The 121,896-nt window shown below is 46.3% G+C and overlaps 3 protein-coding genes across 7 annotated transcripts; 1 reads left to right on the top strand and 2 right to left on the bottom strand.

The window, feature by feature from the left end:
* Positions 1-332: 332 nt before the first annotated feature.
* Positions 333-46,559, bottom strand: STK10 (serine/threonine kinase 10). The gene is made up of 19 exons (XM_064671754.1): positions 46,273-46,559; positions 35,074-35,238; positions 18,574-18,622; positions 15,974-16,123; positions 14,576-14,648; positions 13,691-13,885; positions 12,584-12,665; positions 11,547-11,681; positions 10,321-10,863; positions 8,890-9,020; positions 6,953-7,076; positions 5,812-5,991; positions 5,546-5,638; positions 5,254-5,383; positions 4,729-4,853; positions 4,037-4,225; positions 3,600-3,725; positions 3,229-3,342; positions 333-3,113 (listed from the first exon to the last, which is right to left on the bottom strand). The coding sequence occupies exons 1-19, from the start codon at positions 46,426-46,428 to the stop codon at positions 2,973-2,975; spliced, it is 2,901 nt and encodes a 966-aa protein (XP_064527824.1). The 5' UTR covers positions 46,429-46,559; the 3' UTR covers positions 333-2,972.
* EFCAB9 (EF-hand calcium binding domain 9) lies at positions 46,557-53,159 on the top strand. Its single transcript, XM_064672335.1, is given in 5 exon segments — positions 46,557-46,723; positions 49,841-50,015; positions 51,404-51,487; positions 51,489-51,593; positions 53,103-53,159. Coding segments are annotated over 5 exon segments (588 nt in total).
* Positions 53,160-55,694: 2,535 nt separating this feature from the next.
* On the bottom strand, positions 55,695-107,242 carry UBTD2 (ubiquitin domain containing 2). 5 transcript variants are annotated; one of them, XM_064671748.1, is made up of 4 exons: positions 89,808-89,886; positions 82,306-82,521; positions 79,993-80,229; positions 55,695-61,765 (listed from the first exon to the last, which is right to left on the bottom strand). In XM_064671748.1, the coding sequence occupies exons 2-4, from the start codon at positions 82,493-82,495 to the stop codon at positions 61,368-61,370; spliced, it is 825 nt and encodes a 274-aa protein (XP_064527818.1). In that variant the 5' UTR covers positions 82,496-82,521; positions 89,808-89,886; the 3' UTR covers positions 55,695-61,367. The 5 variants fall into 5 exon arrangements, with proteins under 5 accessions (XP_064527818.1, XP_064527819.1, XP_064527822.1 ...); XM_064671749.1 differs by lacking the exons at positions 82,306-82,521; positions 89,808-89,886 and adding an exon at positions 107,120-107,242; XM_064671752.1 differs by lacking the exons at positions 82,306-82,521; positions 89,808-89,886 and adding an exon at positions 89,889-89,955.
* Between the last annotated feature and the right edge of the window lie 14,654 nt (positions 107,243-121,896).

Genomic DNA, 121,896 nt, shown 5'->3' with positions numbered 1-121,896 from the left:
AGTGGTTTGCACTCACACGACAGGATGCAATACCTGCTCTTCACCAAGCAGGGTCAGGCCAGCACCATCTATCTTAACACCAAACGAGGGAATCGCTGCTTCAATTCAGCTTCACCAGTTTCAGCCTCATCGCAAACATGTTCCTGCCCTGGAGCTGCAGCACCCAGCAGGAGAATCTCTAAATCGATTTCAAAGAACTGGAAGTTCAGCCTTGCAAGGTTCAAATGCCAGAAGAGGCTCTGGAGGTTTCTGTAAATCAGCAAACCCTAGACTAGAAGCAAAGCTGGTCTGAGGCCACAGCCAGTGATCACAAAATCAGACACATGCCCAGGTTTCTCAGTCTGTTACTTTATTAGAGGGGTCTTTACATCATAGTGGTGGCCCCACTGGAGTCACTTTACAAAATATTAAAAAAACCCTTTTTATTCAAAGCCATATTTTTTAAAATGGTATCCCATCCCCTCTCAAAGGTAAGCTGGGTTTAATTGTGGTTCCTTCTGAACAGGAAACAACAAAAATATCCTCTTTTGAAAGGAGTGAAAATATAACCACCCTGTAAACAAGACAATCAGATGATGTGCTCCCCTGCCCCCTTCTAGAAGATGGTATTAGAGCCCTGGCACACTCAGAGAGGAAAGAGAGAATAGGGAAAAGGCAGCAGACAGAACCATTCCTACCCTCTGTTAGCAAAATTGTGTTGTTTGCTCTAGGCTGCAAACAAGCTGGGCTGGAGAAAGGGACAACCGATTTACCATGGAGGGCATTGCATCAGCTCTTTAAGAGCCCCCAGAAATAGTCTTTCCTCACGGCTGCAAAATATCCAGGGAGAGTTGATGCTCCCTGGGCTGGTGGAGAAGGCAGTCAGAGGCAGCAATGCCCTTCAGTGTGACCAGTGTGCTGCAGGACATCCTTCTGCAAGTCGCATGTAAGATAATGTAAGATATGAAGGACAGGCACCACGTACTGCTTTCTGTGACACCAACCACTTCATAGAACAGCTCAGCCTGACCCCTGCAGGACCAGGAACAAAACCAATGGGGCTGCTGTAACACATTTCTAATGCAATTAAAAGGCTCAAACCAGCCCATTATCCTGGTTCAGGAACATCCCTCATTCATTAATTTTACGACAGCTCCCAACCTGGCACTGTCACATCTGAAAGGCACAGTCCATGCTTTTGGAGATGGGGTAGGCAGGTGTTTAACAGAGACATTGTTGGTGTGGATTCAGAAGTAACCTGGAATGGCCCAAATAGATGTAGTCTTGCTAGTTTGCAGGAAGCTTATAAATATGTATTAGGAACTCTAAATGGGTACGAAATGCACACCTCAGATAAAGAGTTAAAGACCTGGGGGCTGACTCCTTCAGCTCGGTACCTACAAGTGTAGCACATCACATATCACCTTTCCCTGAAATGCCAGTATGTCTCTACATCAATATTTGAGACTTTCAAATAACTACCTTTTTTTTTTTAACTTTTTAAAGCAGAAACACTTTTTTACTGCTAGGGAAGCAGGTTTAAAACAAACAATGCTGTCCAGAGATGAACAGAGAGAAAAACTTAAGTGCTACCTTATACCTTTGGATTGTGTAAAAAAGGTGCTGCCATTGAGGTCTCTGACCCCCTACCCAGGTCTGTGCTCTGAGTCCTATCCAGAAGCTCAGTCAAGCCCTCCCTGCCTGGTGCAGGTGGAGGAGACACATCACCACATAGCAGAAAGGACAGAGGGCTGTACCTGCCACTGCTCTGCCACTGCTCTGCCACTCTGCAGCCTGAGTCCATGCTCAAAGCCAGGAGAACCATCCAAGAAACTGTGGCACATCATAAGGAGATGAGACATCAGTGGACAAAGTGATGCTGAGAGTAACAAGCCACCATGACTTGCCTTCGCATCTCCTCTTCCCATGTTTCACGACTCCTTTATTCCTTCCAAATGATGCTCTGCAGCCCATAACCCTGATGCAGAGTGGCCAGACTGGCTGACCCCACATGGCCCACACATATAGAGCACTTAAAAAAAAGTCTGAAGCACATGTATGATCATGAGAGCTCTGGCAGTAACACTCTTCAGCCTCCCACTTGTCCTTACCAAAAGGCACATGACCATGACAGGCACTTCACTGTGTCATCACTGTTACAAACCTCCTCCTCTGCACATGTACATACACTTCTTTAAGGACAAAAGCCTGCAGCCAGCTGAACAGTTCAATTACACCTTAATCCAGTCCCTGAAAAGACAGTGCTAGCTGGGTGCCAGAGGGTCTGCGGTGCCAGTGATCGCGGCAAAGGAAGAAGCAGAAGATGTTTGGGAGGACATCCAGCCAGTCCCCTTTCTGCATAGTCTATACAGACTATACAGAGAAAGGGGAAGCAAAAAACCCAACCCTCCTTACTCAAAGGCAAAAACCCCCAAATCACTGTCTCTCCCTTGAGCAAAAAAGAGCACAGTGGATAGAAATCAGTGTAAGGCAAGTGTTGGGGGCCCTCAAGGCCAAAGTTATCTTCAGACAATGCCAAAGCTGCTCTGCCCCAGGTGAGTCCTTACAGAGGACCGGGAGAAGGAGCAGCCACAGTGGAGAGAGAGGGTGACACCCCCTGCACAGAGGGCAGGAGCCATGGCCTGTTTCTCCTGTTCAGAGTGGTTATTGCTTCAGTCTGAGCTGACCAGCCAGGTGAGCACCAGGCTCACGTGAGAGGTGACACATCCAGCTCACAGTGCAAGTACAATCCAGAAAGGGTCCTGCCCCACTTCCCAGCCTGGAGCCATGCTGAGCAGGCCAGCTCCTGGGGAAGCCACCACAACTTCCAGTCAGCATCCCACAGTTCAGGGGTCACATTTATCCCAGACAGAGCGAGGGGACAGGAAGGTGCTGTTGTAAGAAGAGGCTGCCGAGAGGATTGTCCAAGTTGCCCACCTGCAGCCCAGGAGGACACAGCCAATCCCAGCTGGTGGCCTGCCAGCTGTGAGATGTTATAAGCTCTCTGAGGAGCTGAAAGGGACGAACTTGGCGTGTTTGGTTGGGGATGCTGGCATCTGTCCATCTGCCTCCTCGCTCAGCTTGAAGAACATCTCCTGCTCACGCTTCTTTTGGTTCAGCTCGTCCTCCAGGGCCTTAAGCAAAAGAGAACACACACAAGAGCTGTATTTGAGATTGTTCTGGAGCTATGGATACTGTCCCCTCCAACCAGCCAAGCAGGACACACTTCTCTCACCAAGGAGGCATTACCTTCTTTCGTGGCCTCAGCTTGTCTCGCCACTCCTTCATGTGCTGGTTGTGGTTCTCATCCAGGGATTTCAGCTTCTGAGTTTCGTGCTCAATCAAGAGGTGACACTTTTCATTCTAAAAACAGACCACGAAACAGAGCACCCATCAAGCAGCCAGGACTGTAAATCCAGTGGTCAAACAGGATTCGCCTCAGCCAGAGACGATCAGAGCTCTGAGCTCCAGGGCACATTTAGACATGGCCACAAAAACCTCTCAAGGCAAGAGCAAGGGGACATCAGGTCCCATTCACTGACAGTCCTCTGCAGGCACTTCTTAAGAGACTAAGAACTGCATGGGGAGCTCTGGGAGACAGACCCACAAGGGACATGTACCTGCAGGTGCTGGAGCTCATTCGTGTTGCTCTCGCACTGGGCCTGCATGTCCTTCATCTGTGACTCATGTTTCTGCTGCTGGTGCAGCCGCTCTGCTTTTTGCCTCTTCTCTTCCTGCAGAGCAAACTAGAAGAGAGAAAAGCAGGTGCCCATTTGGAAGAGTTGCTCTGGTCTCTGAAGCTGCTTAAGAGACTGGCCAGCTCGCACTATTATATAGGAAGGAAGGAAAAGCCCCAAGGATGTTCCCAACACCAGTCACAGTGGAAGCAGCGCTGAAAACCACACCTGATGCCCCAAATGCAAAGACATCTGATGTCCTGAAGTGGGTTAGAAGTAGGAATAGTTGCATTTTTCCAACCTCCTTTCCACCAACAGGCCAGTGAAGTACTTCACCCCCAAGCCAAACCTCAACCCTGGTGCCCTTTGCAAGACCTGACCTGTTTTATCTTCTCCCGCTGCTCGGATGCACTCCCACTGGAGTGGATGTGAAGGCTCTTCTTGTACATGGCCATGCGTGTCTTCCCTTCGCTCCGCTGGATTTTGGGGAGCCGGGCTTTCTCCTGCTGCTGCCGAATTTTCAGCTGCTCTAACATGCGCTGGTTGTATCGCTGCATTTGCTCCCTTTCCTGCAGGGAGACAGGTATCAGAGGAGGAGGGACATCTCAGGGCATCTCAACAAGAATGTGCTGAGGAGAAGAGAGAGAGCCAAGAGAGTAGATTTGGGAGTACCATGGAAGTGGCTGGTGACTGACAGCTCCACAAGAGGTTAGGGCAGCTACTGAACATGCTGTGAAAGCAAAGGAGAAGAGTGCTGAAAGGAACGTGCCAGTCTTCACTCACTGCTCTGGGAATCAACCATGCCAAATACCAGACAGTGAGAGATTTCCAGAAAAGCCCCCAAAATTCAAAGCACGCAGCATTTTACGCACATTAAACGCACGCAGCACAGAATACATGTCCCAGGAAAGAAGGCTGACACAAGCATTGTTCTGGTCCCTTTTCACTAATAATGACCAAGTCCCTTAACTCCTAACTCACCCTTACCCACTTAGAGCCTCAAGGGAAACACCCAGGGACACCCAGATGCTTTGCTGACCCGCACCAGTGTAGGAAGGTGCTAAGCCTTCACCTTCTCATGCTTCCGGAGCAACTCATGCCTCTGGAGGAAATACTGGTCCTTTAGCTGCTGCTTGACAAGCTGGTGCTTTTCCTGTTGCTGACGCTCTTCAAGATCCCAGATGCAAGCCTCCCGATCTGTGGAAAGGAGGAGGGTTAGGAGACAACCCACCCTGGTTCCTCAGCTTGGTCACACAAAGCATCTCAAGCTCAAGAGATCCCTACACACATGAGCAGTGCAACAGATGTGGGGAGTGATCATTCACCTCCTGTTTTTCATGAGAAATTGGTTATGAACCATATTGGAGAGTAATTTCTTTCAATTATGAAGCCTAATTGGTTCATATTTTGAAGATTCAAGCACTAAGTATTATTATTGTTAAACATTTAGACAGGATCTGGCAAGGCTGTTTTTTTCTAAATCCCATCCTGCCAGCTTGCAACTCTGTCACAGCATCTGCTGCGTGGGAAGAGCCAGCGTTGGATAAACCCATGGTTACAGCATTCCCTTTCCTCCTTTACAGCCTTTGCCACCCACCTCTCATGAGCTGCTGCTTTTTGTTCAGGCACTCGCGTTCCTTGTCGCAGATCTCCCTTTTGTTCTGGGCAGTTATATTTTTCATGGCCTGCTCCAGGTCCTCCTTCTGCTTGGCCAAGAACTCCTGTTCCTGGAAGAAACCAGCGGTACCACCATGAGCACTCTGTCTGCTGCAACTTGAAAAGCATCTGGTGGTGTTTCAGAAGCTGCCAGTCCCCCAAGGAGGAAGGATGATTCTGTCTACCATGCACTTCCCAGTCTTGGAGTTGTGGCAATCTTCTCTCAGCCTTACCATGGTTTGTTTTTTCTGGGTGAAGTCATCCATCTTTGCCTTCATGTTCCCTTTGCGCTGTTGCCGTGGCAGCTTCTCAACCTCGTTCTTAACCTTTAGGGAGGGAAATGAGATTTATCTGCAGGTAATTCTAGGCTAAGAACAGCCCCACCTAAAACACCAACAACTGCCTCCCTCTCAAGCTGTGCCATGGAGAAATGCTGAAGCTTTCCTGGAAGAAAGAAATGCAGGAAACCAGCTTTCCTCTCTCCTATCCCTATTTTTACCTCCTTCTTCATCTGCTTCAGCTGCTCCAGAAATTTGACATGGTCCCGCTCCTGCTCCAGGCGAATGCGCTTGGCCTCCTCCCTCCGGCGCAGGGAGTGATCTTGTTCCATCTTCTCAATCTGCTGCTTCTGCTGCCGTTCCAGGTTTTCCAGTTCTGTGTCGTAGAACTTCTTCTTTGCCTGGAACAAAGGAAACAGAGGTCAACTTCAGCCTCCTCTCCACTTCGTTTCCTTCCAAAAGTTAAAAAAGAAGTGAAAAGAAAAAAATAAAGGAGTGGGGGATTGTCCTCGCTTGGATTGAGCCATTGAGCCTCTTTACTAAACAGAGAGGAGGGAAATTTCCAGCTAACACCCCACAAAGCACACAGGGCAGAGCCAGCTCTAGCATCAGCACTTTAACTGATTTTTGAACTTGTTCTGGCACTGATGCACTTCAAGTCTTTCTCCTGCTTATGCCTTGATTTACAATATCCCACTGGGACCCAAGGTCCTGGGCAAATATTGCCTCAAGCAGAACAGTTCTTTCTCTGCAGGCAAGGATTTCCAAGTTTGGATGGAGTTTGCAGCAACCTGGTGTAGTGGAAGGTGTCCCTGCCCATGGCAGGTGGGTTGGAACTAGATGATCTTTAAGGTCCCAACCCAAACTATTCTGTGTACTTCAACAGAAGCTGGCCATGGAGGGACTAAGTCTGTGAGCCCAGTTTATCTTTATTCAATTTACACTCATAGGCCTGCCAGATTTCCTGCTGTCACGTGTTGGCCATATTGCTTTCTCATTTAAAGGATTTTTTCCCATGGAATACAACAGGACTATAAACTATTTCTTACAGTAGCCATGAACAGACATACAAGTAAAGGTCCATAAAGAGGGGAAGTCCAGAACAATCCTTCCCCCTGCAACATCCTACCAGGCAAAGGCCATCAGTGCTTCCCAAGCTGCAGAATGCTTGTGCTCAATGCCCACAAAAGCCTCCATCCTCCACAGAGGCATCCCATGCCTCACATCCCAAAGAGGCTCCTTGACATTTCTGCTCCCTCTGGTCGTTGCAACCTGGGGAGCATCATCCTCTGTGGGGGTTTGCAGGGCACCTGCAGAGAAGTCAAACCAGCTTATTCCCAGGAGGTTCCCCTGCCCACGTACCATCATTTCTTGCTCGAAGCGCCGGAGCATCTGCTCCAGCTGCAGCTGGTGTTTGTTGTTGAGCTGGGCCTGGTTTCGGTGCTCCTCCTTCTGAAGGAGACGCAGCTCCCGCAGCTCCTGGCGCCTGCAGAGGGTTAAAATGGAGGGAGAGAGAAAAACACAGAGTCAGACAAGTGCAGAGGCATGTGGGTGAGCAGAGATGGCAGAATAAAAGGCCAGAGCACTTCAGCAGGGAATGGAAGCAGCACAGCCATCCTGTAGGATCCTGCCATTTGCTTTGAGCACAGGCAGGAGGTAAATGCCACCTGACTGATATGCTCTCAGGCTCTGTGACACTGTGAGGAAGCAGGATGCTAATTATGGGAACTGCTGGGAAAACCATCAGCTTTCACAGGTAAGGCCTATTAGCATTCACAGCTTCTCAAACAAGCCCTGTGAAAGCTCCTAAGGTGATTCTGCAGTCACTGCTGCCTCAACCACCACCCAAAATACCCATTCTGCCAGCTGGGTTAGGACTCTCTGATTTTCAAAACAAAGCTGAGGCCAAGCTGGTGATGCTCTAGTCTGGCCCCTATGCTCCGCATCAGTTCTGGCTCACACCTGGGTGGCAGAAAGACTGGTTTTCCCAATTTCTGACCTATCCATCATAACATTGCATCACTTCCCTCATCCAGCTTCACACTCAGTAAAAGGCAGCCTCTGCTCAGAGGGTTGTGTTTGAGTCCATTTGCCATGTCTGTGCCTGACCCAGCTGGAAATCACTGATGGCAAACGGAGCAGCAGCAGCAGTTCTCCCATGCAGGATCCCCATCATGACCTCCACTGCTGTGCATTAACCCTACACACTGAGTACAACCCTCTCCAGGGGCCCTGCTGGGAAGAACACTTTGGCACCAATTCTTTCAAAACAAGACCATGAAACAAGAAAAGGCCCTGGCACAGGTTGCCCAGAGAAGCTGTGGCTGCCCCATCCCTGGAAAAGTTCAAGGCCAGGACAGTGCTTGGAGCAGCCTGGTGTAGTGGAAGGTGTCCCTGCCCATGGCAGGGCGTGGAATGAGATGAGCTTTAAGGTCCCTTCCAACCCAAACCATTCCATGGTTCCACGATTCCATGAAAGTTGTACCTGGAAATTCTCTGTATGCTAGTACACATATTCCCCTTGCTTTATTGGGGTTACATGCACTTCTCACACAAAAATTAATAACTTATGAGCTTCTGCATAGATCTGATATTGGGGCCTAGAAATAAGGCTGCCACAGGGACACAAAGTGCTTGGGACAAATTATAGTCTTGGGGAGTCCCTGAGAGCAGCACAACAGAGCCTAGAATAGGGCATCAAACAAAACAATTTGTATTGTAATTATTTTAAGGACCTTTTAATTTCAGTGCTAGAAACAGCAGTTCCTCTTTTTTAGAATAGGTCATGGAGGTTTGAAAGCTGCAAGATCTGCGAAGGAGTCATAAAGGCTTAAGCAGGGAGGATACACCCATGAATATTAAATGATGCTCGAGGAGTTTACAACTCCCTTGGCCTTTCTGTTAATGAAGTCTGAGGAGGTACACGAACAAAAGGAAGAGGAGCATCTTGAGAAGATTTCTGTGCTTATTTCCATTAAGCCAGGCATCTCCAGCCCTAGGAACACATTCAGTCATCCCCAAAGGACAGAGCCAGCCACAGCACAAGCTTCCCTTGTCACAGTCTTGCTGCACTCTTCCCCTGCATGCAAAGAGAGCTCAGCTTAGTGGTACAGCAAGCCCTGTGCCAGCCAAGGAAAAGGTAAAGGAAGTGATGTCCACACTGGACAGCTGTGCTGTCCAAGTGGAATGAAGATTGGAAATGAGAGCACTTTAGGTCATTCCTGGATTAGCTTCTAGAGAAGAAAACCCTACCCTAGCTCAGTGCCCTGCCCTACCCTCCATCCCAGTGACCCACTTGCCTGAGAAATCTCATTTCTTCATCCTTCTTCTCATCCTCACTGATGATCTTCGAGGTGGTGACACTCACCTCCACTCCATCCACAACGAACTTGCGGGTGCGTTTCAGCGTCTTCTTGTGCATCCGGGAATCCTGAGTTTGGCAAGGAGGGGAAAGGAGGAGGCCATGAAGGAGCTCCCTGGCTTGTTGCATGAGGTGCAACAGCTGGAAGCCTCAGAGCAATTTTGATGCCATTTGTTCATGAAGAACACACACAAGGAAACCCCACGGAGCACAAATCATCGGCCCATTTGGAGATTCAAGCTGCACAGCCTTGCTACCACCTTGCAGAAACCCGACCTGGGAGAGACACAACCCAGCACCCAAAGACCCTTTCTCACTGTGACCAGCTAAACTATGATCTAACATGATTCCCTCTTCACGGCTTACTCCCTGTAAAACCCAAAAGACTCTTTTCCCCTTCTGTGGGACCAACTAGGGAGAACAATTCCATGTGTGGCATTGTATTCCTCTTTGGCTGGCCCCAAGGAGACCAGGTGTCCTGGGAAAGAGGTAAATTGCTATGCAAGAGAATCACATTTCTGTCTTCAGGGAACCACACTGTCTGCAGGCTCCTGAGGGGGATGTTGGCTCTCGTGGTCACAGCAGGAGGCAGGAGGGGAGGAATGTTTTGCTGAGAGTGGTTTCCCAGCACGTTTCTGTGCCGGGAAGCCATCACTCATGCAGGCAATTTGATAAAGATCTTGTGCAACACATCACTCTGCCCCCTCAAGTCACAGCATTTCTTCTCCTGAAGCTCAGCAAATACCATTCCAGTTATTTCTCCTCCTCCTCTAAGCCATGCTGACCTGGCGAGCTGTAGCTCACAAGCATTCCCAGCCTCCATAAAGCTTTAGCAAAAGCCAAGAAACCTGGGAGGTCTCTGTGCAAGTCACTGCTGACACAAACCAGGCCAGATGTATGGCAGGTTGGAAAAACTGAGAGCGGCACAAGCCCAAATGAACTTTCTCCTGGGGCCAGGTGTTCTAGGAAAGAGCAGCAGAGTGATGGCTATGGATAAAGTTCAGGAAATCACATTTGGGATTTCACACTTGCATAGTCATACACAATTAGGAGAGTGGCATGGCTATTTCACACTTCCCAGGGCCCAAAAATAGCTACAAAACATCAGACTTCCATTAGATTTCACTGACCTAGGGCAGAAGAGGACACATAAACCTGCAGCAGCTCCACCAAGAGCTTCTCCTTCACTTGAGGACATGCCATGTCCCCATGGCACAGCTTCACCCAGCAGTATCTGCTGGCCTGAGCCCAGCTGGGACAGTGAATTCATAGACAGGGAAAACACACTGCTGAAGGCTTTTCTAGAGAAGGCCTTCCTCCCTCCTTGTTAGCCCCGTGTTCTCCAACAACCTCTGCCCACCACTCTCACCTTCAGGGAGATGGAGCCACTTTCCCTGTTGAGGGACAGGTCAGCAGACAAGGAGATGGTCAGGTCCATGCTTTCAGAGGCTGAAGTGCTGCCAGAATCTGAGTCCCCTTTGGACCGGCTGCCAGGTAGCGGAGCCGGGGGATCCAAGCTCCCGTTGGCGAGTTTCTCCTCTGTAAAGTTCTCCAGGTGGCTGCTCTCCGGTCGCTCCCCAATGCTCTTCTGCTCCTTGCTGCCTGCCCTAGGCTGCTCGTTCCCCTCCGTTGAGTTATCCAAATGTCCAGGCTGCAAGATGATGTCTGGCTTGTCCTGAGTGGCCGAGGTGGCAGAGCTGGCAGGGGTTTTTGTGGAATGATTGCTCTCCAATTTGTCATTGTCACCGCTTATCCCTTTGTCTGAGACTTTATCGCTCTGTTCATCTCTGGTGTCCTTGCCAGTCCCCACAGACCCATTCACTGCTTTGGGCAAGGAAGAGTCTGGAGGTTTCTCCCCGTCAAAACTCAGCTGACTTGCCTCAGAGGGGTCCCGCTTGTGCTTACCGGGGGGCTGGAAAGACAGGGAAGGGAAGATGTTGGGTTTGGCACCACACTTAACACAACTGCAAGGGCTCTAAGTCCCTACACTTCAGACCAAAGCCACTCGCAGCTAAAGAGTTATTGGGAGGAAATCTTCCCTTTTAGGACATCTGCCCTGAGATACTACTTTCTCCAGGTTTGTGGCCCCAAGGACTGTGGACACTATCTGGAAGGAAAAAGCACGGTGAAAAAACTCCAGAATCTACATATTCTGAAGAAGCAGCCTAGGTGTTTATGTATCAAGCACTTTTTTCCCATGGCTAACTGCACCACGGATTAATCACTACCCTTTGCCACAGAGGAGGGAGGTCGAGGCATGTCCCCCAGCAAGGCTACCCAGGCAGCTTTGAGATGTCCTCTTCAAAGAGGCCAGCTCAGGCGCAGATCTGTCCAGCTTCTCCAGCCTCTATCAGGGCCTATTTTTCTTTTTTTTTTTTTTTAAGCCCCTCCTGTGAGCAGCCACTGGGCCACCCACCGGTATCATTGTTTCTCCATGTCCTTGGCAGCCACTGAAAAACAGCCCCTCCCTGGCCAAGCAACCATTTCGCCCCCACCTCATGGGGCTCAGAACAGCTGTAAACTCAGCCTACTGAGCTCTTTCTCCCACCACAGCCACACTGGCAAACTTGCCAGCACGATGCCAGGAGCGCTCACCGAGGCAGACTCCGATGAGTCATCCTCTTCTGCTTCATCCCGACTCTCCTCAATCTCTTCCATCACCTCAGCCTTGGCCTCGGCCACCAGCTCGCGCAGAGCCCGGTTGCTGGTCACCTTGCTGACGAAGGGATGCTGAAAACCAAGCACAGTGCACATGTGTGAGGTGGCCAAAACCAGACCTTGTGAGCTCGTGGCCAAGTGACAGTCCTGGCACGGACCACCTCTTGCTGTAAAACAACTGCGACCACCTGAGGATGTGGTTCTTTCCAGTGTCACCAGGCTTAACCCCCCAGACGAATTTACAGACAGGGATGAGGGAGAACAAGAGAGAACATGTTGCTGAGGTTAAACACACACTCTGCACACAGATGCTCAGAGCCTGGTGCTCCGCAAAGCTGCTTTATGTCAACATCCCCCCCACAAAAGCACCAGCTGAATTTAAACAAGGGGACATTCCCCCTCCCCACACTGAGCATCGGAGCCCGCAGAATGCCAGCAGGAGCAGGGCAAGAGCCAGTCTGCAGGATCCCTGGGTGCAAACAGAGCCTGGGGGAAGGTTTAATTGAATTCAGGCTAGAATCACTCAGTGCACACAGCGGGGTGTTTGTGTTGAGCTTCAGCAAAAGGCTGTGGAGTCCCTCAGGTCTCTCAGGGACTCCAGCATGGATGGGAGTGTGCAGACAGTGCTGCAGGGTGAGAGAGCTGCAGTCAGCACGGAACAGCACCTTCTAGGCTTTTGCTATTATTTTGAAAAGGGACAGGAGGAAAAGACAGGAGTTGAATTTAAATTTGGGATAATCAGGTATCATCCAAGCTGGCTGCCAGATGGATGTTTTTAGGCAACAGGAACCATTTCTATTCCAGCTGCTGTCCATAGGGGCTCTGCAGTTCACTCCAAGGGGAAAAACATTGCTGATCTTTTTTGGAGCATTTTAGTGGCTGAAAAGTACTATGAACTTTCTAAACAAGAAAAAAATCATCTGAAACCAGTCTGGGGCCACAGACCCAGCCCAGGGACTGGTGCCAGTTCCTACCTCCAGCAGCTGGGCAGCACTGGGCCGGGTCTCTGGGTTCTTGTCCAGTGCCTTCTTCAGGAAGTCTCTAAACTCCAGGGACCTGAAAACAAAGTTGTTGGTGAGAAGCTTAGGAGGGAGAAAGGCCTTGAATGCCACAGGGTTCTGCTTGATCCTTCTTCCAGATTATGTCCCAGCTTGCAGCTCTCTGTAATTCCCTCTGCACTCCCATGGGAAACCCAGTGCTCAGTTATCCTGATTATTTGTAAGCAAATCATCAAAGTGGCCAAGTGAGAGACTAGATTTTGCCTTACCTATGATGGCAACAGATGGTGAGGACTGAGCCCCAGCCACTGTTCCCCAGGGCCAAGGCAGAGGCAGGAGAGGACACCAGCAGGTAGTCTCCAAAGGGAGCCCATGGCTGGAGCTGCTTGTGGACAAGGATGTTCCAGGAGTCATCACCACAGCCACACTGGGAAACGATGGCTGTGAAGGACCAGGAACCCCATAGGAGGGCACCCTCAGCCTGCAAAGCACAGCTCTGAGATCCAGAGCATGTCCTTGATCTGCTTCTGGCTTCGGAGCAGCTCCAGAGGAAGCATTCCCACCCTGCCTGCTGGACTTTAGCGGTGGGGTCCTGCCTGCACTGCTGTAACAACGCTTGTGACTCCAGTGCTCTCTCAGTATTTTGCTACTGGCTATCACACAGCAGGTTTTATAATGATTTAAAAATAAATAAATAAATTAAAGCTAACTGATCGGTTTACTTTTAAATGCAGAAGTGGCTTTCCAAAAATTCTGGAGCTCTTAGCCATCTCCAAGTTTAGAGAAAAATTTGCCTTTCATACACATTGGAGGCTTTGAAAACAGCCAAGGGATCACCCCTCACGTCAGGGGGGCCTGTGGGTGAGCAGCAGCTCCCCCTGTGCTGCCTGCATGCTGTCAGCACAGTCTGAGAGTCTGCCCTCAGCCAGCAGTGCCTTCGGAGCCCCTAACACACAGCTGGACCTAAAATACAGCTGGAATTCTACATTGAGCTCTCAAATTAAACAAAACTGCTAGAAATGACTGGGTTTTTTTCTCTCTTCAAGTTGGGAAACCTGCACTCTGCTGGCTCAAACGCCTCACCATTTAGAAGGGCAGCTGAGCGTGGGGGGGTCGGACTTGGCGATCTTCAGCAGGACTCTCATGGGGTTGAGCTCGTGGTGGGGTGGCTCAATCTGGGCCATTTCGATCAGTGTGATCCCCAGGGACCAGATGTCTGCCTTGTAGTCATACGGAGTGTCCTTCATGGTCTCACACATCACCACCTCCGGGGCCATCCTGCAAGGGGCAGAGCAAGGAGCAGGGATGGGGAGGGATGACACCACTGCCACACAATGTGAGCCTTGCAGCAGCAATTAAAGACTTTAAATAATCCACAGCATCGCATAAAAACAGCCTTTCCTCCTAGCTCCGGGTTTCAGAAGCAGCAGCATCTTTTCTAAGGGGTCCAACCCCCTCCCTCTTCCACAGACACGGAGACAGCCCATGGAAACCCCCAGGCCATTGACATCTGGCGCGGATGTTGCTTCAGACAATAAATTAATCCTCACGATTCCATTCCCTCAGCAAGTCGGGTGATTTAGAGATCGTGTTTCTGGAGCGAGGAGTCGTTCCCATGTGCTTGGAGTTGCTCCAAAGCCCACCCCAGCCCCTGAGGTGGGGGAGCAGGGAGAGCACACACGCCAGCACACGTGTGTCCCTTTGCTCTGCCAAGCCTCGGTCGGCCCAGGGCACCGTGACACCACGCAGTGCTCCCACACCACCGAGGCTGCTCACAGCTCCATTCAGGCAAGGAAAACCCTTGCACATGCAGATATAGCAGCCATGACTCCTTGTAAAAACCCTCCCACCCGTGGTAAGGCACCAACACATCCCAAAGGCCACGAGATCCCCACTTCTGGCAAGCCTGATTTTCAGAGGAGTGAAGCCCCTCATGGACTCAAGGTTCATAACAAGCAGGTCACTCACCAGTAAGGGGTCCCAATGAAAGAGTCTCGCTTCTGCAAGGTTTTCATGTTTTTGGCAGACACTCCAAAGTCAGCTGCAAAGAGCAGTAACATTAGATGCTGTAGGAAAACTAAAAGACCCCTCTGAATTAGCACACTTGGCTGAAATGCAGATTGAAAAGCAAACATTTATTTGAGGCAGGAACACGATACAACATGCTGTGCCCCTCTCAACTGAGCATCAGAAATCAAATTTGGTTTTGGATACATGAACCCCAGGACCTTCCTCTCCTATGTACCATAAGACAGGGGCATGACAAGCCACCCCTGCCAAACCTTACGCATCCAGAAGGAAGTCAAGATCTTTTCGGCAAACAAAAGCAGATACTTTCAGAACTGCTATTTCATAGCAAAAAGTCTCATTTTACACCAGAAAACCCAAAGTACTGTTACACTCCTTCTTTCCCTTCAGCCCTGTGCACAGCAGCCACTGCATGATGCCTCTCCCTGATTTTGTCCCTTCTGTAGAGAGCTGCTGAAGCCAACCCAATCCAAATCAAATCAGGAAGACCTGTAAAAGGTACCAAGCCTACTCCAGGTGAGTTTGCTCTCTGAGACAGCCCTGATAACAGCTGGAGGAGCTGTTACCCATCTGCACCCTGAGCTCAGGGTGTCCCTGACTGTGGGTCACCCTTGGCCCAAGCCAGCAGTGTTTCTATAGTGTGAAGTACATGGTCACAGGAAGGTTTCTCTATTCCCAGGCTGGCAGGTCTCCATCAGCACCCATAGACACATCCCAAGAACACCCAACAGCTGCTGGCACCCCTCAGGAGAATCCAGTGGAGATCTGCACCTTTCTGACCAGTTCATACAGACAAATTTACCTTCTCATCCCCCAGCAGGTTGCTGGATGCCAATTTAACTCAAACCCATAGTGAGTTGGCAAAGCAAGCCTTTGGCAAAACTCACCCTGTCACCACCAAACCTGCTCTGCAGATAAGAGGAATTCTTCCAGCTCCCAGCCCTGCCAACTGGCACCCTGTGCAGGATGCTCAGCAGGCCAAAAAGCACAAAAATCAAGTTCAAAGAGGGATTAAAAAATTCATGCAATAAAAATCCATCAAGGAGGGCCTGAGCATGGCTGTGGCTTGGGGAGCCTCGGTACATTTTGCCTCCCGTGGAACAAAGTCTTCCCATCCTCCTGCCTGCACCTCTCAGCCAGCAGACAAGCAGCGATGTCCCACAGGCAGGACAGCATCCCTCAATCCCCTCCCACTCAGGCATAGCCAAACATTACAATCCAGCTCCAGCAGCATGTGGCTGTCCTGGGTGCAGCATGGAATGCCCCCAGGCAGCACCATCACCCACAGCTGCTCTCTCAGGGGAGCTTGGCCAAGCAAGCTCCTGTTGGGCAGCTCACCAAGCTTGATGTCCCCATCCTGGGTGAGGAGCACATTCCCAGCCTTCAGGTCCCGGTGGATGATCTTTTTGCTGTGGAGGTAGTGGAGGGCTTCCAACATCTGGCGGCAAATCACTTGGATCTGAGGCTCAGTCAGGCCCCGATCCAGCTCTGTGGGGAGGGAGAGGGATGTTAAACAGGACAGGGACAGAGTGATGCTCCACCTGAGCAGCAGCAAGGCACAGGTTACCCAGCAGACCATTGAAAAACCACTGTCCATGTGTCAGAGCAGCAGGGGACAATGCAAATCAGCTTGTTAAAGTAATTTATTCCCTAAGCCAGCACTTGCAGCAGAATGCCCGACTCTTGGAGCTGCTGGTTTACAGCTCCCTTCTGGGAATGTACAGCTGGGGCATTTGGCTCTGGAACAGAGGATAAGGGGGACAAAGAGGGGGAACCAGGCGTGCCTGTGATGGGGGTCTGAACTGCAAGTTCCCTGACAGTTTGGGAAACAAGTCCCTGCACACAAGTTGGATCTTGCCCAGCTGCTGTAGAGAGGAGGGAGATGAACTTGGCTGCAGGCAGCAGGGTCAAACACAGGCATGAACACCCAGGAGCTCCATACAAAACCATGCTCTCATTCCCCAGGGAGCTATCCCTGCCATGGAGATGCACTCTATTCCCCTATACCCCATGAGGGACACACCACTTCCCAAAGGAAAGGGTAGGGTTGTCCCTACCCACTGCTCTGAGCTGGTTTTTTGGTAGCCATGGGTACCAGTGCACCAGTTCATACCCTGCTGTCTGTCCTAGAGTTCAAGGAGAGTTTGGACAACCCTCTCAGGCACATGGTGGGATTCTTGGGGCTGTCCTATGCAGGGCCATAAGTTGGATTTTGATGATCCTAGTGGGTCCCTTCCGACTCAGGATATTCTGTGATTCTCTATTTTTGATGCTTGAAGGGACATGCAATCACTGGTGTGACCTCCCTGCTGAGCTCTGCTGGGCCACCTCCACCATCTGAGACCGTTTTCCAAGGCGACAGCTCTGCAAACCATCAAACTTCCAGATGGTTAGCATCTCCTGAGCTTCCCTCCCTCCCTCTGCAAGCCCTTTGCACTGCAGATCCCTCCTCCAGCAGCTCTGAGCCTGAGGCAGAGCAGACCCAGCCTTAGACAGCATCAACTGCCAAACTGCATGGCCAGGATGGGGGCTGAGGGAAGGACCCCAGCAACTGAAACAGATTCAGAGTGAGGATCCCAGCCACAGGCTGGGGGATGCTGGGTCCGCCACTTTGTTCCTCCTCTTCCTCACCAAGATCTCCCTTCCTCTGGGAGAAGCTGATTATTTTCATTTTCCCTGGAGCATCTGGCAAAAGCAAGGTGCAGTGGGCCACAGGTTTTGTACAAAAGATTTAAATGGGAAAACACCAGTTGCTGGTGGGGATGGGGAGATAGAACAGGCAGCATTCAGCAACTCTGAATTTACTAATGCTGGGAACATTCCTAAGCTCCAGCTCACAGCTCCTCCTGTCCCTCCCTTGGGGGTGACAGTGCTATAGCCAGCCCACTTGCTCATGGTTTCCTATGCTGCCCCTTCCCAGGTCCTCCACAGACTGACTGCCACAGCCACAGAACCACCAATGCTCAGGGGGATTTTCATGTCCCAAGAGATGGGTAAAAAAAACCCTGTTGAGGTTTTCCGTGGGGAAGGCATAATTTCTCCAGCACTCTGGAAAATGTACTTTTTCATGTAGTGATTTGGACCTGCTTTAAAGAAGTTCCCTAAAGGAGGGCCAAGGTTCAAGGGCTGAATCAAAGATGACGAATTTGCCTACTGGGGATAAATAGAAAGCAAGGCCTTTGGAAATATCAGGGCTGAAAGGGAGTAACCCCCAGGAAGACATGGGTCTGTCCCAGAGGCTCCAGGCAAGATGTCAGAGCATCCCATTCTCCATGCAAAAGGGATGTCAACCCCCCCGCCCTGGGGTCCATACAGCCCTGGCACAGGGGGGCTGTAGCACCAGCCAGGGCTGTTTTGGGGTACACCCACACACTGCTGTCCTAGCAGCTCCCTCTGTGTGGAAGGGAAGAGTTAAAAATGGGAAGATTCCTGGGATTACTGCAAACTGCAGTTTATTAGGTGCTCTGCTGCTTCGCAGATGACTGATACCATACGGAGAAGTCAGCAAAAAGATCTTGGGATATTCATCATGACAGACACCCAGATTAAACATCTCAGCCCTGCTGCCCTTCTGGGGAAGCTGTGGGAACAGGATCCCAAGCACCCAGTGCCCCCAGCAGATAAATATTTAAAATCATCTTTCCCCTCCAGCCAGACTCTTCCTTCTCCCCATGCCTTGTGATCTGCTGATCCCAGCAGCATTTAAATCACAAAAGGACATTAAGGTAGCTCAAAAAATACCCCAGGGCTGCCACACCTTCTGCTCCGGGTATGAAAATAGGCAAACTCATGGGAGAGAAAGGGCAGGTGGAGGAGCTGGGGCACCCATGCCTGCCATCTGTCTGAAGGCTGCCCCTGGGAACGAGCCAGAAGGCTGGAAATGCCTTCGGGCATCGCCCTGGGCACGGAGTAGAGCCCGGCACCGACGCTGCACTCACCCAGCATGGTGGCATCCACTGCCCCGCCCGGGCAGAACTCAATCATGATCTGGGGGAACAAAGAGAGAGGAGTTAAAAGTCAGGTCTGTGTCTCACTGAGAAAAGCCACCAGGCAGGGAAGAGGAGACAAAACCGTGTGATTTGCTTCCCTGCACGGCAAAGCTGCCCCTCAGCACCACCCGGGGGTGCAGAGGCTTTGGAGCTCCCCAGGACACATCCCTTGGGCACTCCCAGCACCAAGGATCACTCGAGCCCTGGGGTCAGAACACCCCCAGCAGCCCTGTACCTGGATGCCCACCACGAGCAGCCACCCCAAGCAGCCGACTTCAGTATTTCCACCTTCCTCTCTGTTTACATCTCTTTCCGCTGCTTTTTGGAGCCGGGGCTGCTCCACCGAGCAGCCCTGCCAAAAGGATGAGATAGCTGTCATAGCTGGGAGCTGACGTGGCTGGGAGAAATCAGGCAGGATTTTCTCTGGCAAATGAGGGATGGGGAGGGCTGTCATGTCTTTAGGGTGTTTTTTTTAACTATTTTTGTTTCCCCACATTGCTCAGTAGTTCATTGCTCCCTTGATTTTGAACCATTTGAGAGGAAACTGTCAATAAAGAGAGTGAGTACACTCACCAGACTGATGCTGTTTTTCTCCCAGGGACATGCACAGAGTCCTGCCAGTCTCATATACCTGCTTGCCTGTGCCCTGCCATCCCCTCCACATTGTCCCCTTCCCCCTCACCTCTGCACAGACTCAGCCACAGCTGCCCCAGTGCTGGCCCCTATTCCCTGCTCCCCTTCAGGGCAGCCAGGGCTGCTCAGATAAACAGATTACAATTTCAAGCAGCCAGGGATTACAAGGGACAAGAGATGCTTCACCTCTCTGACAAGCTCTTCTCCTTGTTGAGGTGACACAGGGCAACATACCGGAGAGGTGAAATGCCAGAGTTTACTCCAAGGACAGCGCCTGAGCCAACCAAAGGCAGTTTGTTTACCAGCACAGTTCTCTAAGCCCTTCAAGTAGAGGTCATGCTACTCAACACAGCTCTAAGCACTGGAGCAGGAGCTGAGGGTAGAAGGTTCAAGCTCCCTCTTTCCCATGGCCTAATCCTGCAGCTCCAGTAAAGCCACATCCCAACCCTTCAGTCCTGCAGCTCCTACACATGGGCAAGGGAAAGGCTGTTATTGACCTGGACAACACTGGAATACAACTGCTTTGTTTTGGAGGAGGAAGGGGAACAGAATCAGGTGCTGGGATGCCGGAAACCTGGAATTGCTCTGTAAGAATCAGTGCAGGTCCAAGAGTTGGGAGGAAGACAATGCTGAGATGACAGACTCGGGCAGGTACAACACAGGCACCATTGGAGGAAGTGGAGAAGAATATACCAGAGGCCAGGGCTGGTGAAGCATTTAAAACAGGCAGATGCAGAGAAGCAATTGGAAAGACATTTGAACCATTCACAAACTTGGAGAACCAATATACACCCGACACAGATTCAAGCAGGAGCCTGGCAGAAAGGATGCAGTGGCCCAGCAGAGTCCTTGCACCAGTGGCCCATATAAACCTCTTTTTTAATCTTGCTTGAGTTACTACGAGGCTCATTTCAATCAATATTTTTTATAGTGTTCCTCATCACATTTATCAGAGCCTTTCCTGGGCTCCTCAGAGCCCAAAGCACCAGAAAAAAACCCTCAAACAAGCCTCAAACTGGTGACAACCTGCCAGCTGGGAGGCCAAAGGGCTTTCCCTTCCTTTGAGGGTGAGGGGATGTATGGGCCTCTCCTGGCTCAGCCACCCTGCTGATGGAACCTCTGCACAATGATACCATGATCCCACCTGTGGGACATGTCCTCTGCCAAATCATCCAAGCTGCCACTAGCCCAGACCAGCCCAGAGTGAGTGATCTGTCCCTCCAGGCAGATGCTGGGCTGAGGTTTCCTACCAGGGTCACAGCTGGCACAGCCAAAATGTGCTAAGGTCAGACACACTGAGCTTTTAAATGGGGAAAGGCCAAGCGCAACACATGTGACTCTGGATCTGTGTGGGATGCATTTCACCTCACAAAACTTCATTCAGGTTCAGCCTAGCAATGAGAACATTAGGAGAATCAGCCCATCTGAACCAGCATGACCATGTATGTTTATGCAGGCACAGCAGGCTGCAGCTCATGCACTGGGAAGATGTGAAACATGGAAAACTTAAAAATATGCATTTTCAACAAGGGCAGAGATGCCAAAGAATAATCATGGGTGTGGCCAGATAGATAGAACAGCCAAAAAACTAATGAGCTTGTTCCAGCACAGAAAATACTACTTAAAAAAACTTAACTGGCAATCCCATAGATCACACACGCTTCCTTCCAGGAGCAGGGCCAACCTGGGAAACGTTTTACCATTGAAGCAGGTAGAAAGGCAGGCCTGGTGGCAGCAGGACACTGCCATCTCTGTGTGTGAGCTGGGAGATGGAGGAAGCTCACACAGGGCAGAGGCTGTGCAGGCATCATCCCCAGACCCACAGGAGTGAAAAGGATGGTGGGATAGTCTCTGACACCCTGGGGCGGGCACTCTGTCACTGAGAAACAAGTTGGGAAGATCATTTAACTCTTTTCTTAGGGCTGATTCCACGTGCTTTGCTATATGGGTTGACTGCTCCTTTAGTGAGGTGTCCCCTAGCCCCTCTGGAGCAGTAACTGCTCTAGTGACAGTGCCAACTGCCCTTCACCCCCAACACTGCCCCGGGCTGCTCCCTGTGCTGTGCCCGGACACCTCACCATCCCCTGGGACCTGGAAAGCTGGGACCCTGCACGGGGCTCACTGAAGAGCCACAGTAGTGCTGCAAAACAGTGGTTTCACACACCTTGTCCCAAAAAAGCTCCTCTGGTCTTGTGAACCAGAGATATGAGGCCCAAGGGGGGGCTCTGCCCCACTGCTGACATCCCAAAAGCTGCTTCTTCACAGTAATTAGTGCTAGAGGGAGCACCCACACCTCCTCTTCCTCCTTCTGCTTGGGGTCCAGCACCCCTTGAGAGGTCTACAGTGAGCAGTGTGGAATGGGGCTGGAGCAAACATCCTGTTTATAATGATGTCCTCCACACAAGAAATCCAGGGACTTCCTCGCCAAAGGCTGCCCAGCCCCTCTGCTGCGCCGGGCTGCTGGTGGGACATGCAGCAACAACAGGAGCTCTCCCTCCTACTGCCACATCAAAGCTCTTACAAATCCCAGGGATTACACACTATCAACATTTTAGTTTTCAGTCTGTAGGCAGTTACAACCACACCAAAATTCACTCCATCTCTGAGCTATCTGAGCAACATGACCAAATGACAGCCGCAGGCACATAGACAGAGCCCCCAGCTCTGACACCACGGCCAAGGAACTCCATGGGGATGCTCTAGCTGCACAGGAGCAGATTTGGGCAGCTGGTTTGTAGATAGAGAAAAGAACCTACTCTTACTACCTCTCAAAACCTTTGTGCCTTTTCTCCTATACTTTTAATGAAACAGCACAAATGAAGAGGTCTGCATGCAGAAGCCACAAAATCTTTCCCTTTCAAGAAACTTTTGCAATGGGCAAAATTAAATTTAAACTTAAATCTGAAATTCCACTCAAGTTAAAGGTTTTGCTGGTGACCTTGATTTTTCCCATGGCTCATCCTAATCCTGCCTTTAGGCACAGCAGGATCTGGGAACATTTTGGTAAGCCCAAGTGGGAGCAGGGCATGCGAGGGGGACTTTCCTGGGCTGCTTAAGTAATAAGTGACTGCCTGGGAGGAGAGGAAGTGAAGTCCAGTGAGCCTGGGGTTGCCCAGGAGAATAAATGTACATACATATGTATGAAACATCTATGGCTTAAATGAAGTGCTCTTAAAGACACAGGTCTTCAAGTTGTACCAGAGCAAGGGAGCACTACATGTTACAAAAAAGCATTATATGACTTAACACCCTAAGAGAGCAGATTGGGCACTGTGCCAGGAGAATTCCTCCAGCACTTTCACCTGAGGACCAGAGGGACACCAACCTAGACAATAAACCTAGGATGGGTCAGAGCCCAGTGCATTATCTGGGTCTGACAAACCAGGAGCAGTGTCTCCTGCCCAGGTACCAAGGTCCTCTCAGGTGGGACCCAGACCCTGCTTGCTCCTCCCACCCTGGGCAGGACTGGTCCTGCCTTTTGGGTGTGTTTGAACTCCTGGACCTCCTATAACACTAAAAAAAAAAAAAACAAAAGGCTTATCTTGAAAGATAATTTTACCAAACAATGCACAGTCGCCAAGGGTGGAACAGCTTATGTCCCTGAACAGGGTTTGCAATTGAAACCCAATTAAGAGGAGAGGACGCACCCTCAGCCCAGCTCTTACTCACCCCATTGGCATGTCAGAGGGCAGGGGCCCATGAACCCTTCCCTCAGCAGTGCTGGAGAAATGCCTCTTCCAGTCAGAAAGGGAGAGGGGGGTGGAAAACAAAAGCCATCAGCTGGGAAAGCTGGGGGCAGCTCATCTCGGGGGTGGCAGCCCTGGGCAGCCAGGCATTTCCCACGGAGTGCAGGGAGGCCACCAGGTCCCCTTAGGACAGAGGAGCTCTTGGCTGGCAGCCCAGTTGCTCCCAAGTCACTGGAGGTGACGGGTGCCTGCAGGCTTTTCCTGTGACTTTGCTGCTTGTGCAGTTGCGTGTTTAAGAACCCAATCACTTTGGGGTCACAGTGGTGCTCCAGAGCACCCAGCACTGTGTGTGCACACTGTGCCAAGCACTGTAACCACCCACCCTTCCCACCCAGCCCTGGGCATCAGGGCCCCCAGGATCCACCTGCCCCCAGATCCACCCTGCCTGGCCAAGAAACTGCTTTAAAACTGAAGTACTTCAGCAATTTCCTCTCCTAATCTGCAGCAGAGGGTTTCATTTTGTTTGTTGAAGCAGCTGCCCGCCGCTGGGGAGAAGGTAACCCGCAGCATCCTGCTGCTGTGGCTGCTGCTGTCACCCACGTGCAGCCTCGTGGCTCTGCCACGTTTTTGGGGCAACTTAGAGGTGTCCTTGTCACCCACAGCAGGAAGCACCCTCCAGCACAGCCACCAGCTCTCCTGCCTTGTGTTGGCGCAGAGGTGCTGGGGAGATAAGAAAAGTAAATTTGGTAAAGTAAATTGTGCTCCATTTACGGAGTGAGCCGGTGAAGGAAATGCTCACAGGTTCCCTCCTTGCCTGCCATCACACCTGTTCCATCTTCCCTTTCTCCAGGAGGTCAACTTGGCACAAAGATCCCAGGGTGGTTGCTGCTATTAGCAGCAATTTCCATCTTGATGTTCTCCAGGATGGAGCGGGGCATGGAGAAGGAGCGAGGTGTGTCACAGACGGCCCCAGCCACGCTCACCATCAGAATTAAATCCTGCTTCGTGTGGTGCTGTCATTGCATGGGATCACAGTGGGTCCCTGGGCTGTCCCCCATGAGCAGAGCTGGGAGGAAGAGGCAGGAGGAAGGAGCCAGGGCAGATGTGCCTGTGTTGGTCCCGCAGCAGGGAGAGCAGGGCTTTCCTGGCATCGCCCACCCACTTATGGGAAAAGCAGAAGAAATGCAACAAAAACAACAGCTCCCATGATCCAGAGGCAGGGGGGTGGGGGACAGGAATCCTCTGCATTCAGCAGAAATGCAACAAAGTGAAAGGGAAAAGAGAAAGAACCAGAGCCTGGCTGCCTCCAGCTGTCCTGGTGCTGCAGAGCGATATGAGCTGCCCCAGTGTGAGGGTGGGTGAGGAGGGCGGCGCAGAACAGTTACAGGGACTCCCACTACAGAGATTCCCACCTACAAAACCTCCATGCTCCAGGTGCTGTGCATTCCCCACACTGCCTGTCACTGCAGTCACCCTGCGTGCTGGTCGATGTGCTGAGTCAGCAATGCTGTGAGCCGAAGCCCACCCTTCCTCCCAGCTCATCCAGGCGATGGACGCTGCTTCCAAAGCCTCCTCACATAGGAGCCACCAGCTTACTCAGCCTACGACAGGAGGGGCTCAGATGCTGCCATGCTGACCTTGCTCATGCTAGGGCATGGGAGGGAAGGGGGAAAGAAACCCCCTTACAGTGAATTTTACAAAGCTGCTTTTTAGCAAGCAGAAGCAGCTTTTCCATAAGGGGATTGCCCAAAGGGAGAAGTCTGGATCCTCCTTCTGCTGCAGCAAAACTGGTGGCTGGGAGGCGAGAAAGCCACCAAGGCAGCACCACATAGGCAGCATCACCTCGGGTGAAAACCACAGAGCACGTACCCCCGCCTGGATTTCAACAGATGAACACACTGAGTAACAGCCGCTGCCTCTGCAGCTTCAGAGCCCTCCCCTGGCTCAGTCAGCCCCTGCTGCTGCCCCTGCAGCCAGGCAGGAACAGGTTGGTCCCTCTCAGAGAGCCCCCAGCCCCACAGAGGCAGCTCATTGAGGTCCCTGCACAACAGCTGCTGAGGGTGAAGGCTTGGGTCATGAAATCTGGTACTGCCCTTCCTCTGCCAGAAAGGAGCCCCAGCCTGGTGCCTGCCTCCTGCTCCTCTACCCCTGTGGAGCAAACACAGGCAGAAGACTTCACATTCCTCCCTGGTAGTGCAGGAGGAGCCTCACTTGAGAACAGACCTCCTGTGTGCACTGCCCAAACCCACCCAAAATATTTCCTGGCTTTGGCATGGGCACAGTCTTCCTTCAGTGTACTGAGGCCAGAGCAGGACTGGGTTTCCTGGAGGCCCCTCACACAGCCCACACCAGCACCATGGCACCCATAGCATAGGATGACTCCCCTGGCCTTGCAGGTGTTAGGGGCAAGGCAGGAGAAGCGGGAGGAAATGGTCTAGACCTCCCCATCTGCAACAAAGGAGTCACTGCAAGGCAGGTCTCTCCTCCCAGCGTCTGGATCACACACCACGGGCGAGACAAGCTCCTTCCCGAGCCCTGCAGGAGCGGTGGGAAGCTGAGAGCCCAGACGGTCTCTAGGGCTTTTGGTCTTGACTCAGGGGCAGAGGAGACTGAGCAAGTCCAGGAAAGCATCTTCCTACAGCCCCTCAGTCCTGGTTTTAGCACTGCAGAAAGTTTCCTGACCCAATACCCACAATGGTGGTTCATTGGCTACTGAATTCCTGCTTTCCCATCCAGTTCTTCAGGATGAATGTCACCCATCAGCTTGCTGGTGGCCTTTCCACACTACTGCTAAGCCCCATAATATAGATGCCATGGAAAATAAAGGACAGAGGCAACAGCTGGCTCTGTGCTCAAACTCTGAACGTTACCATAGCACTGAGAGGACTCTGACAAGGTCAGGAGCACCTGGAGCAGGGGCCAAGATCTGCACAAATCACATGGAGGGGACGACCCTGGTCCAGCAAATACAAAGCATAGCACAAAGAACACAGATGGTCATTTGCCCTAAACCTGCCCAGATAAATGATGGATACAGACCTCAAACCCCATCCTGAGATCACTTTGTGCCAGAGGCCAATCCTGCACACAGAGTGGCCACGTGGGACACAGACAACATCCATATGTGCCCTGAGATGCCAGCACCATCTCCACAGCCCAGCTATGGCCCAGACACATGAGCAGGCCAGGCACTCTCTCCATGAACAGCTCATATCCAGCCCTACTTATCTATTTGGGCTTTCACCAGCACCCAATGCTCCAAACACGTGAGCATGGAGTGAAGAGCCACTTGGCTCCATCTTCTGTCCCTCCAAGCCCATTATGTCCCTTGGGCTGACGGGCTGAGCATCCTCATGGTTCCAACAAAAGCTTTAGACACATTTCTGCCTCCCAGGACTGAGGAATAGGCTTCAGCTTCTGAGTGACACAAAGGCCAGAGGACAGAGCTGTTCATCCCTGGTGGAAAGAACACGGAGATATATTTAGGCACAGAAGCCATGTTTAGTCAGGGCTAAGGGGCATGTCCTTGACCCCATCTGGGTGACATCAAATCCAAGTTCTGGTGGTTAACAGCAAAACTACACTGTCCTGTCTGCTGCAAGAGGAGGCAGGACAAGCAACACCAGATCTTCCAGGAGCAGCTCCCCTCTCCCCCTCATAGCACAGGGGTGTGCAGGACCACAGGGGCTGGTTTTGTGGAGCACCACCTTGGCTTTTAAATGCCATTTGGTCAGATCCACTCCCTCCTTTAAAATCAAGGGCTGTGCTGACCAGTTCAGTTCTGTTTGCAAGTGTGTTGAGTCTCCCCGTTATCTCAGCCAGCCTGCCCTGCTCCGACTGAAGTCCAAGGATTAAGTTTACATTATGGAGCGGAGGGAGGAGGTGGATCACATTCCTACACCCACTTAACTTGGCACTTTCCCCACCAGCCTCCTGCCCAATGCTTTTCACCCAACACATGCCAAAGGGCTGTAAGAAAATGGGGAGCAGATTACACTAATGTAGCTCATAGGCCAGATGGGCTGATTCAAAGCAAGGTTGAGCTGCTCCAGCTGTTTGCTGGGAGCTGAAGACAGGGCAAGACATGAAAGCAGCCTGTTACACACCGAGGACACACAACATCCTTCCTGATCTCATTCCTAGAGACCCACGAGGCCACTGTGCCACCAACACAAAAGGGGACAAACACTCAAGTATCTGCAAGTACCACCAGCTCCACGCTCCCCTCCCAGCCAGCCCTCAGCACACACTAGAGAGCACATAAAACAATACAGAAGCCACCAGAAGCCTCTTTGCTGCCACAGAGCAGCACAAATGTCAAAAGCTTGCCTGACATGGCAAGTATGCTGTAGGTGGAAGCGAAATAATTAGCTTTCTGTAACAGAGTGCTCCAGGCTTGCCAACTTCCCCCTTACAAACAAGGACACTATTCAGAGACTGTAAATATAATAAACCTTTCTGCCCCCTTTTCTGAACAAAATAACCTACAGAGAAAAATATTTGAAATAAAAAAAGTCTGGCCCCCATAAGGAGTGAGGGAAAGAAAGAAAGAAGATGCAGGGCAGCAAGTAAGGAACCCAAGGCTTATAGAGTTTCAGAGCAGGAAAACTTCATGGAGAACAAAGTCAGATAGCACTGCATATTCCTTGTGAAATGCAGAGCTCCCTGCTGATCTTAGGGGACGAGTTCCTCACATCTAAATCATTCTGAGATGACAAAATATTTCCTTGAACTACCCCCAACAGTTGGCAGAAATATTCCCATTACTACTGAAATTTTGGCAGAACAAATTAAAACTCCTTTCAGTTTAACTAAATGGTTTTGATGTTGCAAAAAGCATCTTTCCCCTTGCTAAGACTACACAGGGCATTGAGTTCCTTTTGACAAGGGCTGCTATCCAACCTCCTTGAATTCAGCATCCTGACTTTCAGCATCCCAGAAATCCAGAATCCAAAACTACCCATGGCCAGCGAACACAAACAGCTCTGGGGTGCAGAGGACAGAGGGTTGGCATGGAGGTACCCAGGGTACTTGGGATGCTGAGTGCTGCAGGAAGGGTTAATTGCAATACACATGGACTTCTTCATGAGCCCCCCTTCAGGGATTAGACCACAACTGGCTCCAAGCACTCTGGGCTCCCAAAGTTGTGCTCTGCAGAGCAGGGACAGAGGGACGAAGGCCAGAGCTGCTCTTTGCCATAGAAACCAGAAAAAACACCCAGGCCATGGCTCTCTGCCCAGGCACGGGGCAAAGGCTTTGCTGCTTGGAGGGCTGTCACTGGGATGCCCTTCTCTCACCAACTTAATCAGCATTTAGAGGCCACTCAGTTCATGAAGAGCGTTTGTTACCTGGTGGGAAGCAGAACTCAGAAAATGATTTCAAATACAAATAGCTAAAAGGAACAAGTTACTTCTTCAGTGGAAAGATTCACCAACCTCAAGTGCCCTAAGTTTGTGTCAGCAACTTAAAATAGATGATGCATTTCAGAAGGGCAAAGCTCGCTGTGAGAGCTGGAGTTTGACCCAGGACAAGCTTCCTGACGTCTTTTTTTAACAGTCAGCAGTTCCAACACAGCCCCAGAGCCTCGCCTGGCCAGGAGGACAACTCATGGCAGGGGTGGCAAAAGACTTTACAAGTTTTCCACTCCTGCCTGGCATCTCCCTAGAAACAACTATTTGTCCTAACCATCCCCAAATTCACACATAAGGTGCCTGGATCCGTCACACAAGATGAGTACTGCTATTTAACTGTTTCAGTGAGGGCTTTGAAGTCAATAGAAAGCACCCCAAGCCATAAGGTCTGCAAAAAGACATCCCTCCCTCCCTCCCTCCCAAATGACAACTTTCAGGCTATATCTGAAATAAAGAACTCTAAACCTGCAAGCTATCCCTTGTTTCAGGGCTTAGGCTGAAACTAGGTTTCAAGGCACTGTCTCCCATACACAGGTAGTTCATAAATATTCGCTTATATGCAAACATTGTTCCTTAGCATTTCCCCTGGAGAGCCAGCCAAGTGGGAATGTGGCTTATTGCAATTCAGTTCTAAACAAAGTTTTCAAGTGCTTTGAAAACTGATTTGCCTACAGGCTTCTTGTCTGCTGCTTTCTTTACATAGAACTATGGCCTCATGGTTATAGCCCTGGACTGTGATTCAGCACATAAGACTAATTCCCAAGGCTCCTGGGTAAACTTTAGGCAAATTCTTGTCTGTGTCTCCACTCTTGTAGCTGGGATAATGACACCAGGTCTCTTTTATAAAGCATTCCATGGTGTTCAGATGACAAGACTGTGTAATCACAGGCAATATTATTGCTTCAATAACCTTTTCATGCAATGTTATCCTGTATAAAGGGTGGCAGACAAAGGCTTCTATTCTAGTATGGGTTGTCATGTTGCTACCTGTAGAAGCACTCTTGAACTCAGCTGGGTTATGGTAATTTGCCTGCTGCATAAGTCATTCTTGGTGGTGGTTAAAAATCACTCAGTTTCCAACCCTGCTTTAAGGGAAACCCCCAGTTTTACCCAGAACAGGATTTACAGTGACTAGCCAGGAGTGTGAATGCTAAAGCTCACGTTCACAGGATGGAGTATATATGTCAGTCTCACAGAACTTGCTGCCCAGCTCTCCAGCAGAAGAAGACTTAGACCTCCATGTCTTTGGGAAAGGCAACAGTCTGTGGAACAGTGAGGCAGAAGGAAGCCTTACTGCTCCACAGACAGACAGCAGGTGGCAGGGAGAGGAGGTAAGGAGGATGCCACTCAGACATGCCCTCCGCAGCATCCCAGCTGGCAAAGACAGTCTGTCAGAGCAGAAGTAATCACCCATTTCACCAATTATGATACTCTGCTACTCTGAACAGCAAATTGCTTGACCCTGGCAAGCCAGGGAAGTGTCAAAAAAACTACTGGGCTACATCGCTTTTTCCAGTTTCCAGCTCTGGCCACGATGATGTGCTTCCAGCTGATCCTAAGGACAAGGAGAGGACACTGTGATATCCTTGCTGCACTCCAAGCCTCCAGGGCCAAGCAATGTCCTATCCCAATGCATACAGATGTCTGCCCACATCTGCTCCTCGCCTACCCACCCTGCAGAAGTTACTGGGGATGTTTTGCCATTCTGCCCAAATTCTGGACTGGCAGGAATTTAGAAACCAGTCCAGCAAACACCACCCCCACACTGGTTTGCCCAGTGGGGCTTATCCTGCAGCAGCTCACGGGAACCGGAGCACAGCCCAGCCAGCAGCCCTGCAAGGGGTGTCTCAGGGCACAGCTATATCTGGAAGGGATTTACATTTCTGCAGCTGGAGGAAGGAGGAAGAGAAAGGAAAGGGTTGTTCCTCTAGGACACTGTCAAGCTGTTTAACAAAGTTTGGGATCACGTTGTTTTTCTGTGTCTCTGCTACGCTCCAGCACAATGTGCCGTTCGACTCTCGCGAGCTGCAAACAACTGTTCAAGCACTTTGGGGGGAGGTTTTGTACAAAGCTTCAGGAGAACAAGGCCAAGTAGGAAGGGCCAGTTCAGACTGCAGCTCTCCTGCCAAGTGAAGTTTTAAAGGGACACGAATCACCATTAGATTCCTTGGGGACAGAGGACTGAGCAGCCTGGAGAGCCCTGGTCTGGTCCAGCATTCATGCAAACAGGATCCTGCAGGCATCCAGCCAGGCTTAGGCTGCTGACCCTGCAAGACATCCCTGCAAGTTGTAATAACCCCCCTTTGCTAAGGAAAACTGTAGAGAATCTGACACTGTTATCAGCTCACTTTTCTGTTTGTTTTAAAGAAAAGGTATTTCCAACTTAAGAGAATTAAAAGCTGCAGATGCTTTACATAGCCCAGCAGTCTAGTGCATGGGATAATGAACATTTATTTATGCTACAGGATTTTCAGGAATGCCCAAATCTCCAGTCAACATCCATATCAAAGGGGGACCAATCCAAAAAGTCCCTGGCTAAACAGGTCAGGGCCTGCCCACAGAAAATGCAAAAGACTTTTAAGGCAAGTACAAAGGCTAGTACAAAGCTGGTGTCTATCTGCCAGCTGTATGAGTTACATACCCACACAGTGGGCCAGGGAAAGGAAACTCTAAGCTGATTAAATTTACTATTTCCAAAATGCTCTGGCAAGGCAGGGTTACCTGCACAGTACAGCGATTTTTGCTTTGATCTCCAGGAAACTTCTGTTTATTCAAAAATCCGTTTGCTATAGCAACCGTGGGTTATAGAAAAGGAGGGAGGGGGAAAGAATTCCCTGGTGCTTTGCTAGAAAGGCTGCACCACCACTGTCAGAGTCCTGTGGTTAAATCCCTGGGGCCAAATGGCATTTCAACTCATTTCCAGAGAATCCTGCAGACTCAATGCTGGAGCATCTTGACAGGTTCCTGTAGGAAGGATCCTGGGTTTCCTGCCCTGCTCTGTGGATCAGCTGCCATCCTGTGCTATCAGTCACCATCCCCTGGGAGAAGAGATTTCCAGAATGAACGTTCATCACACCAAACAAGACTCTCCTCACTGGTCACCTTATCACTCCTCTGTCTGCGGGAGGAGACACTTGGAAACAGCAGAGGTATTCAGAAGCAGGAGATCAAAAGTTCCTCCCTTCCTTTGAGGCCTCAATCTTTTTTTGTTGTTTTGGAAGAGGAAAAAATACCCAAACACGCAGCCCTCAAGAGGGACACGAGCTGTTGTTTTTCTTTCCCATGTACTTATAATTATCAGTGCAAATTCAGCACCGTTGATTCCAAGCAAACAAACCCAGGTGTCAGTCCCATTCCTCAGTCACAAATAGCTTTAACAAGTCCATTTTTAAAGCTGTGTTATATTGGGTGAGGGGGATTTGCTTTTGTGTTTCCAAGTCCTACATCACACTTCAGGAAAAGAGACTTCAAAATGTGTCCCAGCCACAAGGACTCAAACTAGATTTTTTTTTTTTTTTAATTTTTTTTTTAGTAGTATGAAATTCTCAGCTTCCATTTGGTGCCCCCATTTCCAGCAGCTGGTATTTATGCAAAAGAACATCAAATGCCACAGGGCTTGTAATAAAAATAAAATCATGAAAGCTCCCACCACAGCAGTTTTGCAGCCTCCCTGGGCTGTTTTCAGCCAGCACAAGACTTCTTAGCCTCTGCCACAAGCAAAGAAAAGAAGATAGAGGGGGAATGGAACAAGATAACAGCTCCTGGTGAGGGCACAGCCTCTCTGCAGTGTGTTTATATGCCAAGGAAGTTCATGCTGGATGCTGCCATTCCACCAGTTATATTCCTGGGGACTAACTGGGGTCCTCCAAGCCCTTGCCTGTGGCTCACAGTGGGCTTTGCTCTGCGCCACACAAGAACTGGGGTTCTCCTCCTTCAGCTTGATGACAATCACGTGAAGGTGTTTTACCTGGTATAAAAGCCAGAGGAATTTGCTGGGTTTGTTTTCATTCCAGTGCTATGGATTTCAAAGCAGCTGCTGTAGGATAAGCCACTTCCCTTTGCACAGAAAGGTCCTTTGCTTCATAAATATTTTATGTCACCTCCTGGCTACTGAAGGGCAAAGCCAGACCCTGGCAAGAGAAGCCACGGGGACCTAAAGCTTCTCAGGGGGACAAAGAAGCTTCTGCAGAAGCAACCACCATGAAGTCCAGGTTTCCTAACATATTTCCTTGTTACTTCAAGAATCAGAGAACAGACAGACCGATTTAACAAGAACCCCTCTCAGCATCAGCAGCTGAGACTGTTTGTGGCACAGACCAAGCTGTAAATTATTCAAGAGCCAAAGAGCCACTGCCATTCAGGAAGGTTGGGCACATCTGCACCCCTTGCCAGCCTGTCTGTGTGCTCCCATTCCTGTCCCTTTCTCACTTTGAACATTCTCTTTCCACACTGGGCTGCAAGGACAAGGAAACCACAGTGAATTGCTGACTAGACAGGCATCCCCAGAGGTTCTACCCAAAGCCACTTGGAGCCAGGAGCACAGCAGAGTCCATGCACCCATCATGCAAATGGTCCAGGAAAATGCTGGTTTAAACAACTGCACAGACAGAAATGGGGGTGGGATATGGACAGAACAATGAAAGCTGGTATTTATATTTGGATGCAAATTTTCCCTCGCAGCACTGGTGACCAAGAAGCGGAAGCCTTTGACTTCAGGGAAAACCTGGTAGTGACTAAAAGCCTTCCAGAAGTATAACAGCCTGGCTTATTTACTTCCCTCCAAGCCAGTAAAACACTAGAGCATTAATAAAAACAGCCTGAGCAATGAAATGCAAATGCTACTCAAATAATTAAATAAAGAGAATGATCCTCCTCCCAGAACAATGGCCGGGGTTGTAACGTGCCCTCGCGGGAGAGCCTCATACAGGAGGCTCTTGTTCCAGGACTTTCAAAGAGGCTGTTTAATTTTAGTAGGTCGGCAAGCATATGACATTACAAAGCACTTCTTGGACAAAGGCAGAGCCGAGGAGCTCTGCAATCCATTTTCCCTACAGGAAGGAAGGCAAAGCTTCCTATTGCAGGGAGGAGGTGGAAGGGGAAAGGGGAGGGGGTTCACATTTTAGAGAACGAACAAGGCCAATGTGTAAGATTCAAGCAGACCAGGCACAGAGCAGGGAGGTGAAACCAGCCGAACAGGGTCGACTATAAACCAGCCTCATGTCTTACCCAAGCTCAGCATGTGTTTGCCTTTTTCATTTTGCTGAGATTAGTTCGGCTGCAGTTGCAATCCATCCAAATCCTGAGTCCCCTCCTAGGAGGGATGTTTGCCTTTCACTTCCTTAGAAGGGTACATATTGACTTTGTTCTTTAACATAGCCAGGGCTCAGCATCACCATTAGCAGCTGTCCAAATACCAACTGGACAACTTGTGCCCAGCTCCCTTGAGTCAAGAAGACACAGAACAGAAATGCTCCACGCTGGCACTGCAGCCCTCCAAGTGGGGTGTCAAAGAGAATTTGGGGGCTATATCCACGGATTTTTAAATAAGAAGGGTCACCAACACATGCTGACATTGCAAAGGGAGCTTGCTGACTAAACACACGTTGCCCAACAAAAGTCCCTCTCCTGCATTGCTTAACCGAGGAATGAACTAGACATGGATTGCATTATCCCAGCTCAGCCCTTGGCACCACAACCAGGGACCGACGGCTCCGACAGCTCAGTTCACACAAGTGCAAGTCCCAAAAGCTGAGAACTTTTTTTATCTCTACTAAAATGACTCAGGGAGGCCACAAAGTTACATGGAATATTAAAAAGAGGAAGGAAAAAGTAACAGAGCTGCTGAACGTACCCTTTTACACTCTCCTGACTTGCCTGCAGTTATAAGTAGAAGCACACAAACTGGCACAGGAGATAGGTTTGGAAATCCTCATTTTCACCTGATTTCCACTATCCTGACACAGGCACACCTTCATGCACACAGTTATTTGAGCATACAATGGTTCATGCCCTCACCCTCTCCTGGGCTGCACCTTTCCTATGGCAGCACACAGGAAGGTGCCTTTCACGCTCACCTTCCTCTGCTGCCAGGGAGTCACAGAAAACAGCAGGCAGGGAAAATAAAAAATAATATATATACCTGCCGGGCTAGGGGAAAGATCTGCAGGAACCTGCTGTTCCAGCCTTTGCACTAATCCACTCGATTGCACTTTATGTCCCTGTGCCTCTACAGCCAGGGGAAACAGAGCTCTTGTTTTCAGCTGCCTCTGCATTACAGATGCTGAGCCAGAAGTAAAGCTCAAATCCAAAAAATCAGTTAGAAGAGTTACCTTTCCAGCTAATGTTTTATAAGAGGGACTGAGAGGGGAACAGATGCCCTGTTTCCTACCAGGAAACAGATCAGTGATGCACTTTCTACCTTTACAAACTCCAAATGGTGGAAAAAACCACAACTCCAGTTTCACTGTGAAGATTTCTTGACCCTCCCTTGGCTACTTACAAGCAGCTTTAGTTAGAAGACAGTTTACTCATCAAAGAACACGGGGAAAATCCAGGCCCTGATCACACAGTGAGTAGAGCACAGCTTGTGAGTAATTTCCAACTCACACTGATGCTTCAAGCTGCTCCAGAGGTTGTGCTTCACCATAGATTAGCCATTTCCTCCCAGCAGAGTGAGAACTGTGCAGCTGTACACGTCACACACAGCAAGAGCCTCTTACCCAGAGCTTGCCATCCCAATAAAATGCTCCCAGCAGCTTGACAATGTGCCGGTGATCACAGGTTGCCAGGATTTCAATCTCCACCATGTAATCCTCCAGTTCATCTTCACTCTTTGTTTCAATGACTTTGGCAGCTGCTAAAGCACCAGTTTCCTTGTTTTTAGCCTGAAAGACAAAAACAATGTCAGTCCAACAAAGGCAAGGAGAGCCAGGAACACACAATACTTGCACAATTCCTGCTGTTCCAATTCACACTCAGCTTGACTGGCACCAGCCATAACACAAGGAGGGAAACTTGCAGATGCATTTCTGCTTCCTAAACCTGCCCTCAGTGTCACAGGGTGGCTGGATACTGCATCAGGGCCAAAGTATCCTCCTTCCTCCTGCCAGTCTCCAATGCCCACACCACCTCCCATCACGGAGAGACAGAGACTTTTAGAAAAGGCAATGTGTCCTGCTGTTTGTAGAATAGGGGGGGGGAAAGAAGCAAGAAAACCTTGAAGTATAGAAGCGCTCTGATAATATCACAGGTGAAAGTATAAATTACTAGAAGTCCCAAGTAAATGCAACCAAGATGATCTTGCTCTTTACAACACTGACAGGAGGGTGGAGCCAGGTGGGGGTCTGACTCTTTTCCCAGGCAATTAGTGGCAGGATGAGAGGAAATGGCCTCAACCTGTGCCAGGGGAGGTTCAGGCTGGACATCAGGAAGAGTTTCTTCACAAAAAGGGTTGTCAGGCATTGAAGGGGCTGCCCAAGGAGGTGGTGGAGTCACCATCCCTTGAGGTGTTCAAGAAACAGCTAGACATGGCATTGAGTGCTCTGGTCTAGTTGATAAGCTGCTGATCAGTCAAATGTTTGACTCAATGATCTTGGAGGTCTTTTCAAACATAAATCATTCTATGATTGTGTGAAATTCACAGTACAGCTGTGCACCACCCGAACATCCCTGCACTCTCCTTCCTCATCAGGCCAGTTCTCTGTAACAAATGAGGGAAACTTCAGGATCTTCACAGGTAAAGTGTCAAGAAGGGTGCATTTAAATTCCCAGGACTGGCCAAGTATTCCCTGTGTGGCATATTAGTGAGCTCTTCAGAGCACAGTAAGAAAAATACAACACATGCTCTCCCACCTTCTGCCTCTATTTTAATCGGTTTATTCACCAAATAACTGGAAAACCATCAAAAACTTGACTTCTCCCAAAACTGCCAGGGCAAGTTTGCATTTTGCAAATGCGATTCGTGTAAATTGTTGCGACAATTAGAAGTTTGCAACAAAACAAGAGGGTGTTTGCGAGACAGTCTGCACACAGAGCTGCGCCACGAGATGTGTCACACGCTGAGAGAGGGGGTGAGACAGCAGCTGTTGACTCAGGAGCACCCCGGCATTCCCAGAAGCGCATTGAATCAGCAGATTAAGGGGCAGAAATCCCTACAGCTCACCTGCTCTGCTCCCACTGTCACAGGAGAGCCCCCATGGCATGATTCCAGTTCATCACCCAATTTTTTTCCATCACACCCACTCCAGGCTACCTCTCCCCCAGGGGAGCAAGTCCCGCTGTGGATGTAATCACTGGAGGAGCTGGCCAAGCTCCGGTTGTGACCTTTCTTACCGCTCTGTAGTTTACATCTCTGTGTTTGGAAAACCTCCGTGGAGCTTACAGGAGGATTAATTCCTGGTATAAACACCACAAGCCCCACTGAACAGCTTTACATAGCTTAGGTGAGAGTATCAGTGTACCAAGGAACAAGGCAGGGAGGGGAGGAGCAAATACAGGGAAAACCATACAGAGGGAGGAAAATGAGGGACCCCTGAGTCTCTGCTGGGTTTTGAAGACTTGCTGCATTTGCAGGAGTTGGCAGGAACACGGCTGTGTCCTTACCACAGGGGACAAATCCATCTCCATTTGGACTCGCTGCCCAAATGCAAGACAGCAGCTCATGCTGGCTTCAGAAGAAATGAGAGGGTTTCTTTAGCTCAGGTTGGTTTGTTTCTCACCAAGCAGCCATCAGACACCCACAGAGCAGGGCTTGGAAGGGGGAGGAGATGCAGAGCAGAGCGAGCACAGGGAAAAGCACAGAGCTTCCAAATGGGAGCAAAAAGTGCCCCACTGTGTTTGCTCTGCACTTAGGGTGTTGGGAGAGGGCCAAGGAGGGGAAGTAAATATTGTGAGAAGAGGTGGGGCTTCCCTTGGAGATCTGCCATCGCACGCTTCCCACCGGCAGGGTCCCAGCCAGCTCAGTCCTTTCAGGATGCTGGGGCCCAACAGGCACCTGAAAAAACCCAGGAGCAGAGCATGTCCCAGTCTCCCCACGGCATCATCTCCCACTGAGAGGTCAGAACCAACCTACTCTCACCTGCAGACCTCAGGGGAGCCGCCCCAGCAGCCACCTCTCATCCCCTCCTGGGCTTGCTAAGGCATCCGGGGGGGGTGGATGCTGGGCTGGGGGACAGGGGTTTGCAAAACAGGCTGCAAACTGTTTCTGCAAAAACCAGCCCAATTACAGGGTGACCATCTCAGCACAAGTTCATGTGGAGAAGGTAAAAATGTGGGGAGAGCTTCTGTTCTCAGATAAAACACCATCAAACATGCAGCCCTTGAGGAATTTATGGCATTTCCAATTTTTCCCAGTGAAATTTGTGGACAGAAGCAAAAGAATCACCCAGATGGTGAGATTCCAGGAAACTGTTTGACGCCAGTCTACTACAGCTGGTCAGTCTAAAGCAGGCATCCAGTTCCATCTTTTAGCTCCTCCACTCCTGGGTATTTTAATCCCATGGATAATTTGTCCTTGGGGTGGTAATTAGCACCAAAAAAAATTAGAGCAGACAGCTGCCAGCATGGTGCCCAGGAGGTGCTGCTGAACTACAGTGAGATCCATTACAGTCATTTAAAACCCCAAAAGCCCTCCTAGCCACCACTAGCCTTTGTGCAAATCAACGCAGTGCTTGGACCATGGTGACAGGTCTGTGCAGGAACAGGGCTGGAATGTGCATTCCACAACAGAAAACATGTCACATAAAAGTTATCCAGTAAACCACTTCCAGAAAGCCATGCCAGCAGCTAGGCAGGGTACAACACAAAGGATCTTGCTGGAGTCCTCTGAAGCAAGACAGGCACTGGACATGCTACTGCCAAACACACTGGGAATATCAGGGAATAGGGGATGAGTAGGATGACTCCTAGAAGGCAGAGGCATAAAGAAACCACAGCTCAGTTTATGGATTTAAGGGGTGAGAGGTGGCTGTTCAGGTGACAGAAGCGGCTGTTTGGCCTTTGCCTGTGACTCACCCTGGCAGCTATTGTGAAATCCAGATTGTGACAAACACAGGAACTATTTTAAGCCTTTAAAGAACACATTACCGGAAGGCTGGATCGTTCAGTACAGCCAGTTTCTAGGTGAGGCAGAGGAAAACCCTGTGCAAACCCTCACTAACAGAAAAAGGAGAACTACCACCGAGAGAGCACCCTGATTGCTTCATCTAGGCTTGCTTGCACCCACTATCTTCCCAAGCCAAGGGATGATCCTTTATAAGCTGGTCTGCCATATCATCCCACCATATTTTTGGCGTGAGCGATTCTTTCCATCCTTGAAGCCCTGTCTCTGTGCCAGGAGAGCTGATCCTTCAGATATCGCTGACTGAGAGAACGAGGAGTAAAGAGCCTGGTGCTTTCAGTGGATGCTGTATTTGGGGGTTGATAGCTGTGACTGCCCCACCCCAATGCACTGTATTCCTGTTGCGTCTTTGTATGCAAGCAACTGCTCACTTATGTATTTCTCAGGGATTACATAATGATCAATGGCCTTCTGATGAACTTTGCCTGAGCTCTCTGCATCAATAAACAAACACACAATAGACGGGCTTGAGTCAGTGCTCACGTTGTTGTCAAATAATCAATGGGAGCCGGAATGAAGACGCCTCCCCTGTGGAAACAGGCTGAGAAAGTTGGGGCTGCTCAGCTTGGAGAAGAGAAGGTTGTGTGGAGACCTCAGAGCCCCTTCCAGTATCTGAAGGGGGTATAAGGAAGCTGGAGAGGGACTCTGCATCAGGAACTGGAGTGACAGGACAAGAGGGAATGGCTTCAAACTGACAGAGAGCAGGTTTAGATTAGATATTGGGAAGAAATTCCATACTGTGAGGGTGGTGAGGCCCTGGCACAGGTTGCTCAGAGAAGCTATGGCTGCCCCATTCCTGGAAGTGTTCAAGGCCAGGTTGGATGGGGCATGAAGCAACCTGTTCTACTGGAAGGTGTCCCTGCCCATGGCAGGGAGGTTGGAACAAGATGATCTTTAAGATCCCTTCCAACCCAAACCATTCTAGGAGTTCCATGCCCAACAAGCCCCCTAGGGCCACTTCAGTTTGTCATCATAAATGAAACCTACTTGGGGTTTTGTTTGAAATGCTGAATTCAGGCCTCGGTGCCATCCAGAAGAGTGGCTGGTGACAAATGGGCAGGAGTGCAGCAGCGAGGCTGGCACAGCCCTGGTCCCACAGCCCCCAAGGGCACTGGGTCAGGCAGGGCTCCGACTGCACTGGGCTGGACCAGCGCTGCTGCTCTGGCAGCTGAGGCAACACTTCTGCCAGGGGAAGGGGAAGTGGCTTGTGCAACACGCCAAGAACTGTTAGTTAAAAAAAAAATAAATTAAAAAAGCAGAAATGCCTTCCTTTGGTTTTACAAGCCAGAGGCAAGGAAAGCAACATCACAAGAGATCTCAAGCTACGGCTGAGGACTTGTTTTCTATGTAGACCTGCCAAAAAAAGTGTGACCAAGGAACAGCACATATACTTTTTCTTGCCTGAAAAGCTCAGCAAAGGCTCAGCAGAAGTGGGGGAGAGATAACAAGCCCACACAGCAGGACGTTAGGCAGAGAAGCTCCATGTGATACTTCAGACCTTGCACCCAAACAGCACAGACCCAGAGGCACAGCAAGGGGCTTTCTGGTTGCTATGCCCTGTTATAACCCACCTACGGAAGCTGAGCAGACCTTGTGGTCCTGGTGTGAGATGTGTGAAAATAAACAAGCAAGGTTTGAAGAGAGGAAAGATCCCCATAGATCCAACATCTTCAGCCTACACAGATCTAAAACTTGAAAGCATGAAACATCCCCCAAATCACTGGTCCCCAGGAAGAGTGTGGTGCTCCAAGCGAAGCATTCCTGGGCTGGTCTTCATTCAGCCAATGCCACAACATTGAAAAAATAAAAAAATAGGGGCGAAAAAAAAGCATTCAAGCAATTCTGAGTTTCCTAGCAACTTCCTGAAACAAATTTGGTCCACAGGAGGCTAATGCAGGAGTGGCTGGATGGCTACTATGCCTGAGAACCAGGAAATAGTAGCTTAGCCAGGCAGTGACAGCACTCATGTCTGTCTGTCTGTTTGTCAGCCGTTTCACACGGTGCTAGAAAAGCATCAGCTAAACAAGGCCCTGGTAGAAGAATTAAAAACTGATCAGCCCCTCACTATCTCCACAGCACAGGGCTGCCAGGGTGGCCCAGCAGCCGCCTGCACTTGCCCACAGCTGTGACGAGAGAAACGCAGGGCAGGAGCAGCCTTGATGCCAAAAGATGCAAGAGCTGAGGTGCACCAACAGCAGCTGGCCCTGCTGGGGCACAGCTTCCTGCCCTGCCTCTGCCACCTACCCAAATACCACACAGACATTATGGTTGAGCAAATAAAGACATGAGCCACAGGGGCACGAGGATGGGTAGGTGTCAGGGAATTGCACAGGAAGGGAAAACATCAGGAAGGTTTCCATGTGTTGTATGGGAAGAGCATCCTGTTTTGAAGGGCAGGTATTCTGGGGGTGGCACTGAGGTGCTTTGCTACAGCCAAGAGACAAAGTCAGTGAATCCAACTCCAGCAGCACTCGTGCCATCTCTCTGCTCTTCACAAGGGACACACTGCCCCTTCCAAATCCACATCCTGGAGGTGGCACATACTGACACGACTCCTAAAGGCCACTGCCTTCTCTCTTCAATGGCAGCAAAGCAGCTCCAGCAGTGATGCTGAGGCCCAGCAGTGAGCCAGGACCTGAGCCCTGTGCCAGGGCAGCACTCACCCCTGGCACACCCACACATGCCACCACTCTCCACTGCCTAATTTAAAATAATTCATTATTTTAAAGAATATTATTCTAAGTGCCTTTGCTCTTCTTCTTTTCACTCTGGATTCAGGCTGAGCCAGGCTGGCAGTCCTGGAGGATGGGAGGGCAGCACAGCCACCCACCACAGGTGGGCACAGCCCTTGGGGACCCACAACCACAGGCTGCAGCAGTGAGGGGGTGCTTGACCTGAGGCTTACAAGGGGAACCCAAAGTTTACAGACAGCAGCACCCCACGGATGAGAAAAAGAAGCTTTATTTCCAAGGAAATGGACACTCAAGAAAAAAACATTTAAAAACTCATGACGTGTGCTGGGCAGGGATTTTTCTAAGGAACAACAATTGCCACGTGCTTGAGGGTGAAAGGCTCAAAGCCTTCATCTAAGCTTCCTCCTCCATGCAGTCGCCCACAGCTCCCACTATCAGCAGCACTGCCAAGTTCTAGGCTGTGGCACTGAAGTAATTATCAAAATATTTAGGCCATGGAGAGCTATCCCTCTCCCCTGCCACACCAATACAGTCGTGGCCTGGCAGAGCACAGGACTGCAGCACGGATGGAGCATCACACGTTTCTTTGAGTTTAAAGTGAACATCAAACTTAAAAGTTCAACCAGGTTTAATGTTGTTGGGCCACTGCTCTCTAAGTAAAGGATCAGTGCCTTCCTGTTCCTCTTCCCTCCCCAGCTAAAATATTTTAAGAAAACCCCTCAGTTATTCTAAGGGACAAGACCATGATTTGAGCCTACTGTTGGGTTTTGGGTTTTTGGATCTTTGGGGTTTTTTTGTGGCCAATCTGCTTAAACTCCCTCCCCTTTTTTTCCTTCCTCATTTCTTTTTATTTTTGAAAGTTAACTCAGCAGATTAACATCTCTCTGTGACACCCTTTCCAGGAATTACAAGTTAAATCATAGAATCACAGAGTGGTTTGGGTTAGAAGGGACCTTAAAGGTCATCTAGTTCCTACCTTCTGCTATGGGCAGAGAAAGCTCCCACTAGGTGAGGTTGCTCAGAGCCCCGTCCAACTTGGCCTTGAACACTTCCAGGGATGGGGCAGCCACAGTGTCTCTGGGCAACCTGTGCCAGGGCCTCACCACCCTCACAAGGAAGAATTTCTTCTGTGTATCTAAATCTAAACCTACTCCCTCATGAATCAAACAGACCAGAGATGAACCTGAGTCGCTTGAGCCAACCCATGCAAAACCAGAGCAGTGCAGGTTGGGGTGACAAGCAGAGTGGTCTGCAAGTGACAGGGACACTCTTGTGCCTCTGTTGCTGTGACAGCCAGGCTTCTAAGGCAGCTGCACGACATCCAACAATTAGTCTTTTATTACCCAAATTTCAAAACAACATTTCTAGCCCGTAGCATGTACAGCACTAATACCACCACAACAGATCAGACAACCCAAATTCAGCTTTTTAAGCGTATCTTAGAGAAGAAAGGAGAACAACAACAGAAAAGACACGCTTGTGACTCGCTGTGCCCCGGGGCTCAGCAGGATCTCTCAGGAGCCGTTTGAAGGCAAGTTTAAGTGAACAAACCCCTTTTCCACGGTGCTGGGGGCTGTGGGCAGCCTGTCCCCACCCTGTGAAGGGGAAAGCCTTATCGGGGAGCCAATGTCCCCATCAGCATGTGCTGGCGAGGGGAGATAGTGCTTCACAAGAGGCCTGAGAGCAGCAAAACAATCCCATCACGAGAAAGGCAGCGAGTCCCCTGTGCTTCAGCAGAGCACAGGCGTCTGCAAGATCCTGTCCATCCCCTGCCAACTCGTGAGTTCTCAATGCCCAGAAGAGCCCTCATGCATCTATTCCTACTGACACTAATGCAACTACCTGCTACAGTGAATCCTGCAGTTAATGGGTTTTGCAGGACTGAGATGTGATTCAGTGGCTCCAAGTGCTCGCCCACGGCAGCCGGCACTGCTGCCTCTGCCTGAGCACCTGCACAGCCCCGAGAGCAGCTCACAGGAGTGCCACTGCCACTTCCTCCCTGCACTCACAAACAGATCTCAACACAGAGCCAATTAAGCCACAGCTATATATTGTATCAATTGTATCTCAGGTGTTTTTCAAGAAAAAAAACTGTGTTTTTTTTAAGGCAGTATGAAAAGTGACTGATTTAGGAACTTTTACAGGCCCAGAACCCTGGAAGGGCTGCAGACTCCCCAGGCTGGCACACACTGATCACAGTCTTGCCTGCTGGCCTAATGATGGATTTAAGATCATCGACTTAACGAGCTTTGGATGAGGTGGGTAACAAAGCATGGTTGGCGTGCAGCACGGGGATATCTGTGGGCTGCCATCACATCCTAATCCTACCTGCTGGACTCACCAAGACCAACAACCTTAAGAGAATGAGAACTAGAAAGAAACAGTTTCTCCCCACCCCCTCCTACTTTTCAGCTTAATTACCTTCTGCAAGGAGTTTTTCTGTTTCCTCATACAACCAGGTCCTCTTTTGCTGAAAAAAGACTTTGCATAAAATTAGGGAAACCCCAGTAGTTTCTGCTGGGTGCAGGTTTCTTAAGGTCTGCTGTGTACAATTCAGACTCCACTATAGATTTCATTATTTTTAATTAATATGTATTTAAATAAAGCATGTCCTACTTTGTAAACAGTGTCAAGCCAGTTAAACTTTGCCCAACTGAGTGCTCAAGGAGCCCAAGACACAGCTCCCTAACAGAGTTCTGTGGGACAGGAACACCCCAAATAACCATTGCCCAGCCAAGCCCTCCTTCCTCCTGCTCAAACTTGGCCTCATAAAAACAAAATCTACTAAAACCAGCATATTTTTTCATCTCTCCACATCTAAATTTCTCCCAGGTCAGCCTCTTCAGTGTACAAATCCCATCATTTTGCATTGCTCAGGCCCTGCAGAACAAGTACAACATATGGTATGTAGGGCAGGATGCAGGCACAGGCAGATTATATCACCTCCCCACACTTCCGTGTGCAGAAAAGGGGCGGAAGAAAGACAGGAACTTCATTCAAACATCCTGAAACTCTCAGAGCCATATAAACACTCAGACTTGCTCTAAGCAATGGCTTTTGTGAGAAGAGCAACTTGACTTTAAAGTGTCTACAAGAGAATGGTTAAAATTGTTCGCTGAATCCCGGCCACCTCCGTTCCCCTTGAGCACAAACAGGTTAGTTCATCTGTTAGGGGCTTTTTTGGCAGCTGAGCAGAACATGAGGGCAAGCCCCTTCTTTTGCATCCCATCTTATCCCCACCTAGGGCAGTGCTCCAGATGTGAAAAGATAAAGGAAGACAACATGCAGGTTAAACCTTAGCATGGAGGGAAACTGTGTCTCTGCAACAATGCTACTGGCTATTACCTCAAAGAAGGCTTTATAGTAAAGGGCACTCAAATAATTTGGGATTCTTAAATGAACAAACTCTCGCACACAAACTCTTCAAAACCCAACCGTGTCCATTTGCCAGCCAGAATGGAGAAAAGGTGTAGAGGAGATCAAAGCAGATGGAGAATTAAAATGTTACTAAGAAGAATAAAATAGCCTTTTGATTTCTGGCACATCACCCCGATCAACAGTGTTAAAACACCTCAAAAGCAGACAGTTGCCTGAATATACTGTATAGATGAAGTGAACTTCTAGTTATAAACAAGTGGTTTTCACTGGGTTATTTACATTCTCATTTGGGTCAAAGAGGGGATGAAAGGAGCTGAAAGTAGCTGGAGATGAGGAGATGTTATTGCCTGACAGGCTGACATCCTTAGCCTGACAGTGTTATTGTTGGTGTGAGGCTGAGGCATTCAGATATAACAACAGACTTAAAGTAGCTTTATTCCGAAAGTTACCACTTTGGTATGTTTAACATATTTAAAATAGAAAGTATTTAAACAATTATTCTTCCAAGTTTTTGTTTATCTACAATGTTTACCTTGTTCCTGTCATTGCTTGAGAAACCTGAGCAAATATAAGTACTGAATTATCCCGGAGAAGGGTGAATGTTGCTGTATACAAACAGGTTTCAAACACGCCACACCAAGGGCTGATTTCTACTGGTGCTACTTTCAGAAGGATAACTATTGTAGAGATTTAAATATGATTTTCAGGAATTGCTTTTTCTTAGAAGACAGGATCCTTTACCAAAGGCTTCCACTCAATGGATAATTAGCACCCAGTTTTTTAGAGAGTTTCTGTCAAATAATTAGAAAGAAACAAGAAACAAACACTCTAAATCCCAGGGCACGGCAGTTAACCACCTCTGTCCTGACCTGTCCCCCAGTTCCCTTCCTGGCCTTCTCTTCAGTCACAACTTATTTCCCAATTCTGCAAGGGTAATACCTTCTTAAATGATTTAATGAGACCATCGAACACCAGCTGCCCAACAGCTAATTCCCACCCCCAGTTCCAAACTATGTCTGTAACGCAGGTGTGCCAAGGAGCCTGGATCCTCAGCCTGCTCCTCCAACCCCCCCCCTTGCTCAACTACTGAGGAGACGGGGCATTTCAGAGCCGTGGACAGCACGAACGCTGGTGCTTTGGAGTGCAAAGTACAGGGAGTCTGGTCTTTGAAACCCTCATCCCTAAATATCGAGGTTAAACATTCATAGCACTGGACATGTCCCCACAGTCAAGGAGCTGGGCTCCTCTTCGCCCTCCAAGTTCCCTGCCGGCGAGGACCGCAGGGACACAAATCATGTCACCCCTGGAGGCTCACGAAACTTGGGACACAGCCCTGGAACTGCCGACTTCCAAGAAACCTCCCTCCATTCATTGTACCGGCGGGCTTGGCACGGAACGCCTGGTCTCCTTACAAAAGCATCGCTCTGAAAACGGGCGATTCAGAGCGGGTGGCTGGGGGCGAGGAGGGGTGGGGAAGGATGAAAAAAAAAAAGTGCTTCTCTCCCTCCTTTCCCCTGCCCCGAGCGCTGCGCTCCCACACTCCAACTCACTCTGTGTCCCCGTCCCTCTACTCCCGACTAACGGGATGCGCGGAGCCGGCCCCGGGAGCGGCTCCCCCGCAGCACCGCAGCCGGCTCCGGGTGCGTTCAGCGAGCGGAGCCCGCACCGAACCCCGGACTGCGGGGCCGCAGGTGCTTCCCCCCCGCCCGGAGCCCCCGCCGCGCACCCACCTTGTAGACTTTGCCGAAGGCGCCGTCTCCCAGCTCCCCCACCACCTCCCACACCTCGCCGGGGTCCAGGTCCCGGCGGACGTGCTCGTACTCCTTGGAGCGGCGCTTTTCGAAGGCGGAGAGGCGCAGGATGCGGCGGAAATTGGCGAAAGCCATGCCGGAGCGGGGCTGCCGAGGAGCCGCGGGGAGCTGCCGGCAGCCGCCTCCCGCTCCCGGGGGAGGACGGAGCCGCTGCGCGCCCGGGGAGCGGCGAGGCGGGACCGGGGCCGCCCCCAGCCGCGCACATGGAGCCGGGACCGCTCCACCTGCTGGGCTGGGCCGGTCCGGACAGAGCCATTGGCCGCCCGCGCCCTCCGCCCGCCCGGCACCGCCCCGACGGGGACCGCCCCGACCGGCACGGCTCGGCCCGGGTGCGGCTCAGCACCGCCCGTCTGGGCACAGCTGAGCTCGGGTACGGCCCGGCATGGAACGGCTCAACTCAGCTCAGCTCGGCTCAGCTCAGCTCAGTCGGGCCAAGGTCCGCCCCGTCGGCCCGGCCCGGCTCGGCTCAGCCCAGCTACAGCCCGGCACCGCCCGGCTTGGCTCAGCCGGGGCAGGTCCGCCTAGGCGGGCATGGCTCAGCTGACGGCTCTACCTGTCCCGTCTCAGCCGGGGAATAGCTCGGCCCGGCCCGGTGCAGCGGGCCATGGCATAGCCCGGCTCGGTTCGGCCGCTCTGCTGAGCGAGGCAGAGGGTCCCCAATCCCCCCCGGCTCCTCTCGCCGCTCCATGCAAACACCGGGACAGCCGGGCAGGGAAGGACCGAGCGGTCCTCGTCCCCGTGCCCAGCCCGCAGCATCCCCAGGGCTGCTCTGCCTCGTGGGCCGCACCGCGGGGTCCGAGCAGAGGCACGTCCCCGCATGGAAAATCCTAATCCCGAACTGCCTTGGCAACAGAGGCACGTTTCCTGCTCTCCCGGTTCGTCTCCCCGGAAAACAGACAAACACAAATGTTTTTAAAACTCCCAGAAGCGGGAATTTGAGTCTATCCTCACGCCGGGCACCCGCCACGCGCTTGTTTTAGGGAAGATGAGACCCGGTTGGTGTCGAGTGAGAAGTTAACATCCTCTCCATGGCGACACTTCAAATCCTCTGGAAAACTGACTTGAAATCCAGTATGGAATGGGGACACCTAGGGGAACGCCCCGGCGGTGCAGCCCCGCTTCCTAGCGGCTCTGTGTTTCCCACAGGGATCGGGGGTGGATGGTTGTCCCTGCACACCCCACCGACACCTGCACCGCCCACACACCGGGTGTGTTTTGCCCCTTGTCACCTTTCTTTTTAAAAAATAGGTTCATCCTGGTATGGTCAGCCCTCACGTTTATATTGGATGTTTCCCAGTACCAATGCTTGAATTTAAAACTCAGTTCCTCCACTATGCTGGTGGTGAGGCCCTGGCACAGGTTGCCCAGAGAAGTTATGGATACCCCATCCCTGGAAATGTTCAAGGCCAGGTTGGGTGGGGCTTTTAGCAACCTGTTCTAGTGAAAGGTGCCCATGGCAGAGGGTTGGAATGAGATGAGCTTTAAGGTTCCTTCCAACCCAAATCCTTCTGGGATTTGATTATGATTCTATTATTCCTGGAAATCTGTGGCTGAGAATTGCAACTTTCTTGAAGCCACTTCCATGTCCACCTATTCCTTCCCTTCTCCCCACTGAGTTGTAGGAAAAACAAACTGAAAATGCAAAATATATCCATGAAACAGAAAGAAACTGAAAAATATTGAGCACTTTTTTCCCACCTAATTTCACGGAGTTTGGATTTGATCTGACAGGACATGCGGAGTAAGAACAGAATATAACAGAATAAGAGCATCTACTTTCAGAATTTTGTGCTGTGAGGGGTAATTTCCATGGCACTAATACTGTTTCACTGGTCTTCCACCAGATCTCAGCCAACTGAGATGAAGCTGGATTTTGGGTGTTTTCTGTGTGTAGATGAAGCTGGATTTTGGGTGTTTTCTGTGTGTAGATGAAGCACTATTTGTTGTCAATAGGAAACATTGCAGCACTGGCAGAGTATTTCCAGCTCACTGATGTTCATTGAAAGAATTACCTCTGCAGTAAATATTCCTGAACACGAGATTGGCATTAATGCTCTAAAATTACAGGCCCTGTGTACTGTTTTGAAAAGCATTACACAGAAAGCTGCACCACTTGGGATTTAAAACCAGAGATCACAGACATTACAAATATTGCACTTCAGATGTTCCAACAACTGCAGCACCCTGTAATACTAATTAACCAGCAGCTTGGTTAATATAAGGGCTTGGCAATTCCCCAGAAAGCTTTCAGACACAGCACGTATCACCGTGTCCTCCCTGCTCCTGGCTGCTCTGGAAGGTGACACAACCTGGCTACTCCTGCATCATCTTCTGAAATATGTGGGGCTGAGGAGACTGTGCTGAGCCACCAAGATGCATTTCAGCTCTCATTGAAGATACTTCTTTCCCCTCCCCCCTTCCATTGCCTCTTTCCTTGTTTGTGAGACAGACAAAGGTCCAAGAGCCTACAAACCCTGTTTGATTTTATGGTATTCCTGTCCCCCGTGTTGCAGCAGTGTGTGAAGCCCCCGGGGCCGGCTCACCAGTGCTGTACAAACACGATAACCAGGTCCTGGCACAGCGAGCAGAAAATCGATGTAGGAAAAACCCCGGCCACTGATGCAGGAGATCCTTACAGCTGTGCAAGCAAGATGCCGGGAACAAGGAGGGCAAGAGGGGATTTCAGGCTCACTGAAGCTAATTCCTGAGTACTGGAGCAACCTCTCATGTAATCCTTTCCACAACATGACCGTGCTCCATGTTAGAAAGCAGTTGGGTTTCTTGCCAAGAGTGTTCTCCACATGAGGCCGTTTGCAACCCCTCATCCCCAGGTTCACCATTTCCCCACCTCATGCCTGCAGTTCTTCACTCTCTTGTCATGTCTTTGCAAGACCCCATGGTGTTTCAGCTCAAATGATCCCTTTTTCCACGGGTTTCCCTCACTGACAGATATATAAGGGTAGCAGAATCAGATCAGGCTGCATATTGGTTTTAGCAGCCAGGGGCAGTTTGTCCTCTGTGTTTGCACCTGGGGAAGTTTGACTGAAATTCTGGATCTGGAGGTTTGGCTCTTCCTCTGCACTGGAGAAGATTAAATAGAACTAAAGATAATTGTTACTGGATCATGAATTAAAAGTGACAGCTACAAAAGAAAAATGGGTTCCTTTTTTCAGTGTTTCTGGTTTGTTGGAAAAGTCCTTTTTTCCTTCAGGTGTGGGGTAGAAAAGAAGAAGACAGGAAAAGAAGACAAGAAAAGCAGACAGGAAAAGAAGAGAGGCAGACAACAATAAGCACTTTTCCATTGCCTCTGTGCAGAAATCACATGACTTTCTCATAAATCAGCCCATCTTATTAATACTGTTCTATGAATTCTGAGCACTATCTAGTGTCTGTTCCTGTGTGTTAATTGCCTGTGCAACCTGTCAGGGAGCAGTGGGCATTTAAAATAAAATAAATCCTGCTAATTATTGCTCTCAGCTTTGTGCAGGCGATGCCTGAGAGCTCACTGCTCTCCTGATCTTCAGTTTTATTGCTTTCTCCGTGACATGACTGACCTGAATAAGGATCAGATCATGCTGCTGTTCAACTCACTGGACTGAAACGTGAGGGGGAGGATTTATATTAATGAGTTCTATGTGGTGCTGTGCATCCTCCTGTCCCACTAACTGCACACCCTGCGGATCCTGGAGTTGGTACAGGGACACCTGCACCCTCCAACACCCCATAATGGGAATCGGCTCATTGGAGCTGATCTTACTTACTGTGTGAAAGGATTGGAGAAGGTCCCTGGGTCTGGATGCGTCTGCAATGCTGCTGCACTGAAGAGGAAAGCAGGAAAAAGAGCAGTTGCCCTGCTAGTACCAACCTTGCTCCTCTGGGATAAATTGAACTCTGGACCTGTTGCCAGATAGGAACCATCTTAACACTCCTCCCAGCTCATGCTGTCCCTCTTAGCAAGGAGTTCAAAAACAAAGCCCTCAGGTGTGGGGAAGCCCTATCTGAGGGGAAGAGAGCTGAACATCTGTTTTCACCCATTGTTTTTTGCTGACTGGTTGGTGCAGTGCCAGTGCCCTTCTTCAGCCTGCCCGGCATCACCTACAGCCCCATCTGGGGAGGGGCTGTGCCTTCTCAGGGAAAGGCAGTGAGGATGCCAGGCTGCAGTGTGGGAGAGGGGTGGTAGAGCCAGGATTACCCCTGGAGCTCAGCCTTGCTGTTGGACATGACCTGCAGCTCTGCTCTGGATCAGGAGCCTGGCCAAGGGCCAACACTCAGGGCTGCTGCCCAGGGGACTCAGGGAGGAAGGAGAGAAGCCAACCACAGGGCATGTGGGAGGGATGGGAAAGGACCTCTTAAAGGAGGACACCTACCTGTTGGAGCGAGTCCAGAGGAAACCAGCAAGATGTTTAGAGGGATGGAGAACCTCTCCTGCAAGAAAAGTCAGAGAAGTGGGATTGTTCAGCCTGGAGAAGTTTCAGGGTGACCTAACTGTGGCCTTCTAGTACCTGAAAGGAGCCCAGAAGAAAGATGGAGACTATTTACAAAGGCCTGGAGTGACAGGACAAGAGGGAATGGCTTCAAACTGACAGAGAGTAGGTTTAGATTACATATTAGGAAGAAATTCCTTACTGTGAGGGTTGTAAGGCCCTGGCACAGGTTACCCAGAGAAGCTGTGGCTGCCCCATCCCTGGAAGTGTTCAAGGCCAGGTTGGATGGGGCATGGAGCAACCTGGTCTAGTGGAAGGTCCATGGCAGGGGGTGGAACTGGATGCTCTTTAAGATCCCTTCCAACATAGGCCATTCTGTGATTCTGTGACTCTATGAAAGCAGCTTTGCAGCACGGCTGGCTGTTGGTAGTTCTCCCTGAACCTCGCCGGCAGCAGCTGGGAGGCTCCATGGCAGGAAGCACCAGGATTTTGGTATTTCCTGAGGGTGTGACAAGCAGGAGGTCACCTTTATTCTCTGGATGCAAGCACTGGTTGGTATTCCACGTATTCTTTCCAAGCAGGAAATCAGTGCTTATCATGTGTTTCTAAATCTTTCTGCCCTGAAACAGAATCATCTCAAAAAGCAGTTCATCCATCAGCACATGGGACCTGCCTTTCAACTGCTGGACATTGGCATGGACAATATGATTAATTTTGATTGGTTTTAATGAGTTTGAAGCTACAAGGTTTCTCTTCAACCCCATGAAAGAAGAACACAGGAAGGTATTTAAGTGCTTCGATATTTCTGGAGATGAGGTCAAATTAGAGAAATTAAAGTCAGAAGTGAGGCCATGAAAATGTCCCTAAATTCAAAATTAATCCTTAGAATTAATTTGGTACTGCAGCTCACAGGTGATTCTCTCTTAAACCTGGGGTTTTTTCTCATTCACTCCAGGGGCAGGTCTGATGACTTACTGAACTGTCTAAATTAAAAATATTTTAACAGTAAGATATCAGCATGAAGAAATAATTTTTGGGGTTAAACTGGGCATATTCCTCTGTCTGAGACTGTAATGGGAGGAGTTGGGCAGGACTGGGAGAAGGGCCTTTATCTAAGCCATTTTCTTCTGAGTTCATTTGTGGCTTCTCATTATTTTCCAAGGTCTTTGCAGTCCATTCTCAGGGCTATGGCTGGGGAGGTACCTTGGTGTGGTACACTTGGACTTGAAAGTCCTTTGAGGAACATTCCTAGAGCCATACCTTTGCTCTGTGCCAGATATGAGAAGCTTGCTCTCTTCTGTGATGGATCTTCATTTTGACCTTAAACCAGCTGCAGGTTCTCGGGAGAGTCTGTGTGGATTTTACCCATTCCCTGCAACCAGAAAGGGAGCAAAGCTGGTCACAACACCTCCCCTCCTTACAGAGGTGCAGGCACACACCCCTTACCAATTTGCTGCTGCCACCAGCTCACCTTTGTCCCTGTCTGGTCACTGCTGCTCATTCAAATCCCCCCCTGCTCTCTGATTAATGATCTCCTGTAGTTACACAGTTAATCAGTCATTAACAGGCTGTAGACATCTCTGTCACAACTCCACACCATCCTCATGACTTCCAGCATCTCAGCATGCACTGGGAGCTCATCTACCAAGACAGCCATTAGGATCCAAGGGAGATCACTTCACTTGCTCCTCCTTTCTGCTGCCAGCTTCCTGGGTTATTGTCTTTATGGATAATTCTCCTCCTCTGTGTTCCACCACCAGTATGCTCTGTAATTATTTGTTACAGGCAGTTTTTGTACCTCTCAGCCCTGCAGGGCTTGCAGCCTATTCCCTGCGTGGTTTAGCGGTGCAGCGAGGTATCAAAGCCTCCATCCTGTGGATAGTTCTCTAATGCCCTCACAATATTTTCCTGGAATGGGCTGTTCTAGCCCCAAGTTGCACTCATCCTGTGCTTTCATCTCCAGGCTGCCTGGTTAAAAGCCACTTTAAGCAGGAGCAGTGTGGCTGTGACCCTGCCATAAAGACACCTCCCCACTCCCCCAGCCACAGGGTACCTCCAGATGTTGTGAATCACTCCAACATCTGCAAGTCATTACAAAAGGCAGAGCAGCAGCCATGTGCCAGGGAGGTGCCCTATTAGCCTGTAACATATTCAGGATGAGCCTGAGGCAATCAGTTGGAATCAATTTCTCCTGAGTCAGTCAGGAAACAAGCAAGTTGGAGAAGGGGACAAGAGCCTGGACTTGGGGGTCTTTCTCTGAAATAACCCTTCATGGTGGGCAGGCCTGCCCTACTAAGATGGGATCTATCTCTTCTCCAAAACTAGCAACTGAACTACAGGGAATTCGAGATATTTGAAATTTTCTGCATTGACAAACAATAAGAAGAGGAACGGAATCATGAAGACTCTCCCTGCAGGACCAGCCTGCTCCTAACAAATTCATAAGAACCCTTTACCCACATGGGAACAACACAGCCTCACGCCTCTGACCCCCTGGGCTCAGCTTACACCCACCACAGAGATGCACCAAACTTGTAAAAAGTGAATAAATCACAGAGCTGCAGCAAAGCAATTCCTTTGCTCCAGGGTGAGCATGGGAGACTCATGTCTGAGAAGGAGGAAGGACTGATGCAAGTTGGACTTCAGCCTCGTACCTCACAGCTCCCCCCAGGACTAATCCTGATGCTGGCATTACTTTCCCACCACACTGCAATAGTTGTGTCTTGTTGGTGTTTTGGAGTGAAGCCCTTCCTCTGCCCTGCCTTCCTCCTCTGTGCTGCTGTTTGGCCACGTTCAGGCACACACGGAGCCAGGCTGGTTTGACATGGGGCAGACGGGGCTCTCTTCCAAGGCTGGAGCCGCTCGCAGTGGCAGCTTTTGCTCCATATCCCCGGTACGTGCTCCGGGCACGGGCAGCTCCCATCCTGCTGCCGCGCTCGCGAGTAACAGCCCAGCAACAGGAAACGCTGTTTGCTTTGTTAACGAAACCACCTAATTAAGGCCATGTGGAGAGAAGGCAAGAGAAGCAGTTTCGTTTCTCTTGCTAAATATTGACTGTTTACCCTCTGGGCACAGCAGCTCAGTGAATTTATTTCCCCTCTCACCTTACACACAGCACATCACACACCACGGAGCCTCCTCCAAGCTCGCTGCCATTGGAATTCCCTTAACGAAGCAGCACGAGGGACTAATCAGATTAGAAAATTCCAGTCTCCAGTCTCTGACCTCCCAGGAAGCAAGGTTTTGGCTTGTCTGTAGGGTGGCATCCCACCTCTCAGACCTTTGCAACTGCTCTGAGTCCAGAGAAAATAAACTCCATGGCTCAAATCCCAGCTTTTCAGGATTATTCAGAGAACACAAAGAACTACTCTTTGCAGGGCTGAAGTGAGAGCTCAGTGCCTTTTCCATAAGTTACCTTGATATTTTTAGCCCAGATTTGGAGGGACTAGCCACCTCCAGATGCTCCCTCTAGTGCCCAGAGCATCTCTGCATCCTGCACTGACCAGAGCAGTCATCCCAGTGGAAGCAGCAGCAAAATCAGGTTAGAGATGATTTCCCTTAGTGCTGTCTCCAGGTCCTAACACAGCACTGTGTTCAAGACCAGGTTGGACGGGGCTTGGAGCAACCAGGTCTAGTGGAAGGTGTCCCTACCCATGGCAGGGGGTTGCAATGAGATAAACTTTAAGGTCCCTTCCAACCCAACCCATTCTGTGATTCTATGAAATGGTTTCATACAAGCCTTTGCACCTTGTTTCGTGTGTGTATTAAAAAGGGGAATATGTATAGATAAAAGACATTATATGTACACACATATAAAAGGAATAAAAATTACACATATATATTTTTATATGTATATGAGGGGAAAATTTCCAGGGAAAATCACGTTTTGTTTGTTTGTTACTCATATAGTGAATTCTATTGTGAAATTATCCTAAGATGTAAATAAAAATGGAAATATTTAGCTGTGATAACATTAGACCAAAATGGCCTGCAAAGAATTATTCCTACTCCTCTGATACCTTCTGTAGTTAATCAAGACTATAAAAGTGGTGACCTGAATTAAGACAACACGTCAGTTAATGTAATTACAGGACAATTACACAGATTCATTACTTTTGTTCACCAAGGAGCCAGAAGCTGATCCATAGACAGCACAGGAGGTTCATGCTGGATGTCTGAGCACATCTCCAGGCCCTGCATTCTCCACGGATTGCACACCTTATTTGCAAGATAAAATGTAGTCACACACTGAAATTAATACTAAAATGTATCTCTCTGGGGTGTCAGAGATAATGGAAAAGTTGTGGCTTTCCAGCTCAGAGCCCAAAGCCTTACTGAAGAAATTTAAGGAGGAAAAACAACGCCGAGTTTATTCCTTAAGGCATGGCATTGCCACTATTACTTTTATTTTTTAAATGCAGGGGAAGAAAAAGGTGGGGTTTTTTGGTTTAAATATAGGAAATTTGTACAGTATTTCCAATAGAAGTTCAGGATCATTTGCTCTCAGTGGTAAAAGATCTTCCCTAGGATAAAAAAAAAATCACATAATTTATCAGTCTGAAGACTGTGATGTGTCAGCCAAGTACCAGAGGCACAACATAAAACACATAATGCAGTTTAGAAGTTACCTATGTTCATAGTAGGTTTACATTGGTCTAGAATTCTTCATTGACCACAGAAGCCAAGGAAGGGAAAAAAGTTAAAAAGCCTATTTTACACAAGTGGTAGATTTGATTCTAAAAGTCTTCATAAATTTACAGAGGAAGAAACAGTCATGTCACTGGAATCCCCTCATCCCTGTTCCCCTGTGGGCTGGGGCTGTGTGTTTCCTGTGTCAATACCAAGTCTAGCACCATATCCTGTGGAATAGGAATGTTTGTCACATGGCACACACACAATCAAACTGCATACAAAGAGTTTTACCATAAAAATGAAGGTATTTATTCAAGAAGTACAAATTTGATGGTACCAGCCATCTTTGAAAGCCATTCCCATGAGGCAGAGAGGACACAAACCGAAGTCTCTTGCTCAGAGCATATGAAAGCAAGTGTCACACACGGCCAGCTAACGCAGTCCTTTCCATCATTGCTCAAATCCACCTCCACTTTTGAAACATTCCCTGGACTTCAGAGGCACAAGTAGGGTTTTTAATCCAAGACCAGTTAGTTATTTTAATGAAGCCATCAGCTCAAATTTATTTTGTTTTCAATTGCCTTAAATTGTCTCCAGCCTTTGACTGGATTCCAATTTCCTAAAGAAAAAAAAAAGGACTTGGGAATGAGCAGGTGCAGAATTTCTGGAGCTCAAGATGAACTAAAGGTTTTAAGGCAGGAGTCAGGATTTTAAGTTCTCTATTTGCCCCATGGCTCTGATTGAATGGTCTTCCTCTGTAAAATATACAGTTCTACTGGATATATACCCAACACGTGGTCCTGCTCGGAGGGCAGGAATGTACTTTTTCATGGAGAGTCCAGCAGACATATTTGTTAAAAGTCTCAAAGTCCATGGTAAGAAGTCTGCTGGTTAAAACATCTCATCTTCCAGCTGCCTGACTTGTCTAGGCTCAGTGGCATGTATCTCCCTTTGGAAGGAGAGCTCCATCTCCATCTCCTACGGACAAGAGCAACACACACATGGCTACGGAATATCTACGTGGATGAAATATGGAAGAGGAGAGTCATTTGTAGAGCAGAGCAATCAAAAACACTTCATGGAAAGGGAAGTCTTTAACCAGGCAGACTTGTATATACAGTCATTAACCAACAGAAGCGTTTGTAGCTGCAGATAGAACAGCAGGACATTCATCATCTTGGGGAGAAAACAGAAGTGCGGACGCTGGGAAGTTGAATCCAAGGCTTCCCAGTGAATTTGCAAGGCAGACCACCAACACCTAGTGGGTTTGAAGCACATTTTTCGCTGTTTTCCAAGGAAGTTGCAGAGCGTATGAAGCTCATCCCCCACCCAAAGCACATTTTCCAAAACGCCTTTCTGAAACACCTCTACGTCCCACTGCAGGAGAGCACAAGACGTCCCAGAGCTTCCAGCCACCATCCAGGAGGGAGTTGCTTACGGGGGAAGTGGTGAAGGGCAAAGGAAAAAAAAGCCCCTTTTTCTAACAGAGACTACTTTCATTTCAAAGTAACAGGATTTGAGCAGCGCAGGGAAAAAGCCAAAAAAAAATATTTTTTTTCTTTTATGTAAACATTCTCTGCATAAGGTGCAGGGTCCTGGATGTATGTACAGTAACATAGAAAAGTTTGTAAAATATAGATCAAAAGTCAGAAACACTTGCGCTTCTGAAGCATCGTAGACATGGAAAAACGTTCAGCATTCACTTCGTCAACACCTACACAGCAAAAATGCTTTCAAAATTCCATGGGTAAAAGCATCCCACCATTGTAAGAAAGAGTATTTTTTTAAATACTTTTAAAGAAGATTTTACATTATTTACTAGCAATGGATATATATGCAGAAGCACATCACACTACAGCAATATTTTATCAATCGACCATCTGCTTCACCAAAGGTTATGCACAGTGCCATGGGTTTGCACAGTGCCATGCCCTGTTGCTCCAATGAATCCTTCTTTCCTCTCCTCCCCAAAGCAACTTAGGGACTTTGTGTGGAAGGCAAAGAGGAGCTGGGTTTTGTTTGGTTGCTCCTGGGGTGAGGTTTTTTGTTGTTGTTACCCCTACTTTTACCATTGGGGTGTCTATTAACAAACGAAACATTACACTGCCAACACACACTATTTCATTTTCCAAAATATTTCCCAGCTCCAGAGAAGCAAAGGCTTTCAGAAAACTATATATTCCAGGCTGTGTTTTCTGCAGAAGACACCAATAAACTATCATGCACAAAGAGCCAAGGCAGTCAGTGACATTTTGGGAGCTGGATACTCTAGAAGGAGCAGCTGACACTTGGTTGTAGAAGACCCTCAGCATCCTTCTGCAATGCACCAAGCAATGTACCTGCAACACCTGCAGCTCTTCTGGAGCTCCCTGGCCCTGTCAGACTATCCATGTTCATGCCTCTCTGCCCTTCAAGCTGTTTAGGAGTGTGGACTTTCATTAGGTCATTACTTCTGTGTCAGGCAGAAGCAACAATAAAGAGTATAAAAATCTGAATTATGTCAAACAGACCTGTCACTAACACTGTAAAAAAGGTTATCTACTGGCATCAGTTCACAGCCAGAGCTAATCAGGAATGGCACAAAGGGCTGATGGGTCTAGTGAATAAAAAAACCCCCAAACCTACTACTTCTCAGTTGCCTGTATTTGGCATTGGTGGTGTGCATTAAAAAACTTGTTGCATTGTTTCACTTATACCCAAGACACCTGAGGGTGTGGGGCAACCCACCAAGTTCCAAAACACAACCCAGGCCATGCTGCCAACATCCTCCTGCCGCAAAACAGGGATGCACACACCAGTGTGCTGTTATCCATCCTCCCCTGAGCAGCCACCAGCCCCCACTGGGGCTGCCAGTGGTTGAGTACCTGGTTAGTCTCTCTTGAGCTGTGCCTACACTCTGCCCTGCACTCAAACAAGCCTGAACTCCCTACCTCAGGCACATGGGGAGACCCCTTCTGCCCCTGAAACTCATCCCACAGGAGCCCCAGCCCATTCCCCTGCGCTGGTACTTGCACCAAAGCCCACCTTGTAGGGCAAAGACAAGGCATTTCAGAGACAGAAACAACTGTTCTCTCCTCTGGTTCTATAGTGGGACATGTCTGTCATATGCCTGTACACCTTCATTACTGATACTTTTTAATATATATTTTGAAATTTAAAATTATTTCCCAACACAAATCTTGTAAAATTTTGTTTCTGCAGGGTATGTGCTTAGTACCTCTGTAATTTTATACAGAGAGGTTCAAAGTCTTCACTGTCACCTCTAAAAGCATTTTACCATTGAACTCTTTCAGTTTTTGATATGTAATTAAGGAGGGGGGGGAGGCTGTTAGAGGAAAGAGTATTTTCAAGAACCAAGTCTCTGTTCTATTCAAAACCCACTCATGACATGGCCTACACATCATCACCTTTCTCCCTGCCATAAAAGCAATTAATATAAAACATGGTCATCTATAATAGTGTAATAAAACTGAACCTTTTCCAACTAAGAGGGGGAGAGGGAAAGAAGGAGCTCTCCCAGCTCCTGCACGCTGTCCTCTCAAAAACAGTACCTGGTGACAACGGCCTGAATAATAATAGAAAAAGAAAAAATTCAACAAAAGGTATCCTAAAAAAATTAAAAAGTCATGGTTTTAGTGTTCACAGTTCCAGAATTGTCACCCTGGTTTGCTCTTCCTTAATCTATCACGATTCCCCCCCTTCCAGAAGGGACTGCAGGGAAATGACATCGTGAAGACCACTTATATAGATATGTAAGTTGTGCCTTATGAGACCAGTAGTATCTTCCTGGCATCAAATCATCCTTTGCCCAGAGAAAATCCAAGAGATTTTTGACTTGTTTATGTATCAAATATTTTTCCCCCACTGGAATGCAAAAGATTTGGCTGCAAAACCCCAGTACAGTAAATCATATTTCTCTTAAAAAAACTCCACAATAGAAAACTTGTATAGATTAGTATTTATCAGCTTCACTCTTATCTTTAAAAAGAAAAAAAAAAAGAAGAAAGAAAAGTAAGTCACTTTGGTGTTTATGAGAACAGGGAACTTATTTTCCTTTACACAGCTCTGCCACTGCACTTCAGGCATCCCATACCCAAGTGAGCCTAAAGGAGCTGTCAGAAAAACACAGGCTTGATACAACACAAGAACCAAAAAGAAAGCTGTAGTTCTGTGGGGTAAGGTGGGAAATGCATATAAAATGTGGATCTGTTTCCCACCACTGATGTAAATTCTGCTTCCACCTGCTGGGAAAGACTTGTGCTGTTGTACAAGTGACCTCTGATTGTCCTGGCTCTGTGCTCGTGCTTGTGGTGTAATAACTCCCTCTGAGTTCAAGAAACTGACTTTTATGGAACTAATGAAGGAGCAAAAGTAACAGGTTTAAAATCTTCAAGGTAACCCACCAGTTTCACCAGCAGACGAGAAAGAGCCGTGACAACTGTAGCTTTACACCATTAATTCAGAGAGGGAAGACAGAAACCAATAAAAACATGCTATTCACACACGAATAGCACGTTTGACTTTGGAAGAAGTGAACTCGTTTCAATGATGGCTTAAAACCCAAGCAAACTAGAAATCATGTTTAAAAGGAACAGGGCATTGATCTCAACCAAAGGCATTGCCAGGCAGGGGTGCAGAGCTGCCACGGCAACACAGAGCATCTCCAACTGAGGGAACAAGCTACTTGGTCCCCCCCATCTCCATATGCTCTGATTCAGATTTTTGAGACTACAAAAGGATTTGTCATTTGCTGAAAGGCCCCTCTTACACTCTGAAGGGAAAGCACTGGCTGCGAAGCACCACGGCCACACTCCGGGCCGCAAGTGCGTGCTGGTGAGGACAACTCCAGCTGCCCTGGCTGGAGAGTCACCACAGCTAGAAGACTGGCTCCTGCTTCCAATGACACACCAAAAGCTGAAAACTGTGTGCTATTGTGTCCTCCTCACCATCTTCCGTGCTTTGTGCCCTCTAGGAAAGCACGGGAAGCTACAATCCTTTGCATCTGGGTGTAATTGCAGTTTAACCTGGACCCATTACACCAGTGCTGTTGGACAAAGGCGATGCACCCGTCGCTCAGGGGCAGATCAGCATCGCTCACCTCAGCTCACCTCATCAAAGTCTCTTTTCATGATCTGAGTGACAGAAACTCAGCAGGCACACACTCAGGTGCCCACCAGCCAGGAAACTTCAGGCTAAGTCAGTCTCGTAGCAGGTAAGTTTACAGTACAGTACGTGAGAGTTTACATGAACTAAGTTATTGCCTCAGGCTCCAGCGGGCTGCATTCCCGGCTCGGGAGCCAGCAATGGCACAGGACTGCGTTGCCATCTTGGAATGTACAATTGCTTGGTCTGAGCATCACCAGGAGCGGCCGGCACGGGACAGGACAGAACCCCCAGCCCAGCTCCACTGCCCAGGGCTGGCTGTGCCTCGGTGGGGCCTCATTGGAGCACACGAGTTCGGTCGCACCTGAAAGGATCCTCGTGAACGGGCAGTGTGGGACCGACCCAGAGCAGCTGCGATTCTGGCATGAACTGTTTGTGGTGCTGATATGAAATTGGATACATTGATTAGTTTTTAAGTTTGTTTGTTTTTTAAATAAAAGTGCTCTCTGTTGCTCTGGCCTCATGGATCAGGACACCACCGACAGTTTTCAGGATCATTACATATTTGTATTAAGTGAACAACAATCTATTCCCTCCCTCTTTTCCCTTTGCCTTCCCCTTCCTTCCTTTGCCCTTGCCCCGTTCTGGTTGCTGTTGTGTTAAATACGAGATCAGGCAAACCCCAGAGGCCAGTTTACATTTTTATGTTTTTGCAGATCTCCATCACAGATGGAATTTTTGCTGGTCATTTCCTGGAACCAATCCATTAGCAGGACAAACCAAAAGAAGAGAGGGCAGTGAAAACAAACCCCATGACAGAGACGGAGGAAAGAAGAATCAATAAACAAGCAGAATTCAGTTTTCCACCGGGGTGGGATTTGCTAAGGGCTGGCTCACAATGACTTGCACCACGTAGTCCTTTGGGATTTTCAGCTCCTCCAGTTTCATTTTGTCTGCCAGGGGCCTGCCCGAGAAGAACCAGCGCTGGCTGCCTGGCTCCACTCCCTCCACGGCGTGCAGCCGCCTCTTCATGTGGTACACTGTGTCCATGCTGCGGACCATGAGTTTGAGGTCTTTGCCTGTGGAAAGGCGCAAACGAAGCTGGCATTCGTGCCCTGAATTGGGTGGGGGATCAGGAATATCCAGAGTCTCCAGGTCGCCCTTCTCCTCTATCATGTTGATAGGTGGGGCAAGGCAGTAGACGGGAAGCTGGTACCGGTTGCCCAGTTCATCGTAACACTCTGTAAGAGCACCTTTAGGAGAGAAGAGGGATTAAAATGAGTATGAATGCATGTCACATTTAACACTGAAGTGGTCATGCTGGGAAGCGTTTACCCTGCTGTTAAACCACCCAAGCGATGAAGACTGAATTCAGGCTTTAAAGGACTGATACAAAAATCTTCGACACTTCACTTGTTCTCGTATGGAAACTTGAGGCTGAGTTAAAAGCATCCCCTAAAAACCAAACACATCCCTCCCTCCAGATAAACCAGGATAAACTTCAAAAGCAGAGATAAGGGATGATGTTGTACTCCCATGTGTCATTTAAAAGAGGAATCTTTCTCCAGCAGCACAGCCTGAGGTTCAGAACACACACGCACCCAGAAAATGCCACTTGGACGAATTACATGATGCTGAACCTGAGCTGTGAAAAGGCAAAAGACCACTGTGAAAGGAAGATTTCATAACTTCTCAAACATCCGAAAAGTGCTGAAACAGTTTCATACAGGACTCATGTTTTAGTGAGCACTGCCAGAATAAACAAACACGACCACCCAAGTCAGACAACTCTGTGGCTCCGTTCAGAGTCACCACCAGAGCGACGACACTCAGCACATACTTTATATTTGCAAAGCATCTGTAACTCCCATATTCAAAGGCCTGAAGTTTCAGCAGTGATTTTTATTTCCCTAGACTCCCAAGAGGTTCCTTGGGATAATCTGAGTGTTTGTGTTCAAGGCTGCATCTGGAATTCCTCCTCCCCAAAATGGTAGAGGGCACAGCACAGCTCAAGGATTATAACACACACTGAAGTATCAAATACAAGCTGAGTTTTTCACAGTATGACTTTATAAAATATATTTCAAGTACTACCCTGGAAAAGCAGCAGCATATTTTTCATACCATTTTAAGAGTAAGAGAAGGCCAAAAACAGAGCCCTGCTGCACACAGTGATCCAGGAAACAGAGATGTTGAGGAAGCTGCACACAGCAGAAATCCCTTCTCACTGTGGCTAAAACCCCCACCTATTCACACTCCAAGCAAACTGTTTCGAATCTACCTGCTATAACAAATTTCCACATTTTTGCCCCTAGAGGGGGCACAGCCACTTGCCAAATTACCCGTCCTTTTGGAGCTGGAAATGTTTGAAGAGGAGCCAAGTCCTTGAGCTACAGAATATTAAAAAACCTCTTTGACTTGGCAGTTCTGCACACAACAGCCAACTGCTCCTTGTTAGAAATGTAGGGGTTTTATTTAGTTGGAGGTTTTTTCATGCTGACAGTGAGTTGTCTTAAACTTTGCTGTTTGATCAGCAAAATTACTACAGTATAAATTTATAACTGGAGGATGTACTGTGTCACTCAGCCCACTGCAATGGCAGCATCTTCAGCTGGAAATCTTTTAGACAGAAGTCCTGGTTTTTTTTAAGGATAATTTGAGTTGATGAAAATAGACAGTGGAACTCTTTGGCTAAAAGACCAATGTTTTAGGTGCATCTACTGTTTGTGGCTTTTCTGTTTGTACAGGCAGCACAAGGCATCTATGACCTAAGATTTAGTGAGAGAGCAAAACAAAAAAGGAGATCCGGAAAAATATAGTTATACCAACTCATTATACTCTTGTATCATTTATGAATCTCAGAGCAAACCAGCTTTTATGAAAACTATACTGGATCCATTCCTTTCATGGTTCTTTGCCATTTACAGACTAATCCCTGAAGTTCCCACACTTCAGTTTTGTTTTACAATGTTCATTTCATTTTGTATGCCTCATCTGTTTGCTAAATGTCACAGTACTAAATTCTGGACATAGAAACAAGTACATGTAGTTTGCTGCTCAAAAAAAAATGAAAACTGAAACTTCAACAGCCTTTCAATTAGCCAGCAGCACCTTTCTTTAAAAGCCATACATCTTAAAAACAATGTTCCTACTTCGAATAGCATATCAAAGAGTTAATTTTAGATATCACGGGGTGAGCTTGCTAAGGAATTTCTTCATCATCTATATCGTTGCCCAGCTGAACTAACATCAAGGTCAAAGCATATGCTATAAACACCGGATTGCTTAATCATAATCAGATAAACAATATTAAAACAAGTCCTCTAAAACAGCAGCTAACTTGGAGGTCTGTATTTAAATGAAAAAAGACACAGTAGAGGAAACCTCTTGCCAATAAAATCCCACAGTCCCATCCCAGACTGAGAAACAGTTTATAACAAACTGTTAATGTAAGAACAGGTTACCATAAACCTTATCAGTAATCCCATTCATGCACTCATACTGGTAAAAATGTCCCTAAGACTCTCAAGTCCTACTACCTACCACTCAATGGCTTTCAAGACCAGATACATTGATTAAAGTGCAGAAGACAATTACTGTGAGCAGAAGAGACTTTACAACAATATCCCCTCCTTACCAGCACTCCACACCTACTGAAGGCCAGGTCAGAGCTCCAAGGAGATGAGGATGTGTTGGTCCTCGCCTCCAAAGAATCACAGAATCATTCAGGTTGGAAAAGACCTCCAAGATCTCCCAGGTCTACAAAGTACCACATCCAGTCATTCTTTGAACACCTCCAGGGATGGAGACTCCACCACCTCCCTGGGCAGCTGCTTCCAATGCCTGACAACCCTTTCCATGAAGAAATTCTTCCTAACACCCAATCTTAACCTCCCCTGGCACAGCTTGAGGCCTTTTTCTCTTGTCCTATCCCTTGTTCCCTGGGAGCAGAGCTCGACCCTCATCTGGCTCCACCCTCCTGTCAGGGAGTTGGAGAGAGTGAGAAGGTCCTCCCTGAGCCTCCTTTTCTCCAGGCTGAGCCCCCCCAGCTCTCTCAGCCACTCCTCATAGGACTGACCCCCCAGACCTTTCACCTGGAGACATGGAGCTGTGCACACACATCCTGGTCCCCTCCAGCCAGTTCATTCCTGCTGGGCATTATGAGGCTTTCTGTCAAGTGATCTTTGAAGAGCATCAGACTCTGCCACAATCTTCAAGATGTCGTGAACAGTGACAAACTCAAACAGCAGCACATGAAGGGGTGTCACGCTGGTGGGGTCTCAACAGTGAAATGATGGCTGAACGTGTTAACAGCGGGTGTGGTGAGTGTGGGGCTATTTTAAGCAATGAAGGCAAATGCAAGTTATCAGAGAGGAAGAGAGAAAGTGGTTGAATTACCCACAGCCACCATGGCAAGGCCTATCTCACCAGCCAGATGGCAGCTCTTCACCAAGGCATTCGCTGCAGCGTCCCTTACACAGAGCAAAGCACCCAGGAAATTAAACATCCCAACTAGAAAAGCCTCTGTAATTTTGCTGTTAAAACTGAAAATCATGTTTCTGATCCTTCTTTCAAGATACATCAGCTTGGACCACGCCAGTTATTTAGCAGGAAGTAGCACTAAAAGAATGTCAAGCTTTTATGAGAAAATAAAAAAGAGGAAAAAAAATTTTTCTACGTTTTCCTGTTACTTAGGCAACCAGGGTCCTCACCAGGCACTTCCAGCACAGGAAGGATGCAGCCTCCCTTGAACCAGAGAAGGAGAGAGCGATGCAGAGGTGTCACAGTTCAACCCTGTGCCCTCCCTGCCACCGGCAGGCACGGTGCTCAGAGCTGTGGAGGACATCCATCCCTCAGCCCCACTTAAGACTACTTTCCTCTCCTTCCCCAGACCCTGCAGACAGGTGCTGCATCAGGCAACCAGAGTTCAGATGCCAAAGCCTGGAGGGTGAGTTGGTCCTTAGAATTTTCACTGCTGGATCATACAAAGAAAGCATGCAAAAGGAGCAGATTCCAGGAGGAAAGGAGCAGGGAGGATAGGTGGCAGGCAGCAGGTCTAGGTGAGGATTCTGTACTGGACATGAAAGATCAAGATGCTATAGAAAGATCTTACAATATTGAGGCATAATCTAAGCTTATCAATACTTAATATACTAGAGTAATCTTTGTGTATTTAAATGTTCCTCTAGATGTGAATATGACTTTAATAAACTTGCATACCAAACAACACTGTTGCAACAGAAAGAACTGCCTTTGAGAAAAGCCAGTGACAGAACCAACCAATAAACCAATCCAACCACTCAAATCCTAATTGGTTCCAACTTTCTACCATTCAGAATTAAGGTGCCATAGGACATGATCTAGAGAGTGCTTTGAGGGTCTCACTGACTGATTCATTACTCTGAAAATTTCCCAGCTAAAGACTTACAGTGTCAAACAGGCTCTAGATATCAGGAAATAATCAGATATGAGGAAAAGGTTCTTCTCCCAGACAGTGGTCAGGCACTGAACAGGCTCCCCAGGGCAGTGATCATGGCCCCAAACCTGACAGAGCTCAAGGAGCATTTGGACAACGCTCTCAGGGACAGGGTGGGATTGTTGGGGTGTCCTGTGCAGGGCCAGGAGTTGGACTCTGATGATCCCTATGCATCCCTTCCACTCAAGATATTCTTTAATTCTATGATTCTAGAGTCATTTGGTATTGATGCTGCTACACAGTTAGGGAATTTAACTTTATAAGCTCAATTCAAGTCAGACAGAAAAGAAGATACAATGCTAAGCCACAGCAGATGGGATTATTTTAATATTTCAAAAGTAATACCTCACTTTGAGAGTGAGGAATTCTAGAAGGAGTTGCAAGGCAGAGCTTCTTGTTGGTTGTTATCCAGGTAGGAGACAGCTTGAGAATTTCAGGGGGAAAAAATAAGCAGATGTGATGATCAAGCAGAAGGAATTGGAACATTTTGAAATTAATTGCCTTGCAGGCCACAAAAACTTTTTTTTACTAAGATTATTAGGATGGGGATATTTCACAGGATTGGTAAGGGAAAACACTAAAAAAGGACTAGGAAATACTGTTTCCACCCCTAAGCAGTTCAGAGTTTGGACTTAAGTGTCCTTCTGCACATAGAAGGACAAGCAATTTAAGAGACCTAAATGATATGAAGATAAACTTCTGCAGGAGTTCTTAAGTCAGGCATATATGACCACACCTGTCTGAAAACATAAAAAGTTTTAACGGGTTTTAGTGGCATTTTGGCATTTCCTTAAAGCTGTACACCATTCTCTTCAGAAAAAGCAGCTTTCTGTTCATGAGGTGCCTTCTATTTCTTTAAGCTTTAGAACAGTTTTGAGGAGGATTGTTCGTAAACACACAAAAAACTTAAAAACTGAGCAGATTTTCATCTCTTCTTCCCTTCCCTCAGACCAACTTGCTGCAGGAAGAGAAATTACAACAACACAACACAAAACAAAATGTAGCATTGCAATGAGACTAAGCTAATTTAAGGAGCCTGAGTGTCTGTATATAACACATTTGCCCAAGGAACAGCTGGTTCATTTGTTTTTCTTACTGAAAAACTCCATTCCAAACCCAAGCTGAGCCTGGATTGCTGAATAAATTGGCAATAGTAGAGCTTTCACCTGTAGACTATTGATTTGAACCCAATATAGATCAGTATTGCCTGAAATCCATGATGAAGACAAGGGGGTTTCTTCTGGGTCTTACAGTACAGCTGTTCCTAGAGAGCAATGGCTGAGCCAGAAAAGCTGAACTATCTCTTCATCTTTATTAGTTGCTGATTCCTGGTCACAGCTGAGAAACACAAGATCTTATAAGAAAAAAAATAAACCATGTACTGACGTCAACAGCACGCGAGAGCGGTGAAGGGTGACTTTGAGCAGAACATGAACAGGGTTGAGACAAACAAGTGCAAACATGCTGTGGTTTGCTCCAGCTCACCTACAGCCATCACAAAGTGGGAGGAGTTAAGAGAAAAAAGCTTTTTCTGACTTAATAACGACCCGAACAGCTCAATGCTGCAGTTACCAACTGTGGCTCTCCTGTTCTCCAGAGGGCACCGCGTGGGAATACTCGTGCAAGGCTGTGCCTAGCACCACATACAGAGGACAATAAAGCAGCTGTAATAATTAATCGTGTGGATGAAGCACTTGATAATTAACCACACATATAAGCCCCCTCCCATGTTTCTTCCATGCTAAATTTCCATGGGTTATGCAAATTTAAACTACCATAAAGCTACCAGACAAAGGTACAAGCCTGTCTCCTAAGCCCCAGCACAACTGCTTACACAACACAGCCCTGCTCTCATCTTCACCCTCCCTTTATAATAAAGAACTTATTCCAGCTTCCTAAAGAATGAGGTTTGGAGATAATGAGTATTAAGCATTTAATAATTCTCATTTCAAACGCACTGAAAAACAGCTCTTCCATTATGGGAACATTATCGGTCTGGCTCAATTCCACAATGGAGAACAACTCCCAGAGCCAGCAGGAGATCCCAGTGCTTCAGGGGCTGCTTGGTGAGTAGGGACCAGCTCACTCCTGCTTGTGGCAACTGGCACAAGATAGATGGGAACTGTGCTTGGTGCATTACAACAACAGAAAGTGGAAGAAAATAAAGAGACTCTGCTACTGCCTTTGTAATCCTCTCATCCTGTTCTCTGCCAGGAGAACTACCTCATAGCTGGTTCCATCAGCTATTGCACTGCTCGTGCTCACCTCCATGCTTGGATGTTCTTTATAAAACTCACCTGGGATCTAAGATCCCTGATAAAATAATGCACATTCAGCTGCCTGAAAAGAATCTGCAAGGGAATAACCTGAAATGCACTTACAGCAGAGGGTTGTACTACACAGACTTCTGAGGTCCCTTCCAACCTCAACCACCCTACCCAGATGCTTTTGCTGTAATCACAGAATCACAGAATAGCTGAGGTTGGAAAGGACCTCTGGAGATCATCCAGTCCAACCCCCCTGCCAAGGCAGGGTCACATAGAGCAGATTACACAGGAACACATCCAAGTGGGTTTGAAATGTCATCCAGTCATGGCATCCCTTACAGTAAGTTTCCCCATCCCTTTCCTCACAGGCTTTTGTCACAATACTAAATCTAGAACAGATGGATCCATTGGTGAGTCCTTCCTTATCCAAATGAGGTTTGATAAAGTCAATTATGTATTAATGCCTGGTAGTTGTCATGTTAGCAATACCATATGTACTGCCACTTCTATATCCCTCTAAAACTTGGATCTAATATTGCATGAAGGTAACAGCTTCCAAGAAATATTACATCAAGGTTCAAGGATGACAACTCATTTTACTAATGAAGTATTCATCTACTACGCAGCATTTGCATGTCATTAAAATAGATGCCTGTCTAGACAGGCTTCTTAGATAAAAATTTTTTAAAAAATCTGGTTGGTGAAAGAGCTTCTGTGTATGCCCTTCTCATTTATATGCTGTTCTCCATTATCTATCTTCTTAAAGAGGGTGGAGGGATTTGAAGGAAAAGGAAAAAGCAGAGTATCATAATCATCTGAGCCTGCATCGTATCACAGTGATTAAAGTCACCAGGTTACCTGTTCAGTGTGAGGCTGCACAGAAGCTGAATTCAGATTTAAAGAAGTTGTTAATGCCTTTGTTACCATTGAATTTTTAAGTAGTCTGTTGTTCCCATAAACCCAGAGTGAACACCTAGCACTCAGCATCCCAAACATATGACTAACATGGTTAAAATAAAAAACCAAATGGGAAGTTAACAAAAGTGGTTTATACAACTGAGAGATATTCCTTTTTCTTGCCAACCACAGACTTGTGCAGTTTTTTCTCTCTTTGCAGGTCTACAAAGTGCCACGTCCAGTTGTTCCTTGAACACCTCCAGGGATAGTGACTCCACCACCTCACCAGGCAGCCCCTTCCAATGCCTGACAACTCCTTCTGTGAAAAATTCCTCCTGATGTCCAATCTGAACCTCCTCTGGCACACCTTGAGGCTGTTTCCTCTTGTCTTGTCGCTGGTTGCCTGCAAAAAGAGCCCTGACCTGGCTACAACCTCTTTTCAGGTAGTTGTGTAGAGAAAAGGCACAGTCTGACCATGCTAAGACCATCCAGTGCAGGGATGTTCAATTAGGAACTCGTGACCACAGCAACTTGAGCTGCTCCACCTCCCTTGCATGACCGTGGGCAGTGTGCTCAACCTTCAAACAATCCCCTGCTCAGCACAGTGCCCACTCTGGGCAGCAAAATGGTATTTGAGACAGTTTAATCTGAGCTCAAAGTGGCTATGAATGGAAATTTGGTGTGAGATAACACTTATTATAGCTCCAGCTAGCAGAGCAGCAGAGACAACCCTTAGATTGAGCATGAAAGCAAATGTTGGCTTTTATGGAGAGTAGAGAGGCCTCACACCAGTTTGAAATGAGAACAAGATGTGGAAAACTACTGTCTAAGACTAAACAATTTTCCCCACAACCTACCTATGTGCAACAAGGGATAGAAAAGCACAGAATGACCTAGACAAAGGTTTGCCCTGTACTGTTTTGTTCTTTCTGCTCCCAAACTTGCCTGTATCCCTGTGCTGCCATTCAAAGACCTGCTAATGAGCGTGGAAGTCATTCATTTGCATGCTCAGTCTCCAAGGATAACCAGCAAAAATGTTAAAGGCTCCAGGGAGGTCAAGCAAACTGACACAATCCCACATTAGTACCCACATTCTAAAATAAAACTACAACACAAGGCTGTTTAAAGCTGTGGGGGTGGAGAGGATTAAAGGAGGCTACAGGGAAGATTTGAAGCAACAGAAGGCTGCAGCACTGCTTTATGCCATTCAGTGTGCTGCTCACCTACAAGGTGCTGTTCCTTCAGAGTGACCTTATTTATAATAAAAAAGAGAAGAAAAGTATTGATTAAGCATAAAGGTAGAAGACTGCATGTTAGTCAGTGCTGTATCATGCCCTGAATGTGCACAGAGCAGAGGCTTTGGGGATCTGCACAGATGGTGAGAGCCTGAAAAGGTTAAAAATTCAAGGCCTTGCCGCAGCTATGACCTTCTATAAAAATCTTACTTGATCACCCGGGAACCATTAAAGGCACCACCGAGATTTCATTATTTCTGTTTAATGACTGGTAGTCAAAACACGTATGGAAACACACAGTTCATTTTGTTGCAAGTTTTCTTTGCAGTAACACTACAAACCAAACACTGCTTACTCTGGACTGAGCTCAGACATGTATCAGCAAAAAAGCAAAGCCCACTGGGCTTCTCAGCGATGTCTGTCAGCAAAAAGCAACTACCAGCTCCAGGTCCAAACTAACTCAGGAAAAAACAAAACTTCTTAGAAATCAGTATTTTTCCAGAGGTCAATCTGCCTGTAACATGCTTTCTGAAGCCCAGTAATGACCTGAAGTTACCATTTCAAGGTATTTATAGAAGGAGGCTGTGAGAGATTTAAAAGTACTAAAATACCTCCAGTGAGTACTGTCCATGCTGTCTGTGACACACCCCAGGCAGGATTTCCCTTTGCCTGCCTCTAAAAGTTTGCCAGGCTAAAGGGAGAAGCCTTCTGCGACTCAGACCCTTCTGACCATAATAACCATTTTGCCTTGGTCTTGGAGAAAAGTTTCCATCTTCCTATTATTAAAATACCTGAAGCTGAAACAGTAAAAGATGACAAGTGTCACAGCCACTATAAACTGGAGATCATGGAGGAGGAGGAGCAGGATGGGCAAGGAGCAAGCAAGACACCCAAGTTCTGGCTAAGCCCCTCATTTACCAAACTGAGACACTCTGGAGGACACCAATTCCTTCAGGAATACCAAGTTTAGCACAAAACATGGTCAATTACAGAAGCAAGGAAAACCCCCCCTGCAGATCACCTTTTCACACAGAAGGCAGCACCGAGGGGGCTCTCATGGGCTTACACTGGAATTTTCAGTGAGGAATAAATTTTGAACATTTCATCTTTCTTTTTCTCATTTTACTAGCAGACAGCAAGGCAGATAAGGCAGATACCCAGTTCCTCTGCTGTAAGCAGCCAATGATGGAGTAAATGTCCACTCCTGGGAAAATATCTAATAAACTAGACATCTTGTCCTGACCACTATCAGATACCAGAGGACTATTATTCACTTAAACCAGACATACTCCTGTCTAGAACATCTGCAACACACAAATCAACAAGCAGCTGCTTATATGAAGAATTTGAGATGTTCTTTTTTCATGAGTCCAGGTTTATTTTGAGCCATTATGTACAGGAAGTTTTGGGTTGTTGCTTTGGTTTTGTTGTGCTTTTTTTTTTCCTCTTAAGGGAGTTACCTGCAATTTCCCGGTCACACATTAATGGTTAAAAAAAAAAAGCAGTTCTGAAAACAGTGTTGCACAGTTGTTCTCCCCACATCAGAAAAGGCAAACTGAAACCAAAGACAGGAAATAGATGGGCAAGTGCTACAGGGTAAGAGACTTGAGAAGAGCCCAAGTAATTATGTTGACAAAGCTTCTCAAAATATCTTTCAAAAACCAAGAGCAGAAGTTAAAGATATTTAAGGAAAACAACTGTAGGATGTAACCATAAGTGGGTTTTTTTTGAAGGGTTGATAGTTCCTAACCTGCACTTAGATATATAAATATTTCATCCAGCCACAATTGCTTTACATCCTGATGCTTTGATTCGACACTCCATTTGAAGAAAACATGGAAATTCAGCATCCCTCAGATAGGATGTCGTGCATCTATTTTAAAAATATTAATCACAGCAGAAATGACGGAAAGCATCATCTTAATTGTAGCTCTGGACTGAAGAGGTTGAGAAAATAGACTGGTTTCAAGGTTAGAAGGAATCCAGTGAAGCCCAGCAGGGTAACACGTCCTTCACTAGAACCAACACGACATTTCCCAACAGCGTTTCCTAAGAGCAATAAGTCATTTTTCCAGGTGTGGCAGCTCAATGACGGACACAGAAAATGCTGAGAATCACCAAGGCAGGAGACAGCAGCAGAGGAGGAGCTGCCACCCTGCTGAGTGCCTCCAAGCAGCCACCGGGAAGCGGGATGGAGCAGGTTTAATTCGCCGTCCAAGCAGGGAGCACACAGCCTGGAGGCCACTGGTTGAAGATCCCTAATTTAGATGAAATCTTCTAATGAAAAAGCAATTACTGTGCCTGAGTAGAACTGAAACAGCCAGAGCATTTCAGAGATTTCTCAGCAGCAGGAGGTACTTTCTGAGGACAGAGAGGGCAGCAGGAGTGTGCGCAAAGCTGCTCCATGAAATGGATTTTGAAGATGAGTTGGTCTCCCCCACTGCTTGGCAGGAGCCCAAAGCAGAAGCCCATCCAGCAGTTGGATGGCAGCATTGCTTTTCACCCTTGTCACAGCCTCGTGCTGTGTCTGTGCTTCAGAGTAACAAGATGATGAGACTGAAAACACCAGAGTGGCCAAAACTTGAAGCACGCACCACCAAAACTGGGACTGCAGCTCTCACCTGGGCAGGCAACCCTTTTCCAGAGTATCCATTGGTTCTGTGCACTCATGGTGGCAGGAAAATCTTAAAACAGGCTGGGTGCAGTCTTCTGAAAGCTTGACTCAATGTATTCACACTAATCACTTCAGTAAAGCTAAACCTACGGAGGGAACTTGACGTCAACAACTCTTAAAAATAGACACTGATGTGTAGAAGAAAAAACAAAATACAAGCCCTCTCCTAATGCACACACATCTTCAGTGGCAGCAGCAGCTAGTCTGCTTCCCTGCAACACACCAGCAATTTTGGGTTTTAATCCCTTACTTTTGTTATTTTTTTTAACTGAAGTAAAAACAAAACAGAAAAAATCTTCCCTCAAACTCATAACTGCTTTCTCCTGAGCAGTTCAGTTAAAAAAAAATCCCCAACCCAACTCAAAAAGCAACAAACTAGTAGGCTTAACTGTAAATTTTATGATATTCACTAGAGAAAGATTTTAGTTCCCTTAACTTTTAGAGCCTGCATTCTCATCTCAGTACTACTGCTGATCATATTGACAGACACGCTTTGATAGTCAGACCTCCCAAAGCTTTCATAACTCTGCTGAAATCTAAAATTAGACAGCCACAGTCACCAAAATACCATTCACTACCCTTTTAAAGAGACATTTAGAGAAACCTGACCGAGTATTCTATATCCTCACAGAAAAACACATTGTCCAACGTTGCACATGTGTGTAGATAATGTAATCCATAAAAAATACAATTTTCAATGACAATTTAAAAGTCTCTGCAGACAAATAAGCTACTGAGAAAGCAATTCCTACAGCCTTAAACCCCAGCAAAAGCTAAGCAATGAATTCAGTAGTTTGCAGGCACAAGAGAGAGAAAAACCACAAAGACCTTGTGGCTTAAGGGGCAGCAGTTCACAGGGGATTCAATTTAAATGCTAAAGATGCCACAGCAAAATTCACTGTACAGATTCTCTCAATCACAGGTTCATCAATACAACAGGTAAGTCCAATATTGCCATCACACAAAAAGCACTGCAAAAATTACAGAGTTGCAGTTCTGAAGCTAATTATTTTACAGGAGACATACATGAAATCTACTGTATAATTTTGTTGTAGATATTTCTGAATTACTGTACAATTTTAAATACTAATGGCTGGCTTGCTGGGCTGTGAGTGCACACTGCCAGATCTTGCTGAGTTTTTCATCAGCATAAAATAACATGAATGGAGTCAATAAATGGAGTTTTCATCAACATAAAATAAAAATGAAGTTTTCAACATAGCAGAGGGTAACTTTATTTATTGACTAATACTGAGAAGTGCTCAAAACACCCAGAATCCAAACCAGATCAGTCAGGAGCAGGTGAATCCTACACTGAGATGCAGCTGAGCCCTAAGGGATGGCAGGTCCGTGATGTAACATGGCCTTTCAAACAACAACGGGCTCAGAAAGCCCAGCACACACAAAGGGGAGTGGTGCAGGGAGAGATGCAGGACTGCAGGCACAGCCATTAAAAGCTGCTCTTTAGTGCAGGGAAACATTAGGCCCAAAGGCAGCAAATATCACAGAACGATGCATAGTTACAGCTCAGGAAGAATTTCTTCATGGAAAGGGTGGTGAGGCATTGGAAAGGGTTGCCCAGGGAGGTGGTGGAGTCACCATGCTTGGAGGTGTTCAAGGAATGACTGGATGTGGCACTCATGCTCTGGTCCAATCGACAAGGTGGTGGTCGGGCACAGGTTGGACTTGATGATCTCAGAGGTCTTTTCCAACCAAAATGATTCTGGGATTCTGTTTGATTCAACAGGGAGAGAAGAGTTTTGCTGCAATTAGGAATTTGTGTCTGGACTGGGGAGGCAAAGCATGCCATGTTTTCCCCACACTGCTGCTGTTGCTTTGAGGTTCTTTTTTGTCTGGGAGGTTTTTTTATGCTTATCTATTTAATATTGCACCCAAAGTGGAAGAAAATGCAAGAGCATTTCAGTAATTTCCCTTACTTTCCCCCAGCATTTAAGTTAAATACTCACATCCCCACTTTTCATGATCTCAAGTGCTGCACACAGTAAATGTGACAGTTGTGCCTGTACACAAAGAACCAGCCCTGCAAGGCTGCTCACTGTAAAAGCCTGCTGGGAGCCACAGGAGCTATGTTCCTTTTATCATTCAAACAGCATTAAAGGAGCTAAAACTAATATCCTGGTAACTCTGCTGCAGCAGATTAAGTGTCCATCCTGAACTTTAAAAACTGCATCCCAGACAGACTGCAATTAATATTAACTACGCTCAGGACAAGTCCAGCTCAACACTAACATTTGGTGCAGATCATAATAAAATACTACACACTCCAACATTTCCTGTTTGATCACTGAGAAGTATGTAGAACTGTTCTTCATTAAATTTAAATGGACTCATTAATAAAATATGGAAAATGTGCTACTTTAAGACATCAGGAAAAAAAAAGTATAAATTGGCGATAACGTTATTTCTATTTTTAAATCCATCCCACAGAGTCACCCAAGATAGATGAGAAGTGCTAAGCCCATCCCACAAGCTTATTTATTTATTTAATACTTCTTACATGCTATTTTTAACCTCTGAAGACAGCAAAAGGCATCCATTAGAAAAATTACACTGGTTAGAGCCTTCCTTACACAGATTAGACAAGTGAGATATCTGACTAAACACAGTCTCAGAAGATATGTGGTTTCCCCCTCCCTTTCCTATAGGATGCTGGAATAAAAAAGCAATTTTATTTTTGCAGCATCAGCTAAGCCCAAATCTCTATCTGCAAAATCTGTATCTGTCAGTCCTTACTCACTCCTCAGCCCCCTCCTCTCACTCCTCCACTTCCCTCAAGGTTTAATTTTGTAAGTAATACATGGCTTGAACGCACACACACAACAATGTTACCCTGCAGGGACAGTAAAATGTAGATGTAGGGTTTAGTTTGGGTTTTTTAAGCCTCTGTTGTACACACAGAAAATAAATGAGAAGAAACGCCACAGTCTCATGGTATTGCATCATTTTTCATCCCTTGGGAGAAGAACAAATTAGTTAAAAATCTCTCATTTTTTTTTCAATAGAGTTAAAGGAATTTACTTTAGTTGATGCTGGTTTTCCTTAGGAATCAAGATTCTTTGGAGAGTTTAGAAATCAAAGGAAAGATGTCCTTTGATTCCAATCTCCAATACAAGCTTTTACACACACAAATGCCAGAGTTACATTATCAGATTATTTATTTAGGGATAAATAAATCTTGACTTGATTTCTACACATCATCTTCCTAAAATGGTTGCTTTCTTTGAGGAAATACAGTGTTTTCCTGCACAACTGAAGCATCACATTTTCCCTTTGCCTTATATTTGAAGGAACAATGCTAAACTCCAAGGAGACGCTCCGGCATTCCTGAGCAGTTTCTACCATGGTTTCTAGTGGACCAGAAGACAAAATTGCACATTGCCATTTACGTGTTATTTCAGCAGGCATTTTGATTTTCAAAGAATCATTTAGGCTGGAAAAAACCTCCAAGATCATCAAGTCCAACCTGTGACCAATTCCCACCTCGTAAACCAGCCCAGAGCACTGAGTGCCACGTCCAGTCATTCCTCGAACACGTCCAGGGATGGGGACTCCATCCCCCAGGGATGGGGACCACCTCTCTGGGCAGCCCCTTCCAATGCCTTACAACCCTTTCCATGAAGAAATTCTTCCTGCTGTCCAACCTGAACCTCCCCTGGCACAGCTTGAGGCTGTAACTTTCATCCTAACTTTTGTACAGAAGACAGACCCTGACCTGGATGTGTATTTCCTGCCTGGTCAGGTAAAGAGCTACAGAAAACAAAAAGGGTATAAAAGATGAATTTCAAAAGTGACAGTGGTCCCCTGCCATGCTCTGGGTCCCCACACTGCTCAGCAGTTCCATGGATAAATCCATGGGGGTAGGTCGGGTAGGCACAGACTGGATCCTAATGCAGACACTGAAGCTGGATTTCTTCACAGCTATTTTCCCTTCTTTGCAAACTTTGCACAAAATGAGCTTTTTGTAAACAAAACCACAGAGGTTGTTGGTGTCACTCAGAACAAGGACAGTTTACTTGTTCTACCTGTCTCGAGAAAAGCTCAGTTTGCTGAGAAAAGACGTTACTGAGCCCATAAATGGAAGGCTTTTATTCATAATCTATTCAGACGTGGCACTAACAATGCTTGATGGCTAAGAAATACTTGAATTTCTAAAAGAAGTAGCTTTCTCTGTAGTGGAAAGGTCACATTGCATGGAGGACTATGCAAAGAGCTGATGCACAAGACAAGTGTCACAAACAGACAATTGAATAAACAGCACTTAATGCAATTTCGTGGGTACAAAAATGACTAGTAAACTCAAGATCCTGGATAAAAATTCAAATAATCTCTGTGTTTGGAATTCAGCCTCAAGCCAGGCCTGGATTGGGCAACAGAGTCTCTGACACAACTTTGATTCCTGACTTATTCCTGAAATGCTCTGAATATTCTGCACATGGGCCTTAGAAAGCAGATTACAGCCTGCAAGCAGTAGGCAGGACCCCAAGCAAACTGCTGAAAAGCCAAATTTAAGAGTTCATATACTTCCTCCCCATTAAGTATTACATGCAATAACATTAAAAGGGTAATTTCCAGGGAAGAGCATCCATCATACATTCTCAAGCTGCTCAAAGAGAAGAAATGCCCATCTTTGGAATTGTCCAAGGCCAGGCTGGATGGAGCTTTGAGCAACCTGGTCCAGTGCAAGGTGTCCCTGCCCATGGCAGGGGTGTAGGACTAGATGAACTTCAAGGTCCCTTCCAACTCAAACCAAACAAAACAATGCAGCGACTCCCTTAGGCCTGCAAATATGCAATGTCTGAGATAATAATTATTTCCATTTATCTGAACAGTGACTTATTATCAGTAACTTCAGTTATCCCTTTTTCAGCCCCCTCTCATCTATACAATTCCCTCCAGCTCACAAGCTGCCTGAACACCCAGCTGCTCCTGGGACATTTCCAGCAATGTAGGTGTTTCAAAAGGACAAAAATCCAGCAGTGTTATCAAATTAGGAGGAGAATATTCTGATGTTTTCTAGACACAGAATAAATATAATATGCTATTAAAATACATTATTTATACAGAAAATGAAGAAGTCTCATAGGCAATTTAGGATTTCCAGATTCTGATCCGTTTTATGAACTTGTGCAAGGAAAGAAACTCTTATGGAAAACACAGGAACAAAGTCGTCTTCTAGTACCAGTTCCACACGAGACAACTTGACTTTTTTCACCCTCTTTTGAAAACCACATTGGCCTATTGCAGAGAAATTATTTTTCTCTCTTCAATAGCTTGAGCCTGGGATATGTACAGACCTCTGTCAGGCCTGTCAGGGAGGAGACCTGAGATCTCCTCGGCATCGGCAAGTTCTGGAAATAATTGACAAATTCCTTTTTAAAACTGACTGCTACAGAAACCATTTCCATATGTGTAACTCCCCCTGACAAAAACTCCTTCAGTATCAGTTAAACACAAAACACAATCCTCCTTGAAAACAAGCAACGATCTGCAGGACCACAGTAGACTGCCCAGGAATTACAGAAAATCCAGGTTATGTAGCAGCACTGGAAGTTTCCACCTCTCAGTGGCGTTTCAGAGATCCTGACTGTTCAACAGGACTGGGAAGAACAACACATTGCTACCAGTAATGTGCCACAACTACCAGTAATGTTTCACACTTTAATATGGGAAAAGACAGAGGAAAACACCCCTTCCAACCTAAATACATCATCAACTGTGACTTTTAAGGAAACTGAGGTCCTAAACACCATCAATAAAAGAAAAAGAAAATAAAAAGGCACTGAGTAGTCAGTCTCATTAAGACTAGTTACCTCAGAAAGCAAATCCCTGGATCTTCCAAATCATCCCTTTTTCCAGGAGACCCCAGTCAGCACATAAATAATGTCTTCTATACATGTCAGGAACAAGTTCATTATTTGGTGCAAGGCTCTTCATGTCCCTTCTGGAAAAGGGGAGATGAAGCAGAACCTAACCAGGACTTACGTTGCTCCTATTTAGTGTGTTCTGTTATGGGGTGGTGGATGACTAATTTTTTTGTGTGGATTGCTTCTGGTGTTTTTTTGTTTGTTTGTTTGTTTGTTTGTTTCTTTTTTTTGTTGTTTTTTTTTGGTTGGTTGGTGTTTTTTTGGGGGGGGGGGTTCCTTCTGTGGGGCTTGGGGGGTGTGTGGATTTTTTGTTTGTTTTTGATTTCATCCTGATTGTTTTACGTTACCAAAGCTAAAAATCCATTCAATTATTATTATTTTTTAAACAGAGAACTTGAACTGTATTTCTGTTAGGAATAAAGGGAATTATGATTCATTTCAGATAGGTGGAGTGAGGCAGAATATAGCTTGAAAAAAACCCCACCAGAATTCCAAACAATAGAGCAAAGGGGGAAAGCACCCAAAACAAGTGCTTACAGTTTATCTCACACAAGATCTAACAGCAGATTGCCAAGTTTTTGGGAAAACTTTTCATACTCTTCAGAACAGAAACTTTAAAAAACCCCAATAGTTCAAATGCCAAAGAAACCCATAAAATCAGGAGTGGGGGGAAAAAAAATCTATTTCCTTACGAAGGGAAGCTGAAAAAAAAGGTAAGAAAATTGTGCCTTCGAGCATCCAGGTGTTTCAAAAGATTAGAGAAAGTCCCAAGTGCTGCCTGTAAAGATCAGACACAAACTGCATTATCGCATGCACCAGATCATACACTCAAATTGAAGTAAACACAGAAAGGCAGATTTTCTTGGTCCTTTTACACACTAATATGATTTTGCCCTGAAACTATAAATAGGAAGACATACATACTAAAATATTGGTATTTTAAGCTATTGCGTCCACGTCTCAACCGATTTGTCAGGTTAAAAACATATTTGTCTTAACCTACTGTTACCGTTCTCAGAGGCCACATCCACGTCAGCCAAACCTACCATGTGGTAGTGTTATGTTTGCACCATCAATGATTGCTTGTGCCAGTTCGTGATCATTGCTCTCGAAAGCGTGCGCAGCAGCCTTGAGGGCATCCCAAATCTCCTTGCGGCCTTCGAAAGCTGGTGCTGTGTCCCAAAACTCATCCCTCTTACTGCGCAACTGTCCGTCTGTCATGGGGTAGTCGCTTTTCCATTTCGGCTTCTCTTTCTTCAAGGGCTGGTTACGACCGAGAGCAACTGTGGGGGAGAAAGAGGAAGGGAAATTAATAAAAATAACAGCACGAAATTACTGAAGTGCCCTTTGGTTGTTCTGTTTAGGTTCTACAGAGCTAAAGTTGACTTCCTGGCAATCCGAACTCTTTTTGTCCACCTCCACCGAGGCATCACCTCCCTTTCCCTAAACTCAGAGTTGGTTTGACCTCTTGGAAAAATGGAGGAGCTACATCCTGCTTGCTGATTTCATCTGGAAATCCAGGAATCCATCAAGTTTTAAAAAGTGGTTACCTCATTCACAATAAACACAAAAGCATTTGTTATTTCATTTTACCTACAGCTATTTTTATGTAATACCCAGTTAAGAAAATCACATAGGTATAAAGTTGGTAGATTAAGACCCTCTGCTCACTTTAAATTCCAGCACTGCCAAGTCTGTTCCAAACCATTCTCTTTCATTTGTGTGAGTGAGTAAAGGATTATTTCAACTTCTGTTGAAAAGAAAAGGAAAAAGAAAAGAGCAAACTTCAGTGCACACTGGGAATAATTTCTCCCTGCAAGAGTTAAAACTCCATTTCCTTTTCCATCCCCTTCCTCCATTTCCAAGCCCCCTTTTGAGGACAGTATGGGGAGGAGAGCAGTGACAAACCACAAACACAGTTCTCACCACGGCTCAATACCACAAAGCCTTGAATACACAGTTTAAACTTCTCCAGAGGAAATGAATTGTCCTTCAACAGTTAAAACTAAATTTGGGGGTGTTTGCAGCTGAAAACAAGCAGCCCCCTCCATGGCACAGGGCACAGAAACTGGGTGATGGTTACTAAATGCTCCTGAAACACAGGAAAGCTGCACAGGGCTGAAGTCAATTAAGTATCCCTGCAAGAGGATACTGGAGAATCAACTTGATGCTCTCCATGAAGAGCCACTGCTGCCCCAAGAGAGCAGAGGAACCCCAGCTGCCATCAGGCCAGGGCAGGATGAAGAGATTCTGCCTGTCATCCCACATCCACGTTACCAAGGCCAAATTATCTCTTAAGGAACAAGGCACCACAGCTGCCATGATATCAAAGCCTGCAGAGCAAAGCTGCTGCTGATCAGGTGCTCCTGGATAGTCTGCATGGCTGGGAGAGCACCAGGACAAACAAGGGTTTAAATTTAGTATTCTGTATACCATGCACATCTTTAGAGATAATAAGAAATATTTCCTGTCTCCAGACCTTCTTATTTTTCTGGGAGAAAGCTGACAACAGCTGACAAAAACCCTCATATCTGTCCTCAATCTTACTCTATCTGGTTTTCAATGGAAGAACAGTGTAATGTCCAAATATTTTTCATAGTCCTTAATCGAGACGTAGGCTCTATCTCTACAGTTAACTACAAATCATATTTACGGTCAAGAGTGTGTGGGGGGGTGAGGGACATAAAAATCAATATATCAGAAATACTGAGTTCAGTTAGGCTGTAACATTTTGCAAACATAGTATTTAATTCAAATATTGCCTCTCCTTCCTTGATTTTTTTTTTTTTGGCACAGAGGCACTCAGCTGTTCTCAGAACAGCCCTCAACACCAAGCACTGGGTCTCAGGGTTGACCATCAGTGCCTGGTGTTGTAGCAAGACATTCCAACTTCACACAAGCTTTAAGGAGACTAAAACCTACACATACGAGGTTCAGCCACACACCCTTAAACAATCTGACTCCATATGACCATAGAATTATCTACTTTGTAACTCAAAATGACAGACACGCTTATGAACCTGAGGTGTAAGTCACTGAAAATAGGATTTTAAAAAGAATTCCTGATGGTAAGGTGACATTGCCAACTATGCAAAGGCATGAGCCTTCTCTGGATTAAAAAAAATCATAGTAGAATCATAGAACGGCCTGGGTTGGAAGGGACTTACCTTAAAGCTCATCTCATTCCACCCCCTACCATGGGCAGGGACACCTTCCACTAGACCAGGTTGCTCCAAGCCCTGTTCAACCTGGCCTTGAACACTTCCAGGGATGGGGCAGCCACAACTTCTCTGGGCAACCTGTGCCAGGGCCTCACCACCCTCATAGGGAATATTTTTTGTCTAATATTCAATCCAAACCTACTCTCAGTCTGAAGCCATCCCTCCTTGTCCTGTCACTCCAGGCCCTTGTCCAAAGTCTCTCTTCATCTTTCTTGCAGGCTCTCTTCAGGTACTGGAAGACCATAACTAGGTCACCCCAGAGCCTTCTCTTCTCCTGGCTGATCAATAGCAATTCTCTCAGCTTCTCCTCATAGGAGAGGTGCTCCATCCCTCAAAACAACTTGGTGGTCTCCTCTGGAGGAGATATTTGCATGGAAACAAAGTCAGATGACAATTAAAAGTAACAAATGACAATCACATGGCACACATATACTGACTCCAGCTGTTATTCTGTATCCCATGCAGAAACTAACAATAATAAACTTCTGAATCCTTTCAAGTGACCACAAACATTTATTGCTCTTTGTTTCCATGGGATTGCTTCCATGAGATTGCTTCCATCCATTTGCTTTTCAAAGAAGTGCTGACCATTTAACAGATTTCAGAACAGCAAACCCAAGTGTTTACAAAACACCAAGTTTCCTGGCAAAGCCTGGCTGTTCCCAGTCCAAGTCTCAGCTGAGCACACACAAGCTGGGAGATGATGATGGGGCAGCCTAAAACAATGGTGAAGGAGGCAGCCCTGCATGCATTAAACAGTATATTATGAAATTGCAAAAACATATGTGGGAAAACACTTGAACAAGAAATTGTTTCCTTATTAAGGCTTAGCAGTCAGAGCATGAACATTTCAGACAGACAGAACAGGACACTGTTAGAAATTTGGGTCAGTGGGCATCTTTTTTTCCATTCAACTTCAGCTAACATCTGTTTGCACGTACATTCAATGAATGTTAATTTATTCCACAGGGCCCTTTCCTTCTCCCCGAACATTAATTATGGAAGCAGGTTAAAGGCACTTCGCGCAGTCACGGCGGCGTTGCCTGTACCCAGCCCTGCCTGCCTGTTATCCAGCACCATGGAGGAAAATCCAACAGGCTATTTCTTTCCCTGCTTCCCCCTTTGCCCAAGACAGCATCTGCATTTATTGCTCTTCACTAGACAAGAATAGCAGGGGAGAGACTAAAGAGACAGAAATCTTAGCAATCTCAAATAACTTCTCCCTCGAGACATGATCCTTCCTACATAGACAGCAGTGATGATAAACCCAGAGATAAATTCTATTTTTTCAAGTTGGAAAGAAAGGTGATGGAAGAAAATGACTCTACAAATGCCTCAAAAGCCAAATTCGCTCTAACAAGCCATCCATCCCAGTACTAAGCCTTGAAACACAACTTGGCTTCATCACAAGCCAGTATTTAAGAAAGTCTTTAGCGTGTTTATAATTTATTAGAAGTGCTTCAAGAATCCCCAAAAAATCTTTATGCCTCTCCTGGAGAAATATTAATCTCTATCCAAATGTGTGGATAGATGGAGCAGAAGGGATATGAGACACTCAAGACATATAAAAAGCCCTAATGTGTAAAAAGGCCCAAATATTTCACTTTCCACTCCATGCCTTGGTCACTACAGCAGAACATCACTACATGAATTTCTACAAAGTTTTGGACCACATCAAAGGACTTTCCCTCTTTCTGTAATAAGGCTGATAAAGAAACAAACATCAACAGTCTGAAACACTTTCTCAAGTATTTACAGTGTCAGTTTTCTATCCCTCACTTTGGAAGCAAACTAGAGCTCAAAAGAAAACACAGGCTTCATTTAAGACCATACACATCAGAGGCACAACCAGCTTGCAAGATCTGGAAGAGAAAGTAACATCCACATTAATTTTTCATCTTACACCACTTCAACATAAGTAAGAAATTATTAATATGCTGCTTGAAAACAGGAATTGTTTTATAAATGCCAAGAAGGCACGTTCCCTCAGAGGCAATACTGAAATTCGTCGTCTCAATGGATGGCAGTGGTTGATATTTTTGGCAAGAGATTTATTTAGAAGGGAATACGAAAACCATTAAGAGTCTACTTTTTAAAAAGATCAGCACATTAGTGACAGTCCAAAATAAGTTAGGTTGTTCTTGCTTCAATAGCTCACAAGTGGTGTAGTGCATTCCAAAGAGGGGTAAGAAGTTCACAGAATCCAACACCTCCAAGATCATCGAGTCTAACCTTTGACTGAACTCCACCTTGTTAACTAGACATTGGGACTGCCCAGGGAGGTGGTGAAATCACCATCCCTGGAGGTGTTTAAGAAACAACTGGGCATGGCACTCAGTGCTTTGGTCTGACCACCATCTCCGTGGGCAGTTCCAATGTCTAGCTAACAAGGTGGGGATCAGTCAAAGACTGGACTCGGTCTTGGAGGTCTTTTCCAACCTAAATGATTCTGTGAACCTGTTTAATACCTCAAACTAACCTAAGAACAGCAGCAGACAAGCCACAGGCTGTTTCTGTCCTATCTATAGGATTTAGCAGCATATAATGTTTCTACTACACAGGTAGAGTACCACCCCAGGATCCTCGACATAGCTACTACTGTTTGCCCCACTAAGCTCCTAGCAAACTACAAAGTCTTTTTTTTCAGAAGGAAAGACATATTTCTCCAGTCCTTGCAGACTGTTCTATAACCTGATTTGTGAAGATTTATTTCCCTTCTCTACAGCTTCCCATCAAAGCAATGGAATCAGTAAGGTTATCTATGCTTCTTTTGAGTGAGCTTATGCAAATAAATCTGGATATTTAAATCAGTTTCTTAACAGAATGTCAAAAAATGTCTATGTAGAACTACTTCTTTAACAGCTGGTGTGTTTGTTATGTCGCTCTCACTGTGGATCACAGTACTGTCACCTCCTCCAGAGTGGGCCAGATGAGCAGGAGCAGCTGGTAACACAAGAGTCTCATACTAAAAGCCAATATCCAGCTAAAGCTTTCATAATTCCTAGCTTATATACCCATGAACTATAGCACTCGATAATCAAATTGGATAACATTTCTGCCTCAAAGGGCTTTCTGTCAAATCAAATACCACAAATGCAACAAGCTGAATGAGCCATCAGACAGTTTAGAGCCTCTGGAGAAGGGCAGGTGGACCTTTGCTTCAAGTGCGAACCAGATCTTCCTCCTTCCCCGTTATGGATCAGACAGGTAATCCTGTAAGACACCCCACAAGATGTGTTCCCCTGATAAAGCCCAGAGTTATCTCTAACAACTGAGCTAAAACCTGAAGCATTTGGGGAAACATCCCCTTTGCTGTCAGTCAGTCTTACATGAGCTTTTCCCTCCCACCCCATTTCTTGGAGCATCTTTCACCTATTTCTAAAAATAACATTAGGAATAAAATTTGGCATGTTAAATCCATGCAAGTGCTCCACAGTGAATTTCTTCCTTTTCCCTCAAAACAGAAGCATATGTTGCTTGTACCATTAGTCTTTTACTGCTCTTGTAAGTCGGGGGAAACTGTCCCAGTTTGGTCAAAGCATCTGTTGGAAAAGTTTCCGTGCACACAGAACACACCCAGGGCATGGAGAACCTGGCAGTGCAGTCCCCAGAAGGAGACATCTGGACTGGACTGGAGGCCCAAAGCTGTTGATCTCCAGGTATCCACCTCTGACTGAGTGCCTGTGCTTCCACACAGATGTGTGGGAAGACAGACACACAATCAGGAACAAGCACTGGACCAGCACAGAGAGACCCTCAACCAGCAGAGCACGAGCTATGAGCAGATAGAGGCAAGTATTCAAAGATCAAAATGTTGAAATTACATCAGTATTAGGAAAATCTGGCAATATATGACAATACTTTCTTTTTTAATTTCATTTTGATTAAGAAAATATCTAAGAGATAAAGACAACTGTTTAAGTGTGGAGAGATGACAAGGATTTGGAATGAACTGTGAGGAAAGGAGCAGGAGTGCCCAACAGAAGTGCTAAGGAAGGATAAAAAAATCACCACAACAGTCTATCTGAATGTTCAGAAACTGTTCTCAGTGGAAATGTTGGGATTTGAGGATGGTCAGGCTTCATGGGAGGAGGACAGAAATGATAAGTCATCAAAGAAAGAACACGGACCAAGGCCTGCAGAGGCTGAGGCCAGTGAGGAGAACGTGGCACACATGCCCTGTTTGGTTTGTTAAACTGTAAACACTCACAGCTTCAACAGGGAAAGCAAAATCCTCCCAGGGAGACACAGTCAGAGAAACAGAGAAACAGTGATGGGTAATGACTTGAAGCCAGTCAAGAGAAGCAAACTAAATGTTTTACAAATTGAACTAATGATAAAAAATATTTTCTTTACACGATTGCTTCCCTGTTGAGGATCAGTTGCTAACAAAGTACTTTTCTAAGACAAATTAAATGCAAATAACAGTTCACTACCCATAAAGTTTCTTTTAGTAATAGTCCCAAGGGCTTCCCTCCCCACAATCAGTGAGTAGTATTCTACTTAAATCAAATGAGTTGCATTTCAGATCTATTTGGTTCCAATTTCCTCATAAGGTATCTTGTAATTTGGTATCAATATCTAGACACAGTTCATCCTAACATTTTCTTTGCATCATTCTCTAGTGTAATCCTTCCAGTAACTGAATTACAATAGTGCTTGGAAGAGTCAGTACAAAGGAGAGGTGCAGAAAACCAAGGAAACCAGGGAGGGGGCAAGGGAAAATGTATTGCATCTAAGCAGCAAACAATTTGAATTACATTAAGTAGCATAGGCTTACACAATTTAAATTACACTAAGTAGCACAGGCTTACCCAACAACAGGAAAATGGCAGAATCTTTTCTGTTATTGCTAGTTTTCAGCATTTTTATTTCTTAAGGTGGTTATGTTTTTGCAAGATAATAACAGTATTTTGGAAAGGAAGTGACACTGGACAGTGTTAAAGATTTACAAATGAAATAATTCACTGGACAATTAGGTTTTCCTAATGAGAAAATAAAGGAGCACCCAGATTTTATATATACAAAAGCAACACCTATTACTGCAGTGCTGAGAGCCTTCAGAGCAGTGTAACATTTCTAGAGCCCCTGTGTGAGCTTTCCAAATGCTGTGTGTAGATAGACAGACAGATATAAAGACAACGCTTGAAAGTAAGACAAGTTTTAATCTCCTTCATGAAAGGAAAAAATGAACACTATGAGAAAAACTACATCTCCTGATAGAAATTCAAGTTATATCTTTAAGCAGTTGCATAATAAAACACCAGGCTACAGACTCAAAGCCACGTTATGAAGGTTGACCACCATCACTTAAAGTCAAGCTTGTGCTCCCACGTGAGCCACCTGCCAGACATGCCATGTGCTGGTGTTAAATGATGTATGTGGCCCCTCTGGGGTCCAAAGAGGGGGGTCATTAATCACTTGTGCCACCCCGGCATTCAAAGCCAACCAGGCAAAGAGCGCTGTGTCTCAAAGCAGGAGCAGGGAATGCACCTTCCCTGTTTCTCCAGTCTGTCCTCAACTCTTACCCAACACCTTCCTCCAAAATGATTTAATTGAACAGAAGAAACTGTAGCAAGTAAAATGCAAGTTACTCTGGTAATTCCAGGCAGCTCTGGACAAGTCGTACAGGCACGACACTTCCCTGCCTCTCTGCCTACATGAAGCACTAAATCTTCACCAACTCAATCCAGAGGCTTCACAGCATGAGATATAAAACACATGAGATGATGTATGAATAAGGGTGTATGAATGTGCTGGACAAAGAGAAAAATTGTCTCTAATTACCAGCTATGACACCGTATTTTCCATTTCTCCCATCATTTTCAACAGCAACTGCAGAAGAAATCAAGAGAGCTTGGTATTTCCAGGCAGCTCATCACTCATCGCCCCTCACTTTTCAAAGAAGCCAGAAGTGTTGCAGCAAGAAATAAAAGCTTCAGCTTTTGAAATCTTCTCCCCCGATGGTATTCCAGATCCAAACATCCCACACCTCATCCCAACACATGCAGGATCTGTTCAGATGACCAACAGTCTGCTTTGCACTGGGATATGCTGCAACAACACAGGTCGCCTCCCACAGAAATTGAAACCAGGTCAGTGTATTTTGTCTAATGTGAGGTGCATTCACAGCCCAGAGCCAGCTGGCAAGAGGTGAACTTCAGCCTCCAGTCTGTTTGTGAAGGTTTTATGAGGACAATTCCTCTGCAAGAGCAGGACAGCAAAGCACTGGTTACAAACACTTGGGGTAAGCGGTGTTGGATAGAGCAATAATGCAAACAAAGCCCCTGTGAAGTTGCATGTTGTTATTTGCCTCAACACTCCAAAGAGTACTTTTCAAAGAAAAATTTTTGCATTGGTCTCCCACCAAAAGCTCAGCACTATTTCCCAGAGTTGATTCTAAGGCTTTATTATAGAAAGGAAGCCAGAGAGGGACTTTCCATCAGGAACTGTAGTGTCAAGACCAGGTATAATAGGTTCAAACTGAAAGAGGAGACACTGAGGTTGTATATACAGAAAAAATTATTGTGAGGGTGGCGAGGCCCTGGCACAGGTTGCCCAGAGAAGCTGTGGCTGCCCCATCCCTGGAAATGTTCAAGGCCAGGTTGGACGGGGCTTGGAGCAACCTGGTCTAGTGCAAAGTGTCCCTGCCCGTGGCAGGGGGTGGAACGAGATGAGCTTTAAGGTCCCTTCCAACCCAAACCATTCTATGATTAACAGTTTACAAAAGCTCTGTGGTTGCTCCTGAGCCCTGGCTGCCCACTCAGCTTCCTGCTGGAAGCACAGGCAGAGGAGTTCTCGATCATCTCAGTTAAGGTTCTGATACAACACCTCTTCTCTGGACAGAGAAAAATGCCTGAGCATCAGACACCTTTGTGGAGTCACCACATCCTACTGCCTTGGTCAAGGGGTGATCAGAGATGAAGAAAGAACACTGCCAGGTAGGGCAAAGGACAGATGATGCCCATCTGTCTCTATTATATCCCATCATAGGAATCCTAGAGCCACAAATTCTCCTTCCACACAGTAGGAAAAACAGCAGTAGCTGTTTGGCTGCCCAGTGTCAGCTTCAGCCTCACAGGGAAGGTCCAGCAGTACTGTGGCGAAATAGCTTTGAGGGACAGACATTATCAACACAATTACATGTCAGCACTGTTTACACTGGAATTTAAACTGTTCCTGTCTTTGGCAGATGAATGTTTTCAGCTGGATACAGAACAGGATGAAGATTTACCCATTCCCAAATCACAGTGTGCAAGCACCAAGACCTTTAATCTGTTATCATCTACAGTGCACAACTAGACTATCTTTTTTAAAACCTATGACAAGAACCATTAAGGAAGCTGTCAGCAACATGAAAAATACTCTAGTTGAGATAGGCTGCATAAAGTACATGCTTCTTTTGACTTCTGCAAAGCATAGCTTAAGCTAAAACTCAATTGCAGCTGAGGGCTTGGCACCAAGGCAGCACATGCAAAACAAATGCACTATAGAGCACAGCAGAGCTGTAAGAATACAGTAGGAAGCTGCACAGACATTACCTAAAAGAAAAAAAAAACACCCCAGTGATTTCTGTATCTCATGATGAGGAAGAATGTAACTCAGCAACTTCACTCTTAAGTACTAAAACCCTTTTGTACCTTCCCCTTGATTCAGTTAACAGGGAAACTTTAGACACATCAGATAAAAGCGTAAAAGGTGAGTTCCTCTGACTGGACAACCTTGTGCTGGTGCATTGCCGTGATGTGGGCACCTGCCTGCTGCTCTGTGAGAGTTTACTGGGGGCTGACATCACAGAAACACAGAATGATTTAGGCTGGAAAAGAGCTCCAAGACCATGGAGTCCAACCTTTGACCGATCATCACCTTGTCAACGAGACCAGAGCACCGAGTGCCACGTCCAGTTGTTTCTTCAACACCTTCAGGGAAAAGGGACAGCATCAAAAAACTTAAAATTGCAAGTGCTTCCCCACACACTGACAGCTGAGCTCTGCATGCTTTGAGCAAGGCCCAAATTAGGGTCTGGCTCAGCAGGGTTTAAAACAAAGCTTTGCTTTTATGCTGGCCTAAGCCATGGGAGCAGTGTGGGCAGTGCTGGCCTCTGTCAAGCAGCCACAGCCCGACCACACAAGGCCACCACAAATCCTCCGAGTTGGTGACAGACAGAGACATCTGCTGTACATCTGGGTTGTGTTTAACACACCATGAGTATTTCCAACACTAGCAAAATTTTCACGGGGAAAAACCCCCAATCGAACAAACAATGAAAGGCAGCCCTATCTTTCGTGCTGCCAGAATTACATAAAATATTAGACTGATAATTTTTTTTAATAATGCAGCCCACTCCACCCTGATGAGGTGTGACCACGCTGAAAGCCAGCAGGCACACCCTGAGCAGGTCCATGTTCAATGTGTGTACACATGATGCTGAACCTTCTGAAGACCTTCTGGATGATGCCACCAGGGGATTTACTTTATTACGACAAGTAAACCCAGATTTCATAAGAATCACAGAATGGTTTGGGTTGGAAAGGGACCTTAAAGATCATCTTGTTCCAACCCCCCTGCCCTGGGCAGAGATACCTTCCACTAGGCCAGGTTGCTCCAAGCCCCATCCAACCTGTTCTTTTAACACTTCCAGGGACAGGGCAGCTACAGCTTCTCTGGGGAACTTAAGCCAGGGCCTCACCACCCTCACAGGGAAGAATTTCTTCCTAATATCCAATCTAGCCCTACTCTCAGTTTGAAGCCATTACCCCTTCTATCACTACATGCTCTTGTAAAACATCCCTCTCCATCTTAGGTTTTCCCCTAAAGTAAAATTGCTTCGGAGGAGCTGCAGAAGTCAGCACAATTCTCAGATCCCATCTCAGCACAGTGATAATTTGCATCAGGCTTGGTTGAATTAAACCCTTCCACAAAATTCTGAAACTCAACAAGGTCTGTGTAATACAAGGTGTAATGCATGAGGCAGATGGCCAATTTCAGGCTCCCAAGGACTACTTGGGTGAACATGGCACTGCTGGCCATGTCACTTCTGCCATGCACAGCAGTCACAAATTCCAGAAGGGAACGAATAAAAAAAGCCTCCAAGTTGGTAACTGTTTTTGCAATGACCAATAATTAAATTAGCTTAGTTAAAGGATCTAACACCACGTCTTGAATTTATTCCAGTGTCACAGTTATTGGCAGGGATAAAGTTTCACATTAGCCAATTAACTAAATGCACTATTACTGTATCTCAGCTGCTTAAGCTCATCAGTTAATTAAGAGCTCAGTATAAGCTGAAAATAGGACTCTTACCTGACACACATACCAAACATACACTATATTAACAATTTAATTTTACAGTTCCATATTACATTCCTCAGGTGCCATTTGGAAAACTGAAAGGCAATTGCTTGCTTTAAAGAACAGGTGAAAAACACATAAGGAAACATTTACAGATTTAATCTAAGAAATTGTATTTCTTAGAATGATACTTGCTGTTTTATTAAGTTCTATTTTACAAGGTAGTTTCTCACGATAAAGTTAGCATTTCACACTCATTACAAATCAATCTTTGGGTGCTTTCAACTTGGTTCCTATTTAAGAAGTGTTTTATAGAATCAGAGAACAGATTGGGTAGGAAGGGACCTTTAAAGGTCATCTAGTCCAACCCCCCTGCACCTACCACTCATCTTCCCAAGGATTATATGCCCTTGGCATTTCTGAGGAGTGGGTCTGACAGTGCTGGGTCTGAACAAGGCAGATCTGTGAGCACAGAGCTGTGCCAGACACCTACAGACAGATGTGCAACGGTGGGATAACACATCCTTGATGCTCCTCAGATGTCAAGCTGCTTTCTGCAAAGTAATCTCTCAACCAGCCCTTAACAGTAGGTGGTGATGTCTTTAACAGCTGTCAAGTCAGCCTGTCACACGCAGCACCAGCACACCAGTGATTCAGTAGCAGAAAATCCAATACCCCACTTGTTGAAGTTTATCCTTTCAGGTCACACAGCACACATCATGACACCATGGCTTAAGACACCAAGGCTACTTAAGACTGCCCCAGAATATGGATTTCTACCACCAAGCCCATCTTTTTGGAGTATCAGTCCTTCCTGGTACGTTTACAGTCACAAGATTAAAAAAACTCAAACGTTCAAGGCCTTGCAAGAGTGAGACTTTATTGTCCATGTCAGGTTGATTTAAAAAAAAAATAAAAATCAACACATTATGGTCTAGTTGACAAGGTGGTGATCAGTCAAATGTTGGACTCAATCTTGAAGGTCTTTTCCAATCTAAATGATTCTATGATTAGTAAAAAGCAATTTGTCCTGACATTAACAAATCGGTATGACCACAGAAACTAAATGATCACATCACTGAGCCTCCAAACAGCGAGGCATCAAAAGAACTAGGAAAGTTCCATTTTAATGTTCATCCACTTGACTGTGCCCACTGCAATTGAGCAGGGCAGAAGTCTGACAGATTGGTGGCTTAACGCCCCAGCGAAACCCAAAAACATCCATTTACTTCTCTTTTATAGTCAATACTTTCTGGATCTGTAATCTAGTTAATAAGCTTGAAAATTTATTCATGGAACTACATATGCTTCCAGTCTAAGCAAACTCCAGCCTGGAGTGCAAGAGCACGTCATCTAAAACAAGTGGGGAAAAAAAAAAACAGCAAAGGAAAAATCTTGATGCAAGTTAGATTTTAAAATAAGGAATTTTGAAACTTTTGAATTTTGATCTGTACATCTGGAAAGTTATCCCCCAAGAAACACCAGCACCCAAGACTGGATAAAGCCTGGCAGCTGGAAGATCCACAAGTGGTTGTAGCTGGCTTTTCAAAAACACTTATGACCTACCTCTTAGCCATAGGGAACTCCTACCTTTCAAGTACACATTTTGTTAGGAAATCATATTTATCCCAGAGTTAGAGACAAGTAATAATACATAAGGACATTAGTGGATTGCTCAGATAATTAGAAAAACATCCTCCATCTTCCTAAGATGAGATGAAAAATGTGCAAACCTTTGTTGCAACTTGTATGTCTCATACATTCAGAGGAAAGAAACCTCTCCTGTAAATGGGAGCACTTGAACAAAGCAGCCTTAAAACTACATCCTTTCAAGGCCTTTTTATCCCCCTATGGATGTATTCAGGGAAAAAAATAGACCTATTACAGCCTATGGTCAAGGATTATTGATGTAACTGTAGAATGGTTTGGGCTGGAAGGGATCTTGAAGATCATCCAGTTCTAACCCCATGGACAGGGACACCTTGCACTAGACAAGGTTGCACAGAGTTCCATCCAACCTGTCCTTAAACACTTCCAGGGATGGGACATCCACTTCTCTGGTCTGTGTGAGTGAATCCAACTCTAAGAATCTAAAGGTGCACAAATTAGGAGCAAAATCAAAGCAACCTCCCCTGAGCAACACCAAACACAGACATCAGCTCCTGCTGTGAACCTCCTTCTTCAGGAGCCTGTGGCTCTCTCTGAGACGGAAGGACCTTGGAGTAGAGACAGGAAACTGCCCTCTTCATTTAAATTGCTCAAATGAAGACAGATTAAAGTAGCCAGAGCCTTTCCACCTTTAGCAAATTAATCTGATCTCTTTCAAAATTCCCTGAGCACATAAGGCTTTAGCTCTATTAATGGCCTGGGTGATGCTTGTTCAGTGTTTCCAGCAGACACAGCAGCACATCCCTTAAGTAACTTCTCTTCCTTTCAAACGAAGGGAGCACCACGGAACATAATTTGATTGAAAACGCATTTAATTCTCAACAACTCAGGGCAAGCTAAAAACTGGCAGCACAATGATTATGTTGGCAACGCTCTCGGCTGTTACATATCCACTAATAGCTGAAGTAGGTCTTGGCCACGGGCTATGCTTGTCTTTTCTAAAAAGGTGCTCACTGTAATGCTCGAAGGAGCTTATTTCTCCAGTGTCATCTACTCACAAGCAAAAGCAGTACTGTTTGTCAGGACAGATGCACTTTTCCTACTTTTTCCCCAACATTGTAGACAGGAGCAATATAATAGCAGATTAGAGTAAGTGTATGATGATTCTGGACTTCAGAGTTTCTGCAAGAAAAGTCTTTGGTTCTGAGTTAAGGCAGAACTCTCCACTATTAGACAGACCCTCTTCTCACCCCTCCTCCCCTTCAAGGGAAAACAAGCTTAGTTTCAAATTTGAGGATGAGAACTTGAACTGGTAATGAGGGAAAATGCATTAGTAAAGAGAGTCTTATTTCAGCCTTTTGAAAACAAGAGCCTGTTGGTCCCATGGTTTTTCAGTGCAGGTATAATTATTTTTCAGTGAAGGGACCCCTCAAAGCACTGAGTAAAAAAAAAAAAAAATCCCACCCTAACCAGTTGATTGCTGGCTATAGAAGTTAGAATAATTCACAAAAATGGCTGGATGCAAATACATTGCAAATTCACTAATTACTATGCTCTAATGAGCAAACCATGCCCATGAAGTGCTGACTCTGCAGCTCTGATCAAGGGCATCTCAAACCCCACACCCAGCAGAAGTGGGGGCACATTTCAGACCTGTCTAAAAGCTAAGGATGAACATGAGAAAAATGCACTAGGAAATGTTCACACCTGAGTACTGTTCACACCAGCTCCCCCAGCTGAAAAGAGTCCAGTCATAGGGGCTCATTATTTAGCATCAAAAGTGTCTATAACACATAATAATCTGTGCTGAAATATCTCGATGGAAAAATGTTTTGTGAGAAAAAGGGTTCCTTATTTACCAGCCTTCAACTTAGACAAGTAAAAGATGGAAAGTTTCAAAATACAGCAGAAGAAATTACGCAGATACCTCAATCTGAATTGCAGGGCAAGAGTTCCTTCAGCTGGAAAAAAATCACCCGACTAATTTATAATAATGCAATGAGACATGTGAAAGAAGGAAGGGTGAGTGCACTGAGCAGACAGAAGTTCACTTTATCAATGGAAGACGAATTCAGCTTGGAAATTTGGCAGGCAGAGCAATCAGATAGCGAGAGCATACTTGAGTAGGCAAACCTGGAAAGAGTTTCAAGACAAGATTAGATCAGTTGGTAGAATTTCTAAGACAGAATATTCCGTTTGACATTGCACTGAAGTAGGAGATACAGAAGCTTTTGCTGTCTTGGACTTTGCACAACCTTATTTTAAGCTGAATCGTCACTACTTAATAGCATAGGTTTTTAACAGGCTTGATTATCAGACAGCCATACTCTGGACATATCTTGCCAAAAAATGGCAAAGTAGGACACTAGCAGGAACCAAAATTCTTCCTCCCCCACTCCCAAATATCTACAATATTTTGCTAACTAATGTGAGCTCAATGTAAATGATTAACTCTTGGTAATAAGTTTCCCACCACAATAAGATAAAATGCTAATGATGTTCCTTTCATAGTCCTGTGGCACAATGTTTTCCCTGAATATAATTATCAGAAAAAATATAATTGGAGTAAAAAAAAATTGCAGTTGCATTCCTAAGATAAAACACCTGTGTTCTTTGGAATGGATAAAGCAGAAAGAATTAATTCCACAAGTGAACAGTTCTACAGAACACAAAAGAAACACTTGTTGATTTTTCAAAGCAGTATTGTGAAAAGCTGTAAGCACCAATTTAAATATGTTTACTTATAAATTCTTGAGAAAAAGTTGCTCCCTGAGAGCTGATCATGACTGATCATGTCCTGGGATGGATGAAGACTGGGAATGGGAAGTGTTTAGAGCTCACTCATTCTGCACGTGTAATCACTGCTCCAAGATGAAATGATTAGCTGGGCCCCATCAATGGGATGGATACAGAGAAAGGGTTTCCTTTGGGTCTCAACAGGACAGAATCTATGAGAGACACACAGGGTGAAAACTCGGAGTTTTCCTTTAACTCTAAAAAGCACATTTTTGTAGCATTTCTCTCCATAAGAAACAAAAGGTAGACAAGTTTTTGGAACCTGTATCTAGACATATGGCATTATTTACATCATGATCTCTCCAAGGTGGTGGTGGCCCAGGCACTTCTAACACAGTTGAGAAGAACCTGGTATGTTTTCTAAAGGTTCATGCCTTTTGGAAGAAAAAAGGATACCCCAAATACAGTTAAAAGCATTTTTAGAGGTTTACAGGAAAACAGTGTTTCCATACACTGGATTGGTTTATTTCATTTTGAGACAAATTGCACTGGTTTAGAAAATGTCTATCATGAGCCAGAGTTCAAGACCTAGAAGATTATTTACACCTAGAGGACTCTCATTCTGGTATTGCCTTGCAATACCAATCCACAACATCCACGCTCGCTTGTTTTGACAACGCTGCTGCTCCTTTTTTCTCCCAGGGGAGAGACTAAAATCATGTATTCCCTCTTGTTCCATTCTGAAGGAATTTCAGATAAAGCCAAAACCTGTGCCTGTAGTATTTTTGGAGCTATTTTAGTGCAGTAATATCAGTACAGCAGCTGAAGTGTCCTGGATACACACAAGGAACGTGCTTGTTTGGGATGCGTTAAGGCAGCGCTGGGATGTTGCAGTAACATCCGTGAGGCCATCCAATATGTGCCTGATTGAAAGCATGTGATGCTAATAAAGCAGTGAGATTTCAATACTCATGTGGTTTTCTGTTGCAATCCAAGCTTTTTTGGCACCAGAACTAGTTTTAGATTTGGATAAACATATAATGGAGATCTAAAGATGTGAAAAGCCAACACACAAATGAGTAAGAGAACTTATCTCAAATGAGCATTTAAACCTGTCTTAGAATAATATCCAATATTGATCAGCACTTTACAGAAGATATTTTTGTTCTCTAAACGCTTGCATTTATAGCAACCCATGTTCTTTTAAAGTACTTCTGTAGGCACACAGCAAAAAAAATTTTTACAAAAAAAAAAAAAAAAAAATCAGTCTGTTGTGTATTTTACCAAGCCAAGTTATCAACATGCAATTCATGAGTGAAATCCAACTCTCAAAAAAAATAAAGTTTAAATAGCTATGTGACAGCTTTTCTCTTCTTCACCCTTCCAAGTGCTAAACCTCAGTTGGGACCTGTGATTTACCAACCGTTTAATGAGCAGGTTTGCTCATTACATGCGCTGGAAGTACGAAAATGCACAGGCAAAGGAAGAGATTCGCTCACCCTCAGCCATCAGGGCATTGGCATCATGTCCCAAACAGGCAACCAGACCAAATCTGGGAACAGTGAAGGATGCTGCTACTTGGAGGTGTGAAGCACTGGAGTGCTAAGCTTCATCTTGAACGTATGTTTAACTACTGCTGCCACCAAATATAGGCTCCTTGTGAATACATCCAGCAGGAGCCAGGGAAATTGTTCATCCAACCTTCAGATAACGTTTATGGTTTCCAAACTATTTCACACGTATGCTACACTTTGCTTCCCATTAACACTTCCAAACTGCTTATTGCCCATGTCTTCTCACCCTTGCTTCAGTGCCTGTGTTAACAAGCTTGGAGCAGCCAGAGCCTGTGATGAGTAGAAATGGGACTTGTACCTGCACCAAAAAAAGCATCTAAAACATGTTTCCGTGTTCACAGACTTTGAGTGTCCCCTTCCCACTTTGAGCATGGTCCTTCTCATCCCCTCTGAAGAACAGGGATGCAGTGCAATGACTCAGAGAGCTTCAGAACCATTTGGCAGGTAGAGCACAACTGAAAACTAAACATTCTGCATTAAAGACGCTATTTTGACATACACAGCTTCTATGTGATGAAGAAAATGCATCCAAAACCACCCTGAAGGCATGAAGTTGTCCAGCATATATGACACAGGCAATGCTTTGCTATAGCTTTTCCAAGAAACACTTTGTGCAATACGTGTGAGTTGGCAATTTTTACTTCCATCATTTACCTTTTCTCCAGCCAGCCATTACCCTGTGATTGCTGATGCTCTGCAACAGGCTCAGGTGCTCCTGCAGCAGCATGTGGCCAAAAAACAATTGGTAGGAGAAAGTGGCATTCACCAGCTGCAGCTTCTATCTGCTATTTTGCAGGTACTCTTTTACAAAAAGACTGTATTTACCCATACAGGCAAGAAATCACAGGAGATGAGAGTTCTGTGGCAGTAAAATAAAGCAACAAAGTAAATGCCATGAAGAGATCCTTCTCCTGAATCCATAGTGCCCTTCATCACAGCATGAGAGCAGAAATTGAGCTTCATGACTGAATTTTAAAAATAGAAAGGTAACAAGCTTCCAACCCCAAAGTGCTGTGCTCTGCTTCCGATGCCATTTCAGGCCCTGAGAGTGCTCTCAAAGAGCACACAGCTCCACTGGGAAAAGGTGAAAAATGCCTTCCTACATAATATGTTGTCTGAACTAAGAGAATTATTTATGGTTGCTACATTTATTATACATTATTATAAACTGTAAGCTGTTATGAACTATGAAATGTTTATCATTTCACTGGATGAAAAATATCAACACTTTTCTATAAATAACTAAATTAATGTTAGACTGAATATATATGTTTTAAGAGTAAACTTTCCCTATTAAACATGTGTAAAGATAAATGCAATCTACAGCACTGTATGATACATTTTCACATTTTAGCCTCTAATCTTTTCCCCCTGGGCAGTACCTGTTCTTGCTGAAAACTACTGAAGCATTCTTCTCTACCATTTGTGAAGTGCCTTTTCTTTCATGTTTGAGAATGTGGGAAAACCACATGATAGATCATCCAGAAACTCCCCAAACCCCCTCCCTTCTACCTAATCTGCAGCACAAGGATGTCTTTATATATATATATGCATATATAAAATCCTTCAGCACATCTGATTTTCTACAGAAGCGAAGAATCATTTCTTCAGAACTGTGCCCATCTCCTCCCACAAATGGCTTTCAAGCAGGGCTTTGAATTTTCCTTTTTAAATCATGTGCACTAAGGAGAGGGGGGAGACGGGAAGAGGAAAGGACATTGAGAAAAGGCTGAAGGGAGGAGCTGTTAAACTGATCTAATGCACAAGCACAGCAGCAAGGATCCCCATCCCCACCAGTATTTCTGCTTTATGAAGTACAATTTCCAAATGCTTTACTTTAGGCCTAATAGGTCAACTGGATGTAGAATAGCTCCTGCAAATTGATAGCATCCAATAATTGCTCATGCACTTATTACCTGCAGAACCTGCAGTGCCCTTGCTTTCTCGGTGCTGGAAGTCTCAGGATGACAGTCTACTTATGTCATTTTAAATATTTAAGTTAGTCTAAGAAACTTCAGACCCATTCAACATTTAAGAGACTTTTTAATTTACTTCTAAGGTGGGAAACAGAACAAAAATGGTTTACACACAGTTTGCACTGCCCCATCTTTTGTCCACCTCTCACTTGCACCAATCTGAGTGTGCCAAGAGAGAAAGCTACTCCCTGGCTAATAGTTGTGAGATCAGCCCAGGATCAGCACAGGGCAGCACATGGAAAATTCAGGTTCCAGCTGAACCTTAAATAAACCACATCAGACATTTTTCTGCACACAGGTCAAACAGTGCAATATCAAGTGACATTCTGTGCTATAGGTATTTTCACCTCAATGGTGCAATGAGCACTCATGCTGCTTTGGGGTGCACGAGGCACCGTGGTTTGGATCTATCACTCTTGATAACTCAGTATGAAACACCAGATTAGAGTCTGCACTTTTCACACTGGAAACACAATCACCGTGTGAGGGGAAACCTTTTTGTTTTCTTAAAAAACAAGAAAATAAACCAACCATCCGACCAAAAAAATCCCCCCCAAACCCCTGCACTTTATTTGCTTCTCAAGTAGTGGAACATCTTTCTTTCTTCAAACTTTAGGTGCCCCCCAGACAACACACAGGCAGCAGATTAAACTGTAACTGAAAACCTCTGAGCGCAAACGAAGTGTTTCGTTCCACAGTCAGAAACCAGGTTACTGACTCCAGCTCTTTTATTCTTCCTTGCACTCCACCTGCTTCACACAGCAGGTCACTCCATGCCTTTCCCTTCTGATTTTGGGTAATTGAGCTCATCGCTCTTGCCACGCTCCCCTGCCAAGCAATGCCAGGCACCAGCCTGTCACCAGTGGGACCAGCAGCTGTGGCACAGGCCCATCCCCACACTCATCTGAGGATTCACCAGCCCGGCCAAGCCACAATACAAACACCAAAGGCGTCACTGAGCAAACGGAGCCTGGAGGTTTTCAGTAACCAAAACAAGCAGATGCCTCAAAAACTCCCCATACCCATGGCACAGTACCCAAGGTCAGCACCTTTATACCCTCCAACTGGCAAGACATCCCTGAAAACCACCTCATGTGCCTGCTTGTTCTATTTTGTCTGCAATTACGATGACTACAGATGTCTAAATGGAGCAGCTTTCCAAACCAGAATTAGGAAGATTTGGAAAGTCTCAATTTCATAATGTGACTCTTGCAACAGAAAGAAGAGTCCTACAGAGCTTCCAGCTGAAAGAAAATTAAACCCCACAAACCTCCACAAACTTCATCCAAAGCACTTGCAAGTACGAAAGATAAGTGTGAATCAACAGCTCCTGCCTTTAAACTGCTGGTTGGGCTCTACATGCCCAAAAGATGTCACACACAGACTTCCCTACTTCATCCCGCCTGCTGGGTGGCAGAACTCCTCCCTAGGAATGCTCTTTCCTTCCCCAGACATGGATGCCACCAGTTCTGGGAAGGTAAAAACCTCATGGCCACACGCTCAGCTGTGCCTCTTCTCAGAGAACAGCCCATGGAAAGAAAAACCAAGCCCTTCCCGCATCTACTTTCAGAGCAGAAGTTGGGAAAGCCACGCTGCTTGGATATGGACACACTGGGATCTGGCTTCTCTGCTGAAGAGGATGGACATCTCACACTAGCCATCCTCAAAGAGTCATTTCGAATCTGGTGAGACAATTGGGAAGATCACGAAGCACCTACCAGCCAGCACAGCACAATTTCCTGTAGCAGGCATATGCGATTTTGGGAAAAAATTAAAATCAAACCCCCCCAAAATTAAGAGGAAAAACCTAACTGAAGTATTTGCATCAAAGAAACCTGAATTTTAAGAAAGTGAAGCCAAGGTGGCAAATTGGAAACAATTTGCTTAAAAATGTAACAGACATTTATACACAGTGTCTGTCTACAAGACAGGATGAAAGCGCTTGTTACATCACACCCTGTAAGTATCACAGTCCTCCTTTGCGGATAAAGGAGCAGTTATAATCACCTCTGAATCAGGGTCATTTGGCCACAAGTTTTGTACATATTTATATTCTTTCTTTTTTTAGAAGAGCTGGGTAATCAGACTAGCTATGGCCAACTTGACCCTTCTTTGCAGCTGCAAAAAGACTCACAGGAATTTGCAAGACTTAACTATAAGGCAAATCTTTATTTCTGGCTTCAATTGTATTTTAATTTGTGACTCATTAATTATATTATTCAGCATTCACATGAAAAATAATAGTTATCATATTACTCGCTGGAATAAGAGTGGATCACTGCTTTTTAGAGTTTATTCAAACTGGCAACTAATAATATTTTCCATTTGTCAAAAATCCCCAAAGCACAATGAATTTTCAATTTATTATATTTAACATGCAGTGAAGGAGGACGTTGTCACTTTCAGCACTGAAATCCCAAACAGAGAAAGTAAAACAAATCACTTCATCTAGAAACCAAACAAACAATTACATGGAGGAACAACGCCAAAAAGGAAACCAAACAGCTGCGTTTGCCAGCCCTTATTAACAGTAAAAATAACACCTTATTTCATTTTCTGAGAGTGACTTGTTATCACCTGAAAAACAAAACAAAATCTATTAGTTTACAAATGAAAAGTGTCATACCATGAAAGTGATATTCCAGCAGAAAAATACTTGGGACTGAATTATCTGTGTTCTCAGCACAAGAATCACAGATCCTAATAATCCCAAGGAGGCTGTAGGTCCCAGCCATCAGCAAAAGGAGTCATTAAAGGCTACTTTTATTGCAAAGCCCTGTCAAAAACACATGTATTCTTGTGGGAATCACAGACTCCTTTAGGTTGAAAAAGATCTTCAAGATCATTGAGTCCAACCATCCACCAAATCCACCTCTAAACCTTGTCCCCAAGTGCTACATCTATACACCCTTTAAATACATCCAGGGATGGAGCATGAAGGATTTAGAGCAAGTTTAAGAGCCACGTTAAGCTTTTTTTATTATTCCATTTATTATTTTTTATTATTTATTATTTTTTATTTATTTTATTTATTATTTTTTATCATTCCATTCCCAATCAAAACAAACAACACAAAACACTGCACAGTAACACCTAACAGCTAACGCCAGCTCTGATTTAATTTTACTTTTGCCAAATCATATCCAAAACCATAATTCAGGGTTGAATTACAAATCAGCAGGAACTACCTGAAGCCTAGAGCTGCCTTCTTTAGATGGCAACGAAACCCCAGCCAGGTGCCTTGTTCAGGAACACACCATCATAGCTTGCACCCAACAGCTACAACACGCTGCAAAATCAGTCTGCAAGTGGGACACTCTTTGTAAGCTCCAATACAAAGGGGAGGCACCAAATGCTATTAACTGCTCAGTCATGAGATGCTTGTTTAACCCTCCCCATGCAGTCCAAGCAGAGCCCTACTGTATTAGCCCAATTGTGAGCAACAAATCTCACTACTTAATATGCAAATTCCCCTAGTCAGTCTTCCATAGAAGCACCATGAAAGCAGTTATTGTAACTTCAAATTAGACATGTGATATGCAGCACTGCACAGCACTCTAAAGAAAATATTTAAGAAACTGTTGTCCAGTTACTGAGAGCAGAGGTTGAGCACAATATTTGGCTTTCTCAAAGTTAATGAAGCTCCGGCACTGCATCAAACGCTGCAGGAGGAATTGATATTTTTAATAATCTCCTCTTCTAGCACGTCAATCAAATGTGCAGCCCTATTTCCACTTGTCCCTATTATCACTGCTGGGTGATAGGGGCAGCAGTAAAGAAGACAAATTTCAAACAGAATCAGCGTCTTTTATAACAAAGAAGGGCGATAAGAACTCCAGCAGGCAGGCGAACATCGTGTCAAGGAGAGCGCAGCAGCAATCAGACAGCTGCAGCCAAAAGGCCTAATCTGTAATGACTTGTCATGCCCGTGCTTCTAGACACTGTATTTCCTGCTCTTTCCTTATTCCACACAAAAACTGTCTCGCTGGACTTTACCAAGTAAGACAAAGTAATATGCAACTTCTAATAGGGGTAAGAGTTTGCCAGGAGAGAATGAACAGGCTCCTCCTTTTCCTTCTCACTGCTCCCCTCGGAAGAAGGAAAACAAATTGAGGAAGAGCCCTCCAGAAAGGACTTGCCTGTGGGGATGAAAGCTGGCACCCTGATTTTGCTAAACTGAACACACACCTGATAAGCTGTTAAACCTTATGTACCGACACAAGCGCAGAGTTTTCCAGCAGTTAACTCCAAACCCAAAGCTCTTCCGAACACACAACTGAAGAAGTCACATAATCTGGAAGTGACGGGAGAATAGTTATTTCTTGTCTGCTCTCAGTGTCCTGCAGGAATTCAGTCACCTTTGACAGGGCAAGAAGAGATGTGGTGCTTGGCTCCTGAGAGCCTGGAATATCAGGTGGGAGACAGCTGAGCAAAAGATATGAAGTGGGGAAAAGCCCTGTCTACAAACTATTTAATGATCATCCTTTACTCTTCTTTGTGTCTCCTTTAATGAGTCCCCAGTAAATCCATCTCACCATCCAGGACACTAATCACAATTTGGCTCTGCTAGAGTACAACACACCGAGCAACCAGGCAAGAACTTTTTCCTATCTATGACAAGCAATATTCTGTTGAAACGAAAACTTGCTAAAAAGAGCAGCGATAATGAAATGGCTGGTACCAATCTGCAAAGACCATTTCATTTCCAGCAGGATGGGCAGAGCAGCATCTGTTAAATTCTTGGTAAGGAACAGACTCTTCCTGCTTCGGTCAATGCAAACAGAAACATGCAATAGTATTTTTGATTAGCTCAATCTCACACATGGAGACACACCTGAGGATATACAACAGCTCTCCGGATACACACAAGCATCTTGACCTTGAAAAATACCCATAGTAAGAGACAAAGAAAGCACACGTGGCCAGGACATGCCGTCAGCTTCACCGAGCAGCACAGAAGTAACGGGAAGTGCCGGCGATTGACAAAAAGGCTGAGGAGAATACAGGGATGTGACAAATCCTCATCTCAGTTCCAGTGATACAATTGAGCACGATTTCTCCACTCCCCACAGCACTGCAACAGATCGAGACTGGGATGAATCAGACTCGAGATCTGGCTCCCACTTTCACACAGCATCACACACTGCTACTACTGTCTAATCAATCTCTTGACCACTCGTAATTCTCCAGGAAGCTTTTCCTTTCTGGGAAAAAGACAAAGCCTCCCCAAAGTAAGTCAATCTTTGGCAATGCTCTGGTTAGAACTGCAGTGTTTCTGTTCCAAAACACCTTCCTAGGATTTATAAATATTCCGCTCCTGCTCACTGACAGCAATCTGAAACCAAAAACACCAGGTTAGGTCACAGCCCCAGAGGTGGAGGAAACAAGCCTTATTTGGGGAGCAGGAATAAGTCATCTTTCTGCACAGGTCTAGTCTCCAAATCATGTTCACTTGAGCTTCAGCTGGCTCACTTGCTGATGCCTTGAGACAGAAGCCCCCTTGAGTGATTTCATACTTGGTGTGGACATGTTTGCAGAATTCGTAAAGCTCAGAATTTGTGCAGGCTGGACTTTGACATCTGGGGAGTCAGATTTACAGAAGATATTTTGAGGCTTTTTCAGTTTAACCTAACCCTCCTTTTTTTCTTGTGGAGAGGCAGGAACAGATACGTAACGTTACAAAACAGGCTATTGCACACTGTAGCTGATTGTTTAAGACAGTCCTAAGAAGCTCATAATTCAACTGAAATTTCATCGCTTCTCACTTCAGTGAGACAACCTTAAGGAACATTATCCTTAGAGCATGAATCAACACGAGCCAGCTGACACGCATTTCACATCTCTTACATCTTGAAACCCCAGCTGCTGTTGTAATGCACCAAGCACAATGGGTTATTTAACCCCAGAGCAGCAGTGGGCTGTGCCATGGAAGCACCACACAGGAATACGCTCCAAGCAAGTCCACCTGGGACAGTATTGTGTGCACAACCCAGACAGAGACCACCCACCTCATATGCTGCTAACTGGGTGTGTAATCTGACTGTTTTACAATATCAGCCAAACTCTGGTAATGTTTTTTTCCCATCTCATTCATTCGATACCACAGGCAAGATAAGGGCGAGGAAATTAAACTGAGGCTATTTCTGTGACATGATCTCACCTCATAACACCTGGCTACCAAAGCAGACCTCAGGACAAACATCAGCAGAGCTTTTAATGTTATTTTTCAGTCAAGATTTTTTGGGTATGTGATGATTCCTGCCATTCTTTTCCTCGATTGGTCCATTCCACATGACACTCCTGTAGTTTTTTTTACTAGTTGATAAGTCTGCTTAGCACAGATGCATTTTAGGTAACTCCCTTCTTCTCCTTTTTTTCTTAATAGAGAAGAGTAAGGAAGACTCATACTAGTCAAAGCTATAAAATTCCTTTGAATGACAATGATGTGATTAAATGCAAGGGAGGTCATGGAGTCTCCCTCTCTGGAGAAATTCAGAACCCACCTGGACACGTTTCTGTGTCATCTGCTCCAGCTGACCCTGCCTTGGCAGGGGGCTGGACTGCATAATTTCTAGAGGTCCCTCCAGACCCCAACTATTCTGTGATTCTGTGAAATCTCACACAGTTCTTAGCAGCTGGACTTACTGGTATTTCTATGAACTCTGTATCTGGCATTAATCAGCAGATGATTGTTTCAGATACAATTGCGAGTGCTGCATTTTTTTACATAATGGAATGACAGCAAAGTCACTGATATAACAGAACACCCATCAGCTGGGACATCCGAAACAAAACCAGACTGATAAATAATATCCCATAAGGTACAGGGGAAAATGTAGACCTATGTCAGCAATTTTCATCCTGAAATCTATGGACCCTGCACGTGTAAGGACTACTTATAAGTCAAGTGTCCCGTTGATAGGCTGACTTTAAATGACTATAAAGCATATACAGCTCAGCTGGAGAACATCAGGGGTCCACAAACCTACAAACGTTGAAAAAGCAATCATTCAGGCATTTAAGTAGAGAAAAACATGAGGGTAAGGGCCGCTCACACTGCAGCAGTGTTTCCACACAGGCTTTGCTCCCTAAGTAGGTGTGCACATGCACATGAGTGAGAACACGCTGCTCCAGCACCTCAAGTCAGTGGAAATCGATCACTTAGCATGGGAGACTTAGGCTGGAGGAAAGCATCCATCCTCCTCGGCGAGAATAAAAAGGAAAACAAACCCCAAACCCGCAGCAGCGCCAGGATCTAAGTGAAACGAAGAATCATTTTCCGCACACCACAAGGAGCTGAGCCCAAGGAAAACAAACTTTAGGAGCCCCAGGCAGGCCCTTTCCCCAGCCTGTCTTTTATTTCGCCAGCCGCCTGCCCCGGGGCCGCGCCGCGGAGCCCCGGGCACTGCTCTCCCAGCACTGACCCCCGACACAGCCCCCCCGACAGTGACCCCCCGACCCTGAATGCCCCCCGGCAGAGCCCCCCGACCGGCCGGGGCAGCGGGGGCGAGGCGGGGGCTCTGCCCGACGGGGCCATCCCGCCGAGATCCTGCACGGCCCCGTCGCCCCGGGAAAGTTCGGGCGGGGGGGAGCAGCCGGGGGAGAAGCTGGAGGAGAAGCGGGGACAGAAGCAGGGGGAGCGGCCGGACGCGGCGCCCCGAGGCCGGCGACGGCAGCGCGTCTCCCCCGCCCGCCGCAGGCCCCGGCCCGCAGCGCCCGCCCCGGGGTCCCCCCGCGGGCCCCCCCCGGCCCAGCCCCGGCGCTCACCTCCGGTGCCGTCCGAGTTCTCGTTGAGGCTGCCCGAGGAGTCGTGGTGGGAGCCCACACACCCGCCCATGGGGCCCGCAGACCCGCCGCCGAGCCGCCCCCCGCCCCCCTCCCCTGCACCGAGCTCCGCCGCCGGCCGGGCAGGCGCGATGGCTCCGGAGCCGCCTCCCCGCTCGGCAACACCGCCCCCGAGGCGCGGCCTCCGCCCGCCGCCCGGCCCCGCCCGCGGCCCGCGGGGCCCGCCCCGGCACCCGCACCGGCACCGGCACCCGCACCGGCGTGGGCACCCGCACCGGCACCGGCACCGGCATCGGCACCGCCATCACCATCGCACCGGCACCGCCATCGGCACCGGCACCGGCACCGGCACCGGCACCGGCACCAACCCCGGCTCGGCAGCGTCGACGGGATGCGGGACCACCCGCGGGGTGCTGGGGTCGGGGAGGCCGGGTCACCGGTGCCGTGGGTGCCGAGATGTGTTTATTTCCTTCTTACAGTGCAGCCTACGGCTTTTCCCCTGCTTTCCTGTGCTGTTTGTCCCATCCCTGGAAGTGTTGCCCCATCCCTGGAAATGTTCGTGCCCCATCCCTCTAAGTGTTCAAGGACAGGTTGGGTGGAGCTCTGAGCAACCTGGACTAGTGGAAGGTGTCCCTGCCCATGGCAGGGGGGTGGAGGAAGATGAGCTTTAAGGTCCCTTCCAACCCAAACCATTCAATGATTCTGTGATTTGTCTATGGATATGAAGAGAAAGTCCGCACACGCTTGGAGATAAACCTCTGTCCCACTAATCATCCAGCCACCTCTGTGCTCTCAGACTGCCCGTTTAAAATAAAAATTTAGCAAAATCAGTGCTTCTTGGTCAATCTGACCAAACAGACTTCACTTCTCTGAGAAGGAAGTGAAGGTTTGACTTTTGTGCACTTAATGCCTAGCTGGGTTATCTGCTTTCAGTAGCAATCCCACTGTGGGATCAGGGAGTTATGGTTCGTACACTATCAGATGCACTGTAGCTCCTTGAAACGATCAGCAATAAGTCAGAACATTTGAAAAATGGAAGCAGACAGTGCAAAAAATAAAGCATGGTAACAGACTGTGCTCTGGCTTCCCCACACGCTCTGCTATACGCGGCAGTTTAATGTTCTGACACACAGAGCAGCAGAAAACAAAACTCAAGCTGAGCATATTTTTCCTCCATAAAGATGACATTGCAAATGTGTTTTTTTAGAATTAGCATAGCTGTTTGTGGAGTTTGTAGTCACTGTGGTGAAAGGAACGGATGGACAAAGCCGTTTCTCTACCATTAATTTCCCTGCATAATCTTCATACCAAAAGCCCAGCCAGCCTTTGGGAAGGCTCTTGTGTTGATAATTAAAATCCCAAATGTATGAGATAAGCTGAGTGCCAAATGCCGAGCACTTTGTCATCTGAGAACAAAAAGGCATAGAGCTCATCTGCTTTATTGGGTCCAAATGGGGAGGTCAGGAGTGGTAAGAAAGTCTAAAGAATGATTATTAGAGTCTGAACTCAGGCCCACTAATTACAACAAACGCAAAAATTCCTTGTCCGTGCAGACATTCAGACTAGATAGAGGAAACACACAGAGCTTAGTTGTTTTCTTTTCAGATTTTATCTGAAAGCCACATGGGGGTTTGCCTGAATATACATGGGTGTAATAAAAGATATCACAGAATCACAGAATCACTGAGGTTGGAAAAGAGCTCCAAGATCATTGAGTCCAACCTGTGACTGATCCCCACCTTGCAAACTGGACCAGAGCACTGAAAGCCACATCCCATCATTCCTCGAACATCTCCAGGGATGGTGACTCCACCACCTCCCTGGGCAGCCCCTTTCAATACCAGAGATATGCCATGTATGTACTGGGGGGGATTGAATGTAATTTGTTCCAAATTGTAGAAATATGGAAGATAGTTTAGTATGTTTGCAAATTTCCCTAAGAGTAGGTGTGAGTATATCATCATCAGAGTACAGCAGCTCTGCAGGGAAATCATGGATTGCAGTGAGGCCCTTGGGTTGCATACTGGGAGGGCTTTTGGATATCATGCTGCCCAGTGAGATCCCAAAAATGCCTATCTGTGAGGCGAAGGATGTGTGTGTGTCAATGCAACATTACTCTGTTCCGTAACAGGGTGGCTGCAGGACCACGGGCTGGCGTGGGAAAGTATGTCCCCACTGAGACAGCAGTCTGCTTGTGGAGCCTTGGAATAACACATCAGTGCTTGTTTTTCTGCGTGTTTGGTACTGAACTCTTTCATTAGATACCTCCTTCCTCTCACACACAGCGTATATAGTACACACGTGTGTATCTGTGTGTATATGAACACTCAAGATGGGCCAAAGTGAATATTTACCCCATGTATCAGAAGGTACTTGCAATGTACTAATAAAGTAGCAAAGACAAACCGAGACTTTTTCTAAATGGACAATACATTTTGAAGGTTATGTTCCTCCTCAAAATAAGTTTCACTGGAGGCAATCAGAATTTCTGCCCTCCAATTTTAGCTCTGCTCCAGACACCCACTGTGGCCTTGGACAAGACACTTAAGCTCGGCTGCTCTATTTCTATTGGTAGATTAGAGTTTGTCTACACATCTCTTGGGGGTATGGCCAGGATTAATTAATTCTTACTCTTTATTACTTGCTAACTGCCTGCAGTGCATGAGATGTAAAACACTGTACATCAAAAGTGCTTTTTCACGGATTAAATGGTGCAATGAGTTGACTATTTCATATAGGTACCACTGCCCTATATAGTTGGAAATGATTATTTGAGGGTAACAAACCCTAAATTGCCAACAGCTGAAGGATTTTCTTTTGGCACAATTCCTGCTGGACTGTGTGTTGTACTGGGAGCACCAGAGCAATGGGGTTTGTGGCCAAGGAATGCAGCAGTAGATCCCCATATACATTATGTTGGAGCAGGTCCAGAGGAGGCCAGCAAGTTGATTAGAGGGATGTAGCACCTCTCCCACAAGGAAAGGCTGAGAGAATTGGGATTGTTCAGCCTGGAAAAGAGAAGGCTTTGGGGTGACCTACTTGTGACCTTCCAGTACCTGAAGGGAGCCTGCAAGAAGAATGGAGAGAGATTATTTACAAGGGCCTGGAGTGACAGGACAAGGGGAAATGGCTTCAAACTGACACAGAGTAGGTTTAGATATTAGGAAGAAATTGTTTATTGTGAGGGTGGTAAGGCCCTGGCACAGGTTGCCCAGAGAAGCTGTGACTGTCCCATCCCTGGAAGTGTTCAAGGCCAGGTTGGAACGGGGCTCAGAGTAACCTGTTCTAGTGGAAGGTGTCTCTGTCCAGGGCAGGAGGGTTGGAACTACATTATCCTTAAAGTCCCTTTGAACCCAGGATATTTTATGATTTCATGATTGTCAGGGTTATTTCCTATATACTTCAACATATTAAAATATTTTATATACTTCACCAGTTTTTCTCTCCACTGTTTGCTCGCAGTCAATGGTGGTGGATTTTGCCATCACATGATGATACAGTGTGATAAATCTCTGTTCTCTGATGAGTCAGCTTTGTGTGGGAACAAGTATGAGATGCTGACAAATTGCATCAGCACTGAAACTTCTGTCTCAGGCATCAACATTTTGATTTTTATCAGTGCTACCCAGGGCCATAGTATCAAAGTCTTTACTTTTTAAGTGAAAGTCTTCTCAGATCTCTTTCATCTTCCTTTTGACAGATGGGAAAGAGAGACATGACTGATGAGGTTATTTGCCAAAGGTCCCACAGGAAGCAAAAGCAGGAAAGAACCGTGGAGTCCAACTGCTGATCTTCCTCCTCAGAAAATCTGAAGAAATGTAACAACTTGCTATTTTCAGATTTACTTCCACATGGCTCTTCCTGAAAGCTAATGAGGCTACAGCCTCATTTTCGGAGACGACATGATGGAGGTTTCCCTGACTCCATATGATGCACAGTACTTCTGTTTAGATGCGGTTTTGAGGAATGCTGGCTCTCATTCCAGAATTTCCAACAGCAAATTTTAGGCTGATTCCAAGCTAATATAATCCATCCCCTAAAAAGCCATAGCAAAGCAACTGGTATCCATCTCCACCACCGCAGTGCCGTGTCAAAATGATGTTAAACTGAGCAGAGTTTATTTTCCTGGAATGACCAAGGGAAAGAATTCTACTACATAGAGGGATCCCTGTGGCTGAGGAACCCATCAGACATCAGGAGCTGGCCAAGTATGAAGAGAATGAAGAGTCTGCCAAGTCCTGCTCATGCCTCCCTGTGCCCTCTGGTAGTGCATGTCCTTCAGCACATCTCCAGGAGCCCAAACTCATCGCTCCAAATGCCTTGGCACACACCTCTTCTGCAGTAAATGCTGGGATGGGAAGTTTGAGCTTCTGAGGGAATTTCCATCAGTTGGAGAGAATATTGCTGTGGAGAACAATGTTTTGTTTCTCTCCTGACCTCTGCAAAGCCCCTGCCTACTCCTGTGGACTGCTTTGACAGGTTCTTTATCTTGTCTCTGTTAATATCAGAAGGAACAGTGATGCTTCCACTTGCTTTTATGCGTTTCTGCAGAGCTCTGTAGTTTTGATCTTCAGTTGCTGTAGAAAAGGGGTCACTGAAAAGGCTAAAAATTGCTATTTAATGTGCAGCATCAGAGGTGCTGGTAGGAATCTCTAGGGGTGGCAGATTCTACTGCAGGAATCCTGTTGGACGGGGCTTGGATCAACATGGTCTAGTGGAAGGTGTCTCTGCCCATGGCAGAGGGGTTGGAATGAGATGACCTCTAAGGTCCCCCTCAACCCTGGCCATTCTATGATTCTATGAGGGAGGTTTTGCTAATGGTCAAAATATACATTTAAAAAAAAAATTAATTAACTTAGAATACTAAAGAAACAAAAGTGAAACACTGCTTCCCTCCTGTGGTGACCTTCCTGATTGCACAGCAAAACACTGCAATAAATGGCACATTTTAAGTGATTTTTAAAAATTATTATTATTATGCTGATGACATTGCAGCTGAACAGTCACTCACATCCTGCTGTTATTGTTACAGTGCTGGAGTGACATTTCCAAAGCAGAACAGTGCTTTGAAGCACATGAAGCCCAGCTCTTGCTACTCGGCTGCGATGGAAGCCTAGAGAACCTTATCTCGTTACAACCTGCTGTTTGTGGACAGGTTCTCCTCTTACAGCTGCATTTGAATTGATTCTCTGCTCTGGTGGGTGCAGGAGTGTAGTGTATCAGTGTGCTAAATAATGAAGGGGGTGAGTGGCAGCAGGACAAAGGGAGCACACGTGGATGCAGGCTCTGCTCCGGTGCAGCAGGAGCTGGTTTACAGCTGCTGGGGCACTGAACTGGCACAGAGAACAGACCAGACAAGGGCTTTGTTATTACCATTTCTGCATTTGCTGCTATTATCAATATTGTATTAGTATCTGGAGGGCTCATTCAGGGTCCCATGTCTCCACCTGAAGTAGTCAAGGTCAGGCTGGATGGAGCTCTGAGGGACCTGGTCTGCTGGAAGGTGTCCCTGCCCACGGCCAGGGGATTGTAATTAAATGATCTTTAACTCTTCCAACCCAAACTGTTCTGTGATTCTATGATTCTATCACACTGAAGTTTCAAAAGGAAGACATGGGGATGTAGGATGTGGTTTACTTTAGAAAAGGAACATAGCAGGGGCATGAGAAAAATATCTGTGGTCATGAATAAGTGAAAAGAAACAGGGCAAGATATTAAAATTTTCCTTTTTTTCTGTTCTTTTTGTTGTACAAGAATGAAGGGATGTACTATCAATGGTGAAGGGGTAAGTCAAGGCTGAATAAGGAATAGTTTTTTTCATTCTCCCAGGCAACCAGCAACAGGACAAGAGAAAATGGACTCAAGCTGTGCCAAGTGAGGTTCAGGTTGGATATGAGGAAGATTTTCTTCATGGAAAGGGTTGTCAGTCTTTGGAGGCAGCTGCCCAGGGAGGTGGTGGAATCTCCATCCCTGGAGGTGCTCAAGGAATGACTGGATGTGGCACTCAGTGCTCCGGTCACAACTTGGACTCAATGGTCATGGAGATCTTTTCCAATCTTAATGATTCTGTGGTTCTGTGATTCTGAGTACAGAGTGGAAGAAATTCATACCACCCAGGACCCACTGCTTCTCTTTTAGCTTTGAGCTTATGAACACCAAAAATTCCTCTTGGAAAGAAGTTTGTGAGTTCCTCTGTTCCTGGATTTTAGCTCCGCTTCCCAAATGCAAAGCATTTGAAATCAAAGAGCTATTCCTAGAAGAATATACAGACAACCTTCTCACACAGGACTGAAAATTGGGTTCATTTGAGGAGAAATCATACAGGTTTTGGCACAGGGAGAAGGAAGGGTGGAAAAGGAAAGATGCTACCTCCTGTCATAATGCTTCTGATAAAATTAAAGCTGAGACAGATGGTAATGGTACAGGCTAATGTTACCATATGGCAGAATCAATCATGCAAAAAATATGCTGCTTTAAGGAACGTGTGAAACTGATAGATGTTAATATTCCAAATATTTTAGATTTGTGTCTTGAGCATTCTCACAGGCTGTGGAGCTGGAAGAAGATTCTCATGCTCAGGAAATGTTTGCCTGGACTGGAGTTAAACTCCAGTGGGTTATTCATTCTTCCTCTGCTCTCCTCACTGGTAGGAAACATCTGGCCAACAGTAGTTTTGTGTCTGCTCACCCAGAAGGGAAATGAGGACTGGGAAAAAGGAGCAAGGTCTCACTGCATTTGCAGGGCAAGTCAAGGGCACTGTCACCACCAGGTTGTCCTTGTTCTACAGTTTTCCAGGAAATCTGGAGGAGAGACACTGTGGGCCAAAGCCTCAGGGGCTGGGACCTCCCACACCTCCCTGTAGCAGGGGAGGGGAGTGAGAGGAGAAGGCAGAAGGGTTAATGGCTGTGAGCCCAGATCTCTTCATTTCTATCAGTCAACAAAGAAAACCAGAAATCATGATGGTGACATCACTGGTCAGGTGCCTCCAAGGCAAGGAATGATACAACTTGGCTCCCAGATTCTTGTCAGCTCTTAGTTCCTAATACTGACTTGCAGTATTCAGAGATGAATTGCTTTGTTCTCTTTTCTATGACTGAGGTTTGCATGGAAAGGGAAAAAAAACCACAAAACCTCAACCTGAAAAAGATCCCCAGCACGGCAGGACACATTCACATTGAATCGTTGGATGACTTCACCTGGATGTACATCAAAAGCTTGTCTCTTCTTACGACTATTGTCTCTGAGGAGAAGCTTATTTTATATGTACTGTGGCTCCATCGAGTTGGTGGAATTACATCAGGGATGCTAAACTTGGATGAAAACCTGTTTTGAAGTTTTGATGATGATGTTAAAGAAAAACAACAGCGACAACAAGAGATCTTGGCTTGTGATGACTATTGTTTGTCCCCTATGCTGTATAGTGCCTCGGGATGTAGAATAGGATTCTATTGTTGTATTTCCAATAAACAAAGAGGCAGTTTCTCTTCATGCCTTATTAGATAGTCTTTGTATGAATCAAGGAAAATAACATGTCTATGTGAGACAGAGCACGGTGTAAATGATCCTCCTTGGCCGGTTCTGGTGGGGACGTGACCTCCAGTGCATGTGGAGAACCCAGCGAGGGAGACACAGAGCCAAGATTAGGAATCCATTAATTCAGATAGATAAACGTTGCTTTATTTTCCACTTCAGCATTCCACACTCTTCTGCAAACCAGTTCCAGAAATTTAAACTGAAGGGATGTGGGGATTAGAGCAACTCTGTCAGGACTGGAAACCTCAAAGGGTGATCGTTCAGCAGAAGTGGTGCTAAGGAGTGATCTCCAGTATTTCTACCAGGAAACTTCCTTCCTGTATTACAACTAACATGACAGCCTGGATTTATGTCACCTGATGTCACACCTGCAATCTGCTGACCAAAGATACGATAGGAAAAACCTGAAGACATGGGAAAATGGTTTAAATATTTATATTAGTAGAGCATCACATCCTGCATATGGAAATAGGAAAGATCTCTTGCTATGTCTAAGAAGAAACACTTTTTTGGGAATGGTGGCTGGTAAGTGACCATTTCTGAGGTTTCCTCTGTCATTTGGCTTTGTCAATGTGCAATGCCAGGTCCAGGAGATGAACTGGCTGGGTAGAGTGAACTCCATCAGAATCACAGAATTACTGAGATTAGAAAAGACCTCTAAAACCATCTAGTGACTGATCCTCACCTTGTTACCCCTACCAGAGCACTGAGTCCCATGTCCCATCCTTCCTTGAACACCTCCAGGGATGGAGACTCCACCACCTCCCTGGGCAGCTGCTTCCAATGCCTGACAATCCTTTCCATGAAGAAATTCTTCCTGATGCCCAGTCTTAACCTCCCCTGGCACAGCTTGAGGCCTTTTCCTCTTGTCCTGTCCCCTGTTCCCTGGGAGCAGAGCTCAACCCCCACCTGGCTCCACCCTCCTGTCAGGGAGTTGTAGAGAGTGAGAAGGTCCCCCCTGAGCCTCCTTTTCTCCAGGCTGAGCCCCCCAGCTCCCTCAGCTGCTCCTCACAGGACTGACTCTCCAGACCCTTCCCCACCACTGTTCCTTCCTGGACACTCCCCAGCCTCTCAATGTCTTTCTTGCATTGAGGGGCCCAGGATTGGACACAGGACTCGAGGTGTCTCACCAGAGCATCCTTCAGGATGAACAGTCCAGGACTTGGAGGGCTCATGGGCTCACAACATCACACTTCCCACAGCACTGCTGTCCCCAGAGTAAAATTCTGCCTTAAATAAGAAGATCACTTCTATTCTGCAATACTAGCTTTTTTCTCCATTTAAGCTCCCCTTACAAAGTTACCTTCTAATGAATAAACCTTGGGGAAAAAAATGGTTTTTGCCAAGTATAAAAAGAAAAAATCTGTGAACTTCCACTATTTCTGTCAATGACAACAGTATCTGTACACATTGTAATCAGAAAAGAAATACTCTGCACACAGACAGAAGTGATAAAGTAATTTGTATCATCATCTTTTCAGCAATGCTTTGATAGTTATTTCTCATTTTGTATTCCTACGTTTGATTTTTCCTGCCTAAGCCTGTTTTTTCTCATTTGCCCTCACTGAGTTTCAGCTGACAGATTTTGTCCCATTATCCAAATCAACCTGAATTCAGGACTTGTCCTCTGTAATCCTTACAATACCTCCAAGCTCATAAAATTGTATTATTTTTGCTATCATGCAAATGAGTTATTAATGGACATGATGAATTAAACAAGCTCCTCTGTCCCCCTTTGAACTGGCCTGTTTGGGAACTGTATTTTCTCCTGCTTATGCACCTAAATTATGGTGCTTTTGTTTATGTTCTTATTTTGTTCACATGCCCCTAATTTGCTCATGAGACTGTCATGAGACTGAGTACACAGACTTTTTACTGTCAGGATATTTTACATCTGCTTCTCCCTTGTCCATCAGACCTGTTACTCTGTCAGAGGAGGAAATTAGATTGATTTTATGTGATTTGTTCTTGAGAAACCCATGCTGGCTTTTTCTTGTAATTTTATTATCTTCAAGGTGTTTATATTGATTATTTAATAATTTGTTCCAGTATCTTTCCAAGAAATAGAGTTAGGTAGGCTGGTGGATCACTCCTGGGGCTTCTTTTTCTCATTTTTAGAGCCAAGGCACCATTCGTTTCTCCTGTCCCTTGTCATCTGCCACCATCTTCTCACAGATACTCACTAATGCTTTAGAAATTTCCTTGGGGGGTTCACAAGTGCTCTGGGATGATTCCATTAGCTCTACTGACTTGAGGACATCCACACATTTCCATAGGTGTCCTTTCCGTATTCTAGCTTCCATGAGCAGCTCCTTTCTAGTACCAGATGATGCTTTGGTGAGGGAAAATGATGCAGCAAAGCGAGTGCTCTGCAAAGTAGAGCCCAGGCACAGATAGGCAAGTGCCCAGGCAGGGAGCTGGGAAGTCTCTACAGCACAGAAATGGTGCCTCTCGCCCAGACCTGCAGGAAAAATGAGACCATGGTTTTGCAGCAATTATCTCTAGAGCTCCTGCTACCAAACAGGGATCATTTCCTCATTGTGTGCTCGCTCATCTGAGCTGCAGGACACTCCTGAAGGCTACAGAATAATCAGATAAATTGGGAAATGCTCTGCGATGTTGGTTATACACCCAGACTGGTCTGTGAGGACATCTATGGCCCACATAAGGATGCAGGTGCATTTGAGGGTTTCTGGCAGTTTTGAACCTGTAACTGTAAATTTGAGAAAAGGAATTGGAGTATCAGCACAAAGCACCTGCTGCGCTGGGTACTTCGGGACACATCACTTGCTGATTCAGCCGTGGTCCAGGTGATAGCCCATGTCCAAGGCCATGTCAGGACCTTCAAGAGAGACTAGGCATTTTCTGCATCTTTATTTGAGTGCATTTTTGCTGGTCTGAATCCAGAAAACTCACACTAGTGCAGCTTTACAGAAACAAGAGACCCTGCTGGTGCCAAAGGCACAGGAACACTCATGATGGTTTGAGTGCCTAGGACACTCCAAGTCTTTATTTGTGTGGTGCTGCTGGACCACAGAGGCATCGTGGCATTTCACTTAAACATGAAAGTGTTAATTATCATTGGGCAGGCAGATGGAGAGAGCACAGTGTAAGACTGAAATTTCCACATAATTTATTTCATTTATTAATTATTAACTCCCAGACTGTTAGGAATACATTTACAAGGTCTGGGAATTAAAATGGGCAAGATTAGATCATGCTCCTACCTTTCACAACAATTCAGCTTTTTATTAAATTTCCATCCAGGAGGAAACTTTATGCTTATGAAATTATTTGAGGAACTATTATAAAGAATCATAAAAAATCCAAATTACATTCAGTGCAGCAGAAAGAGGAGGTTTTATGAGATTTGTTAGAAAGCATTTATCACCTGGAAACACACCACAGTCAGCTAAATCCACTTTGCTCTTAATTTAACTGCTCAAAAGTGACTGGATGACTTTTTGTTAATACTTAAATCACCCAAAGCAATTACAGAGCATTACATACATCTCATTAAGCTTCAGACCACTAGGGTGAGCCAGACTATAGCCAATGCCACCTCTTGTGCAGCGTGAAATGGAAAAGACATCTCAGATCACGAGATTCAGGACAAACAAGTCAAAATGTGTGATTAGGGCTCCTGCTTGTCATCTCAGTACTAAAATGCTTTACCCCTCCCCTTGCCCCACTCCCTTGGAAGGCTGGATCCATCTGTGCCAAATGGTTGAAACGGCTCCTTCAAGTGTTTTGGAAATCCTGTCCTCTTCATGCATGAAGAACACTGAGTGCCCAACATCACCTATTTCTTGTCCTGGGGCTTTCAAGGTCCTGAATTTCATTCTGTGACTCGGGATCTCTCTTATCTCAATGAACTGTGCCAGCAAAAAGCCTGAAAAAACAGCCATGATGATTAGAGGGATGTACCATGAAAGGCTGAGAGAATTTGGATTGTTCAGCCTGGGAAAGAGAAGGCTTTGGAGTGACCTGATTGTGGCCTTCCAGTACCTGAAAGGAGCTGACAAGAAAGATGGAGAGAGATTATTTACACGGGCTTGGAGTGACAGAACAAAGGGAAGTGGCTTCACCCTGATAGAGAGTAGGTTTAGACTGGATATTAGGAAGAAATTCTTCCCTATGAGGGTGGTGAGGCCCTGGCACAGGTTGCCCAGGGAAGCTGTGACTGTCCCATCCCTGGAAGTGTTCAAGGCCAGGTTGGACAGGGCTTGGAGCAACCTTGTCTAGTGGGAGGTGTCCCTGCCCATGGCAGGGGTTGGAACGAGATGAGCTTTGAAACCCTGGAAGTGAAGTAAAACAGTGCCCCTTCCTCCTCATGGATTTGTAATAACTTTCAGTGGAGAAAATCTATGAATGTTTGCAGTAGAGAGCATTGCAAATTACATTGGGGCTTTCTTATTTAAGGAAAAACTTCTTCAAATAGTTTGAAAAAAGCCTGCCAAATATTTGTGTATAGTATTGCTGGATGAACAAACAGGGCTCTGCAGGATAGCACAGTCAGCTGGGCATCATTTCAGTTAAACACTCACATATTTCTCCCTCTTCATGTTCTTCCAACACCAGAAAACAAAGCTGCAGTTTGCTATTATTTATCCCCTGCACTCGCTGATGTCAGTCACTGAATAGCCCTTCAGGAGATTTTACTGCCCTGAACAGACTGCAAAAATGTGGGCTGTTATCTCAGAGCAGATTGAGCCCATTGATACTGGGGAACAGTTCTCTAGCTCTTGAAAATCTCCCCTGGTAGTGTCATGTCCTTGTTAACAAGTTTTTGTAGACCTGGGCTGGCTGAACTAGTTCAGTGATTGCTTCTCTTTCCTAAAGCTTAACTCAAAAAATCTCTGCTTTGCTGTAGTCAAACAGAGCTTGGAGGCTTTTCCTTGCAAACACTGGCTCCTGTTGCAGTGAGAAATGATCCTAGAAGACTGAGGTTTAGGCAGGTACTTGGTGGACTGTGCACTGCAGCATATTTTTTCTGTTTGACTCATCTCCTACACATCTCCAGCATCCAATTTATAGGTGAATGGCAGAGCTCCTAGGTTTGCTGCTAGGTGAGAGATTTCAAGCAATTTTAGGAATTCTAAACCCTTTTCTGCTCTTTTGTTACAGCAAGGATGGAAAGGACTGAGACCCTTTATTGCATTGAAATAAATCTTAAGGGAATCAAACCTCACAGCCACATCTTCCATCGGGTCTTCAGGGCACACTGCAGTCCGGGATGGAGACTGGCAAACTCATTCTGAAGAAATTCACTTGACCAAGAGGCAACATTAACCTAGAATCACAGACGGTGGAGGAAACTCACCTCAGGAAAATCTAGCAGTAACAGCTGGCCCATGCAAGTTTTTAACTTTGTAAAACAATATTTACTTGTAAGAGCCGACAGACAACTCCAAGAAAATGCTATCATAACTTTTCTTCAGCAGAGCCATTTCTTTCTGGTTTATGGCCCTGGCTTTGAACAGCTCCATCATCGTCAAGAAAGTGACACTCTGTGCAAGATGACAAACATGGGACATGTTAAATACCAGCACGTGCCTGTAGCGGTGAGCTTTGGGGGACCCTATTTTTAAGAGTGAGCCACCTGATTTGCTTCCTGAGGGAGGAAAACACACACCAAAAGAACAGACACCCATAAAATCATCAGTGTTTGGCTTTCTTGGGCATGTAGAAGCCACAGAGCCATTCCACAGGTCCTAGACAATGAACTATGAATGATGAGAGATAAAAAATTGCCCTCTGTGGTGCACTTCTCTCAGGTCGTTGTCACTCAGCAGTAAAATCCAATTTACAAGTGTTTCCCTCCCTTCATGCTTCTCACTTCCCTTCCCCAGTCCTGTTTGTGGGAGGGTGCTCCTCATCCCAGATGTTTTCAGTGCTCTCCAAACAAACAATCTCCGTGTTGCATCTGCAGCACTGAGGTGACAGCAAGGGAAGAGGTGGAAAAGTACCTCTCCAGCTGCCTTCACTGCTGAAAGGAGTGCTTATGTCATGACACCCTTGATCTCCTTAGGTCTCTTTATCCTAATTTTCTGTGTAAGTTTGTGTTTCTTTTCTTGAATATCTTCCAGTTCCCACCCTACAAACTCTTGCATTTCTTATCTTCTTCCATTCATGAAGGAAGGACTGAGACTGTCCTTCTCCCTGATGGAGTTGCTTCCATCTCCCAGCTTCTCAGTCACATTGTGTGGAGATGGTTAAAGTCCTGGGCTGATAAACAGAGTGCTGAAGAATGGTTTTTCCACTTTGCCAGGCAGCGGAAAAAAGGCTCTCCTGATGCTCCTGGTGCCACACAGCTCCGTCAATGCACTTAGTGGGCTTTTGGGAACAAAGCATAAATATTTCAGAAGGGTGCTTTAGTAAGTGTTTGTTTGCTCAGAAGCTGTTGATTCCTTCTTGGGTAGTTGCTATGGTAAAACACGTTGATTTAAACAGGAATAATGATTCTCTCCTCATGTCTGTATATATGTTAGCTCTTGCAACCCGTCTCACCAGCAAAAGGGATGGCTCTGAGATGGCAGTGCTTGGCACAGCAAGGCTTCATGGAGCACTTTGGAAAGCTCCTGCAAGGGCAGAACTTGTCTGATTCTCTGAGGCACATTATGGTACTGCCCGTCCCAGACCTTCTGTCAGAGAACTGAGGCATCAAAACTCACCTCTGTCTCCCCTTCTGCGGGAGAGTGTCCAGAGCATGGGACTTTGAATTCCATCCTCACAGCATGTTATTTCTGGATCTAAAGAAGATCCAAACTGCCCAGGTGGCAGAGATGAGGGGTGTCATCTGTTAGTCTGCTTGACCACCTTTAGGAAAGGAGCTGGAGTTGATGATAAAGTACTGCCAAAAAGCACAATACACATAGAGAAAACATGCTACAGCAAAGAAACAAAAATAGAAAGACTAACTTAGATAAGGCCCTGGTGGGACTGATGGACTGTGCCATGTCGACTGTGCTTGTTTAAACCTGTCTTTTTGTATTTATATCGTAGATTCCAGCATCTCTCACTTGGAATCTTCTTCAGAAGTGCTGGCTGATTTCTATTCAGCAGGAGCACACATCCCTGTGTCTTCACCAACAATAACAGTGCTTAGCAAAGACGTGCTAAGAAGTGTGACCTGGACAGGAGAGGGAATGTCCTTTGTGATGCTGTAGGGTTGTTGACATGGGAACGGTAGCTCACCATACGGCATGTTCTTTCTTTTAAACCAG

Source organism: Pseudopipra pipra, chromosome 15 (assembly GCF_036250125.1).
Source record: "Pseudopipra pipra isolate bDixPip1 chromosome 15, bDixPip1.hap1, whole genome shotgun sequence".
NCBI lineage: Eukaryota > Metazoa > Chordata > Aves > Passeriformes > Pipridae > Pseudopipra > Pseudopipra pipra.
This window is presented reverse-complemented; position numbering and strand designations above follow the sequence as displayed.

Coding starts and splice junctions, on each gene's coding strand:
- STK10 (XM_064671754.1), bottom strand. CDS start 46,428: ATGGCTTTCGCCAATTTCCGCCGCATCCTGCGCCTCTCCGCCTTCGAA. Junction 18,623..35,073: donor ATTGGGATGGCAAGCTCTGG/GTAAGAGGCTCT, acceptor TTGTTCCCCCAG/ATCATGATTGAGTTCTGCCC. Junction 12,666..13,690: donor CTCAGCTGCCCTTCTAAATG/GTGAGGCGTTTG, acceptor CTTTGTTTTCAG/GTCCCTGGAGTTTAGAGACT.
- UBTD2 (XM_064671748.1), bottom strand. CDS start 82,495: ATGGAGCACCTCTCCTATGAGGAGAAGCTGAGAGAATTGCTATTGATC. Junction 80,230..82,305: donor TGGCTTCAGACTGAGAGTAG/GTTTGGATTGAA, acceptor TCTCCCCCACAG/TTGCTCTCGGTCGTAACCAG. Junction 61,766..79,992: donor AAACATAACACTACCACATG/GTAGGTTTGGCT, acceptor TCTCTCCTAAAG/GTGCTCTTACAGAGTGTTAC.